This window comes from Dryobates pubescens, chromosome 6 (assembly GCF_014839835.1).
Source record: "Dryobates pubescens isolate bDryPub1 chromosome 6, bDryPub1.pri, whole genome shotgun sequence".
Lineage (NCBI taxonomy): Eukaryota > Metazoa > Chordata > Aves > Piciformes > Picidae > Dryobates > Dryobates pubescens.
The window spans coordinates 12,362,263-12,506,441 of NC_071617.1; positions in this window are offsets into that span (position 1 = coordinate 12,362,263).

Here is a 144,179-nt window from a genome sequence, read left to right on the forward strand (position 1 = left end):
AAACATTCACAGTGCTGCAAGACAGATCATGTACCTCAGCAAGCTGCAATATTCCTGGAGCAGCTCCAGATGAGAGATGACTGTTTTTTTTCACAGGTCAGCTCCTTTACAAGGCAAGGCTGGGCTGGGATCTTATCAACAGAAACTTCAGCAGCCCGTGTGGACTCACTTGTAATGTGTGCAGTGCCATGGGGCAGGCTACACATCCCCAGGTCAGGAGCCCTACCTGAGCACTCAGGAGCTCTCAGGAATGAGTTCCTGTCATCTAGCAGACTTCTGGGTGACACAGACAAGGGAAATGCTTTTCTTCTTCTGGTCCTGAGTCAAAGGAGGTATGTTTGCTTAAAGGCACATCTTCCAGAAAAATATTTATCCTTTCTCTTCATAGCTTTTTCTAGTGCCAGTTTGCTTTTGCTGTTGAGTTGCTAAGAATACTGTTTGAGGAGAAACAGAAAATCCTTATAGCCCAAATTAGCCATTTTTAAATGACACCCCAGCTGAGATGCTGTGTGTAGCAGTGTGTGAGGCACAGATACATTTCAATCAGGATTTATAACATGACTTTACTCTGAGCCCCACAAAACCTTGTATCTTAAACCACCACCTTCAGTCAAGGTATAAGCTAGGAGAAGGTTGTGTAATTCAAGTGTTTTCACAAATCAATTCTGTGTCAAATATGACCGATTCTTTTAAGATATTTCACTGATTTTTCATGTTAATTCCTCTCAGTAAGGATAATCAAAATGAACTTGTGGGGAGTGTCACCACTTAATACATAACTGTCAGCATTTGATAACATCATCCTGAATAATTTGTAAAGAAAACATACTTCTTCCTGCAGCAGCTGCTCAGAATGAACATAAAACTCCTTTATACAGGAGACTCTTAAGAGGTTAACATTTTTTTGGTTAATGATTCAAAACTTCCTGTGCATGATATTCTTTTAAGATATGCAATGAAGTCTATCTGAAAGGTGGACCTAATGTTTATGGCTTTTCCTGCTCCCAAAGCTGCAAGCAACATTTATTTCCAGTCCCATGAGGAGAAAACTACACCTTCTGGTTATATTTCAGTCTACTCTGAAATTTGTTTGAATTTTTACCAAGCTTCCCCTTCCTCTCTAGAGACTAGACGCCTCATCCACTCGAGGAACAGATCTTAGAGTCCTCCTTGGAGACTGGGAAATGACTCAGTACTTCAAAGCCAAAACAGCAAACACTAGAGATGAACTAACAATTGTGAAGCCCCATTCTACTGCAGTTTCATCACCTACAAACTGCAGCTGTTTTAATTTGGGAAACCAGGCAATTTCTACTGCACCTGTCAAACCTGCCTGGCATTTCAACAAATTGTTCCATGTGTTGATTTTGCAGGTCTTAACACAGCCCGAGGAACATGGTCTTAAAAAAGGGCTAAGTACAGACAAAAACTAGAGTTAATCAGAGTAAAGCCACATTTTCAAACTGCCAATCATATGTATATAAAAAAAATATAAGTTATTCAGTGAAAAGTGTAGTAACAGATGCATACAAGACACACTCAAGAAGTATGAAACAAGGGAGGCTTTCTTTCTGCTGTTTACGTTATTTTCCTTCTTAGCTTAGTATTTTTCCAGGGGCATGCCACAGACACAAGAAACATGTTGCCCAGCTCTTGTAGTCGCTGTGGTCTCCACTGCATCACTAGATGATGGCAGTAAAGACCTTTGTTCTAGAAACACAAGCTGAAGTGTAAGTCATCAATACTGACTTATCAGCTTGAGGACTGGAGTCTCTTGCATGTGAGGGTTATTGGTTTGGGGAAGCCTGTGACTGAAACAGCTTGTTCTGAGTCTCTTGTTCCACATGCTTGGTTGTGTGTAGGTTTTCTTTTACCTAATTCTTGCAAAAATTCTGAAGTAATTTTGGGTAAAAGCCATTGGAAGGTTTTTTTTTTCCTCTGAGTGAGGAAATTGAGCTGGTTAAACAATAAATAGGATATCAGAGAAAAGTATCTACTGTTGAAAATACCCTGCGGGCAGGAGGATCTGCGTGGTTTCAGTCTGGTGTGTAAATCCTTTTAGAGGGCTGCTACTCAACAATGTAAACTGCTGTGTGAAAGAACAAGTGAAATAATGAAAGAGGTACCCCTTTGCTTAAAAAATTATCTTCATTTAAAGCACACAGAAATTGAAGAAGGAGGAAATGCTTGAGACAGACAAGTCAGCCAGGCTTTTAAATGGACTGGATAGTATTTGTATTTTATGTAACCATTAAATAAGAGAAGTCAGACCACAGTCTGAGGTTGTGGACTTGGCCAGTGACTCCTTTGCGAGAGACAACATTTTCAAAAGCAGCAAATGCACCCAGCTCTTGGCTCCTCACGGTCCCTGTGACTCACTGTACTCACTGTCAGTGTGGAGAGCCTACTGGGTACATGGCACACCTGCTTGGTATTTTTTTTAACCTGCTAGGGCAAGTGGACTAATTTTCAGGTAGCACACCTACACTGGAGAAACCCAACATGGATGAATGGATCAAATATTCGTGCACAGATCTGCAAAGACATTTGGATATGCAGAAGCTTCTGGGGTTCTCCAAAGCTCACACAAGTTCCTACAAGAACTTCATGAAACATAGTGTTAGTCTGGACTTGCTAGCAGCCTATGATGAAGAAGAAACAATCTCTCCTTTCATCTCTGTTTAGGCCTATTCAGTGCACAGGCTACTAAATGGGAAATGTCCAGGTAGGTTAGGCCATGGAGGGGGAAAAAAAAAGGAGAATAACAATGAACAGAACTAATTTGTTGAAAAGAAAACTTATTTATACGTTTGAATTCTGGAGGACTTCCAGTGTGCTTGGAACTACACAGAAAGAGAACCTCATCAGGCTTTTCTCATATCTAATTACAGCTCCTTCAGGCTTACTATATATTGAATAATTGAGGGTGGAATGAACAATCTCAGAGTAGCTCTGACCTTTTTTTTCCTTCAACATTTCTTAATTAATCTTAAATAGAGGAGGAAGGAATTAATTTAGTCCAGGCAAGACATCCCGGGAGTGGTCACCTTTATCCCCTCAACACTGTACTCAGAAATGCAGTGTGAAAGAAAAGCCATAAAAAAATAAAGTAAGTCTTGAAGCAGAATGGAGACCCCTGCCTCTCACAGGGGGCTAGTGGAGGGTGCATGCGTGAAAACTGCAGGCTTACGAAGGAATGGGCACTTCATGGGCTCTTCTGGCAACATGAGTCAAATCTCACCGTCTCCTTATCAAAAACATAGATCTCCCATCCCTTCTAAGTGCATCATAACATGTGGTACCATGCACTGGGGAGACACTGTCAAACTGAAATGCAGGATCTAAAAGAGAAGTGTAAGTTCCAGGATAATGAATGGAAACTCTAAATTACCTCCAGAGGACTGCATTGCTTCTTGCCTATCCATCTCTTCGAGGGGCTTGATGGTGTCAGAGACCTTGAGCTAAGAGATGATTTTGTCTGATGTGATGCATGAAATATTACTCCAAAAACAACCACTGAAAAAGGAATTTTACGAGAGACTGACACATGCCTTTTTGTTTGAGTCAAGTGACATAGCACAGAACTTGTCTGTCCACAGCATCTTGTGTGGGAGTATCAGCTTGTTCAAATAAAAATAGAGACCTGGTACAGAAATGTCTAATGTGTGGTATTAAAACTCACCCTGTTTTGTGGGGCAGGAAGATAAGTGACAATAAAACAATGTGTGCCTATATACACATATAGATCATAGAATCAATAAGGTTGGAAAAGACCTCAGAGATCATCAAGTCCAAACTATTGCCTAAAATCTAACACCTCATAACAACTAAACCATGGCTTCAAGTGCCACATCCAATCCTTTTTTGACCACATCCAGGGATGGAGACTCCACCACCTAGACAGTAGCCATCTCATTAATCCTAAACTCGATTGAACTGTGGCTGTTCTTAGAGAACAGTTCAAGCATGGCCTAAAATAATACTGAAAGATGATCAATTTTTAAAAAAATTACTTTGAATATTTTCTACATTTTGTTTGCTCCACTGTCTTTGTTTGCTTTACTTCCTAAGACCACAATATGCAACAGTGATAATCACTCAGACTAGAAAATTTCCAGATGTGATTAAATGAGATTTGCTAAGTTCCAGGGTTTTTTCCATTTCTGGCTTTCCCTCTTATGTAATAGCCAACAGATACAGCTTTTAATTTCATATGGCTCAGCTGTCAATGGCATCAGTCTACTCAGCACTACTACCACAAACTATTACCTAATATCTAACACCTCATGACAACCAAACTATGGCTTCAAGTGCCACATCCAATCCTTTTTTGAACACCTCCAGGGACGGTGACTCTACCACTTCCCTGGGCAGCACATTCCAATGGCCAATTACTCTTTCTGTGAAGAACTTTCTCCTCACCTCAAGCCTAAACTTCCCCTGGTGCAGCTTGGGACTATGTCCTCTTGTTCTGGTGCTGGTTGCCTGGGAGAAGAGACCATCCCCTACCTGTCTACAACCTCCTTTCAGGTCATTGTAGAGAGCAATAAGGTCTCCCTGAGCTTCCTCTTCTCCAAGCTAAACACCCCCAGCTCCCTCAGCCTCCCCCCTATAGGGCTTGTGCTCGAGACCTCTCACCAGCCTCGTTGCCCTTGCCTGGACACATTCAGGTGTGCATGCTGTATGTTAATATGCTTGCACATACACAGATAAGTCTAAATCTTGGGCCTCTTTGGAAAATTCAGTGAGATGAGGGTTTTTTTTTCTCTAAATATTTTGAGAAGTGCAGAAAAAAGTCTTCAAGACTAATTGGGGAACTTCCACTGAATGGCACTGAGGATGCTACTCAGTTGTTTCGATGGGACCCAAAAGATGGATCTATGCCAGAATTTCTCATATCCTTTGAATTGTAGGTCAGTGTGTGAGGATTTCTAATGAGGTCTGTCCTTTTTAAAAAACTACTCATATACACATTCCACTTTCATTGCACGTTTGTTTAAAAGTGGAATAAAATCTTGGTCAAGAATGGATGGAAGAGCAGCTATTCACATTCTCTATACGCACTTAGGCAATGTTTCTGGCACCTAACATTACCTCAACACAGCCAAGTGTTTGGTTGCAGTGGTAACAGTCAGAGGAGACATGCAGGTATTGACCTGATGCCAGGACAGGAGAAGGGTCTTTTTTGTCCTACCACACAGAGAAGTGCTCTATCCATTGTTTGAGGATCCTGGTTGTTTCATTTGAAGCAGTGCCAAGAAAGATGAACCAGAACAGGAATAGTGAATTTGACAGAGAACTAAGTGTGGAAATGTGAGATATAGATGGATCAAAAGCCCTGCTTTCAGAGTGGCAATGGAAATACTGGCATTGTTTGATTCTCTGAAAATGTCAAAGCTTTAAAACAGCACAAACAATGCTGGCCCAACCATGTGCTTGCCATGACTTACTCAATGTAGAAGGGTGTACAGTTACTCCATGTCTGGTTTTTTGAGCCTGGCAACCAACAAACACCTCTGGATGAAGGCTGCATCCTTGGGATGCACCATCTATGGAGCTTTTGATCATTGAGCATCATTTATGTCAATCTGTTCTTTGAGTCCAAGAGAGAGTTCAAAATCAGCCCAGACTAGTAGTCCTAAATAAAGATGCTTGACTATTAATTATCTTTGTCTGCTGGTTTCCTAGATGAACACAAAATCAAGCTGAAGTCAGTGATATTGCTATAGAAAAGGACAGAGTATCCATAGAGCAAAGGAGATGATAACATGGAGCCAGGGTGCAAATTCAACACACAAATTGGAGACAGAGTGGATGTGCTTTTCGTGACACCAGCATAAGAAGAAAAGGTCATGATACTGAACTCAAGATTGCTTTGGTTTGGGGCTCTGGGGTTGAAGTACCTGAACAGATCTCTGGAAGTACTTCTGGCAGAGGGATTAGATGATAGCCATTGGTTCCCTCTGCTCCACATGCGCTCTGAACTTGTTGGTACTTTGAAACAATGAGTTCTGCATCACATCTGAGCTTCTTCACCAAAGCCACTTTAAACCAAGATAATTGTACTTGGATGTATTAGGCACATAAATACATGTCTTGGTCCTTTCTGAGGAGCCAAGCAATAGGGTGAGATCTTGGTTATGTGGACAGGCAGCAAGATTGGTGTAAGCTGAGATAGAATAAAGGATTGTGTTAAAAAAAAAGTTAGGAAAACACTCCGGCATTCCTTCTTGATGAGAGGGCATGGGTGATAGTCCTAAGCATCAGATCAGAAGATAACGAGTCTGAGAATCTGATACACTCTTGTGGATTTCACAGATCTTGTTTCCAATGAGAGATCAAGCTCAAACAAGAATGAACAAGCATCCTTGCAGATGACGGAGATATGACTTTATCTGAGGGGCAGGGACGACATTCTGAGCACTGAGCTCCCAGTTGTTATCACCGTAATTGCGTTTGTTATTAAAGTAGTCTACATAACCTTTAATTTCAAGGATTCTTACAGGGGAACAATAGAAGGCAATTTTACAAGAGTTCAAACAAGAAATGAATCATAGTTTGCAATCATTAGCTGCAGGTTGTAAGTTTCTAATACTGGGCATTCTCCCAACTACACAGCATCAGCAACAGCAGAGACGTTAATTTTATTGCAGGTTTTTATATCACAGACTGTCCTCCTCCAACATTACTTTTCAGTATCTTCTTTTCAGATGTTTTTTTCTTATAGCTCTTTGTGTCACAGCCTAACAGTTAGTCAGAAAGGTTTTACACAGAGGATTCCTACAGTGATTTTATTCCCATAGCATAGAGGTTTAGGCCAACACTTCAACTGGAAAAGCAATTTTTACAATGGCTGTTCTTGTAAGGAACACTCCTTTTAGTTGGCCTTTTAGGAATGAGGGGTCAAAAGTTTTACATGGATCAGAGTGTGTCAAACAATGACAATTTGTTTCAAAAATCTCATTAATTTTAAAGTAAGGGAACAAAATGTCGTTAAACAAATTCCAATCTGTTTACACTGAAGTTGTTCAGTTTAACAGTCTTCCATCAGATGAATGAAAGAATCTTTTAGGGAAACAAAAGGTACTTAAAGTACTGCATATTTAGTAGAATCATAGAATCAACCAGATTGGAAGAGACTTCAGAGATCATCAAGTCCAAACTATTACCTAATACCAAACACCTCATGACAACTAAACCATGGCTTCAAGTGCCATGTCCAATCCTTTTTTGAACACCTCCAGGGATGGTGACTCTATCACCTCCCTGGCCAGCCCATTCCAATGGGCAATCACTCTTTCTGTGAAGAACTTTCTCCTCACCATAGCCTAAACTTCCCCTGGCACAGCTTGAGACTGTGTCCTCTTGTTCTGGTGTTGGTTGCCTGGGAGAAGAGAACAACTCCCACCTGTCTACAGCCTCCTTTCAGGTAGTTGTAGAGAGCAATAAGGTCTCCCCTGAGCTTCCTTTTCTCCAGGCTAAACACCTCAAGCTCCCTCAGCCTCTCCTCATAGGGCTTATGCTCCAAACCCCTCACCAGCTTTGTTGCCCTTCTCTGGACATGTTCCAGCAACTCAACATCCTTCTTGAATTGAAGGGCCCGGAACTGGACACGGGACTCAAGGTGTGGCCTAACCAGTGCCGAGTGCAGGGGCAGAATGACTTCCCTGCTCCTGCTGGCCACACTGTTCCTGATACAGGCCAGGATGCCATTGGCCTTCTTGGCCACCTGGGCACACTGCTGGCTCATGTTCAGCCAGCTGTCAACCACCACCCCCAGGTCCCTTTGTGCCTGGTTGCTTTCCAGCCACTCTGACCCCAGCCTGTAGCACTGCATGGGGTTGTTGAGGCCAAAGTGCAGCACCCCACACTTGGACTCGTTAAATGCCATCTTTTCTTTTCACTAACTCTATTTCCCCCCCCCACTTATTTCTACTATGCATTTGAAGACCTCTAAATGTGCCAGTTAAAAACATGCATAGAAATTGAAGCAGCAAGGTGATCTAGGAAATATCCAATAAAAACAGATCAGGAAATAAAAGAAAAGATATCTTTCCCAGTCCCAGTGATAAAATTCCCCAGGTCTCCCAATCAGCCATAGAAGAACTGGTTTTGATAGCAACAATGGCCAGCGACTGCCACTATGCTATTTATGTTCATGAAACCTCAGCTGAGACTGGAACCTGATTTGTTTAGATGGTGTAGAAATTCAGCATCTTCTACTGCCACTGCCTTGTGAACAAGAAGGTATCAGGCACTTAGGATCATTTGAAAAACAGAAAGTTATTTTGCTGCTTAGGTCATTAAGCTGCTTAAAACTCCTGAATAACTCCCAGCCACAGCAAACCCTAGCAGATGCTTGGTGCTGCTGTTTCAAGAAAGGGAAATGTCTTTTTGTTTGGTGTTATTTTTCAGTGAGGAAAAGTTACTGTAAGTGTCAGGGGAAAAGTCACTTCTCTCTTGTGCAACAACTTCTCTAACAGACTTAATTTGTGAAATGGGAATGACTTCTCTGCCTTATCAGGGTATTTTGAGACTCAGTTAATTGCTTTTAGCTGATTTGGACATCTGTCGGTGCAGAGTCTTCACTAAATGTTAAAATTCATTGTCTTTGGAGCTACTAATTGTTTTCTTACTCTCAATAATTAATCATCTTGCTGTAAACTCAACTGTCATAAATAACAAACACTAATCATTGTTTTGTGTTAACATGGTATTTAGAAGAAAACCCACTTCTCTGGTATCAATTTGATTTTGCAAGGTTCTTTTGTGGTTTTAGGTCTTGTTTTTCCATTGCTTTAGTGTCTCCAATTTTTTTTCCCCCCCTGCAGAGATGGCTGCTGTCCTTCTATTTTCTCCTTCTCTAAATCAGCCAATTTATTAAAAGCATGTAAGCTTTCTCTTGCTTTCAATTCTAATTCCTTTCTCCATGGACACAACCTTTGACCTCCTCTGAGTGTGCAACTCTTACCAAAATGGTGTCTTTAATTGGTAGGGTAACAAGTATCCAAGTTGTTCCAACTTCTTAGTCCATCACAGCTAAATATGCATACCATATTTAGCACTCTCCCCATTTGGCAGAGGCATCACATTGTTTTTTCAGCAGACACAGATGTTTGTTTTGCAGTATCTCAGTTTGCATCACCTCTTCCCACACAGCCAAGAGTGTCCAAAAGCCTTTGTGTTGCTCTTCTTGCTGGAAGTTTCTTACGTCAGATAATTTGGATGTTCCAACAAGGTAAATTATACTGGGGCTGCTGAGCTGAGTTATGATAGCAGTGACATCATTGTGTTTGGATTTCTCTCAGAATTTAACTCCAGACTCTGTGGCCTATAAAACAGTGTTAATAAGCACTTGGCAGAAAACTCAAAGATTTCATGGCTGGCTCTTCCCCAAACAGAAGTCATACTCAACTCTGAAGGCATGTAATGAAGAGAGACCAAAGCACTTTTCAGGCTCAAGCAATATCTAATCTGATCTTGAAAGGAATGAGCCAGAACAAGCTCTCAAAGGAGCCTACCCCCCATTACAATTTTATTAGTGATGGTGGGTAATGAGAACCTGAAAGTGGTAGAACAGCTGTGAGCTGGTCTGGAAAAATCCAGTCTGATTCTGAAAATGTAAAAAAAATAGAAGTCTATTTCTCAGAAGGGCAGAGCTGAGATAAACAGTAAATCTTAAGCTGAACTCTGTGATCTGCATTTTCCAGGAGGAGAGTGATGTAGAGCATAAGAGAAAAACCTCATTAGACTATGTATACAGAAACCCCCAAACTTATCACATTTGAAGAGAGAGCAAATTTTAAAGGGTTCAGTAGAAAATGAGATCATGCAGCCTGCATTTACCAGTATGTCATACTTGCCTGCTGTCTTCCTTTGATGAGGCAAAAATGGATCACTTAATCTATATGGTGTTCAGTAAGTCAGTAAGACAGTAAGACACATAGGAATTAATTAGCTAATATGAAAAATAAGAGTACATACAAAAATAATTACAGAATCACAGAATCACAGGACACATCCAGTTGGAAGAGACCTCAAAGTTCATCTAGTCCAACTTTCAACCTGGCACTGAAAGGTCAACACTAATCCATGTCCCTGCGTGCCAGGTGCACACACCACTCAAACACCTCCAGAGATGGTGACTCCAATTCTGCCCTGGGCAGACCACTCCTATGCTTGACAACCCTTTCAGTGAAGAGTATTTCCTAATATCCAGCCTGAACCTCCCCTGGCACAACTTGAAACCATATCCTCTAATCCTGTCACTTTACGCCAAGGAGAAGAGGCTGGCCCCTTCCTCACTCCAACCTCCCTTCAGGTAGTTGTAGAGAGTGATGAGGTCTCCCTTCAATCTTCTCTTCTCCAGACTGAACAACCCTACCTCACTCAGCTGCTCCTGTAGGTCATGTGCTCCAGGCCCTTCATGAGCCTCATTGCCCTTCTCTGGACACACTCCTAGCACCTCAACATCCTTCTTGTAGTGAGGGGCCCAGAACCAAACACAGTACTGGAGGTGTGTCTCCACCAGTGTTGACTACAGGGGGAAGATAATTTCCTTGTTCCTGTTGGCCACAGTGTTTCTGATACAAGCCAGGATCCCATTGGCTTTCTTGGCCATCTGTGCACACTTCTGACTCATTATTTAGTTGACTGTCAACCAATAGCCCCAGGTCCCCCTCTAAGTTGCATCTTTCCAACCACACATCCCCAAGTTTGTAGCTTACAGGAGCATAGAATCATCTTGGTTGGAAAAGACCTTTAAAAGCATTGCATCCAACCATTGATCTTGAAGGTCTCTTCCAACCTGGTTAATTCTATTCTATTCTATTCTATTCTATTCTATTCTATTCTATTCTATTCTATTCTATTCTATTCTATTCTATTCTATTCTATTCTCTAACTACCAAATCTGGAGCTAAACCATATTTCTTAGCACCACATCTCTGTGTCTTTTAAATTCTTCCAAGGATGAGGATTCAGCCACCACCCTGGGGAGCCTACTTCAATGTTTGATAACCCTTTAAGTGAAGAAGTTTTTTTCTAATATCCAAAGAGAAAGGAACTAGATAAAAGTTTATTGGGAAGAAGAAGGTCAGTGCTGGAGCTGGATTTGATACAGAATGTAGGCTTGTGGTCATAACATTTGCCAGTGGTACACAGGAGGCCTTCTCAGCAAAAGAGGACCAGAGTGGAATGAGAGGAATGGGGTGGAGATTAGAAGCATGAAGTAGACTCTGAGAAACAACGTCAAAAGAGGAGTATAGGGATGCTTTGTTACAGCTGCCTTTGTCTGCTGCAGTGGCCAAAGAATGGAAAGTCTATTCTAAAGAAGCTTTTAAAAGCAGTTGGCTTATTTGGCTTCACTACATACAGCTGAAAGAAGAAATGACTGCTTGTGATAAGTAGACTAGACTAGACTACACTAGACTAGACTAGACTAGACTAGAATAGGAGTTAACCAGGTTGGAAGAGACCTTTGAGATCATCATGTCCAACCCATCATCCAACACTATCTAATCAATTAAACCATGGCACCAAGCACCCCAGTGATAGTGTCTCCACCACCTCCCTGGGCAGCCCATTCCAATGGCAAATCACTCTTTCTGTGAAGAACTTCCTAACATCTAGCCTAAAGTACAGCAGTTGTTCTACATATGATGGAAGTGCAAGACCTGTTTAAGTTGTGGCTTTAGGGTGGCATAAAAGCAAATAGGAATAATTTGGTCACATTTAAAATTAGGCTGAAAACTCAGAGGTGTTCTTTATTTTCAATCAGGGCGATTTTCCCAAAAGTGAAAGTGACCTGGGAAACTTCAAGCAGCAGCATGACAAATTTGTGGTAGGAATTATGAGACATGTTTAGGACAAGAAATCCAGTTTAAAGAGTCTGGATGTGCCTTCTAGGCTTACATTTTCATGACAGAGGAAGTAGTAGGCTAGGGAAGGGAGAAAGGAATAAGAAAGACCTTTTGCTGTTTTCATGCTTGCTTTCTTTGTGTCTTTCTTTTTCTCTCTTTCTCTTTTTCTCCTTCTGCCATTAGTCCTCTGTCCTTCTTTATTTCTTTTATATTAATTTTATTACAAGCTCTTTGGAGTTGTGCTGGGCAAAGTTGATTGCTTAGAGCCTTGCCATGCCAAGAAGAGCCACAGATGCTGGGCACCTCTTCATATAGTAGTGAGAGATGTGAAATAGGTCTCTGTTGCAGCAACACTCTATCTTGCTTGCAGTCAATGAAGATCCCTGTCTCTGGAAATTAGTTTTAAAGTGTATGCACTTTTTGTGACTTTGGCCTGAGCAGCTAAGAAGAGCAGCAGCTGTCCCAAATAAAGCTGCCATTTTCGTAAGGTACAGTCAGCTATGATTTGTTTTCCTATAGGTAAGCTCATAGTTACCCTAAAAAAGGGTAACTCCCATCCTGAAACAGACTTCCAGACCTGCAAAAGTCTTGCAATAATCTACCAGAGAGAGCAGAGTAGAATAGAATAAATCACATTGGAAGAGACTTTCAAGATCATTGCGTCCAACCTATCATCCAACACCACCTAATCAACTAAACCATTCAACCAAGCACCCTATCAAGTCTCCTCCTGAACACCTCCAGGAGATCTGTAGCAGATCAGCTGGAAGTATTGATTTCAAAGGATTTCTGTACCACTAAATTACTGTAATCCTAAAAATGATATTCAGGTGATTTTACAACCCCCTCAGCTGCTCATTGCCTTGAGCTCTAATGCAGGCTGAGCTGTCATCTTCATGCATGATGATGTTTATGAGTTAGCCTCTTCATCTTGAGTATGAAGAAAGATGTTGGTGTGTAGTGCCAAAAAAATATCAGCCCAGAAAGGAGAAGGGCATGGTTTCCAGGAACTAGGTATTTGGAAAAACTGCATAGAAACAAAGACAGGGATTTTTTTTTCCCTTCTTCTTCCTTCTTATGCATTCACTTTAGCTTGACCTAAATTGCTAATTAATGTAAATTTTCCCAGTGAAAAAGGATTATGGATATTCTTTTCCTTATCAAGTTTTGGACTAGCAAATCCTTAATCCTTGCAATAAACTTCCTCTCTAAGATAGGCCCTATAATTTTTTGCTTTCTTTTTTTCCCTCTGATATGGAAGACAGATACTTCTTTCCCCATTTATCAGTCATTTATCTTCTTCACATTCTGAATAAATCTGTATTTGGTCCTGGTCCAGACCTAAGAGGATAATGAATTCCCTTGTTCACTGAGGTTACCACATCATCAGACAGTGTTTAAGTAGCACAGGCAGTTCATCATCCATCCAGCTTGGTTGTGCTGTGTTATATGGCACGATATGGTATTTCAAGGTGAGAGGAGTCACACATCGCAAAATGTTATTCAAAAGTCTTTATAAGGGAGATAAATATAGGTGAAGAAAGCACTGCAAATATCACAACCCCCCACTTCCCAAAAAGATGAGGAAGGCAGTAGGTGGCAATGAAAGGCCCCTCTGCCCTGGGGTATCCTGCTGGCTGAACAGCAAAAGCATAGTTGCAGGTTTGCCACACACAGTGATCCTTTGAATTGGTATGGCCCAGTTCTGTGGGTAATCCTAGACAGCTCTGATGGATGAGACCTGTGAGCCCCTCACAGCAGAGGGATCTGACTTCTGCCAATTAACAAAACTTTTTTGCTGAGCTTTGGGAAAGTCAGAGTGCTATGAGTATGTGAAAAAGAGAGATTTGCCAGCCATTTGTAGCCAAAACAAGTCAGTGGACTACATATATATTGCTATCCAGCATGCTGCAGCAGTGGACAGGGAAAGGGATGTTAACAAAAATGAAGTTCATTATTTGCTGTGAGACAATGAAGTCTTTTAATCTCCCAGCCTTGTCAAAAGGTGATCCTTTTATGCCATGATGTGAGAGTAGGTGAACAATGGTTTTTATAATTTATCTTCATTGCAATAACTTCAGGTTATCTCCTTGTGCCTATATAGGTCATATTCACCTCTCCCCTTATCCTTTTAGTTTTATGCATCATCACTAATTAAAAGAATTATTTAATTATTAAAATATCATCCTGATCCTAGACACAATTAGTTGTTATACCTTTTGCAATGAAAAAGTGACAAACATTCTAAATCATTCTGTTTTCTCCCAAACTGTCCAGGTTTTAAGTGGTTGAAGCCCCTATCTGTTTGTTCCAACCCTGCCAGCAAGAATTGCTAGAGGGCATTCTGTAAGACCAATAGTTTCTGTTTCCCCTTTTATTTCAATTAAGTGTTCTGCCTTTTAGTTTCAGCCTTTCCTTCCTGTTCTCTGACCTCTGAACATGATTAGCCCATACCCTGAATCATCTGACACAGCAGGCAGCATCCCAGAGGGTCAGTGCTTTGTCATCAGAGAATAAACTAGGCTTAAAAAAATATCTGATCCTTAAATTGAAGTCAGTGTTTGAATGCACTTTCAAACTAGCCTAAACACACAGAGCTCTTTTAGTCCTTTCTGCATTCTTGGCCAGAGCAACAAAGAGAATTGCAATTTGATGAAAACAGGAGGCTCAATGGAAAATAAAACCCATGAATATATATCTAGTAATTAAAAAATATATATATAAAAAAATCTGAGTTTATCATTTTCTGAAATGTGAGAAGTTCTAATCTAGATTGATATGGATTTTTCATAATTAGACTTGGAAAACATCTGTGCTAGAAATGTGAGATTTTTGAGGAGACAGACTGGAGGATGATTTTAAACTGAAGAGATTGGAGTCCCGTCCCTTGTTTCATTATAGATGCTATTGGTGGCCTGAGAAAAGGCTATACTGTACCCAGACAACATATGTCCTTCTCTGGGTTTAAGTGACCTGTCAGTAGAGAGGAGATAGCAATACCTCACCCGGCAGTCAGGTCTGATAGGCTCCACAGGGCAAGAACTCTTCTAACTAGGAAATGTAGAAAGCATCCAATAGGTTGCTGGAGTTGGTTAGGGTGCACTGGTGCTGTGGTGATGCTTGCTGTCAAACAATATCACATGCTAGACTGACATGAAGAAACCTAGAAGCTATGCTTCCATACAGACAGGATTGTGGTGGTTACTCAGCCAGAGTGTGCAGAACATTGGTAAGGAACCTAACTGGCTACATTTAACCTTCTTTCCTCATCTTCCAGTAGACAAATGCAGCAGTTCACCAGTTCAGCAAATGCAGGATATATTACTGGGAGCTATCAACACATTGTGAACATCTTATCTTGTATGTGTATGTTTCAGGCACTGACATAGGAACAATGTAGTTAATATTTGAATGCGAAGGATTGTCTGTGAGGAAGATAATGGGAGTAAGAGAAACGTGGTGAAGACCCATCCATTGACAGAAATGTATAAGGAGAGAATTTCCTTCCTTTGTCTCTCTAAACTGATTTTACTGATTACACCTATCTTCACCACAATAGCAAAAAAGGCAATGTAAATGAATACCCTCAAGCACTAAAAATGGCTATTTGTCTTGATCCACTGTCCAGGACTGCACCACTGTGCCAATTTACCCAAATATGATGACAATGAATAAGCTTTCCCAATGACAAATTCACTGATCATCAGTATAGCTCTGAAGAATAAAAAGCAAATTTCCCTGCTTCTAAACCAAAATGATGTAAAGGCTTCCAACGATATTTTGTTTTACCTCTAAACAGAGATAGAAGACAATTGACAGTAATTAACCTCATAGAGGAGCTGCAAGGTATTTTGTTTTCTCTTTAAGAATACATCTATATTAAAACTTCTGAGCAATTTTGAAAACCAGATAAACCTTTCTGGTGACCTGTGTATCAAACATACATGTGCCAATAGTAATATACAGAAATAAGAGGCCATTTTTATGGTCTGAGTTTATGTGGTGGTTGGGCTGTTTACCTGGGGCTTTCACAAATCACCTTGAAAATAACAATTGTCAGCAAAGACTGCACTTTCCTCCCCCCCCCCCCCCCCCCCCCCCGACTGATTCTGCTAGTATTTTCCATGTCTGCCCTTAAATCTGGCATCTTGATGTCCAAAAGGGGTTGACCCTGTCTTTCAAATTGGTAGCTGGTATAGGCTTCACTTTCTTTGCTTGAAGGGTTAAATGGGCTAAACATATTCTTGGCATAACCAAAGGACAGAATGAATGGGGATGAATGAATGAATGAACTAACAAGTGAATGGAGCAGCTTATCTGCTCCTGCTCCAGTCTGTTTAAAGAGAAGATTGTCGTTTTAATCATTCAGGAAATCCTTTTCAAAGGGGAGTCCCTGCTACCAATCCCCTTCTGATTCTTTGCTTCTCCTAGCTGGGTCTACCCAGACATACTCAGCGTACCTGTTGTGTTGGCATATGGAAATGTGTTGCTCAAGTTAAAAAGAGAGTGTGCAGCACCATCACTGTAAAAGAGTTGAAGAAACAGAAAGGACTTAACTAAAGTGATGAGGTAGAGTGTTGCACTTATGATTCCTTAAGGAAATCAGCAGTCATATACAATGCATAGCAGATCCTTTCTAAATCCTGATATATCTGCCTAAGTTAAAGAATATAAATGAAAACAAAATCCAGGTGCACCTTGGTCTTATTTTTCCCCCTCCTGCATTAATTCTGATTACAGACAAATGACAAGCTGTGAAATATTTTGCTGAACTCAGTCTTTGTTCCCTTTTTCCTCCCCTCTACGAGACGATGAATGGAGGTGGGTAATACCGCACTTCAGACAAATGAAAGGTGTGGAGCGAGTCATTCTCCTAGGTGGATGTGGAGGAGGGAGTCAGAGACAAGCTGCAACAGCCCTGCACTTTGCTTTGGAGTCTATTATCCCAGTCTGAATAGCTGGTTGTATTGCGTCAAGCCCTGTGGTCAGCCGTGACTGAGATGTACATTCCCCAGCAAAGGCTGATGATGTAATGCCTTTCGATCCCCTCATCCCCCTACCCCTTCCCCAGCTCCCCTTTGCCTATGGGGCTGTTACCCTCAGTATTCAGGACAACTGCCCATGCTATAGGCTCGTTACAGTAGTATTAATACAGTGGTGTTAGAACACCTTCCCTCTTCAATGACTTTCCCTCTGCTCTAGGACATTAGCAAATAAAGCAGAACAAAAAGGGAAAGTGAAAAGAAAAAGAAAGAAAGGAAAATCTTACCCTCTTTTTAAAAAACTGAAAGGCTGAGCACTTCTTGACTGGAAATCCATTCATGTCTTTGTTGACCATTTTCCACAGTGAAGGGTGCACAGTGGTAGATCCAGTGTGGCACTTGCTCAGTGTATCCGTTTCCTTCTGTATCCCTTTAGTTAATCAAGGCAGAGCAGGACGGGAGACTCACCGGCACGGCTCGGGCAGCCGTCCTTTACACATTCATCCTGCTGCACCAGCTACTGCAGCAGCAGCAGCAAGCAGCAGCCTTTTCCAGCTTTCAGATGCAGTACACTATTAGCTTCTTAAAAACATCCCCTAAACACACACACTCCTATAAAACCCTGTGACAGCTTTCAGATCACAGGCAGAGATCTGTCTCAGGCTAAGTGGGTTTCACATAAACCCAAGTTCTAACATCCTGTGGGTGCTACTGGTACCTCACGCTGTATAAGCAGTGAGGCTACTGTGCTCAGTTTGCTATTCTTCTTCAGGTGGTGTGATTCACTGCTGTTTGAGATGAGAGCTCGTTTTGATTGTGCAAATTCCAGCGGGAGCTGCAGTTCAGCAACAGCAGCGAGAGAGAGAGAGAGAGAGAGAGAGAGGGAGGGAGGGAGGGAGAGACATGCACAGGCAGAGCAGCTGAACACAAATAACCATACAAAGGATAGGAGAAAGGCTCGTGCAAAGAAGTGCTGAAAGGCAGTATGTTTCCCTTGGGAGAATGACAATGATAGCTCTTGTTTTCTACATGGACAGTTTTTGAGCAAAAGGAGAAGATATACAGGTCAATTTAAAAAAAGTGGGTTTTGGGGTTTTTTTGTTGTGTTGCTTTCCTTGCAATGATTTAGACAGTGATACTTTGGGGAAAAAAGTCCATTGGATGATCAATGCAACACTGTGTTATGTGACAGGACACGTTGCAGACAGAAGCACTGAAGCTTCCTTATGAAGTTCAGTGAGCTTAAAGGAATCCAGCAGTCCCTAGTAAAGTACATTTACCACATGTAATGCAGTTAAATGTAAAGCAAGCAGACATAGAAAGATTTGATCAGATATATCTGTAGAAATATAGCTGTAAAGCTTTTAAAACCATAAGGATTATTATATGACAGAAAAATAAGGATGAAAAGGATCTCAAAAGGACACATTGTTTAACCTCCTTTGTATTAAATTCAATGGAGTTGAATATCACCAAGTCCAGTGAAGCCAATAACATGTGTATAACTTCACTGTAAAGTATCTTCTAATTAAGCTGCATTTTCCAGCAAAGTCTGGAAAAATAAGATATCATCCTATATTCTAGGTTAATAAACCTTGGTTTCAAGAAAATACCTCATTTCTGATATTGATCTGGCTTCTGGTTCTAGCTGTAGCTTCCTGACAAACTTTCTCTATGAGGTTGGTCAGCCCTGTTGTACAAAGCACATTTAAGGACACTGGTCAACAGTCACTTCTCAAGGATCTTTATGGTTAGGTAAATAGACTGAGCATTTCACATTTTTCAGTGGAAGTCTAGACTTTTCTATAATGGCAATCTACCTTCTACCTTTCATATTTTTTTTTTTTTTAAGATTCTTGAAAAATAGGAGCATCTATGTTGTGTACCCTGCCCCAGCATAGCTTTCTCTAAATTGGATGTAGAGGTGTGTAGTTCACCAGAGAATCCCACTAATCTTCTAACCGAGACCCCTTGTCAAGCTGCTAGTAGTCTATGGTCTCATTTCAAGTCAGTAACATGTAGTTCCCTGTTTTGTACCTCTGTCCCTCATTACCTGAGAATATAATTTAGCTGCACTCCTGTTTGACCTGGAATTTCTTAAGGAAACAATTCTCTTAGTGTCATGCTATTTATTCAAAACCCTCTCCTCTCCTCTCCTCAAGTCTCCTCTCCTTGAGTCTCCTCTCCTCGAGTCGAGTCTCCTTTCCTCTCCTCTCCTCAAGTCTCCTCTCCTCTCCTCGAGTCTCCTCTCTCTCTAATTTCAGTAGTGGCAATGCTTAAAAGAACACTTGGGCAGAGAAATATTTTGGGGGTCTAGGATGAAAACTCTTGTCAAAGTTGTAAAGCCCCATTGCCCCATTCCAGGTCAGAAACTGGAATACTCCTTAGGGAAGCTGCAAGTTCAAAATCCAAGCAACACAAAAGCCATAATCTTGAGTTTGGGCATTCTTATCACACTGTTCAAAGCAGAGCACTGAAGAGTCAGTATCTCATCAGAATTGTTTTGCTTTCTAGAGCTAATTGTGACTGGAGCAAGGACAGGGAATTTTCTGCTCTGTTTCCCTGTCTGGGGGTAATTAATTTCACCAAGGAGAAGTTATGCCCAGTCTCTGAAAACTGACCAGCAATTCAAGTGTCCAGCTAGAGGCATGTTAAATGGATGTTCAGAAAATCTGGAATTCTCAGCCTCAGCTAGGCCTCTTTGAACTGAGAACCACCCCCTCTACCTTGCAGACCATCTCTCAGTCTCTAGTCATCCCTCATTAATCTTCTCCTGCACTTTAGAGCTGTCAGACCTATATTCTGGTACTTATAGACAGAGAAGTAGACAATGGTGAGGGTCCAGTTTTTATTGGTGGCATCTCTCAGTACTCTATTCTGAGCACAATGTGCTTTGTCTCCTAATCTGATATGCAAGGAAACTATTGTTGAGAAATGGCTTTCACTCAGGCAAGCCAGGCAGCTTGCTGTGCACATACATTTATTTTTGAGATCTTTGATCTATTCATCCACAGCTTTGATCTGTCTCTCAGCCTCAGATATTTCTCTAGAGAGCTCAGTACTATCTTCTCTTTCACAGAAGCATTTATGTTGCCTCTACCTCCTCCAGAAGATTTCCAGACTGCTGTCTGAAATACCTTTCTCCTTACAGCCTTCTAAACCTGGCACCCTAGATGCTGCAGGTGGTGGTGGCAGGGCCTTGGCCTTCACATGGTTTCTGCTATTTATTTTATTTGGGAGATGCCCTTTTTTCCATCTGGACAAACTGGACTCTTGAGTTTATTTTTATTAGACAGAAAATATTCAAACTATATTTAAAGTAGCCTGAAAAAGTAGTGTAGTGATTATTTTTTTAGATAGGTGAATCACTGCAAGGGGAATGAGCTAGGATACTATCCTTGCATAATGTAAAACCCTTCCAGTCTCTCCCAGATATTCATGTTTTGGTAGAAATTCTTCTCAGCTAAAATCTTATTGACTTTGTGGCCACGTAGGATTTATTTGCAAACTTTCCTACCACAGGTATAGGAAGTGCGACTCAGTGGCTGCGGAGCTTATATCTAGCACTGGAGATCAAAAAGTCCTTAAGAGATGCCACACCGTGTATCTGGTTTTACAGCAGTAAACAAAGATTTAAAGCCAGAGATCTTTTCCTAAGCAAAAGTGTTCCACTTGATCATGGTGGCAAAAGGGTGGCTTCGTAATTAAACCTGAAATAAGCGTGAAAGTCCATGTTCACTGTGTTTAACTGCGGTGAAAAGGCATAAAAATTGAGTAGGGAAATAAGAACTCCAGCCAAACCAACCCCCTCCGTGGTGCTTTGCTGTGACTGTCATGAAACACCAAGGGCTTTCATCAACTTGGTGGCCTGCCAGAAGTGCCAAGCACTTTAAACAAGTCCTACAGGTACTTCAGGCTTTAATGGTCTTTAGCAGTTTCCATTAAACTGTCGTATATTCACCCAATGATAAAATAAGTCTTTGTAAGGTCAGTCAGAAAAGAAGTGCACAGATATTCTAGCTGCAAAAATTTGCAGAGCTGTAAAACACATAGTAGCATTTGAATCCCTGTAAGGCAGCTCCATAGGAGAGTAGGATTTTTTTCACTGCAGATCTTCTTGAAGAAGTAGTATAAAGTTAGATTAATGTAGTATGCAGAAGGTACTAAGCATGAACCAGAACCCTTATTTTGTCCTAGGTTTTAAAAACACAGAATCCAAGTAACTGGCCTTGCCTTTAAACACTTACAAGTACAACATAACAAGTAACTGGTGTTAAATCAGTTCAGGGTATATCAGGGAACAAGCAAATTATACTGATGAGTTCGATCAGCTACAGCCTCAGAAGCCTAACTCGTGTTCTTACCGCCCTGCCTAAGAACAATATTCAGCATGAAGTCTCATATTTTAACGTCACAGCTCTTCATGACTTTCATTTTGCTGTGTTTTCATAGTTGCTTACATCTGTGGCATGGACCAAAACTACACGTTAAAGATCATTTCTAGTATCTTGCCAGCTACAAGTTCTTACACATCTGACCAGTCAGCTAGTGCTCTTCCTCTCCCTTCACTTGTGAGCAGGAAAAGGGGGATAGCTTGACAGAATAGCAGAATCTCAGAATCACAGAACATTAGGGGTTGGAAGGGACCTCCAGAGATCATTAAGTTCAACCGCCCTGCCAAAGCAGGATCACCTGGGGCAGACTGCACAGGAAAGTAAGAAGGAAAACTGAAGAGAGAAAAATGAGAACTTGGCCCTTGCAGAGCTTTTTCTACCTCCAAAAACAAGGCTAGTTGAATCCCCATATGGATTTACACTCAGCTCTGCCTTTTCTTGACACTTCCTTGGTCTTGTCAGCATGTACATTTTATAAACACATTGCTTACTCCAGCTCTCATGTGTTCTGTATCTTGTGTCCCTCATAAACAGCATTTGTCCCCAGGCTCCTATTTATGTTTGCCACTGTGCTCTATTGCCAAGCCTGTTCCTGATCACAGGTGGCCCAAGACAATATGTATGGTGTGGTGCTGCTTGTTGGCCAGGTTTTCCTCCTCTTCATCTATGCTTGCTCCTTGCCCTCCCATCATTACAAGTAATGGATATGTGAGTGATGCAGAAGAGGCTTCATCCTACCATCACCACGTTCACATATCAGAAATTAAAGCTGATGATATAATGCTTATCAATAAAAAAAATAACAGAAATAGCACTGCTGTGAAGAGACAAAAGCATGTTTAGCACTTTGGGAACTTGCTCAAACCTAGCACTGTGTCCACTCTTGGTATTTCATGCCTCTCCTTTGAGAATTATTTTGAGGGTCTCTTCACAGTGCTGTCAAAGTCTTCTGATCATCAAACGATGTTATTCAGGGGAGAAACTAAAACATGATGAGATCTTCAGGAAATTGTGCTACTTTCCTAAGGCACCCATGTTATTGTAGGAAGGCAGAAGGAAGAGGGTAAGGGAATTTCCTTAGCTGTGAGAGATGAAGAAAAGACCCTTTTGATGACTGCTGCTGAGAAACACGGCATAGCCAGTGGCACTGGGCAGGCACTCCAGCCCTGCCTTCAGCTGACAGGATTGACCGTGCTGGCCTTCAGCAGCCTGTGCTTACCGAACAGAAAAGGACATCTATCCACTCTCCAGCATTTCAAGCTTCTTAAAAATGGCTTACAACAGTTTTTATTCATGCACCATATCAGAACCAATTTGAAGGTATGATAGCCTGAAATTCTTCCAGGCCTGGAAGCAATTGTTCCGTATTTCATAGGTGAGCTAAAATCCCCTTCTGTGCAGCTGCACGTATTTCCCATTTCTAGCCTAAGGAGGGCAGGATATATAAAACCTATTCCACAAATAAGAAAGGAAAGATGGAAGAAAACATCCATCTATATCCTATAGCCCCCAAAACAATCACCAGAAAATAATGAGCTTTGCTGGCTGCTGACCTGAGCAGAATTCAAACTGTCAAAATTTCTGTGACCAAGATCAGCCTGTTTAGCTGAAGAGCCCAAGTGCTTTTAATTTTTGCATACTTGACTTTTGCTGTTTGATTATTTCAGGCATCTCGTTTCCTCAAGTATTACTTAGAGGAAGGATGAGAATAAAGTGATACATGGAACCGTGAAATGAAATAGAGTAAAACTGACATTCACAAAAGAGAGAGGCCTGGTTCTAAAACAAGTAAAATTTCACTGAAATAGCTAGGGATGCTTTGTTTGTGCCAGGACTCTCTTTTTCCCAGAAAAGCCCAATCTAGAAAAAAACCCAAACCAACAACAGGACAGAGGACGTTCAGCATTGTTTCCATTGGCACTTACTTAGATTTCCTAATGGTATCTTGACTGATCTCTGAGGTTTTTAAAGATAGGGAGCCAGAAAGGATTAGGAAAAAAAAAAAAGAAACTTTTATGGAAACCTTATTGAGTCAAAAATTTGCTCTGGCTTCTTTTTTTCATTCCTTGAATCAATTCACAAAGCAAAACCTCTTTTCAGCCCCGTCAGCGCCTTCACAGCAGAGCCTGCCAGAGTTGGTGCCAGGACTGAATGAGCTCTCTGTGCCTGCTCTCCTGTTCACCCACTGGCACAAGCACCTGGTTTGGCACAGCACTTCTGTAGCATAGCCCAGCACTAGTGGGATCTTCCCAGATGCTAACAAAGCACAGCTGGATGTGCCACCCTGGCCAACAGCTTGTTGGATGTTCCACCCTGGCCATAGAGCTTGTCTGGTAGGAAGTGGCCTGCAAGTAAGTAAAGCCCCTACAAAATTATTTTGCAAATGCTAAATAAAAATAAATAAATAAATAATAGTATTGAAATAAAGGTCTCATCATGACTATATTTCACTCCCATTTACTTTCCCTGCTATCCACCAGGAAAAGGCTGATCTCATAACATTTGCAGGGATGGAGGTTTATGAACCATGGTGCTCCTAAGCAGACAGACAATGATAAAAGGCCAAGTTGGGACAGATTTAAACAACAAATTCATGATGTTTTAGGGGTGGAGATGGGTTAGCATCTGTCCTGTATATTTGGGAGGACAAGATTGGAATAATATCTAGTTATCCACAGAAGACTTAGTCTGTATTTCTACTGCCGATACCTCAAACATGGAATCATTACTGGTTTGGTAATGCTGGCAAATAAGCATGCTCTGTGGAGTACACTGTCATCTTGCATGGGTTTGGTAGTCAGAGATATCTTGTGCAGTTTTATTTAAATGTGTGTATTTTGTTAAAAAAAATAAAATAAAGTAAAATAAAATAAAATATCACAGCTAGGACATGCAGTTCTCTAGGACATTTGCCAGCACTGTCAAGGGCAGCTTTATGGGCAGGTATGCACAGGTCCTAGGTGGAGATGCTGTTCATTTTCCTCAGCAGGCTCAGCGTGCATTATTCTTTTCTCATGCTGTGGAAATCTGGTCTCTCTGACTAGCAGGTGGAGAAAGGAATTATAGCAACCATCCCTCTAGGCAAAAAAATTCTACTGATTGTGACAGTAGTTAGGAGTTCTCATTGTCCTTCACTGTTGCAAAGGTTTTGTCTGCTGATCAGCTGGTATTATCGTCAGCTCACTTCAAATGGTGTTGTTTCATCTCTGCTCTCTTTTTCACTCATACTACGCAGCCATTAGGCAAGAACTGTACTGAATTGCCCTTATGACATCCAGTGACTACCACACTTAGCTTTTGCTGCCTCCTTTCCCTGGTGAGCCAGCCCTTGGGGGAGTACCTCTTGACATTTTGCTCTTGATTCCTTTTCATGGTGTATTCTAGGTCAATGTCTCCACACTGTAGGAAATTTGTCCCTGTTTACTTTAATCTGCTAGAATGGATGTTTTCCAGCTACTCCAGCCAAGTAAGTAACTACATCTAATTCGAAACCTAAAATTCCTTTGTTTCACTCTGCTTTGCCATATAAAAACAAGACAAATACCCCAAAGGTACAAAGTTAACAGCATGTACCCAGCAGTGTGTAGTCCATCTAAAACAGGCTTGCTTATGACTCCTTGGCAGAGAGATGAGGAAAAAGACTCTGATGGGACTAACACCAGCATAGGAATATTCCCAAGAAATCTGATTTCTCTGAAGTATCAGGTGAGTCACAATTACTCATTCATTACTTCAGTTGGTTGGGGAGGGGGATATGGAGAAATAGCTTATTAATAGTGGCTCATAACATCTAAAAATCACAGCAGCCCACATGCTGTTCAGTCATAGTGACTGCCTTGCAGGGGAGACAGCCAAGATCCATCCAGCTTCCATTACTTCTCTCCCAAACTCGTGGCTTTGTCAATTCCCATTGCCATTAGACCCAAGATATGAGCTGTCTGTGTAGGAGTGTTTGCAAGTGGCATTTCTCCAAGGCACAGTGAAACACTGACATACAGACTCTGATAATCCAAATCATCATCTATCCCTGCAAAAGGGCAAACCAAGTGGCAGTGCTGACTTCATTTGCATTATGTCTCCAGATCTGCCAAGAAGTCTGTTTTGAAGAGCTGGGCTGAGCATCAATGGGATACATGTAAACATGTGACATATTATCAGGGAGAAAAGGGCTAAGCTGCCTCCTCAGCAGACTGTGGTTTTAGTGGTTTAAAGACAAAATAGGCATTTATCAGAAAATATTTGTGTACAGAAATTTGAAAAGCTTAGGTAATGTTATGACTGAACTACTTTATTTTCACAGTAAACTCAGCTATGGCAACCCTCAATTTATAGCAAAGCAAATTAAAGTCACTAATTGTTTCATATGTGCAATGTGGGAATTGCAGTTTCATTTATAATGAAACTTAGATTACACCATAATTGTTCTGGCAGAAAAATGACTCCATTTTCAGAGGCTTCTGCTGTGTTCTCAGGCTGTGTCTGTGTCTGAAGTAGTTTTTATATTCCTTGACTAGTATCATGCTATCACATCTCTTAGGCTTTCCCAGAATTATGATTCATATTGCCCCATTCTCCAAATCCAGATAAATTCAATGGAAATGCTCTCCTTTAGGTGGAAAAGCAAATGGAAATGCATTGTTCTGTGCAAAATCCCAGGGGAAATATCAGCTCATGCTTTTTATTTTGCTCGGCAGACTTTTGCACTTGATGTGTCCTCTAATGCTTTTCCTCTTACAGAAAGTTGGTTTCTTTGTAGAAGGTGCTTCTGCCTCTTCCTACCAGGGCTTATCTAGTAATTGCCTGCAAAGTATGAGCATGTCTGCACTGAACATCTGGAATGAAAAAAATATCATTGCAAAGACCTTCATGAACATGTTCCTAAGGTAATTAAATGCATAAATCACATTCCACATGACCTTCTCTCTCCTGTAGCATGTTTTGTTTCACACTCATCCATCAAGATCACTGCCAAGGTGGTTGCTGGTATATTTTGTATGTTACAGTTGGTATTTCTACTATATGTTTGCACTGGTGAGATAGTGGTTTAAGACTTCAAACAGTTTGTAGCAGGGATCTCATTTTCTTGGCTTTCTGAGTCTAGTGTCTACAGGCCTGAGAGCTTCATAGAATAATGCATAACAATTACCTGAAGTTTATGAGCTGTGCTGCCTTTACAATCTTTTCCAGTGTCCTATAATGAAATACTGTAACCATCCATAGGCATAGGAGGGCAAGAAATCTACACTTCTAGTTCTATAGAAACCCTAGTATAGTTACACACAGTATAGTGAAAGAACAAGTACTTGTAATTAATGTTAACAGATATGGGCATGAAGTGACTGGCAACACTGTATACTTGTGGCCCAAAGCAGGGAGACTTGCCACTGAGACCAAGGGAGTTGTTTACATGTCATTGATACCAGGATTTAACCACAAAGCAGCAGCATTTGGTTTCCTCAAGATCAACTCTCTGCAGTCTGAAAGTGTGAGGAAAATGTGTTGGGCCACTTTCTGGGCAACCTTTTGTGAAAATGAAACAGATTTCCAAGCTATGAGAAAATGAACACCTGAAATAAAGCTCTTTTTTTTTCTTCCCCCAGATGACTTCAGCCTTTTCATATTAAACACTCTTCCTGCAATTTTTCTGAGTAACAGTTGTAGGCATCAGAAGCAAAATGCTTTAGCATTTAGCTGGCATTACTAATGAATTTTTATGTGACACACCTCTGTATTGGAAAACCTACTGTAATAACATCAAATAGTTGAATCATTTAAGCCTGGATAATCTAGCAGTTTTCCCTTACATTTTATAACTGCTACTGGCATGTTTCACTGCTCTTGCTATAAACCATGGATGTGACATGGGCACTCATTTCTTCTATACACTTGAGCAAAGCACTGGACAAGATGTGCCACTCTTTCAGAACATCTCAGTGTGCTCAGCTGGAGAACCTGTTCAGACTTATTGTGATTTGGTGGTTTTTTTTTTCCTCTGAGAGCTTTTGGGCAATTTAATATTTATCTCCTTGAACTTTCAGTAATTCTGCATTTGTAGAGGCTGGATTGATGGTAAGCACACTGCATCTCTCAGGATGTCATGAAGTTGTAGGTAGGCTTAAAAAAACCTCCTTTGATCAGTTAGGGTAAATGTCTTGGTTCAGGTCGTCTCAAAAATATCTACTAACAATTAACATTAGTGCTGAGGCACATCCCAAAATTAATTATGTCAAATTACATTCTTGATCAAACCTTGCAGAGATGTCTGATGATGCTGGAGAAATACAATCAGCAAATGTGATTGTAATCTATCGTAAACCAAATCAACATATGGAAAATGATTCAGGCAGTGCTCTGGGAATCTAAAGAGAATTCGTATGTTAGAATGTCATAAAGCAGACATGGCCATGAAAGGAAAGGAAAGGAAAGTAACCCTAATTAAATCATTTCCAGTAAAAAGCACTTTTCATTACAAATTTCCATATGTCAAAACAAACACTATTCACAGAAAAGGGTTGGTTTTAGAAAGTCTCAGGGTAATTTAACATACAAATTGTCAAAATACCTCAGTTTTGTTTCTCTAAAGGGCAAGTCTTCTTTTCTGACATGAAACTCCTTTTTTTTTTTTTCCTTCAGCAATGTTAATTATCACTTTGTGGAAAAAGGTTTTTAAAAAGCAATTATAAAAATAAAAGTTTTTAATTAAACTTAGATCTTTTTTAATATTATGGCATCACACAGAATTTCTTTTTCTTTGTCCTCACTCAGGACAAAATTCCTACACATCAGAAGCCTGCTTTGCATTCATGCCTTGCACACGTCAGCATTTGATTATCTCAGCATACTGTACCATTGATTTTAGTTAGTCATGAAACAATCTCAGCATTGTTAAACCTATGCAAACTTCTGATTTCTGTTTTTGGGGCCGTGGTTTTTTCAGTGTATCTTTTCAGACAGATGCAAGATTTAAATGCTTAGCATTTTGCACTCTTTTTTCCCCCTAGACAAGAGGACACAGTCTCAAGCTGCACCAGGGGAGATTTAGGCTGGATGTTAGGAAGCAGTTCTTCAAGTGATTTGCCATTGGAATGTGCTGCCCAGGGAAGTGGTGGAGTCACCATCACTGGAGGTGTTTAGGAAGAGACTGGATGAGGTACTTGGTGCAATGGTTTAGTTGATTAGATAGGGTTGGATGATAGGTTGGGCTCAATGATCTCAAAGGTCTTTTCCAACCTGGTAAATTCAATTCAATTCAATTCAATTCAATTCAATTCAATTCAATTCAATTCAATTCAATTCTATTCTATTCTATTCTATTCTATTCTATTCTATTCTATTCTATTCTATTTTATTCTGTTCTACTCTACTCTACTCTACTCTACTCTACTCTATTCTATTAATAGCTGTTCCATGTTATGATTTTTTCTACCATCCCGTGATAGGCAGTTGTAATTTATGTGCACATCTTTTCATTTTGTTATGCACTTCCATTGCTGTTAAACAAATTAATTTGGAACCACAAGTAATTGAAGGAGTGGAATGATGTGTAGCTGTGGGGTTTGTTCATCTCCAAGTTATTGAAGGTGTCACTCTGGCTGCCATCATTCAGGATAAGATGAAGCCAAGTAAGTTCCAATCTTGCTTCCCTTTTCTGAGAAACAAACAAGAAATAACTACAACCAATAGATTGTGCAGCATATGTGAGAAGGAAATCAAATAGTTAACTACTCTGTCATTAGAAGAACACCCATCCAGTTCATCATCTGGGACATTTTTCTGATGACTGTAAAGGTATCCTGACCTGTTGTGAATATCACACAGATTCATAACCCACTGTATTCTCAAGTTAATGTCTCCGAAAAGGAATGGCTCTGCCTAAAAAGGTCTCGTTCACTCAATATTCTGTTTCCTAGAAAGAAGCACCACAACAGTCTCCTTCAGATTACAAGCCTTCAATTTGTGGCCAAAAATGTTCTAATGCCTTCTGCATTGCTGGTTTTAATATGCCTTGCCTCGCTGTCTAGGAAATCAGGCAAAAAAAAACCCCAAACAAACAAACATTGACATTTATCTCAATAGGATGAAGCTGAGTGTAAGGAGAACATGGAGCTATAATGGCATCTTCATGCTAGAGTTCAAGACAATGCTAATAGAGCAGCTCAGTCAGCCCCAACACATTAACACAAAATCCAAAGGCAGATATCTTCTGCATTATAGAATATTAGAATGGTTCGAGTTGGAAGGGACCTCCAAAGGTCATCTAGTCCCAACCTGCTGCAGTGAGCAGGGACATTCTTCACTAGATCAGGTTGCTCAGGGCCTTGTTGAGCCTGAATTTCAGTAATTCCAGGTATGGGACCTCAACTACCTTCCTGGGCAACCTGTTCCAGTGTTCCACTACTCTAATGGCAAAGAACTTCCTCGTAACTTCGAACCATGGTCTTAATGCTATGTTAAACATTAAGTAAATTGTTTCAAGCATGTAGCTGAACAGGAGCTTTTAGGGATTTATCATGTATGTCCATACTTCAGTATCCAAGATGTGTGAGCAGAGCCATCCACTTCCTACCCCTGAAATTTGATATGGATAGATCTGGCCTTTGCTCAGTACTGTCTCCTCTGAGACAGAAGGTCAAGCAGTAAGGAGGTTTTTAGAGATTAAACCTTATCACACCAACCTCAGCACTGTGCATCCAAAATTTGGGTAAAAGAAGGTCAGATCAGCTTCATAATGAAAAAGAAGTTTGTCAGACCCAGTCATCAGGGCAAGCAGGAGCCATAATGATCACAAAAGCAAGGGCAGAAAATATAGCAGCTGCTCAGTCTTTACCTAGAACGGACATTATGTTATGCTGTGCTGTGTTTAATATTATCCAAATTGTATATGTGGTTGGGTGAAAGTTTGATGCTGAAGTTTGGCTGATTCCTGTCATTATACATGAAAATTTTGTCTAGTGATTATAAATATTGAGCTGTAAACATCTGCAGAGTTCAGGAAAGACTTTTTGTTTTCAGAATATTCTTCTGATGCTACAACAATGTGACTCAGGACTTAGTACACATGCCTGTTTCTTTTAAACTACAGTACTTAGCTTCAGTGTCAGTTTTAGACACTGCCCCTGGAGCTACATGAAAAATGAAGTCTTGATCATTGCTCAGCTTTATGGAAATCCAGTGAAAGCAATTATGAGCTGAACCCTGAGAAGGTCGCATTTATGAGTAAGAGCTTAGCAAGTGTGTCTGTGAGCAAGAGAGACCACATAAAGTGCAGATGTACTCAGCTACTCACTGCCTCCATTGTGCTTGCCAACCTGATGCTAGCCATCACCACAACCCTAGGGTCCCCTCCCCATGCCATTACCCAGCAAGCACTGATTCAGATGATAGTATTTCTGTGAGTGAAATGAGAGGTAGATGTATGAATGAACAGGGATGGGGATCACCATGTGAACTAGATGCCACTCTAGCCAGCGAAGAGTCTTACCCTGCCCAGTGGTGTCTGGTTTTCATCTGCCTGGGCTTTTGAAAGTTTCTGGGTAGGGTTACCATTTCTGAGGAGTCCTTGGTTGCGAGTTAAAAAAAATCCTCATTTCAGTGCTCATGCCTTACTGAATTATTGCAGAAGGAAAAGACTTAGTACTTCTCCTCCTCCCATTTTACATTATATTTTTCTACCACTGAGGGAAATAAAAAAAAATACAAGCGAAAAAAAGTCTTACTGGTGTTTCACTTCTCCATTACTGCATTTTCCTTTTGCCTTTCTACATCATGCCACTAAAATTCTCCCTTTTAGGAAAAGCCACCGAAATGTAAGAAGTGGAATAACACATTGTAGTTTTGCAGAAATTGATTCACTCCAAATAAAATTACCTTTGATATGGTATACTTTTAAAAAGCATCTTTTTTTTTCTTTCATTCCACCAGCCCCATTGTTCAATTTTCCAGGCTTGAAACAAAATAGATGTATAGTTTCCTAAGAGCCCTGTATGACTTCAGAAGAAGTAGGATGACTTATATTTTGTTATTTTAATTTTATTAGTCATTAAGGACTATTTTGGTAATAGCCAAATATTCATCATTTATCACAGTAAAGGAGCAGTCAATGGACAGAGGTATAATTTTGCTCTTCTAGTCTAAATTAGAACTGCTAAATTAACATACTGTAAGCAGGCTGATCTAACTGCTAATAGTCTTGCATCGACGTGGTTGAGTTCTCAACAGTCTGCCTATGGACAAGCTGACTCTTGGCATCACTCATACTGAGGAGGTCTCATGTAGTGCACACTGAAGTGAAACAAAATCATGTTTATTTGTGGTTTACAGCATAAAGTTGCTGTGCCAGTTTAGGCTGGGTGCCTCCTGTTACTGCTACATAAGTTACACCTCTGGTGTCCCAAGTGTCCAACCCAGTAGGTGGACACAGGAAACAGCCTATTTCTACACATAAATTCTGTGCCCTATAAACCCATCTGCAAAGTCATTCTCTTCCTCTTTCCTCCCTCTCTGCTCCCGTGGGAGATGCTCCCTATCGGATAATGGTGGGGGAGTATCTCAAGGCCTCTTAGGTCTGTCTAGGCCTAATGCCAGGAGAAAAAGTGGGGGGGCAGTCTCAGACCTGGCCAGCCTGAGACTAGCCTAGCAGTGTGGGGGGAAGAAAGATCTCTGGGGGTTTTTGGGTACACTCTCAGGCGGGGAGAAGCGAAATGTTGGGAGGCTTTTGGATGTGCTGTAAGGGACTCTGTACGCTTTGGGATATCTTTGCCACTATACTTTGTAGTTGTCTGTAAAACACCAATTGCTTTTTCCATTTAAACTTTCCATTACTCTTCGATCCATTTGTGTGAGTGTCATTCTTTTGTCCATTTCAGGAGCAACAGAGGATCTGTCCAGCCTCAAACCAAGACAGAGGATGGTTTTTGTGCGAACTCGGCAAACTGGCTTGGAGAAGTGCAGAGACTTACAAAATGAAAATCAAATGCAGTAAAAGTGAAGTGTGTCCAATTCACACTTGCTTTGTCTAGTCCTTATAGCTGTGTGCTTACTAGTCTCTTCCCTAGTTAATATGTGAAATGCTACTAGAGCAGAACAACAGCAATTCATATTTGTTTTAGTCAAAACACAAAACTATAAGGACTAGACAAAGCAAAATAAATTAAAAACCCCACTCTATTTCCTTGTGCTTCTTCAAAGAAGGCTCACCTAGTACAAAGGGGAGTTTCAGGACCTTTTACTGCCACAGCCAAAAGCACAAATCAGATGCTGATGCTGACATAATGAGGAATCCTGTGTGTTTGGGAAACTATCATTCAGCTACTTTGCATTACAAAAGATTCAAAGTTATTTTGCTCAGCCTTTATTTTTGTTGTTACTAAGTAGTAGCTTCTACCTCCATCTAATAACATGGAAATACAACTAATTAAATCCAAGGATTGTAAACTATTCAGTGCTTTTGCACAGCATATTAAAAGGATAATAACAAGTGTAACTAGAGAAATGAATAAAGCTTGACCAGTGGACTCTCTTTGATAAGATTCTTGAGAAGTGCTCAAGGACTGGGACTGTATGAACCTCACGTGGTTCAACGTGGCCAAATGCAAAGTCCTGCAGCTGGGTCAGGACATTTCCTTCTCTCAGTATGTAGTGGGGATGATGGGTTTGAGAGAAGCCCTGTGGAGAGGAGCTTGGGGTACTGGTGGGTGAAAAGTTGGACATAAGCCTGTTATATGTGCTTGCAGCCCTGAAAGCCATCCATCTCCTGGGCCATGTGGCCAGCAAGCTGAGGAACTCTGCACTTGTGAGATCTTACCTGAAGTACTGTCTCTAGGTCTGGAGTCCTCAGCACAGGAAAGACACAAACCTGTTGGAATGAGACCAAAGGTGGCCACAAAAATGTCCAGAGGGTTGGAACGTCTCTCCTATGAAGAAAGGTTGAGAGAGTTGAGGTTCAGACTGGAGCAGAGAAGGCTCTTAAGAGATATTATTGAAGTCTTCCACTACTTAAATGGGGCCTATGAGGAAGGTGAGGACAGACATTTTAGCAGTGCCCATTGCAACAGTAATAGTTTCAAATTAAATAGCTAATAGTTTAACTTAAATTGTTTGACAGCTTTATATTTTTAATAGAGTAGATTCAGACTAGATATAAGGAAAAAATTTTTTACAGTGAGGGTGATGAAACACTGGGACAGGTTGCTGAGAGAGGTGGTAGATCCTCCATGCTTAGAAATGTTCAAAGTCAGGTTGGAAAGGGCTCTAAACAAAATGATCTAGTTGAAGATTCCCTTAACTCATTGTCAGGTTGGATTAGATGATATAAAAAGGATCCTTCCAACTCAAACCATGATTCTATGATCCTGATTCAAAAGGTTATGGAAATTCTTTAGGCTCTGATATATTAAACAAAGTGACCTGCTTAGATTATAACTTGTCCCTAAATGAGTAGGATAATTAAAATCATGATAATATTTCTTCAATGTGGATTCATATAATTAGGAATAGGACTCATTCATTCATAAGCACTGTAGAAGTGAGATCTGCTGGTTTCAAGTTTATAAGCTGGGTCATTGAATCTGTGCTTTTCATCTTTCTTTTCAGTTGCTCAGATGCACATCTTCCTCACTGACACACAGAGAGTGCAGGATGAATTCAGTCCAGGTCACACAGATAAGCAGTGGGTAGTCATGAGATCTGCCTCACTACACACCTGCAACTGCAGATGGTGTGCCAAAGCTGCAGGCATGTACAGCAGATGGCTGGGAGCATTTTTAGGCATGATGGAGCAAATGGAGTAATTTTCAACATCTAGACACAGGTAGGTGAAAGATACTTTCCCTCTCACACACACAGTCAGTCTATTTGGGGAAATAGAACAAAATAGAGTAGAGTAGAGTAGAGTAGAATAGAATAGAATAGAATAGAGTAGAGTAGAGTAGAGTAGAGTAGAGTAGAATAGAATAGAATAGAATAGAATAGAATAGAATAGACCAGGTTGGAAGAGACCTTCAAGATCATCGTGTCCAACCTATCATCCAACAAAGTAAACCATGCGACCAAGCACCCTATCAAGTCTTCTCCTGAACACCTCCAGTGATGGTGACTCCACCACCTCCTTGGGCAGCCCATTCCAATGGGCAATCACTCTCTCTGTGTAAAATTTCCTCCTAACCTCCAGCCTAAACCTCCCCTGGCACAGCCTGAGACTGTGTCCTCTTGTTCTGGTGCTGGTTGCCTGGGAGAAGAGACCAGCCTCTGCCTGTCTACAACCCTGAAGAATTAAGAAAGAAAAACAAAGCAAAATAAACAAACAAAAAACAATCCAAAAGCATTTGGTAAACAGGACATTGACATCACAAAAACAACTGCAAGAAGTCTTCTACTAAAAGTTACCCCCAAATAGACAGAAGTATCTCTGAGTTGCATTCGTATTTGCATGTCTTGTGTTCACAGTCCTCTAAAAGTCTTACTGCTTCTATTTCTTTTCTAGCTTCAGACAGTCACATGCCTGTGAAATGTTTTGCCTGACTTGGGAGGCAAATAAACTCCCCTGCTTTTCTACGCTAGATTATCAGTTGTGTTCAAGACTTCCCTGCCTGCTAAGGAGAGGAGGAGAGGATGAGCTTTCACTGAGAACTGTTCTTTGAAGTGAAAACCTTTAGCAGAGCCCTTCCACTTCTAAGGACACTGTAATCATCATGATGGGAGGGAAAAAAAACCCAACAACCAACAACAACCAACCAACAAAAAAGGAGTATCTATCTTCCTCCCACTCCTCCCTTTCCCTCTCCACACACACGTGCAGGTGCATTCACACACAGACACAGAGCCGCTATGGAAGTAACAACCTACAATGCATGCTCTTTCTGAACTGCACTTTTACATTCACACAGGTGCAGGGTTTTTTTCAGAATAGCCCATACATGCATACCAACACTCACACATCATATTTGAAAGACTTTGCTTTTATTCTTTCCAGTACATTTTTATGGTTTTGACCTTTATTTTCTGCACACATCCTGTCAAATCTTTTGCAAATGAATTTCGTAGACACAAATATTTGCTCTAAAGGAACTTGGAATTATAAACACCCACACTCAAGGAGGCTTTACTTTAAACATGAATGCTTTGCTATGGAAATAGTTCCATTCTTCACTCAGGGCATCAAATCTGCATGTTGTCTGGCTGCTTCCAACCAGGCAGCACAGCTTGATTTACAATTATGCTCCATAATTCCCTGTGATAGAAGTATACTGACAATAATCAATTCTAATTCATTCAGATAAATAATTTTAAAGTAAATGCACATTGCTGGAGGATGCTTAGCAAGCAGGGAAAAAAAGAAAAAAGAAAAGCCCAATGGCTAAATATGTTACATCTTAGGAAGAGCTCTCTCTACCCTTATGCTGATGTATTCTTTGGGAATGTTTTAATGCAGTTCCTATAATTAGACAGTTAATCATAACCATCTTCTAGAGAATGAAATCTGTCTTTAACACTTGGGTTGATTTTTTCAGGCATCATACTGTATTTATTTCAGCAGAAGGTAGGTTGCAAGGCAGGGGAGTCTCTAAAATATTCCCAGGTGTCATTGACATCACTTCCCTATATCAGACTGCATTTCTCTTCTTTCAGAAACACAGCGAAATTATAGCCTCACTGAAGTCTGTGGAGATTTTGACAGCTGCTCCCAGAGCAATCCAGCTAGAGCAACGGCTTCATTTACAATGTGCAGTAGTAGGGGGGAAATGGTGAGGTATGTGGAGACAGGGTTAGGTCCTCCTTTCCTTACCTGGATAAGGAAGTCACCTGTGGGCTGTGTCCCAGCCCTGGGAGACAGTAGGCAGCTCTCTCCCAGGAATTTCTCTTGTGACCTGTACTAGCAAAGCCCCTCTAGCCACTCTTGTTCTGTTCTTCACACCCCTCTCCTGGTCACACCCTGAGGCTATGATGTCTGCAGGCAAAATGTGTTCCTTTAAATAAGATTAACTGCCTCTGATAATACGGAAGGATTACTGTGTTTTTTAACCCTCTGAGTGTCTCAGAATAAACTGTCTATGGGAACCCACTGCTGCTTGCCAGTACGCTTTCTATTGAGTTGGATGTTAGACTCAAAAATGATGCCTGAATATCAGGCTGATACATTGTCAGGCTGGGTAATTACTTTGTCACGTGCCTTGTGGAAAGAAAGAACTGTACAAGGCACTGCAACAAACTGGGCAAGGACTGCTGTTCTTGTAAATAGCTTAATGTTCAGGAATTGCACAACTGTAAGAAAGACCACAGTTTGTGAGACTTATTTCATCTGATTGTAAAATCAGCCTGCTGAAGGAAATATCTAGGAAAGAATTTGTGTGTAAATTTTACTTCTGGTGCTTCTTGCCAGGTGTTTGAGGAATGAGAAAGCATAGATAGCTAAGAAAAAAAAAAAAGTAACAAGTTTTCATTTTCCTGCAATATATTCCATCTGTTTTCTTTCTCTACAAACTTAAATTGATATGAGAGGGCTGCAGATTTACAGAATGCACTAGTTGATTGCAGCTCAATCCCTGGACCCTATGGATCCCTGCACCTCCTCCTGTTAGTAAACATGCCCATGTCTCATTTTGAACTAGAAGGTTTTTTCAACATTTCATGAAAAATGTATGTAGTTGAAATACTTGCTTAGAAATAATCTGCAGGGTTTACACCTCTTGCAAGTATTCTATAGGATTTAGAGTGTGACAGCCAAAGGATTTAGGCTGATTGTGATCACGTCTCAAGAAAACAAAGCAAAGGGCTTATAACCAAACAGCACTATTATAATCTGATTAGACCAAGGCTGCACCTTACTCATAACACAAACCCTCTCTTTGATTTCCTGTAGAATATCTAATGCAGTAGTGCTACAGTGTTGTTCAATAATTACTGGAATACTCAGAGTGGAATGTTGAAGACAACTGTCCAAAATTAAGTAGTGTTTTTGAGAAGTTCAACCAAAATGAGGAAGGAGCCTTCATGTATCTGAAAGCAGCTAGTTAATAGGGTGATTTGTTTCTTGTTGGAAAGGTGAGGGGAAGAGCATTTCTAAGAGTAACCTTTCATGCAAGGATAAATTAGATTAATAGTTTACCAAATGTTCTGGGTAAAGTAATTCTTTTACCTGGAGTGTTTTATTTAGGCAGGCATGCGAGAAGTCCCTTTGCAGCACTGCAGGGTTGGTGTGCATTGCTTGCTTAATTCATGCCTGCAAATCCAACAGCAATTTCATACCATCAGAATGAATTTGAGACAGATTTCTTTTCTCTTTCCAAGAGAGACAATTTGTGAGAAGCCCTCCTGGGGCAGGTTAGACTTGTTCTTTCTTTAACCTTCACACCTTTTGAACAATATGCTTTTGAGGAGGATGTTAAAAGGGCATTGAAGGACACTGCTGAAAGTTTAATTCCTAGATTTTTTTTGTCTACATCTAGCACAGAGATCCTGTGGGGCCTGAAACTTGTCATCTAACTTTTCATGTGCCCCAGATTCATTTGCTCTGAAACTGTAAAACTTGTCCATCTCCTGAGTAGATAGCTGTGATATTAAAACTTGGTTTTAATCTAAGACAGGACATGTATTATGGACAATGGGAGGCTGGGAATTTCACTTCATCTCTGCTTGCATCACACTCCCAAATTATCAATTCCTAAGGTGTAAGCTGGGATGGTTACAGTCCTAGAAGAGGCCAAGCAGCCACATCTTCTGCTAAGTGAGGTGGCAGCAGAGGGAACTGAACATCTGCTGGGACAGGCCAGAGAATCAAATCATACTATAGAGCAGAATCAGCGTAGATCTGAATACACCCCTACATATATGCATGTGTCCATGCACCATGTCAGAGAGTTAGCCTGAAAATCCTTGATAATTCTATGACTCCATGATTTTATAAACCAGATAATGTTCAGGCAGAACTGTTTTAGCTATGAGTATGTACTGACTGTATAAAGCCTGGTAATCCCAGTCATTGTAAGAGAATGCATATGGAGCTTGTCCCCTAAAGTACAGCAGGAGGCAAAAGCAGCCAGCCCTTTCCTTGCCCTCCATTTCTAGGATTCCATTTTCAGAGAGAGTTCTTGCCATAGGAAGCTCTGACTTTCCACCCTGAATGAAGATGACTATCCTTCTCCTTCCATCTGTTTTCTTCCTTTGCAGTGTGTCTTGTGCTATAGCTTTCAAGAGGTACAGGTAGACCCTTCAGATGTGACTTGGCCGTAGACATGGTTTGCCAGCTGGCCAATTAGTCTGGGCAGCAATGTTTAGAAATTCTCATTCTCTCTTGTGATGAAGGGCTTAAATTATCCTTTCTGCTCCATCTTAAATGTGTCTTGCACATGTGGTGAATTTAATATAGTCTCTAGTTTTATGGCAATTAAATTGTCTTTAGATGGGAACTGCAAAACATAATGAGCTATAATATTTTCTCACATTCTGTAACAGTAGGTTTGACATGTGTCAAAAAAATCATTAAAAGGTACCCTAAAATATCCTATAATTTTCTCAGACACAGACTCTCATTCAATTTGATGTAAAGAAACTTGCTGCCCTTATGTGATCCTTATTTTATAAATAACAGCAGGAGTAAGAAATTTAGAGACATACATTCTGACCAGTTCAGTAAAGATGATTAGACCCTACACAGGGACTTTTCTGCATGTGTCCTGTAGAAGGACCTCAGAAACGTTCAGTTAAGATTGAAACATGCTGTGACAGGATGTCTTCTAAAGCAATTAGTCATTGTAGGCTGTTTTCAGGCCAAGCACCCAAGGATGAGTCTTAATGGCAAAAAAGCTATTGGAGATCTGGATAGGAAGCCCAGCTGTCTTGCACTGTCATACCTGCACAAGTTGATGACTTGTCTTGAGTACTTGTTGGAGTTGACTGCCAAAAAGATGCTTTTTCTCACTAACCCATGCGGATTAAGCCTGTATATACGTAGTCTGAGTTTGTTAAACTCCTATGGCCTTGAGTTGCACCAGGTGAGATTTAGAAAAGCACAGGGAAGTGGTTGAATCCCCATCACTGGAGCTGTTTAAATGATGCAAAGATGTGATGTTAATGGACACGGTTTAGCACTAGACTTGGTGATTAGATAGTGGTTAGACTCAATGATCTTAGAGGTCTTTTCCAAGAAAAACAATTATATGACTCTACAATTCAAAATGCTTCCCCTTCTGATTGAAGGAAGAACACGCTCTCTGTTTCCTTTACTACTAGGATAATTACAGTATAGTAAGACACACCAGGCAGGTCAGAGCAAAGCTTGTTTGGAGTTTGAGTTTCAACTGCACATTATGCACTTGCATTGTAATGTATTCAAACTGACAGCATCATTATGGTGAATTAATCTAAATTATGTCTAGACATATATTTACAGCAACAAGCATCATAGAGGCTGTTTGGTGGCTGACAGCTCAGAGGAATTAAACAAGAAATTCCTATGCTTAACCCTTACCAAAAAAATGACTGAATTAATAATTGAAGGAAATATTGAGTTTAGGGCATGCTTCAGGAACAATACCAAAATCACCTCCCTAGAATTTTACTACTTTGGATGTTGCTTTGTATGCTTGCCACTTAATTTTCATCCTCTCTCCTGTAGGGACATAACCCTGCTGTAATGCCATCACAGGCTCAGAAGCATGCACAGGGACAGTGCAGAGAAGTCCCAGAAAGTCCTAGGAAGAGATACATGATTTCTGCTTCTGTGCAAATAAAAGTGTCTGGATATACTCATACTTTGAAAGATTATTTTGAATTTCCTGTGAGCTGTGTGAGGAATCCTAACTATTAATTTTCACTTTAGTTAAGTTAAAGACATTTGCTTAATATTGTTCCATCACTAGTAGCGATGGGGGAAGAAGGAAGCTTGTAGTTCACACTTACAGTTTATAAGGACAAAGGCTTTAGGAAAAAAATTGATTGCTTTTAGCACTTTCCACCTACACATAATAATTTTATTACCCAGCTGTAATAAATCCACAACAGTGCCATTGGGTCATGTAATTAATTGTAGTTTTATAGACTATGCACAGAACTTTGTCCTAAACTTACTGCAAGGTCAGAGATTGCAACTGCAGGCTGAAGGGCAGTGTACAAGAGGTTTGGTGTTTGGTCATAGCCATGGCTCTCAGGAGAGCAATCTGGGCAGCAGAACACGCAGGAGATACTTGACCCAGAAGCTGCACTGTCTGAGGAATCTCCATGTCATCGAAAGGGATGGTTCTGCTGTGTCATGACAGAATTCCCCTGCAGTGACACAGGGATACCATGTTCCCAGCTCCTGGGGAAATGAAATGCTTTCTCCCTAAATGGGCTTAGTGACAGGGGAAGGCCTGCCTCTGCCAGCCTGATGGTTTTGTCAGCTCGAATTTTCTCCATTAATGCAACCTTCATGAGAATGTCCTGGAGGCCTGGGGGAAGGGTCTGAGGGAGAAACAGTTGGATGAGCCCAAGGAGTGAGAACTTAGATGATGGACAAGAGAAATGTGAGACTGGAGACTCCTACAGCATGAGGTCTCTGCATCTCCCAATGTGCTGGAAAGCACTAGTGATTTTTAGACTTGAGGAGACCCACAATAGAAAATGCAATTCCTTGATGTGCCTTTTTTCTTCATGGGGAAGCAGGAAAAAAATAACATGGGCACAGCCTTAGGTACATGTCTAAACAGCTTCCATCCTGGAAAAGGTTTTCACTTGGCTGACTCGGAGTTCAGGCAGAGCTACTGTCTGTGCAGATATGCCTGCAGATAAACCAGGTGGAAAGAGGAGTGCAAGAGGAGTACATATCTTACAGAAATGGGGTTGAGGTAAGAGTGAAGGCAACACAGAAAGGTCAGACTTATTTCTTAAGATTGCCCAAGAGGCCTGTGCCAAACCCAGTGTTTGAACTCCAGCACCTCCTGAATCCCAGGTGAACAAGTGCAGTGGAGGTTTACCTTCAGAAGCAGTATTGCTACTACCTTTAATATGTGTTTTAAGCACTCTGTCAAACGTGTTTAACAGTTATTTAAAAAGCAGAAGTAGAGATGTGAATGTATGGTGTTAGTTAGCCACTGCTGGAAGCTGGCTTGCATTTCTGGTCCGTACTCATTAAGGGAGGCTGAAGGAATACGGCAGAGGTTTCAAAGGGGAGCAACAAAACTTACAAGTGGGCTGCCAAGCAGGCTGTAGGAATGAGGATATATTGACCATAATTTAACCATAGTTTACTGAAAAAAAGAAAAAAAAAGAAAAAAGGAATCCTGAGGATCCAGAGGAGGGCCACAAAACCAACCAGATTACCTCTCCTATGAAGAAAAACTGAGAGAGTTGGGGTTCAGCCTGAAGAAGAAAAGGCTCTGGGGAGACGTTGCAGCCTTGCAGTACTTAAAGGAGGCCTATAATAAAGACATGGACAAACTTTTTAGCAGGGCCTGTTGCAACAGAACAAAGAGTAATGGTTTTAGACTAAGGATGAGTAGCTTCAGACTACATATAAGGAAGGAATTTTTTTACAATGAGGGTAGTGAAACTGTGAAGCACGTTGCCCTGAAAAGTAGTAGATGCCCCATCCCTGGAAACAATCAAGGTCATGTTGGATAGGACTCTGAGCTACCTGATCTAGTTAAAGATGTGCCTGATAATTTTAAGGGGTTAGGAATAGATGATCTTTCAAGTTCCCTTCCAACACAAAACATTCTATGATTCTACAGTTATGATTTGGGTGTTTTATAGAGGTGTTAGCACACAGGATGGATATCTGAGAGTAGAGAGCTTTTAAACTTTCACTGACAAAGACGTGACAAGATCCAGTCACAGATGAATGTCCTTCGGTGGGAAAAACTCCAAATCACAGCCTGCCATCAGTGGTGAAGATCTCACATGTTTACCTTCAGGCTATAAAAGAATTCCTTCTCTCTCTCTCTCTCCAAGATTACTTTGCTACACATCTACCACTTTCTGAAGTACCAGACCTTGGTCACCGGTTGGAAATGGAATAAAGCTGGGGATAGACCACTGACAGAAGTCACTACATAGTCTCAACTTTCTGCTTTCTGTATCTTTCTCCAAATCTCAGGGTCAGAACAATGACCAGATTAGGGGCAGGAAAAGTGTTTTACTCCAAAAGATAATCAGGCAGGGATCTTGAGAGTTTTTTTTCTTCAGCAAGAAGTGTAGTTTGCAGGCTGGAATGCCTCATTATTCCAGGGGCCTTCAGGGTGCAGATACTTGTCTCTCTCAGGTTTGTGCCTGGTGCAAAGCTTTTTCTCCAAAGAGCTCAAACACTTAGTATAACTGAAGTCTTTGGGATATGCAGGAATTCAAACCATTCTCTCAGGCCAATAAAAGGACATTGCTACTTTAGTTAAACTTGTAAAACAAAGTCCCAGAAAGTCCTTCTTCCCCACAGACCCATTCGGGCAATGTCCTCATCTGAGCTCTCCAAGCTGGTAGCAGTCAGCATCTTGATGCCTGTCTCATATTCCTTATTATGAGTAATAAAGTTGAATTCTTTAAACTCATGTCCCCTTAATAACTTAATCCAGCAGATGATCTGAGAAGATCTCAGACAGAACACACTGCCTTAAAATTGCAATGACAGTTGCTTATAAAACATGGCTGGTGAATAAGGTCTTTATGTACCTGGCAAAGGATTAAAATGCCCAGCCAAGTTATGGTTACTTGACACAGGTTTAATTGTCCTTTCTCTGCCTGAGGGAATTTTTAAATCCCAGATTTCCAGAGGAAGAAATCTTTGCTTTTGGCACTCCCTTGAGCACTCCAGTTAAAAGGACAATTTACAAGTAAGTAAACACCATCAGTCATGGTTTTGGAGAAAAGTGTAATGTCCACTCAGTGTATTTAAAGGAAGAGCACCGACATGTCTTTTCTAATGCAAATTAAGGCCTGGGAACACGAAGTGAAAGTACTCAGATACCTGCCTGCAAGGAGACTTGGAATATAGTTTTATCACTGCTGTCAAAGTGCTCCACCAGCGTGTCTTCATCCACTCTGGTGGCATGCAGTGGTGCCTCGCACTGTTTAAGGAGCCTATTCCAGGTCTAGCATACAGTTATGAGCTTGCACATTGTAGTCTTTCTATGAACCTGAAGCTTGAAGATTTCTGAAATTTCCATCCAGAAACAGGGATAAAAACCCTAAAACTATTTTCAGCATATAGTCTCTTATGTAAACTGTCCAGGAGAAGTGCCTGGGTTTTTTTTCAAAACCTTTTGTCACAAATGAAGTTATTCTGTGAGCAGAAGAAAGAAAGATTAGTTGGTCTAAATCAAGAATTATTGGCATGTTTCTTCTTTCCTTCACATTTTCGCCTTTCTAATAATGGAAGCACACCTAAGTGAGTTATCTATATATGTAGCTGTCTCTCCCTTTAGCATTCGAGCCTACCTGTTGACCTGAATCAAATTTGAGAGAGGAATAAAACCCTTAAAGGTTTTTACTGACAGAACGTTATTCTAGAGAGGAGTTGGAATGTGAAAAATTGCAAGGGAACCTGAGGAGGGGACAGAAAATATTAGTCTGTTAAATCAGCCAAGAGGCAGAGACCTGTAAGAAACCTGACTGCGTGTTTTCTACTCGCTACTTTTATCTGACTTTTTCTTTCTGTAGATAATATCCATAGTTTCTGAATCACTGAGCCTCATTTATAGAGTCCTCCAATAGCTGCCTGTTCTTGTGACCCTTGTGGGAACTTTGCAGTAACAATATATTTGAGGGTTTTCAAATTTGGTTCAAATCAGCCAACAAGTTCTGTGACTACTGAAGAGGAAAATCTATGCAGGATGCAGTTCCAACAGAAATGAGAAAGCTTGTCAGCCCTTCAGCCATGAGCAAACCACTTGATACCAGCCAGAGCTAACAAAAGGAGAAAGGCTCAGGCTACTTACCCACTCCAACATATTCCCCCTTAAAACAGCAAGTTGAAACTCAGGCTAGTAGAAACTAGTTTATTACTTTTAAATGCTTCAATTGCCGCTTGTGATTCATCAATAGAAGAGCGGGCTACAACATGCAGGGAGATTTGTTTGGCCAGCTGTGAGCATGAGCAAGTCCAGACTCATGTAACCAGTCATCACTTTCTCACTGTTAATATATCCACGCAGAGCTCTCTGTTGTTGTTCTTGGGAAGAGAGAGTGAGGATGGAGGGAGCATGTGGACATCAAGCGTCATTTGATCAGCACATGGAGAAGCATGAGAGAGGAACATCTGCAATGTGCTCTCATACATAGAGATCACTGTGTCCTGACTGTCAGAATATTATAGACATAGTTAAGAGATTGCAAAGTAGTAATTAACTTTCATGCCCAACATTGGAGAGTGAGAAACTTATTACTGAGTTCATTCACTCATTTGTCCCTTTCATTCAGTTTTGCTCTGCCTTTGTACATTTCAAAAACTCAAAACATCTTACAAACATGAAAAATGCAATTTTCTAGGAAACAACAATAGAAATTACTGCAGCAATTTTATTTTCACAAAAATTATGTTTGGTGTCTGTTGCTGTGGTGTAAATATAACCCATCCTACTATGCAATAGAAATTAACTTTACACAATGGATGGTTACTCAGCTCATGAGCTCTGATTCTGTTTTCAGTTATTAGCCATGAAAGCTACTACTGTACAAAGTATCAGTTTTCAGTGATAACAATTTGGTGGGTAATTGAATAGAAATAGAATAGAATAGAATAAACCAGGTTGGAAGAGACCTTCGAGATCATCGTGTCCAACCTATTATCCAACACTACCTAATCAACTAACCGTGCAACCAAGCACCCTCTCAAGTCTCCTCCTCAACACCTCCAATGATGGTGACTCCACCACCTCCCTGGGCAGCCAATTCCAATGGGCAATCACTCTCTCTGTGTAGAATTTCTTCCTAACCTCCAGCCTAAACCTCCCCTGGTGCAGCCTGAGACTCTGTCCTCTGGTTCTGGTGCTGGTTGCCTGGGAGAAGACACCAACCTCCATCTGTCCACAACCTCCCTTCAGGTAGTTTTAGACAGCAATAAGGTCTCCCCTGAGCCTCCTCTTCTCCAAGCTCCCTCAGCCTCTCCTCATAGGGCTTGTGTTCCAAGCCCCTCTCCAGCTTTTTTGTCCTTCTCTGGACACATTCCAGCAAGTCAACATCCTTCCTAAACTGAGTAGCCCAGAACTGGACACAGTACTCAAGGTGTGGCCTAACCAGAGCAAGCTATGCAATTGCAGAGCTTGCATTAGCTTGGTGCCACATGCCAGATAAGGCATGAAGACTTTGCTCAAAAGTAGCTGTGTGTCTGACTGGAGTGTTACTACTAGACTTCTACTGAGGAATTTTCTGCAGGCCTTATTTGCATTTACACTAATGGCTTTTTACACCATTAAGGCAGGGAAAATGAGCCTTAAGCCAAGTACAGTTTTCTCATATTCTCTCCTCCAGGTCCCTTCACACTTGCCGAGCTATGTGATTGTAATCTGCGTACCTGAATATTGGTCAAGAACACCTCTGTGTTTTCATACAGGTGATTATATCACAGCAAGTGCACACATGCAGCACAGATAATCTCTGCAAAAACAGTAGTCATATATATACTGGCATGTTGGATTTGGTCCTTAGGTCTGACTCACTGTACAGCAACTACACAAGCAAGTATGCAAACATAGCAGATGGATCAGACCCTGCGCAGATGCTTTGTGGTGCTGTATTCCTGTCTGGCAAATACCTGACCCCAGCAGAGATCCTCAGTGCTGCAACAATTGATGAGGTTTGGGATGAAGAATAAAGAAAGGCGAATGTACATGGCAGTACAGCAGTTCCACAGTGATTAACTTGGTATAATTTCAACTAATTTAACATTTCCCTCCCAGCTGCTGGAATACTGCTGTTGACATGATGTATCTGCGCTTCCCTCTGTCTTTGTAGGAAGCCTGCAGCTCCCAGTGATTTGAATTGCCTGCATGTTTGACAGCCATATCATCATCCCTGATGTGTAAGTAGGCATTTCCTTCACTGTGACCAGCTGCTTGACAAGCAGAGCACCAAGATGAAAAGGCAGTGTTTGTATGAATAAAGGACAGAAAACTGCAATAAAAGCTGCCCCTTTTACTGATCACGAGCCTCTCTGCTAGCCTCAGATAATAATGTGGCAATGCTGAAAAGCTGGAATTTATCAAAAGTGAGTAGGTGTGCTGCTCAGTGGCTGCAGGCAGCCCAGGAGGTAAACGAGTAGCTGCTGGGGTGGCAGGTAGGGCAATCCAGGCTGCCGTGCTGCCTGGGCACAGTGTGGCCGGAGAGGATGACATGAAGATGTGGGAGGCTGAAGGGAGGAGAAGCCCCCATAGAACACAGCATGATCTAATAAAACCTGAAGCCATGACCTCTGGTAAGAGGTTTGTTTTTTAGAGAGCATGGCATACAGCATCATGGAAGGGTTGCTGACGGTGCTGCTTGGCAGAGCACAAAGAGCTCCTTGTCAGGCTGCCGCTGACTTGTCCCGAAGTGCTGCAAGCCTGGCTTTGTTCTCTGGTCTTAATCACTCCATCACTTGCCCATGGGTTTATCCCTACCTCCAGTCACAGTGACTTTAGGTAGAATTCAACTACACCAGCTATTAAAAAGAAGTGTTTGGGGAGCAAGCAACAGCTCAGAGCCCACCATGGCAGTCTTCTCTTCCACAAGGAGGACCCAGGTAGTACTGCTGAGGACTCAGTGAGGCCACATGGCAGCACTCCACACGGGGATACCAGAAGGGAAGCCCAACAGTGGGTCTGGCTTGCTCCACATGGCTTTTTCAACTCCTGTCAGCAATGACCTGCTTAGTGCACCAGTGGGGAGCACCTCTTCCCACGGGGCAGGGCCCAGCTCCCACCTCAGTCTGCCAAAACCACCTACACCCCACACAGCTGCAGCCAGTGCCATGGCCTTTGCTATGGCTGCCCAGGCCTGCATGGTGCAGCGTGAGTGCCAGCTGCCCTGGTGAGTATTGCCTGCTTCCCTCAGCACTCCCATGGCAGGGATGGGGGGGGAGCATGGGGGCTGCCATTGGTGGGTGGTGGGGGTAGGAGAGTGGAGACTTGGATAGGTACTACCCTGATGAACCATCTTAGCAGCCTGGCTTCTACAATCAGATAAAAAATTTTGTTGCTGAGATCCAGCAGGAGACAATAGGGAGTGTTAGCCAAAGGACTGACCTCATGTGCCCCTGCTGCTGTGCTGGGGACTCTGCAGGGATGGGACAGAGATAACTGAGCAGCTTCTGGCACCTCCTCATCCAAGAGAAGACATCTGCTTGGGGCCAAGGGGAGTCACGTTCTGGGAACACTAGTTTTTCTGCCTTATGAACAAGGTGAGTCTGAAGGACTGCCTTGGATTCAGCCATGCACCACCAGTGCGCTCAGATGAGAAGTGGAATTCCAGCCCCAATTTTCATCTTCTATTAGGTTGAGTGAATCTTCCCAGAAAAACGATTTATGGAACCAGCAGCTGCATCGTGTGGATGCCTTTGATTAGAGTTTCTTTTTTTGAGACAGACATTTACATTCATACAAAAGTGGATGGATTTGCATTAGCACTGAGCACTCCAAGCTCCTGGTGAACTCAAAACTACACCAAGGGCAACACATCTGGATACAGATGGCATGTAAAATATAGCCTAGCTGTCAGCACCACATAAAGAAACACTTGTGTGTGTGTGTGTAGTTCACCTGCACGGGCATGGTTGCTTTGGACAGGCATGACAGCTGTAGCCCTTGGCCAGGTCTTAACGCTATTAACTACATTAACCATGTATGGTTAGTATGCAAATCTAGGCAAGGCAAACAGAAGACTCAAGTGTGTGTAGAAGGCTGTTTTTCTGCCCTGTCAAACTCTTTTTCCTTGACCTCTGCTCCTGAATGCACAAGCTGTTATTTTTTGCACACTCTCTGCATGCCAGATTTGAAAGAACTCACACTAGTTTTTCATTTTAAGACCCCCTTGCACCTGTTTATCTTTCCCAGTGAGTGTATCAGCACCAAAGGTAACCTCATGCCTATTGTCTGTGCCACCTCAACAGGGTGGCTGCCATTGCCATCTCAACTGAATGTAGGCTGTTCTTCCTCAGATGGCTCTATAAATCCATTTAAGAAAGCATGCTTTAAAAAATACTTCCTCTTCCTTTTAAAGTTGGGGTTGGTTTGTTTGTTTGGGGTTTATTTATTTGCTTGTGTTTTTTGCTGTTGTCATTGTTTTGCTTGTGGATTTTGGGTTTTTTTTGGGGGGTGGTGGTGGTTTGTTTTATCTATTAAGATTTAAGGCAGGTGTGTCAAAATGCTTACAATTTTAGTACCACTGAATCTCACTAGAAGCACAAGCTAGGATGCTAGATTCCTAGACACATTTAGTACATGAAGTTCATTTGTTCCCAGTCAATTAATTCTGCACAGGCATGATTACAGGCAGGATAAATATTTATGGCACAGGAGAAGACAATAGCTTTTACTGCAGCTTGGTTCTGTTGGCTTTATGCTGTGTTGCCTGGTGGGATCACACTCTTATGAATACATAGAATAGAATACATAGAATAAACCAGGTTGGAAGAGACCTTCAAGATCATCGCATCCAACCCATCAACCAATCCAACACCACCCAAACAACTAACCCATGGCACCAAGCACCCCATCAAGTCTTCTCCTGAAAACCTCCAGTGATGGAGACTCCACCACCTCCCCAGGCAGCCCATTCCAATGTGCAATCATTCTTTCTGTATAGAACTTTTTCCTAACATCCAGCCTGAACCTCCCCTGGTGCAGCCTGAGTCTGTGTCCTCCTGTTCTGGTACTGGCTGCCTGGGAGAAGAGACCAACATCCGTCTGTCTAGGGGGGATCAGGACAATATCACTGCCCCCAAAAGCCCAGGATTTCTCTGTCATGGAACACTCCAAGGAGGGAAGCAGGCTGCCATATTTTTTGTTTAGCCTGGAGAAGAGGAGGCTCAAGGGTGACCTCATTGCTCTCTACAACTACCTGAAAGGTGGTTGTAGCCAGGAAGGGGTTGGTCTCTTTTCCCAGGCAAACAACACCAGAACAAGAGGACACAGTCTCAAGCTGTGCCGGGGGAAGTTTAGGCTCGAGGTGAGGAGAGAGTTCTTCACCAAGAGAGTCATTCGTCATTGGAATGGGCTGCCCAGGGAGGTGGTGGAGTCACCATCCCTGGAGGTGTTCAAGAGGGTATTGGATATGGCACTTGGTGCCATGGTCTAGTCATGAGGTCTGTGGTGACAGGTTGGACTCGATGATCTTTGAGGTCTCTTCCAACCTCAGTGATACTGTGATACTGTGATATGGATAACTTCAAGATGGTGAAGCCACGTTACATCTGGCACAGGTGGTAGCTGGCAGGTGCCACCTCCTTCAAGGTCTTGGCGACACATCATCTCTCAGATGGCAAATCTCCAGCTGCCAAGACCTCTACCACACATCACACTGTAGACAGCTGGTCAGTCTTCTGTGACCCACTAACCAGCTGCACCCAGTGGGGGAGATAGCAGCAGAGTGCTGCTCTGCAAGTGCTAGTGATATAGGGCATCTGGGAGAAGGGAGGGAGGGGAAAGGGGAGAAAAGGCAAAGCAACCACATTCTATTTTCCCAGTCTTATATTCAGCATGGGAGACCTAACAGTTGTTGTCAGCATGATTATATAAGAACCAAGTGTTATAATACAGGTACTGCATGAAGACTCAAGAGAGTCATGCATCTCCCTTCACTCTGAGCATGTGAGCTGTGTCACTGGGAGCTTCTCTGGCTTTTAATGAAATCACATGATAAAAACAGACTAGGGGGATTTGAAAATGTGTAGTTAAATTAAGCAATTTCTTCCTCCTGTATTAAAAAATAATTTTGCAATACTGACCTAAAAGCTAGGTTTTGCTTATCAGATAACTTATTCAGATCTATAGTCCACAGGATAATTAAAATATAAGCATTAATTAAACCAGTCATGATCTAAGCATAAGTCTATAAAGAAGGCAGTGAATCAGATACCTTATATCTCCTCTTAGAAGTCATGACTTCTGTCACATATAATTACTTTCCCCTGTGGTATGCATGAGAAAGACCAGTTTCTAAATGAGGACACTTGCTATTAAAAACAGCAGGAGAAAGTTTCAGATACGAAGGGCTTCATCTGTAAGACTGATTTTCAAATGGAATCAGCCCCGGTCTGGCAAAGCACTGGCACAAATGTTTATTTATGAGTGTGTGAATAGTCCTACTGCCTTTAATGCCGTTGCTTCTGCTCCTGAAGTTAGGCATGCTCTTTAATGTTTTGTTCAAGCAGCCCCAGAGCACTCACTGGAGGTTCATTCAATTGGCAACACACAAACCAAGCATCCAGGAATCACAGAGTTCAAAAAAGTGCCAGCTCCCTGGCACCAAGCTGTTGCTCTTGCAATGGCTTGACTGACAAGCAGACTGTGAAGGAGGTAGGACGTGAGGAGATGGAGTGGCAGTGCTTTGCAGGAGGCATGCGTGCATTGAAGGGGAAATACGCTGAGAGTGCATTCCAGGGGTGAGACAGTTGAGCTGTAAGTTTGTGCTGGAAGCCAGAACAAAGTGGGTTGTAGGGCTGTGTGAAAGGGTGGTGAACTCATCAGAATTGGATTGCGGAGCATACCTGGAGTTGGAAGGTTTGGTGGGAGTCTGTGGTGCTGCACAAGGGGCAAACTGCAAAACTGTCTATGGGGAAGTAAACTGAGTGCTGTACAGAAAGCTTCCTGGCAAATGTGGAGAAACATCTGAGGACTTCTTACCTTATCACAAACTCTGACAATTTTTCTTTCTGTTCTTTGCAAGGTGAGGTTCTGCACAGATTGTAAGCTGATTTAGGTCATCTCAATAGCATGGATTAGTCATGCAGGATCCAAGTGTACACATGGGCACTTTATGCAGCCACTTCAGTTCTGCAAATGTAGCTGACACGGTGATCAGAGAACAAGATTGCCTCAAGAAGCTTTTGCACTTCAGATGAAGCAATGACCTAAATGCTCTTCAAGGGTACAGGGAGTGGCTGTGCCATAACCAAGTCTGTCACTAGAAAACAGTCCTGAGGAAACAATAGACATTTTTTTCTTAAGTAGTCATTATGTTATTAAAAAAGAAAAAAGAAAACAGAAAAAAAGATTGCATTTCTTCTTTCTTACCATCATAAGGTTCTTACACCCCAGTTCTCCCTCAGCCCATCTGGCAGCAAGGAATGAGAACCACTAATTGGCTGATTCCTCATGTCTCAGGAGAATACCTTTCCTGTCTGATTCTGGATTTGAGAATGCAGGTAAGGAAGTAAGTGAATAAGAAGATGGCTTCAGCTGTGTATAAGTTTATTACTGCCCTCTGCCCTCCCCACTGAAGAAGTGTCTTTTTCTGCAGACACCCTGAATGTCTTGAGTCCTGCTAATTTGTTTGCCTCCTACTTGCTTGGTTCAGAAAAAGAACAGTTATCTTGTCCAGGCAGCTCCAAGGATGTAGCACAATTTAAGTACTACATAGACACCATTTGTCCAAATACTGAGGAATCTGGGAAACATATAGCAAAAGCATTAATGGGTAAGCAGTGAAGATAAGAATACTACTCATTGAAAAGCACTTAGTACAATTGATTTGTTGAGCTCTGTTGGCAGAATACAAAGTTTAGACGGATCCATGTACACGTGTGTATATCAACAATGTCTGCTCCTTGGAGGTGTGTGCATATTCACATGGTGTATCAGCCTATCTAGCAGGGTTAGCAACAAAACTGTTTCATCAATTTCATGGCACTGAAGGAGTATCTTTGGGCACACTTATTTCTTGTTAATTCCTGTGTCTAACAAGAATACATTTCAGAACTCTCATCTTCAAATGCCAAGCAGAGACATAGGCTATTAAAATAGACTTTCATTGCTGACTTAAAAGGACAAGAAAAAATGCTACCAGGACACCTTGCTTGGGATCACTTCGCTGAAAGTCAGCCAGTATTATCTGAGATGTTTCAGCCCTGCTGTTTGCATACAGACTTTGAGGAGCAGTGCATGTAAGGCAGGTCTTCACAATGATGTTAGTATCATCCCCTGTAAGAAGCTGCCTGCTCATCAACTGTGTCTGGAGTTATCAGAAATCAGCTAAACTCCAAGTTTGTATGAAAAGGCACCAAAGGTGTCAATAAAAGGAGCCCACACAGCCCCTCTAATGTCTCTGCCTTTGGTATTTACAGAGCAGAATAGACTGAGCTCTGAAGGGCTTCCATTTGAAGTTATTTTATAAGTGAGCTGGTTTGGGACTACCACTGTAGCTGAGCTTGCATTTTTTTTCACCTTTTGTGACCTGGTGGAGACAGAAATTACAGAGCCAGGTGACATCTCAATGTGTATGGGGGCAGAAGAAAGGCTATGCAGTTACAAGAGTGCTGTGTCGTATGACAGAGAATATGTGTGCAAAGCAAGGAGGGGCTGGTGGTAGAAAAGCGTTAAGAGCCCTCATGTTTGTGTCACAGATCTACATCACTGTACCATTTGGTATCACAATGACCCCAGCCTTCCTGAGGAAAGTACCTACTTTCAAAGCAGTTGGCACTGACCCTCATATTGCAGCAATGATTAATCTATCTCTCAAACAATCCTGTTGAGATACTGAAATGAACTTCTCACCAAGCAGCGGTCACAGATGTTTAGCTTCTAATTGAAATTCTGGGTCTCCTGCATATACCTACACATTTCCATACACAGGCATATACAGTTAGCTACATAAAGAAACCAACCAGTATTTTGTTTTGTAAGGAAAAAGTGCTGCAGAAGTCTGGCAAAGGCAGGAGAAGAGGCTCCTCAATGTGAGGACTGTGCCTGGACTCAGCCTGGGTCCTGCCCTAGGTAGAAATATAGGCAGATAACTTGAAGAATTATTCTCCCCTGTCTATTCTTCTCTGCCTTTTGATCGCCCACTATCACCTCTCATTCTGTGCTTGCAAAATCACTATGGATCTATGCACAACTAGATTGGGAGGATGGAGTTGAGAGGGAGAGACTGGCACTCTTTCTGCAAGATCTGTATCACCCATGGGACCTGCTTTAGTGCTTGCTTTGTGGGTGCAGGTGCGGGTGGTAACAAGAAATTGAATGTGAGGGTGGACAGGACTGCATCTCTTTGGTGTATTTCTGGCTTAAAATGACTGTGAAATCTGCAACCTTTCTGTAACCTCTTGTCTCAGGAAACACATCCAGTTGCACTCTTTGGGCTGAATTTATGGAACAATGAAAAATAAGACTCCTATTGAAAAGGAAAAAACTATGCAGAAATCACTTCCATACATCCATGAATCCATCCAGCCCTACCATTATGGTACTGCCTGAATATATCTTACTGCTATCTAACTCACATTTCTCAACAGACTTCAACATTACTCTTGGTTTTTTTTCCATCATGCAGATAGTAAGTAGTCAGATTCTCTCCCGAGTCCCATATAATCAGACAGACAATGGCATTGATCTGTGTTTTTTATCCTCAGTTTCTGTTAGGTTCTTAACATAGAAAAACAGAAGTAATAATAGAAGGGAAGGAGTAAGAGATGCTGAGCCCAGCATTTCAGCAGTGCCCTTGAGTTCTTGTTTTACCTGTTCACCTGTAATTGTAGCTTATCAGAAGCACATCAGAAGCCTCAGGTAGAAATACAGACAGATCACTGGGCTTGAAAAAATGAAGCCATGGACTCCCAAAGTGCATAAGGCCAGGACCAAGGATGTGCTTTCCTGAGAACATAGTGGGACACATTAGGCTCGCTATAACAGCAATATAAATCCTCCAGGTATGCAGAGGAATGCCTTAGAAATTTTTAGTGTGCTTCTTTCCTCAGCTCAAATGCTTCTTTCTAAAAATGGAAAAGAAACTCGTTCTCCATCTTCACCCACTCCTGAGGTTTGTGGCTAGAAATGCCTGCTAGGATAAATGACTAGTCCCTAATCCTCAGTTTCGTGACATTAGGTACATTAGTGCACTTGAGGATCTGGGCTCCAGAATTCAGAAGAATCTGCACAGAATTTAGAAGAAGGGCTTTCAAACAAGGTATGTGCTCAACACAACATGGTATTTCACAGGGGTACCCTCAGATGATTTCACTGATTCCCGATTAGGGAGGTATATTGAGAAGAGCACATACACCACTGTCAGCGCTGGAGAAATCCAGTCATATGGTGAAAATGAGCTCCAGTAGCACAGCAATGTACTTAATCTCAGAAAATCTTGAAGGGTGTGAGTATTGGGAATTTAGGAGAACTCCTACAAAGCACTGGAAGGAAAACTGCCTGATTTAAGAGAATACATTTACAACTGATGGGTGTCTTCCGAGCAGCAAAGATCAGCAGGAAATACAGAAACTTCTGGAACTCTCTTAAACAATTCTCACTTCTCCATTAAGTGCTTATTTACAAAGGTGTTGCTCCAGAGAGAGACCATTCATCCAAAAAAAAAAAAAAAGAATTCATATCATGTGATGAGAAGGTAGCCTTCTGACTTCTCACACTTCACTGATTACTTTGGAGATTTTTACAGTAATAATCAGTATGTCAAGGACGGAGCACTTACATTTTGTGTGCTGTAGATTTCAGCGTGCTGTAACAGTGGTGTGTAGCAATAGAAATAATCAAGACACTAAGAACTTGTCCCTGTGTCTTTAGTGGCATTTATTATTCTAAGCATGAAAGGTACACGACTTCAGCTGGTTAATCTGAAGAAAAGATCTCATAAGACTAGTTGCCTTATCAGACCAGAAATAAGAATGAATGATTTATACGAGTACCACAAAACCATACAAAGCAATATGGTATATTAATGCTAATCAGTATGAACTAAAAGGAAATTCTGAACCATATTCTGAATGTGATTCAGTTAACTGTGAGATAAGCACCTTCCCATACATGTTGTCTTTTCATATCGAACTACAATACCCACTTTAGAAGCAGAGACTGTGTTTGAACACCTGGAAGCAGCTGTCATTTTGGAAAGGCCTGTGATCATACAGTAGAACATTCCCTTCCAGAATGTTAAAATACACATCTAAAATGAGATCCTCACTGGAACATTACTTCATTCATTAATGTTAAGAAAATTTCACATCACCACCCACCACACTGTAACAACCCTGCTGGTAGATTGTGAGGCTACGCTTCAGTGAATCACAGTGATGGACTTCCAGATTTAAAGTTTTTTTGTATATTCATGCTCATCATTTCCAAGCTTTGGAGAAATGCATGCCATACTTTCCATGGCTGAGGTAACCAGAAAAAAATGCACATTGGCATGGTATTGCATAACCTATTTTACAGAATGCTGCAAACTATGAGTTTTACCAAAAATGCTGTTGATCATAAGGTAACAAAGCTCAGGTTTCAGAAAAGAGTTTCATTTTCTGTCCTGCCTGGAAAGACAAAATACAAAGATCGATTAGGAAGGTTTAGAGACATCAGTAGCTTCCCTCCAAGTGGCACTGCCTTGGACGGTAAACATGGCTTTCATGCGGTACAGGAGAAGTTCTGCATCCTCCCACCCCCTCTTTCAGAGTCCAGCCCTGCTCAAAGCTCTGACAAGCAGCAGATTGTTTCCAGACTTCTACATGCCCCAGGTATCACCTGGGTGTGCTATCATAGCTTTTCATATTTAGTACTGTCATGACCTTGTATATGACTACATTAAAATAGGTAGTAAGTACACAAAAAGTTCAACAAGTACACACTCAAAGGAATGTTTCAGGGGTTTGCCTGGGGAATTACAAATGCATGGAGGTAATATTATTCATAATGAAGACTCTGAGGCTGAAACAAAAGGATAAAGGCCTTGCAGTTTTGCCAAATGTACATCTGCTCCCATTGTGCTTCTTTTTGTTTTGTTTTGTTGGGGTTTTTTGCTGGCTAATGTTCTAATAAACTGGATGTTTTGCTATGAGCACCAAGAATCTAATATGATTTTCACAAAAGGCAATGGGAAAAAAATCCTTTTGCTTTTCAGAGGCTCAGATTCTGCACCAATTGTATTTTCTCGCGCTCACTAGCCGATATACGAATAAAAAGCTGCAGGTGCAGTTTTGATTGTCATTACGTGTTCTTTAGATCACGTTATCCCTCTGTTGAGCCAAAGTATACCATTAGAACATCTGCTTATTCCAGATTGTCTCCTTTTGGGTACCTTTTCACCTCCATTTTGAAATACTCAAAGTTATTCTCTGACAAAAAGGAAAAAGTCTTTTAATGCTGTAGCATTACAACAGGGCAAAGAAAAAAGGAAAATAGGGAAACCAAATAAAATCAACACGCTTAGGGACAAAATATTTCTGCTTCTGAAACATGAAAAATGATTGTTTTCTTAAGACACTCTGCCTTTGTCTTGTATCTACAATTTAAATATTTAGAGTCTTAAATATTGTCTTCTTTTCTGTCACTTAGCTGGTCTCCTTGTCCTCACCTTTTCAATACTTGGCAAGAACGGAGCTATTTTCTTTCCTGCTCTTGAGGACAAAATGAATCTGGCTTCTTCTAGAAGTCTATGTATGGATGAAGGTAATCAGATTCTGGAATTGCCTGTTCCTCACCATTAACTCTCAGATTAAAACAACTAAATCAAAAGCAGATGATGGCATTTGTAGATATGCATTGAGGACTGGCAAACAAAACAATAAAAGCAGAAGAGGCTTCTTCACTTGGAAAAGTCTTCTCAGTTGCTCACTATTGATGGTAAACCCCTATGTATTTTTGAGGTTGTGTAAAATCCACCAAACATTTTTGTGAGTCTCTTGCCAGACAATGACTTTTGCTTCTGGAATAATTAGACAAGCTTTTTCTCACTGTGCATGACTGAAATATAAATATAGCTCCAACACCATGCACTGTCTGAGGAAGTAATCCATGGTTTGGTTAGGGTTTTATCCATATTTTTTATATTTATTTTATTTTAATAGAACCTTACATGTTATATGATAGAAGATCTTCCACAGAAAAATGATTTCTGCTAGTTGGTAGTATGTATTTGCCAGTATGTATTTGGTTTCAGTGCTGGACTTATGCTTCCCATAATTTAAATCATAATAATTAACTTAATTCCCAGCTACCACGTTGAATATTAGCCTGATATGAAGTAGCTGAACTAACATTTTTTTGGTGCAAGTTAAAACTCCTGAAGATGCAAAACATGAATGGAATCATAATGAATGGATCTATATATAATTTTTCATTTTCTCCAACCATTTTTTCACCTTCACCTTCACTTTACACTGATCTAAATACTTCTGTAGTTGGAAAATGTGTGGGCCGAAGTGTCTGTAGACATCTGATAAGTAAGAAGGATATATATATATACACCTCAAGCAGCAACTAAGAAAAGTCATGAGAAAAATGTGTTTGGAGCTTGGACAGCATCAGACATAGAATGGGTTAGGTTGGAAGGGACCTTAAAAGAGATCATCTAGGAATAGAATAGAATAGAATAGAATAGAATAGAATAGAATAGAATAGAATAGAATTAACCAGGTTGGAAGAGACCTTCAAGATCATCACGTCCAACCTATCATCCAGCACCACCTAATCAACTAAACCATGCAACCAAGCACCCTATCAAGTCTCCTTCTAAACACCGCCAGTGATGGTGACTCCACCACCTCCCTGGGCAGCCCATTCCAATGGGCAATCACTCTCTCTGTGTAGAATTTCTTCCTAACATCCAGTCTGAACCTCCCCTGGTGCAGCTTGAGACTGTGGCCTCTTGTTCTGGTGCTGGTTGCCTGGGAGAAGAGACCAACCCCCACCTGGCTACAACCTCCCTTCAAGTAGTTGTAGAGAGCAGTAAGGTCTCCCCTGAGCCGCCTCCTGTCCAGGCTAAGCAGCCCCAGCTCCCTCAGCCTCTCCTCATAGGGCTTGTGTTCCAAACCCCTCACCAGCTTTGTTGCCTTCCTCTGGACACGTTCCAGCAAGTCAACATCTTTCCTAAACTGAGGGACCCAGAACTAGGCACAGTACTCAAGATGTGGCCTAACCAGTACAGTGTACAGGGGTAGAATGACCTCCATGCCACTCTGACCCCAGCCTGTAGCATTGCATGGGGTTCTAACTCCCTGCCATGGGCAGGACACTTGCTACAAGACTGGGTTTTTCATGACCCCATCCAACTTTGAACACTACATTTTAGTGGCTTTGAACACTATATTCATAGGAGAGGTGCTCCAGCCCTCTGATCATCACAGAGGTGAGACTGACTGGTTTGTAGTTCCCTGGGTCTTCTTTTTTTTCCCCTTTTTGAAAATGGGGGTTATGTTTCCTCTTTTCCTGTCAGTGGGAACTTCACCAGATTGCCATGCTTTTTCAAATATGATGGAAAGTGGCTTGGAAACTTCATCTGCCAGTTCCCTCAGGACTCATGGATGGATCTTGTAAGGTCCCATGGACTTGTGTACCTTCATGTTTTTCAGGTGGTCTCAAACCACCTCTTTTGTCTCTTTTATTGGATGGAAAATACCAGAAAAATAAAAATCTGTTCAAATTCTCACAGAAAGGCAAAAATGGTTTTGTTTTGTTGTTGTTTTGTTTTTAAAGTTTTTCTTTGGTTCTGACTTCTGTCTGTGTGGCAAGCACAGAAAGAGCCAAGTTCCTGCCCCAGATCCATGTTTGGAAAGGGGTGTTTGCCATGGACCCTCCCTGATTAGACTGTGTAAGAAACTCATGCTGGAAATGATGCAGGAATGAACTGGTGGTTGGATGATTACTGCAATGGTTTCCTCTGTGGCCTTCTTAATTGTTCCTTTTTGGTTTACAAAAAAATGAAATAAAAAAGAAGGTGGTTTTCATCCAAGCATCTTTTCCCTTTAAGTCCTTCATTGGTTTCCTAACAACCTACATATCACAGTCAGATTCCTTGTACTGGCTTGAAAGACTTTCTGTAACTCTCCAGCCTGAAACTTTAAGTGCCTCTGAGGCTTGTTCACAGTGATGTCACATAACTACATCCTTGATCAAAGTGTGGGTGACATCTTCTTCCTGCCCCTAGCCTATTTGTAGTGGAAGGGCTCTTGAAGTCTTACCCACAGAGGTATTGTCCCTCTCTATTTCCACCACTCAGTAAAGCTTGCTTCTATTGTGATAAGACCTAAGTTTATTCAATGGTATCTTTATGATGAATGGAAGGATCAGCAAAATGTTAATTGTGTCAGACTCAAGCAGTTACCTTTTGAGGTGAAGGCTGTGGTTCTCATACTCCCTTAGTCCATAATCACCACGTTTGTAGTTCTCATTGTAAGAGCATATCTAAAATTAGACTGCAAATTCTTTGCCTGTTAGATTGTCTACTTGCTGTGCCAAGTGCACAGTTCAGGCCCTGCATAGTTTGGTTATGGGCTAGGATTACTTACAGCTGGAGTGGCATGATGTGGCTGGCTTGCTGACCAGGCGGTTTTGATTTCATTTCTGGGTGCAAATTATTGTCTTTGTTAACCCAAATCTGAAAATGGCTCCTTAAAGGCTTACCCTTTATGTAACATCATGGAAACAGAGATCTGTTGAAATGCTTCATAGGAATCCCTCATTTTATGTGTAAAAATGCTTCTGGAAAGATGATTTCCACAGAAGCTCAACTCCAGAACTCCCTTTGCTCTCATCTTGAATCAGCCAACCTACAGAATAACAGGTAGCCAGTTCTATTTCCTCCAGTGCTTCAGAGAAACTGTCCAGTGTCTGAAAAGCTGAAAGCAAGTTAAAAGTGTGTGTTTTGAGAATGGAATAAGGAGAATGTTTTGGATCAACTGATCAGGTGTATATTTGCCTACATCACCTGAAGAAAAACCAACAGAACAGCAATGTATTACACAGAATGCAGATTAAAAGGTGCAAATGAAAAATCTTATCTGTCTGTAGGACTGGGACTGGGACCTCTTGTCTTTCAAAAAATTGTGGCCTTTGGGGGCATAACTGGGCATTTGTGTCAACAGCCACAGAAAACATGAGATGGACCTCACAGATACTGATAATGTTTTTCAAGAGTTTTGACTAGGCAGTGCCAAGCAGCTGTTTGCTGTGATGCCTGCCTCATCCAAGGTTCTTCATTGGCAGACCTTCCTGGACTTGCATCTGATGATTCCACTCTTCTCCCTCCTCCCTTCCCTCTTTCTCTCTGTTGCTTTTTTGCTTTGTCTTTCTCTTTCACTTATCACATTCCTGTCTCTTCCCTTGGAGGAACTAGGCTCTGAAAGTACCATTTGGTACCATGGATTTCTGTGTTTTATCTCCTTTCCCTAGTTTTTGGCTCTTTTGTCTGCTTTGACTTTGAGCAATTCAGAGTATGGACTGTCTCTTTTTCATCTGCACAGTGCCTAGGACAGAAGATCTCCATTCCTGGCTGATCCTTAACACGAATAATAAGTATGTAAATAGAATAGACAACATAGCTTTATGTACTTGTCTAGATAGGAAACTGTAAAACAATATGATTCATGCCCCAAAAGCTCTTCCTATATTAAGCAAAATAATTCTGTCCTTCTATAGTGGGATCCTTTGAAGCCTATTTTACATTAAGCATACTTTTTAATTTTGACTTTCCACTGGCAGGCCTATGTATCTCTACAAAGCAATTTTTCTGTCATGATAATTCTTCACTCTTATTTTTCTTTAAATTCTTCTGCAGGCCAAAATCAAATTTCTCCATTTCCATAGCCTTACATAAATTCTTCCTTCTATCCTACTCAGCAAACCTAATTAACAGCAGAGTCCTGCAAGAAGTCAGCAAACGTAAAAGCTCCTGCACTGCAATTTCTTTTTAAGCAGTGATGAAACTAAGTTGATAGAGGATTTCAGTACATCCTATAGCATTCCCTTATCTCCTGTGAGGGTAGTCTTTCATATAGCTCCTTGCCATGATTTCTCTGGCTCACCCAGAAAAGCTGGGATTGGAACAAATGGAAGCAAACACAGTTTCCAAGCTTTAATTCCAATGTGCTACACCTAGCTCCAAACCTATGCTAAAAGGTCATGCCTACATTCTTCCCCCTCAGTTCACAAAGTCTCTTATACAAAATGCTTTCCTAAGTCATTTAAAAATAATTTCATGATGATTTAGTGGTCTATAATCTTTAAGGAGCTTTTGGCACTCTTTGGTGACTGCTTGGAAATTTGAGGAGTGCAAGTATAAGGTCCACTGCATGAGGGAAAATACCTTTTCAGGGCTCATCATTTATAGCTCAGCAAAGATCAAGCATGAAAATAGTGCAGTCTCTACTAGCTTCTAGTCTGGATGACACTGTAAAAGCAGTCTGTGTCTTTCTGAACTGGCTGCTATGAGCAGCTGAGGAATGGCTTTGAGCTGGCTGTCAGAAGCTCAGAAAAGCATCAGTCTGCATGGCAGGCTGCTGCCCTGCTCAGCTGTTGGCAGTTACCTAACAGTCTGGGGTTTGGTTTTCTTTGAAATTAACTTGTAATAAACTTTAACCTCAGATTGAGCTCAGTTTAAGGTCAGGTAGGTGATATATGTGCATGATACGAGAAACATTTAAAGGGTTCCGATTACTTTAGCTCCTGTCAATCTACTTGCAGACTTTAATATAAGATAGAAACTATTCTGGTCCCACAAATCTCAAGTCTTCATAGTGATAGGATAAGAACAATCCTTTTTTAGATCAGGCTGTTTGCACTATTTATTTTGATCCTGGATTTTTTTTTTTCTTTTCTTCATATTAGCTATCAACACAGGCTGTTCGTGCCCCCTCTCAAGCAAAACCACCAAATCTGAATGCAAACACAAATTAAGCATTTTTCTTTTTAAGAGCAAAAGCTCCTGGGCAAGGAGACTTGCTACCCTTACAGAAAACCAAAAGGAACAACAAAGAAGGGGGGGGGGGGGGGGGGGGGGGGGGGGGGGAATGTTGTCTCATTTTCCTGCATGTTTCTAAGGACCACTTAGGCCACATTTAGTCTTCCAAAAAAGAGCTAAATACCACCTGCAAGATCTTGATGTCAGGTAGTCAGTTGCACTGGGACCTCCAGGTGCTGTAGCTGATTTTCCCAGAACTTTGCACAAACCTTTTGTCCTAGAATTTTTTTGGAGCAGAGTTAATCTGATGAAAAGTCTTTTACTGAACATTAAAAAAAATACAATGAGAAAAAGTTTATATTGAAACTACTTGTCAGCATCACATGTACCACTTCGTCTGAGCAAAGCTGTTCAAATCTAGAATGCCCTGATAGATGAACTGAGTATGAAGTAGCATTCCAGGTGACATCCTTTCATTTTGCAAATCTGCCAAATATGTTCTACTCTCCCAGTGAACAGTCAGGTGTTAATCAACATTATTATCTGTGAAGTTCTCTGTTTTAACTGCCTGGTGATGATATTGTTTGCACAGGTGCTCTTGCAGGGCAACTGAATTAATAGGCATTTTCCTTGGCTGAAAGGCTTGTTTTTCGTGTCTTGCCTGTCTTTTTGCAGATGTAAAGGCAGAGACTCTTTTGGACTCACATTTACAATTAGCTGTTCTCACCCAGCAGGCTTTCTCTCCTGCTGATGCTGATACATTAGGCTAGAGATACATTCTCATGCCTTCACAGAAGGGCCTGATCCTTTCCTCACTTAAATAATTAAATGTTTTGCCATTAATATCAACAGAAGCAGAGTCTGGCCCTATATCAATAGTCCTCTTTTCCTGAAGAAGTTAAAAGCTTTCCTCAAATTGGTGATTAGACAGCAAGCTGTTGCTCATCAAACACAACATTAAGGTGCGCAGCTTTTCCTAGTCCATCATTCTCAGTGTCCTCAGTCATGCTGAGTGTGTGACACTACTCAGTCCATCATAGTCCCCAGGCTTGTACTGTCCTTTTCACTGGAATTTGGATACACAGATCTGAACTGCAAATGTTTCCTGTCACATTATCTGCCTAACTACCAGACAGCCACTGCTTAATGCAGTAGTTCATTTATTTTTCCTTTGAGCTAAGAGTTTTCAAAAACAAATCACGTTTTCTCCTTAGGAGTCTTTGTTTCTAGTTTGCATTTCTCTAACTTTATGGAAAAACAAATCAGAGATCATCTTTGTATTTTGCTCTGAAGGTTGAAAGGCTGATTTGCTCTACAGGACATACCCCGCGACATACCCTCTTTCCATTAAACTTAAGGGGGATTTCTAAGTGAGCTAGGTCTTTTTATTATACCCATTTGCCCTTTCACAGAGCCTAATTAAACTGATTGTGAAGGCTCCTGGGGTTTCAGTGAGTCTTGGCTCAAACTGTGAAAGGAGCCCTGTCACACAAAGCAAACACCGGCTGCCTTTTCCAGGGTATTTGGTCTTACTTCTAAACAAAATTAAACTTAAGCCTACTACTCAGGAACAGACACGTATCCTAACCTGTTCTGTGCAGGATAAAACAGGCTGCAATTTTCAGTATTTTTTTTTCCTACTAGATTTTCAGATTATTTAAAGCACTGCAGTGAAAATAATGTTATGGCTATCAAGTGACCCACTACTCTGTTCGAGCATACCTTTCCCAAAGCTACAAGAAATGGCTGTTCTCTGTTGTAGCAGAGTCTATCCAAGAAGACCATGCAAATGCAGGAAGCCTTAGACACATGAGCATCTGTCATACAAATTACTCTCTCTTCTGCCTGCTTCTGCTTAATTTTACCTGCATTCAGGTTTGAATTGATCAATTCTGTGAAGGCTGCAATGAAAGATCATCTGAGAACTGAAGAAGCTGGTAGTTTCTTATTTTATAGCATCAGTAATATCATACTAGAAGCCCAGACTTTGTCTATAGCTCCTTCAGAAATCCATTTCACCACCTTGTTGGATAATATTTCTCACACTTTACTGGGAATGTTTGAGTTTCAGGGGTGGGAGAGAGGGAGGCAGGGGTGGAGGGGCAGCAGCATGGGAGAGAATTGGAGCACACACTGTGCAGCCCCTGCCTGTCTCCAGTCTTGCTGACTGCATGGATACCCTTGAATAATTTTGACTCAGCTGGGGTTCTCGTGGTTTAGATGTGAAGGGAACAAAATGACTGCTCCACCTCCTTCTTATCAGTTGGCTAAAATGAACATGAAAAAAGGAGGTAGGACTGGTGGCAGACTGGAGAGATGTGCAATGGTTGGAGAAGCTGATTTCTGGAGGCAGAAATTAAATCGAGATAATCACTGTTCCCTTATCTCTGATTACTGAAAAAGTTTTGAGTGTCTGCTGACTCTTTCATAAGTTGGTATTTGTGATTGCTGTAAGATATTGGCTTCAAGTGCTGTAAGTGTTTTTTTGAAATTACTTCCAAGGGCAGGGTTTTCTGAGATGTTACTGAATATAAAGTAAATGACGCAGGGATGAATTCCTTACCTGCATCCCTGCTGTGCCATTACAGTGACACAAGAAGCCACAGGCATGCACAGGTCATAGGCCCTGCACCCCAGCTGCCACTCCCTCAACACTCTCCTACTTCTTCCTCCTTCCTTTGCCCTCTCCTCCAGAAGCTGTCTCTCTCCTTCCTCATTTTACTGTGCAGACTCTTACCTCTCAGTCATCAAAGTGGTTTTTACCTCTCACCCGAACCCCATAATCATAAATCATTAATTACAAGATGCCTAAACAAATAGAAGTCTGATGAGGATGCTTATAATTTAGATGACAGAGAGAGTGTTTCCTGTTTATCTGGTTCTGTTTTTATGAAGCATCCTGCTACAAATACATGCTTTGGTTGAAACTTCAGCTTTCATAAGATCGGCCTGATTTTACCAAGGCAAACCCACATCCTGGAACCGAATCACACAGAATCTCCAGAGATGGACACTCCACCACCTTTCTGGTCAGCCTGTTCCAGTGCTTCACCACTCTCAACGTAAAGAACTTCCTCCTCATGTTTAGATGGAGCTTCCTGTGTTCAAGTTTGTGCCCATTACTGCTTGTTCTGTCACTGGCCACCACTGAAAAAAAGACTGGCCCCATTCTCTCGACACCCACCCTGTAAGTATGTGTATAAGCATTGATAAGATTCCTCCTCAGTCTTTTCTTCTCCAGGCTAAAAGCCTCATCCCTCTGCAGCTGTTCTAGTCCCCTGATTATCTTTGTAGCCCTTTGTTGTATCCTCTCAAGCAGTTTGCTGTCCTTCTTAACCTTGTCCTTCTTGACCCTGCAATTGCACTTGATATCTTGTAAACTATTTTTTCACTCACAAAAAAATATACATTGTAATGTTATGGTATCTGAAAGTCTAGTAGAAAAAAATGAAATAATCACTGAAAATTGCAGTGATGCCATTGCCACATGGTGTTCTGTTGTGACGTTACTGTGCTGCAAAGTGGCACACTGGCATTTGCAAAGCAAAAAGAATTACAACTCAAAATAAGAGATTTGGGAGGATTTTATTTGGTTTTAATCTGGGTTGGTGAGTCAAAAGTAAATCAGTAGTTTAAAATATATCACAAAAGAATTTAAACCAGAATTTCAAAGCAATGTTGTTCACTCATCATTCTTCCATTACTAAGCAGCTACATAATTACTGTCTGCATAGGAAGTTCACTAATTGCTTTTATATTGAAATCTCTAATTAAATATTTGGCTTAACTAAATAATAGATTAAAACTGACTTGAAAGGACATGATGTGAATAGCTGACTTTTCTGGTAATGGGGAGGATGCCTTAGGAGAGAAGCGAGTGATATAGCAAACAGCCTCTCTGCAGCAAGTGTGGAGGAAACTGATCTACTTCAGTCTAATTCCCCACAGAAATGTTGCACAGACATAGTTTTCTAGTATTCATGCAGTTTTTACTCCGATGGTTCTTATTCTCACATTGCTTGTTTCTCAGTAACCAACATAGAGCACGTAAGAATCTCCTCTGTGCGTAAGGAATCCCTCTGTCACACCAAGTACAGGCCGTGGGGGATGGCTCAGAGGAGTTCCCCATTCCCAGTGATAACTTGATTTGGCTGCTATCAATGCAAATGGCTTTATTTTTAAGCACCAGTTACATCAGGTCTGGGCTATTTCTAGAGCCCCACAATCAGAGATGAGCAATTTCCTCTCTAGTAATCTAACTGGGCCACTAAATCTAAGATTAACAGTCTTCCTGCCTTAATGGTCTTAGTGTCTCCCACTACAAAGTCTTTCAAGTTAAAAGAACAATCTAGTGACATTACTTTTGAGACTACACATCCAAATGACTGAGCTCAAATTATTCTGTTAATCATCTTAAGAAAAACGCTGTCTAGACTGTTATGATTTCTTCATTTGTTTAGTTATCCATCATAAATATATAGAGCAATTCCTTCTAGTTAGACATAGCTGTTTTAATGCAAAGGTGCATACAATACAAGGTGAATTTGACTGCATTTAGGCTGGCACATTAAAAGGATTTCCAGTTAAAAACATACAAAATATATCAGAAGCTGGAGCCAGAGCTCAGTGACCAAGCAAATGAATAGGATCACTTCATTGATTCAGATACAGGCACCCAGATAATGTGTTTTCAAGTTGCTATTTTCAGCATCGAGATGGACTCTATTTGAGACCAAAATGCTGTATTAGCCATCCAGCTATTGAATTAGTGCTCATAAAGATCACCTTGCAATGACAGTGCTTGGAAGATTTCAACCAATGTGCACAGGCATACTTAAAGAGCTGTATTGGAAATAGCTGTAGAGATTAGGACATATCTCCAGATCATTCATGGCTTTTGAAAGAAGATTTGTGACACGGTTACCTTGGTGTTTGCCATTGTCATCTTAGCTTTTGCATAGCCCTGTGCAAAAACATTATGAGGACACATCCACAACAGCAGAATAATAAGGGAAGGGGCCAGCATTTCAGCATCGTCATCAGAGTTGGTTTTGTCGTTGTACCAAGCGGGAGTAAAACTGATCTTGAAAGAGAGTAGGCACAGACACCATAAAAAGAGATACTTCAGAGAAGCATTTTCTGTATTTCATTTGGCCCTGTGTTGGGCAGTCCTTTCAAATGCCAAGGTCACTGCTCAGTAACAGTATATCATGACAATTAAAACCGAACAACATCTTGCAAGCCACTGGATTTTAATCTTTGTAGGAAAAGTTAGAAGACAATATAATTTGTGGGAGAGTGACTCAGCCTCATTTCCAGGCCAAATTCTATTTAAGGCTATCAGTTCCTTTTGTCTGTATTCCCCCACATTTGCAAAGACACTGTAGTTTGCATTCAGGCTCACAATGATGAGCTGTTAAAGGCCTGCTTCCTTCCACTGCATAGGTAATTTGTATTGAGGCTGTGGGAAGAGTGATTCTTGCTTGCAAACCCACAGCATTCTGCAGCCCTCAGTTAGTCTTTACATAAAAGCTGCTATGTGAGTACAGATTTCAGAGGAAATGTATTCATTTTATGTTTATTTACTCTTATTGGGAATTAATTCCTTGAAATATTTGTAATGTGAAATATTTTAAATTTTTTTTTCTTCAATAACTTGAACTGAACTCTGTGATCTCCAGTAGGGCCCAAGCTGACATGTGAGCTTTGATCTAAATCTGAGTATTTGGGATCTTTCAAGCTACCTTGCCACAACTGGTGGACAGAGTTATGCAAGCACTATAAACTCATATTGACTTGACCAAATAATAGTATTTATCAAGGTAATGTCATATTAAACATACCCTAGAACCCAAATCAAAAGTCTGACAAACAGGAACATGCTAATCTCACAGTAATAAAACCAATTATATTTATAAAGAAAACCCTCAACCTCTCTTTACCTCTAAAGCATAAGGAGATTATCTTCATGATTCAGTGACTGACTGTCCTTGAATTCTTACATCATAAACTAAAAACGGCAACAGAGGAACCTCCAAAGGAATAAGCTTCTCTTTTGAGATGCACTGAATATACATGAGCTATGTTTGAGTCACTCAGTCCTGTACTTGTGGAGTCTTAATGCGTTGCTATAGCATGTTACAGATCTGTTGTTGCATGCACTAATAGCAGGGTAGAAAGCTGGCGCTAATCTCACCTTCACACACTCAGGGCATAGTCACTGCTCACAGAAGTAGTACTATGGTGTTGTTACACCATAGTACATCTCTTAGCTGAGATTTCTGCCCTGTGGCAGCCCCATCAACAGGCAGGAAAGGCCCTAAGGGTGACCATGAACCCATATGTCTCCTAGCAGTCCCAGAGGAGTCCTCTCCTGTGAGATGATGTCAGGGAAGATGGTACTTGCCACCTTTCTGGTCTCCTCCAGGCAGGCTTTATTCCCTTAGGGTTTCCTGCCAGACTCTCCATTGGCAGAAGTCAAGTGTGTACCACCCACAAATCTGTTTTCAGATGTTTACAGGCTGCAGGTTGCTTTGGTAATGTGGTTAAATTCCATCCTGTGTCTGATTTCATCTGTGCAGTCATCTTTATTAGATGACCAGGATCTCTTTCCCAGCAAGCCTGTTCTGCTATTTATGTTGTGGTGTTTATGTGGTCAGGCGACTCAGGCAGAAGAGGACTCTCAGCATCATCATTCACAGGACCCAGGACACTGTTTTGTCTGTTTTGTTTTCCTCGGCAACGCAGTCAACCTATCAGGTCCCATTCTTCCTCTGTGCGTGAGATGAGGAAACAATGCTGCAGTTATACAGTGCATAATTCAGCTTTGACTATGCCCCACAGAGCCCAGCCCAGCTCCTTTGCTACATTCTTTGTCAGATTTTCCATGTGTGGAAGCCTGACTTCACTCCTGACACCTCAGATGATCAATGTACTGACAGTAGTCATTACAGATGTAAGAAGTAGACTGTCATTGGTTTGCCTCGCTTCTCCACAGGCACTGACTTATTCAGAACATAGGAACAACAGTAACAAAGGGGGGGGGGAGAAGACAGGAAGGACTCATCCCTTTCATTTAGAAAAAGGATCATGTCATTGTCATTTAGACTTGATCCTCACTGTGAACGGAAGTATTAAAGGATTACTGAGTCATTTATACCCAGTTATACCTCCAAACATTGGGGTGGCTTTGTTTGCGGCTCAGGGTCACTGCTCCCACAGGTTTGCAGAGAAGAGGATTGCCCAGAGTGACTGCCACACTTTCCAATAAATTAACAGACTAAGGGAATCCTCTGCCTGAGCAGCTTCCTAAAATAGCACTGCTTACTTGTGACAGTAAATCCTAAGGTGGTGTTCTCCCTTCCACCTTTCTTTCTATTTTTTACTCTTACACAAGGAAAAACAGCCTTTTTTTTCTCAAGTAGGATATTGAACAGGACTGTCTAAAACTTGTGTTTCATGTACTATTCTGATTGCTGAGCATTGAGACACAGCAGACTTCCATACCAATATTCCAGTTCCAAAAGCAGCAGCAATGCAGGCCATGGCAAGTAGCTTGTAAGCAGATAAGGCTTTAACTAACTTCAGGCATACTAGAAGTTGGATGGTACTTAATGGCTGTGAGTCCCTGTTAGGATCTAATGAGGTAAAAGTGGCACTTCTGGCAAGAATCTGATTTAAGTGGTTTCATTGCATCCCTAAATAAGTGTACTGAGGCCCCACCCTACAGTGTGCATCACTGTTCTGTACGTATGCAAGGTTACAGTGTCATAACTACACTGTGAGAAACTGAGCAGCCCATGAGGTAGGAGAGAACTGCACCACTTCTCATTCATCACCCCCCTCACTTAGTCTGTGAATAAGCTTCCTTCCTCATTAAGCTGCTGAGGAGCGCAGCAAGGAGGTCTCCCCATAAGGCTGCTGTGCCTGTTGGGTACATTTAGATAAGTGATGGAATCTGTGCCCCAGTGCAGGCCCCAGTGTGGCCAGGTCACTGCAGTGAAGGGAGTGCCAGGGAAAACGTGTTCCTGTAGATTTTGCCAGTGGAGGGCTGAGCAGCTTGGAGGAGCCCTCCCAGGAGAAGAAGGTTAGGTTGAAAACAGTGGGATGTAGCACCCTGTGGCTGGTATACAGAGAAAGTTCTTGATCTTTCAATAATGTCTCTCAAAAAGAGGGTTTCAGATTGTACCTATAGGTCTGCAAGTTAATCATTATTACCCAGCAGTCTCTATTCTTTGAGCTATATAGAATAGAATAGAATTAACCAGGTTGGAAGAGACCTTCGAGATCATCGTATCCAACCTATCATCCAACACTACCCAATCAACTAAACCATACAACCAAGCATCCTGTCAAGCCTCACCCTGAACACCCCCAGCGATGGCGACCCCACCACCTCCTCAGGCAGCCCATTCCAATGGGCAATCACTCTCTCTGTGTAAAACTTCCTCCTAACCTCCAGCCTAAACCTCCCCTGACGCAGCCTGAGACTGTACAGACTTATTTAGGGTCTGAAGGCCAGAGTCTGTTGGAACCCAGGTAAACCTCTGCTTTAATAGTGGCTGGCAAAAAAAAATATCTCTCCTTTGTATTTCTCCCACTGAGTTTCATACCTCTCCCAGGTTGTATTCACTGCAGTATTATAAGCAAACACTGCTTCTGGCAGCACTACACAGTAGGAAGAAATAAAAAGCAATGAGACTTCCATCATGGTTTGAAGATCTGATCAGTGCAAGATTTTAAGAAAGCTCTGACATTATTGCTGGGGCAGAGAGGTATCCAAGCACACTCTAGCACTTGGAGGTCCTACTGAGCATGAGGAATTTTGCACTTCATACTTTGGGCAACAGAGAGAAAGCTAGAGTGGCCACCTTGTTCAGAAGAGTGTTTATAGCTGTCATTAGCAGTAAAGTATGCTGAAACTGATGCCTAGATCCTCAACAGGATTATGGCATCACAAGCCTTGTTCCTTCAGCAGGATTAAAAGTCTTACTTTAGGTATCTAGACTCCCTCTGCTCTCTACACAAAAGATAAAGTAATTCAGAATAGGATGTGGAAAGGAAGAGATAGAAGCTAGGGATTTGGGGGTACATGAGTCAAGGTATGTCTCAGTTTTTCCACCTTCTTTCCCTGGCTATGCTCCTTCACATCCTGACCAACAGGTGGTGAAGGACATTTTGGTGCATCTCTAGCAGGGGATTTTGGTGGGGGCTGCATCCTGCCAGGTGGGGAGAGCTCGCCCCATGCCTCTCAGAGAGGCAGATGAAAACTGAAGGGTGTTGCCTCCAGAGGTGCTCCATCTGCACACCAATCTGCTTTCAACAGGAGATTTCTCTTGATCGCCTATTTTAAAGGAGCTGACTCAAGAAAAGAAATACTTACATGCTCCAGTTTAGAGAGGATTAATTTCCACCTGGGAGGTGATTACCAACCAGTCAGATTTGTGCTGCATTAAATGTACTCTAAGCAAGCAGGCCAGGGTGACTTCCTCAGGTGACAGGTGCCAGAAAAGAAAACTGAATGCATGTAAATCCCCTGAATTCTCAGTACAGAAGTCTCACCTGCTGGATGCAAGGCAGGAATAAGTGTATAGGTCCACCTGGTTCAGAGGTCAGATGAGTCTAGCATGGTTGAACAGTGTCTTCAATGCTACATTGCAGCAAGGAAATTCCCCTCTCGTTGTGTGAAGCCCAGATGCCAAAGGGGTCAGATACCCACACACCACAGTGAGGCTAAAGAGGCAGATACATTCTGGAAACATTCAAGGTCAGATAAGACTGGGCTATGAGCAACCTGATCTAGTTAAAGATGTCCTTGCTCATTGCAGGGGAGTTAGACTAGATGACCTTTGAAGATCCCTTCCAACCCAGAGCATTTCCTTTCTGTGGAAGGAAATGCACAGATTAATCTACAGTGGTGCACAAGGCCATCCAACTAGTAATTATGTCCAAATTGCTTCATTGGTAGCATCAGGGCTTTTATTGTTTGTTTGTTATTTTTCTTTCAAGAAATGGAGCTGTTGACACTTTAAGAACTGTAATATTATAGCAACCTAAATATATGCAACGAAAAATATGCATACCTTTGAAATCAAGTCATAGCCATGCAGAGGTTACATCTCCAAAACTGGAGTTAGGAGACATTCAGGAATCTCCATTCCTCTGTATCCATTTTATAATATTCTGAAGATTTCACACCCCATGGGAGTAATCAAAAGTGATGCAAGAGTCAGACCTGAATTCACTGATTTGATGTCTTTATCATCACTGAATCATCACAGGAAAACAGAGAGAGAGGTTTCATATGACCACTTCAGGGATGAAGTGCAATACTTGACATTTGTGGCATATGAAGTCGCACTGCCATTCATAGTTGCTTGAGCTTGACAGGGTTTTTTTATTACTATTTTCTGGTTTCAGGGCAGGGTTTTGTTTGGTTGGGGTTTTTTTTCTTATTATTTTATTTTACTTCACTTCATACTTATTTTTCTGTTACTTCATTCGTTATATTGCTTCTCTAGCAAGTTTTGCATTCAGCTTATTATTCTCTGGCAAGGGGATGTGAATGAACTCTGTGATTCAGCAAGTCAGCAGCACTGCAAGAAGGACTTCAGGGTCAAAGCAATTGGCTGCTACAGTCGTAAAAAGCATTACACTAAAATAGCATTGCAGCATACACAGGAGGCACCAAAAAAACCCCAGTTTCTCTTTAGAGACTACAGAAATGATGTATTTTTACAAGAGAAGGTAGAAAGCAATTTTGTGATGATGTCAGGTCTTTTAGGCACTCAGTGATGTCATTCACATTGGTCCTCTGGGTGGAAGAAGAAGAAGAAGCAGCAGCCTCACAACTTTTTTCAGTGATGGCTGCATTTGCACTTTGATTTCAAATAGATGCCTGTCTATTAGCAAAATGTCACTTAACCACAAGGAACACAGTGACCCAATGAAAAAATAAATAATATAATCTCTCATGGGAAGTCAGTTCCTTGTGCAATCTGCATTTCCCCCCTCCCCCCCCTTAAAATGAAACAAAAGAAATCCAAACCAAACTTGTTATTTTGGCTCCGAATAAGAAAACACTGAGGCAGAGAAAACTGCATGAGATTTTTAGCTGGTGTTTGTTGTTTTTCAAACTGTTGTACTTTGTACATGGGAAATATTTCCCAACATGTTTGGTTCAACCTTGAGGTGAAGGCTCCAGTCAGTTATTCACGCATCTGACCTCATATGTTCAACTCTATTCACCAAATTGTTACTGCTTAACCCCATGCTGTCTACTCTCATGATGCAGGACAGAAGTGTTCCTGTGGCTCAGAGTCTCTAGGAGATGCTGGCTTTGATTTTTCTCAGTAACTTCAGCTCTGAAGACAGAGATGCAGGGGACTGTGAAAAGAGATCTCTCCTTTTCTCAAGTGTGTGCTTCTCTTCCATCTTTCTGTAGGACAAGTAGACCAGGATGGGGCCCTGGGTTTTAAGTAAGCTCTCCTTTGAGAGATGGTATGTCAGTCCTGACAGCCTGTGAGCAGGAAAGTCAGTTCAGGGGTATTGCACGCTCAGCAAGCTAAACCTGGCAAAGTGTTCACTTCAGGAGCTGGACAGGATGTATCTCCCATCATGTTTACTTGTTTGCAGGTGAAATAAAACATGGCCAATGGGTAAGCAATATAATGCTTTAATGCACATTATCACTTCCCTTCTGAGTTTACATCACCAACAGCAATCAGTCAGCCCCTTATTACATACAGCCAAGTGCATGTTCTTTCTTTAAATCTGTTTAATCATAAGACTACCTCCATAAAGTTTAAGATACAAAAGGTATTTGACCATGCAGACAACAGAAAAGAACATTTGGATCCCAAGGTGGTATTTTATAAGTGACTACTGTAAAGACATAAAAATCAATCCAGATAGAGGTGTAATAAAACTTGGAGATGAAATGGAAACAAAGAACCCAAGGATTTTTCCACTTTAAAACTGCCAAGGCAGATTCAGGTAATTTAAAATAAATTAATAAAACTGTTTAAGACCAAAAAAAATCAATTTTGGAGTTTTTTTTCTACTTTTCTATTTTGAGGAAATACTCAATGGCTTCAGAAGATATGGAATTTCTTATTTATGAAACTTCTTAAAAACAATAGGAAAAGCCGATGAATTTTTTTTGTGTAAACAGGCATTTATTTTTACACCATTCCTAGCTTTATGATGTAGCAGAGAATTTCCAAATTCTTTTAGAAATGAACCTAAAGTTCATTCTTGAACTGCCTGAAGGGAGGTTGTAGCCATGTGGGAGTTGGTCTCTTCTTCCAGGCAACCAGCACCAGAACAAGAGGACACAGTCTCAAGCTGTGCCAGGGGAGGTTTAGGCTGGATGTTAGGAAGAAGTTCTTCACAGAGTGATTTGCTATTGGAATGGGCTGCCCAGGGAGGTGGTAGACTCACCATCCCTGGAGATGTTTAGGAAGAGACTGGATGGGGCACTTGGTGCCATGGTTTAGTTGATTAGATAGTCTTGGATAATAGGTTGGACTCGGTGATCTCAAAGGTCTCTTCCAACCCACTTCATTCCATTCCATTCCATTCCATTCCATTCTATTCTATCCTATTCTACTCTACTCTACTCTACTCTACTCCTATTCTACTCCTATTCTATTCTTACTCTACTCTGCTCTACTCTACTCTACTCTACTCTATTCTCATTCACACAAAAGCCAACCAAAATAGCAAGTTAATCTATTATCCAGTGGCTGTGTGACTTTTAATGGTCACACATGCACACACATGCACACACATCCATGCATCTGTTTGCATTTTCAGTTTGTGACACTTAGTCCTGGTGTTGCATATTTGCTTATGCAAACAACCCCTCCCCACCCTGACCATTACAGACTAGATTAGTAAAGCCTTGCTCAAAAACGCACTGAGATGCTCTTCACTTCCCAACAAGAAGGCTTTTTCACATTCTAGGTCACCATTTTAGCATCTTTTGCCTAAGTGATCAGTTACCATTAAACACATCTTCCAAAGAAGGTGGCCCTGTTAGGGAAGTGACTCCGGCCTCACCCTGTCCCCATCCAGATGTATCCATCACTTGGGCAGGCCTGCATGCCTCCTGTTGGCCAAAGCTGTCTGGCAGGGAGACGATGACAGGGAGATGGGAGGACACTGAAAGAGGTTTTCAGGGCTGTTTTCAGGTATCTAGGACTGGCATATAAATAGTGATATGTGAGAAAACATCAAAGCAACAGCAGAAAACAGAGTGCAAGGCAGTTGTTTTATTAAGAGCTTTGAGAACTCTGACCAGGACTGCTGCACAAGGAGGTACTGAGGAGGTATTTTCTCTTATGCAACTTTTGATGGCATAAATTATTATGTTTCTAAATATTTCCCAGGACTTTACACAGGCACAAGCTTCTATTTGTGGCCAGTTAATCCTTAGGTTATAGATATCTGCAGGCATAGCTGTTTCTGATAGTCTTTTCAGGTTAAGGTATCTAGCAGATTGTGACCATCAATGAGCTCTGAGGGTGTGGTTGCATGTTTTGGGCAAGAATGTTGGTTTTGAGATAGATTGCATTTGCATGGGGTGCTCCAGAGGTTCTTGTCATGAGCAATATTTTAGGCATTGTCCTCAAGGGATCAGGTCTACCTGGGGGGGGGCTGTTGATTTTCTTTCTCCTCCATCTGAGACAGCTTCCTCCCTGTTTCTAATTCAATTTTGCTCTCAGCAGCCTATGTCTGAGTCCTTCAGAAACCCTCCTTGCACTAGATAAAAGTTTTGGTGAATCTGCAAGAAAAGGTACAGAGTAAAGTTCTCAGCTCTTTCTGCTGGTCAGTCACAGAATACTTCAGAGAAAGAAACTGCTGTCATGGTGAACATCATTGTGTGATTATAACACAGACACATACGGAAAGAAAGATTCCCTGTAGCAGCTCGTTTGAAGAACAGCTCAAGCTTCACTTGCAAGTTGCCAGCTGCTGGCCAGGACCTCGGAGCTCACAAGTTGTTAGTGAAAACACAGCTGAGAGACTATGTCCTGCTGGGTCACCTCAGCTGTGTTTTCCAAGTGGCTTGAAGGTGCAGTTCCACGTAGCTGAAATTTGACCTCAGGGTGACAAAGTAAGATCAATAAAAACACTCAGATCCTTAGCAGGAGACAAGGACAAAACCTGCCTGCCAAACAGAGTACAAAGTGCTTGGCATGCCTCTCAAGTTCATTGTATTTAGTAACTCACTTACTGTATTGGATTTGCTGTACATAGTGACAACAGGGATTTTGAACTGCTGGCAGTATCTTTCTCAATGATTCTCTAATGCTTTCAGGAATATGGTGTTTACAGATCAAATTAATATACTCCAGGGTTCCCTGGCACACACCATAAAGAAACAAATAGAAAAAGGCAGATAGAATGAACTTGTCTATTGTTTCTATTGTGTAAAATGTTCAGAATGATAATCCTAAGAAAAATACTAGCATATCCCTATTTTTTTTCCCCAAATCTTTTCAGTTATCTTTCTGTTTAGTATAAGTGGGTTTGTACTATGTAGGGTCCAGAAAAGAGTAGTTTATTGACACATTTGGAGTTGTGCTGCTTAAAAACAGGCAAATGGGTTTTAATATATATATTTTTTTAAAAATATCCTTCTGTTGTGAGAATATTTGCTATACTTCTGCTAATAGTGTATTTTTAAGGCCAAGATAGAAATTCTCTGGCAGACCTGCCTACCCAGCTCAGCTGTGGTAAGTTTTATTCCAACCTTGGACTGACGCTCCAGCTCCCATTGGCATCTCTAAAAACCAAGGGAGTTCGTACTGCCTTTCCAATTACATGACAACAAAAGGGAAAGTGGTTTAGAAGACACTGCTGCCTCATTTAGAAGGAGCATCATCGCTTTGCAGCTTGATGCTCTGTAATCATAGACTCGTAGAATCAATAAGGTTGGAAAAGACCTCAGACACCATGAAGCCCAACCTGTCACCCAACACCTCATGACTAACTAAACCATGGCTTCAAGTCCCACATCCAATCCTTTTCTGAATACCTCCAGGGATGGTGAATCCACCACCTCCCTGGGCAGCACATTCCAATAGCAAATTACTCTTTCTATGAAGAACATTCTCCTCACGTCGAGCCTAAACTTCCTTGGTGCAGCTTGAGACTGTGTCCTCTTGTTCTGGTGCTGATTGCCTGGGAGAAGAGACCAACCCCTACCTGGCTACAACCTCCTTTCAGGTAGCTGTAGACAGCAATAAGGTCTCCCCTGAGCCGCCTCTTCTCCAGGCTAAGCAACCCCAGCTCCCTCAGTCTCTCCTCATAGGGCTTGTGCTCAAGACCTCTCACCAGCCTCGTTGCCCTTCTCTGGACATGTTCAAGTGTCTCAATATCCTTAAATTGGGGGGCCCAGAACTGGACACAGTACTCAAGATGTGGCCTAACCAGTGCTGAGTACATGGGCAGAATGACCTCCCTGCTCCTGCTGGCCACACTATTTCTGATGCAGGCCAGGATGCTATTGGCCTTCTGGCCACCTGGGCACACTGCTGGCTCAGCTGCAGCTGGCTGTCAACCAGCACCCCCAGGTCCCTTTCTGATGGGCAACTCTGCTTCTGCTTGACAAAAGGCATGGCACTGCTGCACTGAGCTGAGCCACACCAGCTGGGCAAAGGTCTGTTTTAAGCAGGCAGCTGTAATGACTGGCAGCCCCAGCAGCAAGAGATGAAGGATTATTGGAGGTGGCAAGCTTTGAGGAAAGGGAGGGCACAGAATTTCAAAGTGTGTGCATATCTGAAACTTATGTAAAAGACTGATAATCTTACAGTCATGCCACATTGAGGTGTTCTGACTTTTCCAAAACCACTTCAGATAGAACAAAGTATTTCTGTCAGGCAATTACGTATGAATTTTGGACACAAATCTATGAAGGGATGAATGCAGCCCTATCTGAGGTTTGGGGATGTCTGAGAAGGGTAAGGGGAAGCTTCCTTTTCATGCAAACTCATAACTATTTTTCTGTTAATGCAATTCACTATCCAGCTGTCCATTAAAAGCAAAAGCTCTAACATTCCAAAGCATGGATTACTTTTAAGATGTCTCACAGATAAGTAGCTGCACTTGACAAAGCATGAATGCTTTTGCTTCTTTTGTGATATTTAACTTTCTTAGCGTTCTTCCACTTAACATGAAACAAATGTTCTTAAGGACACAGAGAGCAAGAGAGAATGCTCTTCAGGTGTCCCATGAATGAAGTAGGGAGTGCAGGAATTCAGCTGCAGCATTGATAGGTATCTCATTACTTTGTGTAAAACACTTGCAGGTGAAGAGTCTGGACTGTATTCCTCCTCCACATTTATGTTTTTCTATGCACATTTTTGATTCATCAGACACCAAAGTGGTTCCAGTAAATAAGTTGCCTCTAATACATAGCACAGAAATGTATGGTAGACTCATGCAGGCCCTTGACATGAATTGTATCTTATTCTGTGCCAATATGCCTTTAATAAAAGTCTCTCATCCATTGCTTCCACATGAATTCATACTGCTCACAGGAGCAGGAGAGCTTATGCTCAGGAAAATGGTCAGCATGCTGTACTTTCAATATTCCTGCTACATGTCGGGAGTGTAGGGCATGAGATGACATCTGCCCAAAGGCTTAGGTTATCTCAGGGAATATAAAATCAACATTATCCACAATTCAGTAGATTCTTTTTGGGTAATTTGCCACCTACACATACATTATTAAAGCTCTTGATGCACTCAACTGCTCATCTCTAAGTTACAGCAGTAATATAAAATCCCACACTGTTATTATTACACAATTTTTCTCATAGAGATATTTTACTGCTGTAATCACTTCCCTCTAGGAGACTTCAGAAGATTTCATCTCCATTAGTAATGATTTAGAGTGTCAACTTAGTGCACATTACTTGAGCTTTCCTGTGACCTGCTGAAGCACAATTAATGGAAGCTGTAATAAGAAAAGTTGACGTCCCTCTTCCTACTAAAGAGGAACCTTTTCAAATAGGGTATACTTGAAATTTTAATACAAAGTGAAATGCCAGCATGTCCCTGCTCTGTTAGGGAAGGAAACAAAAAGGAGGAAAAATCAATTCAGATATTATGAAAATGGAGAAGAGTGAGAACATACTAAAATAAGCACAGTTACAGGGAACCTGAGACAATAGCATAGGCAGGTGGAAGGAGAAGAATAGTGATGAAATAACAATGTGTGTGCTACTCTGTAAACTCATTTTGGCAAGTAGATTTTTGGGGGTTTTTGCAAAGAAAAATCTATCAGCTTTGTTTTTCAAATCTCATTGCCCCAGAGACCAACCAGGCTAAGATGTTAATGGGAGACAAAGCTTCAAACTTTGTTCCTGGGTTGGTAGCCACATAAGCCAAAGAGCAGGAATAAAGGCAAAGCCCTTTGCACAGGAGCAGGTAGCTGTCTGTACCATTGCTCAGAGGCCTAGGGTCTAAATATGCTTGTGTTGTGGGTTCCTTGGCTGAAGTCTCTCCTGATGAGATTAGGTCTGGAAATAGCACTGTGTTTTTTAAGGACAAGGAATATAGAGTGGAATTCAATAAAAATTCCACAGTGTAGTATTCTCCTTCATTTCCTTTTCTACTTCACTTTAGTGCAGTATTGCTCCTCCTGGCTACTGACTACAACAAAAGCTGTTTGGGGAAAGTAAGGAGTACTTGTTTGCAGTAAAGCTGGCTGAGCTAAAGAAAAAAGTGTCACATCAAGTAGTTCACTTTACCTTTGTTGCTTCAACCCTCTTGCTCTAATTCTGTAAGATGGGAATGCTCCTAAATTTGTGTGCAGCATATGATGAGATCTATAACCTATCATGTGGTACATCTCTCATTTTCCAGCATTATTGCTTTTTTTAGTTGAAGTCTAGTATTAGAATTATTCCAAATAAGAAGTATATATACTGACTGCTGTTAAAAGCTTCCTGGAGTGGATTTCCTCTATTACAGTAAACTTACCAGTTATGGAAAAGGAATGCCTGCCTCTAAAACTTTCATTGCATCCTTACTTTTCTTTTGATTAACAGAAATAACATTTGAGGAGAATTTTCTGACTTGTCTTTATAGCTGGTCCCAGGAACTGAGGATTTAGTCCTGGTATAATCACTGAAAATGTATCTGCATGTTCACACCTTCCGATTGAAGCATAAATATTTGGAGTGCTCTGCTAAAGCCCTGACTCAGGGTTCCTGCTGGAATTTTAGAGCCAGAGAAGATACATCTCTGTTTCTTTTTACTTCTGAAATATTTTGTGTACTTGAGTTGTGCTGTCTTTTGTTTAGAATTTAGTTTTGTGTTGTGTTGTCTTTAAGTAGTTCAAGGACTGAGTAGGGAGGATCAGAGTGTTGGACTTTAAAGATACATGAAAGAAGCTATTGCAGAAATAAAACCCAAAGGCAAGACAGCTCAGAGATTTGGAGAGAATGTATGCTTGCATTTCATGAGTGTGCTGAATTGTGTTTATGAAAGTAGAGTGCTAATGACTAAGTAGGTGATAAATCTGTATTCTGGGAAAATAGGCATCGCTTTGGAGTTGAGGTTATGACGCTATTTGTAGGTGTGCTCCTGCACAGTCTCATTTGTATGTGTGCTAATTCTATGTGTGTTTCCCTGTGTAGATTTGTGCTGCCACGTAGCAGGCTGTATTCAAATCCCTTGTAAATGTGAGATGTGGCATGCATTTGTATGTTCCACCTTTCCTTTATACAGTTGGCATGTTTCTTACACCACTCTCAACTTCCAAACTTAATGAAAGGCTATAAACTTTCTTGAGGAGCCATGTACTTTGGACAGCCATGTGCTACAATTTCTACTAAGAATTGTTTCACAAGACTTGTCATCTTGTACAGTACTACTCTGGTTGCTAATACCTTTTCACCTTCAACATGATAGATAGATGATAGATAGATAGATAGATCTTGACTGCACTGCAAGAGTTGGATACATGTCTGTATTTTGACATCAACACTTACACAAATATTTGCCTATGTAAACATAGATGACAGAACCACAGAATTTCAGGGGCTGGAAGGGACCTTGAAAGATCATCTAGTCCAACTTCCCTGCCAGAGCAGGATCACCTACACCAGGTTATACAGGAATGCATCCAGGCAAGGTTTGAATATCTCCAGAGAGGGAGATTCCACAACCTCCCTGGGCAGCCTGTTCCAGGGCTCTGTAACCCTCACAGTGAAAAAAAAACATTCCTCATATTTACATGAAACTTCCTACGCCTCAACTTCCATCCATTTCCCCTTGTCCTGCCATTGGGCACCACCAAGAAGAGCCTGGCTGCATCCTCTTGGGACTCACCCTTTACATATTTATAAACATAGACGCATATATGTTGTTTGTGCAATTGTTGCAAAAGCACCAGAGAAAGCTTGAAGCATGGACTGTTTGCACAATGAACATTTTAAATAACACACTAATAACAGAATTATAGAATCATTTTAGTTGGAAAAGACTCCTGACATCACTGAGTCTAGCCACCAGGTTGATGGCCATTAAACCATGTCCCAGCGTGCCATGTTTATGTACGTTCTTGTAATGCATTACTACATAGTTTCATAAAAGCTAGTAGCTTGCCCACCAGTAGGCCAAACTACCTGTCATAAACCAGCATAAAACTTACTGAAGGACTATTTAAATGAAAACATTTATCTTTTCACACAGAGAGCTAAGTTCTTATCCAGATCACGAGTTGCATCTGCTTCCCAAGAACATCCCTCCCTGCCTATTACATGATTATAGTTGAGCATCCAAACACTAAATGAAAGAGAGAGAGAGGAAGAGAATTCAGGAAGCAAAGACATTTATGAGGGGCTAAAGTAGTTACTGACTAACCATTTCAGCATTTTGATAAGATGTTTATTCTGTGCCAAGACACATTGCTGAGTAGGTGTCAAAAGTCCAAGCAGATTTGATCTAAAGATAACCTCAGAGAACATTCCCTGCCAGAATTGTGTTGATTTTAGCAGTTCAATATGTTTCACAACATGAGATGAATTTTCATTACACAGTGTATCATACTGCAAGAACCTGCAGTGACCTGACATGAATTTTTCACCCACTCAGGAACAACTTTACCATTAGTCAGGCTGCATGGGGGATGGGAGTACAAATTTATCGCTGCTCTGAGGCTGAAGAACAATGCAAGTATGTTTGGAAGATGAAAAATCTAAACACAATTCTAGGGAAAATGGAGCATCAACATTAGCTGAGAGGTAAAGATCTAGGGTCTGGTGAAATCTGACTGGATGCACTTCCTTAGAACATGTGACAGGGATAATGGTCTTGCTTACTGTGGTGTGACAACCCTTATTTTTTGCCCCCATGACATAAAGGGGGATACAGATACCTGTGTAAATCATCTTATGACAGAGAGTAGTACATTAATGTCTCTTCTAAAAAATGTCTTGTATAGTATTCCATGAAGTCCTCCAATGAAAGTGGCTTGTGGCTTTGGGAGTTTTCATGTTTCCCAGCACTCCAGAACCTGGTAGATCTGTGTCTAAAAGGACACACATGTCCAGTGGTGCTGCAAATCCATCTCAGCTGAGGTGGATGACATGCCCAGGCATGGCGCAATTGGAAGCAGCAAGTTCTGCAGCTTTGCTTGTGAACACCAGTCAGTGTCAAGTATACTTCCAGCTGTTCACAACCACATGGACAGATCTGGGAGATCCATGCAGTTCTCATCAAGATAATTTCAGATGCAAGAGACAGATGCCTTTATGCTACCCATGCTACAGCAAAAGCTTCCTGATTGCAAGCTTGCAGTATGTGTATCCCCAAAGCTCCTCACTCCCCAGGAATTGGCAGAGTAAAAATTATTTCTCTCAGCACAGTGCTAGAACTAAGAATGCAAAGGTGTATATGGCTGAAATAAGATAATATGTGGCAACCTTGTCTAAGGCATTAAGAGGGAGTACACCAAGGGGGAAAAGCAGTTGACTGAAAAAACCCTCTTTTGTGGCTGAATTGTATGCACAAGTGTTTTATAATGAAGGACATTATTTTATATGCTATTACCGTTTGTTACCTTATATCACAGAATCATAGAATTGTTAGGGTTGGAAGGGAAGTCAAGGATCATTGAGTTCCAACTCCCCTGCCATGGGCAGGGACACCTCACACTAGATCAGGTTGCTCAGAGCCTCATCCAGCCTGGCCTTAAAAACTTCCAGGGATGAGGCTTCCACCACCTCCCTGGGCAGCCAGTTCCAGTGTCTCACCACCCTCATGGGGAAGAACTTCTTCCTAACATCCAATCTGAATCTACCCACTTCTAGTTTTGTTCCATTCCCCCTAGTCCTATCATTACCTGACACCCTAAAAAGTTCCTCACCAGCTTTCTTGTAAACCCCTTAAGATACTGGAAGGCCACAATTAGGTCTTCTCAGAGCCTTCTCTTCTCCAGACTGAATAGCCCCAACTCTTTCAGTTTGTCTCCATAGGAGAGATGCTCCAGCCCTCTAATCATCCTCGGGGCCCTTCTCTGGATATGCTCCAGCATGTCCAGAGCCTTCCTGTAATAGAGGCTCCAGAACTGAATGCAGTACTCCAGGTGGGGTCTCACCAGAGCAGAGTAGAGGGGGAGAATCAAAAACAATCAAAGTAAGAAAATGCAGTGCTTTAGTCTAATTCTTGCCCATCTAAGGACTGTCAGTTAAAGAAAGAACAGCCTTTAAAATCATAGAACTGCCTGGTTGGAAAAGACCTCAAGATTATGGAGTCCAAACATAACCTAACATCTCCCTGTCTACAATCATCTCCCTAAGTACCTCATCCAAACATCTTTGAAACACTCCACCACTTCCCTGGGCAGCCTATTCCAGTGCCTGATGACCCTTTTGATACTTTTGACCCTTTTAGTGTCAATATTTGCTGGGTCTTCATTGAAACACTACTTTGTTTCCTTTGGTTTTGTTTTTTTTTTTTCAAATAACACAAATTGCCTGACAATGACACAGTAAAATAATTCAAATATTTATATTTTGACTTTACAGCTATCAGCATTTGTTTTAATTCAGACTTACCAACAGGAACACATCAAATTTACAGATGAGATCCCTCTAGAACACAGGCTTAAAAAAAAAGTAAGAAGAGAGCTGAGGACATATCCTCCTTGAAAAACTCCAAAATGGTGATAGATATTTTTTGTCTATGCAAGTAGAATATGATTCAGCAGGGGTTTTTTATATTGTGAAGTTTTAAATGCCCCAAAAGTAGGAAAAATACCCAACCAACCAATCAATCAAAACAAAACCACCCCAAAATGTCAGTATGCTTTCAATTAGTGCATGCATTCAAGGTAAGGAATAACACACTAAAGAACTGCTCTATGTGAAGACTACAGGCAATCTTTTTGTGTAATTACTAAGGAAATTAATTTCTCTCTTCCAACCTGGCTTATTCTACGTATTCTATGTATTATATCTGAAGTGACTGTTGTTCCCCATTTGTATTCTGTTGCTTGTTTGGCTGAGAGCATCTCTTCTGCTACATTTAAATGCTTTCTTTCCAACAGAACAGAGCCCTCAACCAGACATGGGGTCTCAGGGCACTGCTGGAATAATATGTAAAAGGATACTCTAACATTGCTCTTTGGAGACCTGGAATTAAGTCTTCTGTTTAGCTGTGATCATTACATTGACAACACAGTTCGAGGTTATGAATGTTGGTCTTGTAGTTAATGGGACTCTAGAGATCTGGGTTCAGTTCTTGGCTCAAGCACAGGCTTCAGCTGTTCAATTAATCTCCATGTGCCTCAGTCCCTAACCTGTTAAAGACAGATAATAATGTATTTTTCCCCCTATCCTGTGTCTGTTTCATCTAGTTAGCATATAAGCTTTCCAGGGTAGTGATATACTCTTTCTTCAGGACTGTATAACTTCTAGTACAATTAAACTCTGATTTTGCTGTGCTTCTGCTAAATATCTGCTGTATCAGAATAATGAATAATTGTAGAATGTATCTCAATTATGCTAATTTTAATTTTTTTAGTGATGCTCAGTCTTTCTTTCCTCTGGTCTCCCTGCAGAGCCTTTGAAAAGACTTCTTTTACTCTGTGAAATACGCTGAGCTTTCTCCTGGAAATCCCACTGCATAAAAATTCTTCAGCCTCTGCTGTAATGCTGTTATGCTTCTTTCACACAAAACATCCCAAACAAACAAAAATGTTGCAAATTGTTGAAGAGTATGACAGATCCTGCCATTTGATTGTCCCTTTAGAATGCTCCATGATCCTTTGATAATGGCAGAGATCATCATTGATTATCAAGTGTTCAACTAAAAAGTGGGGAAAAAAGGGCAAGGTTATCATAGTATCATAGCATCAGTCAGGGTTGGAAGGGACCACAAGGATCATCTAGTTCCAACCCCCCTGCCATGGGCAGGGACACCCCACACTAGATCAGCCTGGCCAGAGCCTCATCCAGCCTGGGCTTAAACACCTCCAGGGATGGGGCCTCAACCACCTCCCTGGACAACCCATTCCAGGGCTTCACCACTCTCATGGAGAAGAACTTCCTCCTCATGTCCAGCCTGAATCTCCCCACCTCCAGCTTCATTCCATTCCCTCTAATCCTTTCACTACCTGATATCCTGAGAAGTCCCTCCCCAGCCTTCTTGTAGGCCTCCTTCAGATACTGGAAGGCCACAATTAGGTCACCTTGGAGCCTTCTTTTCTCCAGACTGAACAGCCCCAACTCCTTCAATCTGTCCTCATAGGAGAGGTGCTCCAGCCCTCTGACCATCCTTGTGGCCCTTCTTTGGACACATTCCAGCATGCCCATATCCCTCTTGTAATAGGGGCTCCAGAACTGGATGCAGTACTCCAGGTGGGGGTCTCACCAGAGCTGAGTAGAGGGGGTGAATCACCTCGACCTGCTGGCCACACTTCTCTTGATGCAGCCCAGGATCTCTTTGGCTTTCCAGGCTGCAAGTGCACATTGAGAGCTCATGTTGAGCTTCTCCTCCACCAGCACCCCTAAGTCTCTCTCCTCAGGGCTGCTTTCCAGCCAGTCACTGCCCAGCCTGTATTTGTGCCTGGGATTGCCTCGACCCAGATGCAGGACCCTGCACTTGGTCTTGTTGAACCTCATGCGGTTGGCTTGTGCCCACCTCTCCAGCCTGTCAAGGTCCCTTCCCTCCAGCGTGTCTGCTGCACCACACAGCTTGGTGTCATCTGTCTTGCTTCCATTTTTTTCTGGTAGCAGTTATGCTGTGGAGTGAATGTCATCCCTTTCTGCACATTTTCTTCAGTTAAGTCAGAAACAAAGCCATTTTTTTAAGGACTACCACAATCCTAAGAGAATTGCAATGTATTGACAGAGTATCAAAGTTAATTTACTTCAGACCCAAAAAGGAGACCTTGTGCTGTGTTACTGAGTGTGCACGAGCAAACCATATTTTCCTATATTCATCTGAAAAAATTCCTTCCTCATAGCAGTCCAAAATGACAATAAAGTATTCAATTCTAACGATTATAAAGACATTAAGGCATAGTGGGGCATGGTGTTTATGATAAGTCTTGTCTGATTTTTGTTCCATTTCATTTTTTTCTAAATCTGTGTTTGGTAATGGGCAGGTGTTCCACTATGTCAGTAGAGACACAGAATATTCCTGCTATTCATTAACATTCTGATTCCTTTTTAATTGTCACTAGGTTCTCAACTACTCTGATTCCACAGTTGGTTTATGCATGGTTAGGAAGAAAATCAAACAACAGTCCTTTACCAGTTTTGAGTTTACTGCCTCTCCATTTGTTGAATGTTCCCTTGTTGGTGCATGAGCCATGATGTTCCATATGTATCATCTCTAGATCTTTCATTATCCTACAGACTTTTATTAGTTCCCTTCATATTATTCTCTTTTCTAGCATCAATGATTCCAATCTTTTCAATTTCTCTGATATATGAAAGATTTTTCTGAACCTCTGCTCAGTCCCATCATCCATCTGCAAACTCCTTCAGTTCTGCCATATCATCTCAGAGATAGCCAATCACATCCCGGGCTGCATTAAGAGAAGCATAGCCAGAAGGTTAAGGGAGGTGATTCTCCCCCTCTACTCTACTCTATTCCACTCTGATGAGACCCCACGGTGTCCAGTTCTGGAGCCTCTATTACAGGAAGGATCTGGACATGCTGGAGCATGTCCAGAGAAGGGCCACAAGGATGATTAGAAGGCTGGAGCACCTCTCCTATGAGGACAGACTGAGAGAGTTGGGGCTACTCAGTCCAGAAAAGAGAAGACTCTGAGAAGACCTAATTGTGGCCTTCCAGTATCTTAAGGGGGCCTACAGGAAAGCTAGGGAGGGACTTTTTAGGGTGTCAGGTAATGATAGGACTAGGGGGAATGGAGCAAAACTAGAAATGGGTAGATTCAGATTGGATGTTAGGAAGAAGTTCTTCCCCATGAGGGTGGTGAGACACTGGTTGCCCAGGGAGGTGGTAGAAGCCTCATTCCTGGTTTGTAAGGCCAGGCTGAATGTGGCTCTGAGCAACCTGATCTGGTGTGAGGTGTCCCTGCCCATGGCATGGGGGTTGGAACTCAATGATCCTAGAAGTCCCTTCCAACCCTAACAATTCTATGATTCTGTATGGTTGGTATCACTTAGTAGATTCTGGATAATTCCTCAGCATTGCTTCAGAGACAGACATCTTAAAGGAATCTATATTATTGTCTTGCTCTTAATTTCAGCTGCCTTGGAGGTGTTTTTAAGGCATGAAAGTTCTTCTACAATGATGCATGGGAATTTCCTTAGTGGAAGAATGGGATGCTGACTACTAAAGAACTTTTTTCCTGCCTTCTAGTTGAATTTGTTAGCGGAGGACAACAGGACTTTCATCTGCAGCATGCTTATGTACACCAAGTACAGTGAGAGCTCCTCCTAGAAGGGAAATTCCTCATAGAGTCTGAAGTGTTTACAAGCAGCTCACATGTTCCTGCTTCTGTGTCCAAAAATAAATTATTTAACAAATCTAGATTCAACTGAGAAGGTCATGAGTACATGACAAGCAGAAGTTGAATAAGAGAATAAAAGAAAAATTCTGGACTACTTGAAACTGTGTAATGAACTTGCAGGTTTTTTAGGTGAAGGCCTCTCCTAAGATAATGCTCTTTGCACACAAGAGCCCTCAGATAATATTCTGTCTGCAGAAAGCTTTTTCCTGATTACTTATCAGCTGCTTTTCAAAGTGAACTTAGTGCTGCTGAAAGATGCCAATTCAACAGCTGCAAGGACTGGAGGTCCTTTGGAGGGGCACAAGGACATGCATACTGTTGCATACACACATATACTGTTCCAGCTCCGGTGTACTGGCAACACGGTTCAGTCCAAAGGGAACTTCCTCAGCTGGAAAGAATTAATCTTCTATCTAGATGATATTTATATGGTCCTAATTACTGTGGTTATCTTAACTGCCCATAATCATTGTACCACTGTAGAAAAAATGGGGCATTTTGCAGGCACCCTTGGAGTCACGTATGCCACACTCTGGAGCCATGTGGCAACAGCCCTTTCCACAGCCATTGCTTCTACCATGGTACCTGATGAGGATGACTCATGGGAATTTGTATTTGTGCTGTGAAAGATGTGCAGCAGTTGTTGAGCATATGCATGGCAAGTATTTGTCCGTGCTCCCCCTTTTTTCTGCGCAGCTGCAGAGCTTTAGCCAAGCTGCCATTTGGATTGCAGCATACTGGATATCTGCCTGGCTTGGCTGCTGCACTTGCCAAGTAATGCACATTAGTTTGGTCTTTGCTATTTTTTCAGTATGTGAATGCACTTTCTCAAAATAGTGAGAAATCATGATCTCATTTCATGAAACCCATCAGGTTTTTACACATTAAACTGTATTTTAAGGATACATTGATTCACTCACAGGCAGAGACTCCTTATCATACAATCCATTTAATTCTATGCTTCTCCTGAAAGCTTCTAAATATTTGTTTCCTTTCCCATTTGGTTGGATCATACGACCACAATTACTTACCATGCAGAGTGTAAAATTCCTCCTTCCAGAGGAACAGACTGACAATTACTGAATTTCATGTGGTGCCATGTCATTCGTTCCTCTGCAGCAGCACAGATGGCAGGCTTTCAAATATTCACTCAAAAGATGTCTCTGCACCACCCTCAACCCTCCTCAGTCCTCCCACCTGAGCATCCCAGAGAGCTCAGCTTCAACCAGGCTCTGTCCATGTTGCTTGGTACTGCTGTAAATTTCAGCCTTTGCCTGTCACTGTTCACAAAGCAGGGCAGCCAGGAACAGCAAGCCAAGCACTGAATAAGATGAGGGGTGTGCCAAGGAGGGGAAAGGATGACAATGGACTGATGGACTCATCCAGTCAGATGTAGATAAGCTAGTCTGAACAGTGTGGCAAACAAACTGCCACTCCAGCATTTCAGCCAGCTGCACACACAAGGTAACAGGAAGGGACAGAGCCTGCCCAGGACCAAGGTTCACATGACTCTGAGTGAATGAGACCAAAAGCACTGGTGAATTGTCATGCAATGGCCTTGCTCTATCCATAGGTAACAACACTGTTGTAAACACAGCTGGGTTAGTGTTGTCCAAAGGGTCTTTGGTTGGACTGAGAGAGGCTCTGTCAGCCATGAGATAAATGACCGTGACATGCTTGGTTCTCTGAGCAGCTCCCTGCCACCAGGTCACAGTGAGGATCACAGTGGGTGATGTGCATTCACCCTGCAGCTGCTACAGTTCATAGCTCTGGTGACAGTGCATTTGCACTTGCATGACTGACCATGCACTGCAATCAGGTGAAACACAGGTGCACTTTGTTTTCCCTACCTTACTTCATACCACCTTTTGCCACCTCGCTGTGGGAACAGACAGAAGGACGGAGCAAACAACTGAGAGGCCAAGAGAACTTGGTTGATTACACATGAACCACTGCATCCAGCCTGAGCCAGAAGCACAGAAGGGTGAAACAGGTTTATCCTCAAGCACATCGTTTAAATGGTGTTCTGTAAGTCTCCCAACTGCTATGCTGTGAACATCTCTGAAGAAATAGAGCCATACATCACATTCACGGTTTCACTCAGTGCCAGCTCTTACATCACCTGTTGTTGGCAAACCCCATCAATGAGGACAGTTTTCTGGCAATTATGTCAGCCAGCCTCTTCTTTATATAGCAGTGTTGCTCAGCATATGATAGCAACAGTGGAGGTTTCTGAACTGTTTTATTTATTTATTAAAACTTTCAATTGACACATTTGCTTATAGCTTCTAGTTTTGATAACCCTTGACTAGATCTGCTGTGCATGCACTGATATATTATTCTTTTTTTTTTTTTCTTCTTTTGGAAGTGGGTTTTCAAACAATTAAAGGAAAAGCTAAAGAGCCTCTTTGGAGAACAACAGCCAGAACTCCTCTAAAATGTTCAGAAAGATACAGGAGGTGGATCTGGCAAACCTAGGAGCTTTCAAAATCCTCAGTGAGGGCTTGGAGGCTGGGGTAGTTGACAGAGGATTAGGTGGAAGCCGTTATCACAGGCTGCCTAGGTTATGCATTTCCTTCAATTCAATCCCTACTGTGCACAGAGCAGCAATGTACCTAACAGCTGCATGTTCTTTGCTTCCCTTTTGAGCCCTGCTCTGGCCAAAAAAGCCTTTATCAGAGGACGCATTTGGGTACCTTTGTTCATTAATGGTAGCTGAGATGGAATACAATTTCTTCTTCATCTCCATTGCCTCTGCCATAAGTCCCCATGGAATGAAATCTCCTGGGACTTTGCAGCACTACAAGTCAATTGCTAAAGGGAATTTAAATAAACACTGCCTTAGTTTGCTAGCAATAATCAGGTGATTATTAGTTTGATGTCCACAGCCTGCAATTGCAAAACTCTTACTAGCCCAGCGTGAGGGAAAGGGAGCAAGTCCTTGCTGCAATTTTGTGCTTTTTTCTTGACCATTTACCTGCTTGTGTTTCACTTACTCGTTTTAACAAGTGGAGGAAATCACAGCAAATACAGGAGGGAGTCTGGATGCTGCTCTTGTGGGAAGTCCACATTCCATGCAAGTGTTGCATAATGGAGACTTTTCCTCGGACCCAGTCCAGCACTGCTTCCTGCCAGACACTCTTTTCCTTCAGCATTGGGACCATATGAGGAAAAAAGAATCTTTTATACCCTAACAGGGAAAAACACCTCATTCTTCCTCTTCCCCCTCAAACCTAAGATACATTAAAACTCTTATTATGCAAACATAAAGCAGCATGCTGATGAAACTGTCACTGTCTTTTTATGACATCTTAATATTCTAGTTAGACAGGTTTATAAAACATGTATACTCTTTTCCAGTCTCCCTAAAATGTAACACCTTCCTTCTGCCACCAGCTAATGACATTGCTGAAGTAATTCATGTTATGACACTGAAGGTCAGGACTGTAAATCCTGCTGATCAGTCAAAGCAAATGTCATTGAAAAACCAGTGAATTTTCTTACTTATATTTTATCCTAGAATTGCTGCTGCTGAGCAGTTCACATCTCACTAGCATGGATGCGTCAGCAGGTAGGACCTGCCATGCCATTCATCTTTCAGAGCTGGAAAAACAACCATTTACATAACTCTGCATAACACTTATACTGCCAAAAATCCACACCACAGATGAACCATCAAAATGCAAGCTGAATTCACTGTGTGATCAGATGAGCAGTCAGAAATCAACTACCTACTTCAACAAAACCAAACACCCAGAGCTCACAGAGGTTAGTTACAGGAGAGTTGTACATTGGTTTACCAGAACTGTGTTTTAAGCACAAGTGTAATGACCAGGGCTACATTGAAAAGATTTAACTATCTTCTGCACCATAAATTTTGAGGATGCAAAGACAAAGAGACAAAAGCTAATCATATGGGGTGAAATACTAGTCCTCTCACTTGTAACTACTTGATCTTGCCTTTTTTCTGCTTGTGAACAGCCATGAATAAGACTTTGTATTTGCTAGTGGTGTGAAGCAATAGGATGCTATGCTGCAATGAGTGCCACACCATGATGACTAGAGGCCCTCAATGTAAGAAGATGCCCTGGTGGCAGACACCTCTAACGTGTCTTGTTCCACACCCCCCCCACCCCCCCCCCATTTACCTTCACTCATCCCATGCCATTTTGTCTTGGCCCTGCCAGATACCAGAGGGATAACTAACCTCTGCAGTTTTGCAACTCTTGCCTTTACCATAGGAAAATTCAGTTTTTCCATGCAAAAATAAAGGCAGTACCCTTACTCAAAATTCCTGAGATAAGACAAAATCCAGGAAACACAGTGGAAGAAAACATAAAAAGATAGGAAAGATGACCAGTAACAGCCCTATCATGTGGTATATCTGCAGGAGAGAAGAGAGCTGCTATATAAAAGAGATTGTCTGTAACATACAAGGATGTTGACACAACAAAGCAGAGTGGACGGCCACTCCTCCCTAAGGAATGGCCTAGCTCATTCTCACTCTTTGACTATCCTGGAAATAGAAGAAGGATTGCTGGAATGGGTGGGAAAATTACTTTTCCTGTGAAGAAGTGAGACAGCTGAACTCTGTCTCCCCTTCATGTGTTTTTGAACTTAATTTTGAATTTAATTCCTAGTCATGGCTAGGGTTAAACACAGGTGTCCCCTGGAGGCAGTGTAATGTGAACTGCTAAAGCAAGTCCAACAGCTATGCCATGACCCAGATTTCATCAATGCTGAACTAGAAAATTATTCCTCAGATTCATTAGAAAATTATAGGCAATCAGAGGCTTGAACTCAGCATCAGAAATCCACTCACATCTTGTTTGTTCCAAGGGCTGTGAAGCAGAGTACAGGAGACTTTATTAGAAGTTAACCTGATGGGTGTGTTAATTTAATATGGGAAAGCACAGTAGGGAATCTTGACTCTGATTTTGACTGAGATTCCTGTTGTAGAACTGATGTTCTTGCAGCTGGAACAGATTCAAGCAACAAGGCTGCGTGTTTTTCAGTGTCAACTCACATGTGTCAAAGTAGACAGATTTTAAGAATTGTAGCTGCTTTTCTTTTTATTTCTCTATGCACAGGTAAATGTTATGACCAGAAGTGCTAAGCCACAAGATAAATGCAGCATGGGAAGAAGTAGCAAAGAAGAGAAATTACAGTACTAGAACAGCTGCAGTGACAAGTTGACTAAAAGCTCATCTGATCTGAGGTGTGTGTGCTCAAAACCCCACAATGTCCCTGGCTTTAGCTGTTCCTTTTAACAGTCATAATCCTGGACCTGTATGTCACTAAGAGAATACCATTAAAAAATTGTGTAGGATAAAAGAATCAGAGCAGTGGAACATTTAGAGAGGTGGATAGGGAGAAGTTATTGTGGAGGGAAACTGGTGAACAGGAGCCAGTGTGCCTGACTGGTGCTGTAGCTCCCAGCCTTGACCAGCTGATTACCCCAAAGAGCCTTCAGAAACTGGTCAGAGCACCAGCTGGACAACCCTGTGTGCACTCCTTAGTGGCCTTGCCTGCACTCCTCTGGATGTTATTTTTAACCACTGGAAGATTAGATTGCTCTTTTTTATGGCGAGGTGTTTTATGACAATGTTGTGCTTTGGCCCACTGCTGAAGACAAAGTCTCAAATCCACAGGTCTGCATAATGAAGCAAGCTGGCCAAAGGTCAGGGGTGGTGACAGGAGAGCAATGCCAGTTGTTTGCACTATGAGCATTACCCATCATCACATCCTGATGTAACAAATACTCAGCTGTTATTAATATGAAACTTTCCATTCCCCACGTGAGAACAGTTGCCTACCTGTCATTATTTAACATGTTGCCAAGGGTATGCTCTGCACTGTGAAAGTACAAATAAAAGAAATAGGAAGATATATTAAGCCTGTCTGTTATGGTGACCGTGTTTAAAAGATTGAAGAGCATCTCATGATACCTAGAGTTAGATGCTTAGGGTAGGATTTATCTTTCCTAGCTTCATATGTCTGTTAAGTCAGTCATCTGCATCTGAGCTAGGCAAATTCTGCTGCCTGCGTACACAATGGAGAACAAGAGCTTCCAGAGGGCAAATTACTATTTTAGACACCCACAGCAGTCAAAAAGAGGACCCAATATCTACAATTTTTTCACTATACTTTGCCTCTGGGTTGGTCCCAGGGATAGGACGTCCACAGGCAGCTAGGGCATGTCTTCAGGAACCCAGCTCATACAGCCCAAGGTAATTTGCAACATGATGGCATGCAGCATGTGGGGGTGACTGGGAGACCCATTTAAAAAGTACACTCTTGATGCAGTCAGAGATGCAAATCTGCACATACAATGTCACCTTCATGGAAGACAAGGGTTTAGATAAGCACAGGGTACAGTTTGTACCAGGCAGGATATTCTGTCAAGAGCAGGTGATCTGCTTGCTTGGAGAGATGTTTATCACTTACTCATTAATGAGTAGACAAGAATGGTCTTTGAGGAAAGGAGATTTCTAACTTATGTCCATTTCTGTGGACATAGAGACAGCCTGATTTAGCACTCATGAACCTTTTGCTCCATATCTTAGTCAGCATTATTGCTCCTGCAAATAAATAAATGTTATTGCCATTTACTCTCTGCTTGCAGTAGATGTAGCCAGGACAGGAGAAAGGGAAGTTGGAATTGCAGCGCACAAATTCACTCCTGATTTATTTTTTGTTTAGTTTCTGCCATAACTAAATCATTTTGACAATGCTCCAGATGTACTAGATTTTGTATAATTGCTAGGATCACTGTCTTTCCTGATCTTACAGCTGCACAGCGAGGCAAACACAGCAGGCAGGGAAAAAGGCAGAGCGACATCAAATATGGTGGTGGAAAAGTGAATAATTGCACCTCTAAAAACTACTTACACACAGTTTACCCAGGTTGCTTAATACCTGCTAAACACACACAAGGAGATGGCTATTGCTCTGTGACTGATTTAGGGGAACTGTTTTTCCTGTTAGCATGTATGGCTAATCAGGTTCAAACTGATGCAATCCTCAATACTGGGAGGAAAGGCATAGGCCTCAAGTCAATAAAAGCTCTTCTAGACATGTCCCACTTCGACAGAAGATAATGCAAGGCTGTTTTTTGTAGTCCTGCTATCTCTGATCCTCAATTTAGCCCCAAACTTCTAGGAGGTACCTTAGAGTACAGGCACTGTCTGTGTCAGCAAATGAGGCTCCTACACAGGCCAGGCCAGAGTATGAATCAAATATACCAGGTCTCAGAGCAGTTCTCTGGATTTGGCATTCAAAACCAGCAATTTATGTTAATGAAACTGAAAAGGAGCTCTGAAGTGTGTCAATATGGATTTCTGTGCTGATATCACAGTCTGAAAACTGCCAGAAGGACATTTACATGTTGCACAGGGTGCGCAGAATCGCTTAGTGTCACATGCTTTGTGTCAGAACAGTTAGGAGCCTCCTGGGAAGAGTTGTGTTCTAACATTATTTAAGATATGGGCTCAATAATGCCCTTAATGAGAATACCTACAATGTACAAAGGGTCAATGACCCTGTAAAGGAAGGGGAAATAGTTGAAAAATGCATAGGGAGGGGCTAGTATTGGAGAAGTCCAAGGAAATGTGTTGCCTTAACTAACTGCTGATGTCTCTCGTGACTAATGTATTATTCTTCATAGAACAGCACAGGTTGTACGCTGGGCACACTGCTTAATGAGGTATTGAACCAAACACTTCGGTATCTTAAAGAAAACTCATTTCTCCTGAACCTTATGCATAAGAATCAGATTCAAGGGGAAACTTATCTCTGAACTCCTGTAAGTGCCTGGAAAACTTATGAAGTGGTGAATCATAGAGAAGATAGTCTTGCGTTTCAGCAGCAAACACATTTTATCAGTGCAATGAAGTAGAGCAGGCACTGTGCAACTTTGAATTTGAACTGTGCTCTTGCACTCAAAATTGGCTGAAGGCATTTGCAGTCAAAGCCAGGCTGGTACAAAGAATGCAAAGAAATACAAGTGTTGCATGCAGGTGGAGGCAGAACAAAAAGCAATCAGAAAAACCCCAACCAACCAAAACCAACCAAAAACCCAAACAAAAACAAAGAAACGACAATGCAAACAAACAAACTGACCCCAACACTTAAAAGAAATGTGTGAACAATAAAATGAAAGAAATTTAGCTCATGAGAAAGTGGAGATAGCACTATCAAGGAGGAAATGCACGGTAAAACACCCAGGAGGACAGAGACCCCAAGCAAGCAGTTTGATGCCTTAAGTCTTGTAGCCTGAAGCGTCAAGAAGACAAAAAGTGAAGCAGCTGGAAATGGAGAGAAGAAACATTAAAGTTTGGTGTGGAGGGGGAAAGTATCAGTATTTGTGCACTGGACAAATGTAGTCAATGTTGGTGTGACAACCAGAGACATGAGACTGGACAGTAGGTGAAAAGTCAGAAGTGAAGGGAGACATTTGTGAGTCACCAGTACCTCTAAGTACTGAAAAATATGAGGTCATGAAGAATTGTATGTATAGCATAAATCCTTATTCCTCTTCAACAACTTTCAGTTGGTTCATTGTAATTCAAAGCCAGGGATTCTTTAGGATCCTGATTGTCTTCTACCTACATTCATCAGTCCCTTGGTAGATGTCTTTCAATTTTACACTGTAACCATGCTGACAGGATAGCATGGGCAGCTCTTACACTGCAGAAAGTGCCTCAAGCCACCTAATGTTTACACACAGAAATATCAAGTGTAACAGCTGAACCATCTCACTCTCCCAGAAAGTAAGATATTGAGGTCAAAGCTTTGATATTCCCATGGTGTTGTGTGGACATAGCAGGCTGGGGTCAGAGTGGCTGGAGAGCAGACAGGCAGAGAAAGACTTGGGGGTACTGGTCAATGGTAGGCTGATCATGAGCCTGCAGTGCGCTCAGGCAGCCAAGAGGACCAATGGCATCCTGGCCTGGATCAGGAACAGTGTGGCCAGCAAGAGCACAGAGGTCATTCTACCCCCGTACACTGCACTGGTTAGGCCACATCTTGAGTACTGTGTCCAGTTCTGGGCCCCTCAGTTTAGGAAGGATGTTGACTTGCCATGGCCAGAGAAGGGCAACAAAGTTGCAACAAGGGCAACAAAGTTGGTGAGGGGTTTGGAACACAAGCCCTATGAGGAGAGGCTGAGGGAGCTGGGGTTGCTTAGCCTGGAGAAGAGGAGGCTCAGGGGAGACCTTACTGCTCTCTACAACTACCTGAAAGGAGGTTGTAGACAGGCCGGGGCTGGTCTCTTCTCCCAGGCAACCAGCACCAGAACAAGAGGCCACAGTCTCAAGCTGCACCAGGGGAGGTTCAGACTGGATGTTAGGAAGAAATTCTACACAGAGAGAGTCATTGCCCATTGGAATGTGCTGCCCAGGGAGGCGGTGGAGTCACCATCATTGGAGGTGTTTAGGAAGAGACTTGATAGGGTGCTTGGTTGCATGGTTTAGTTGACTATGTGGTGTTGGATAATAGGTTGGATGCAAATTACTTTTCTAAACTCCTCAGGATTTATGAATTTGTAAAAAAAAAAAAAAAAAAAATTACACATAGAAGACATCCATAGGTTTTGTGTGCCTTTGATGCAACCTGCTGCTTGTTGGTTTTCTTTGCTCATCTATGCAGACTGCAAAAATGCAGCATTATTTTCTCTGTACTTCTTAGTGTTAAGAATCTTGGTGCTATAGTGCAGATTTCAGACTACAGGAGGCTAAAAACCCGAGTGAAGCCTATCCCACATTAGTTTGCAGAGAATCCCATTAGGCTGTCCTTCATTGAAAAGAGAAGGAAGCTCTCCCAGTCCTTCTCTTTCTTGGAATAGCTCTCCTATGCATACACAGTCTGAAAGAAAACAAACTCTCCATGGGTAAGTTTATGGAAGAAGGTCATGACATTTCCACTGAAAATACATGATGTTGTTCCTGTTGAGATTACTAGTTAAATTCCCATCAACTTCAGTCAGAGAAAAGGCAGAGTATGAACAAAATCCAGAATGGCTCCCTGTGCTGCCTAATAAATTTCATGCAGTGGTTGCTGGTTTTAGGAATTTGAGTTTTAGATAAAAGATAAAGAGAGGGAAAGTGGAGGAGCATGAAGAGAAACAGAGCAAACTGTTTTGTCTGGAGCAAATGAAGGCTGTTCCAACATGTTCTTTAAATAATAAATCAACATTGTGAGTTGAAATGAAAATTAAAAGTTTATCTTTCTCAGTATCACTTACCACTTTGAAACAAACCAATTTTTTGGGGCATCTTTCTTCCCATGAAATGGAAAATTCAAACATTGTTATGCAAAAATGCAGTGCTTCCATGCAAGCTTTTAATCAAGCAAACTTCTTCACAGAACAGACAAGCTTTGTTTCATAGAGTCACAGAGTTATTGAATTGTTTTGGTTGGAAAAGGTGTCTAAGATCATCAAGCCAACCATTGACCTAACACCACCAGGGCCATTAAACCACATCCCAAAGTGCCATGTCCACAGATTTCTTGAATGCCTCCAGGGACAATGATTCCACCGCCTCCCTGGGCAGCTGTTCAAATGCCTAACCACTCTTTCCATAAAGAAACTTTTCCTAATATCCAACTTCAGACTCCCCTGGCACAACTTCAGGACATTTCCTCTCATCCTACCACATGATACTAAAGAGAAGAGACCAACCCCTGTCTCACTACAGCTTCTTTTCAGGTAGCTGTAGAGAGCAATGAGGTGTCCCCTCAGCCTTCTCCTGACTAAACAATCCCAGTTCTCTCAGCCACTCCTCACAAGACTTGTTCTCTAGACCTTTCACCAGCTTCACTGCCCTTCTCCAGACACATTCAAGCAACTCAATGTTGTTCTTGTAATGAGGGGCTCAAAACTAAACACGTTATTCAACTTGAGGCCTCACCAGTGCCAAGTACAGGGGCACTTCCCTACTCCTACTGACTACACCATTCCTGATAGAGGCCAGAATACTGTCAGCCTGGTTGGTCACCTAAGCACACTGCTGGCTCATGTTCAGGTGGCTGTTAACCAGTTGGAATTTCCAAGCACATATCAGGTAGACCATCAAAAACCAGAAACAGCTGTTCCTGCTCTGCTGAGCGTAAAGAGCAGGAACAGAGTTTTGTGAGGAGGATAATCTCTTCAGGCTTTGGAACCTACTTCTGGAAGGCAATGAAATTAGGCTTATTTAAGAAAGAGTACAGACACAGGACAAAAGTCAGTTTTACCCACGTGGGACATTCACAACACAAGCAGAGCAGTCCAGGTGCTCTCTTCTGAGGATACCAAGGAGATAAATTCAGCTATGACTCATATCCAACAGCAGACCCTTCTGGAGCAGCAATGGAAGGTCAAGAGACATGGCCAAAGGTGACCTCAGATGCCTCTGTGTAAGCATTTGAATTGCTCTTGGGGCATTTTGGTTCCCCACTTCCTGCCTCCCAACACTACTCCAGTGACCTCTCAGCCCTTAGGAGCAGCACTGGAGCATGAAGCCACAGGCTGCTTTTCTGGGGAATCATCCTCTCCTGGAGAAAAACAGCTTCCCTACAATGCAGGCTGAAGAATCATTGAACTGCCAGGCATGTTCAAGTGCAGTTTTTTACTGTTTGTTGCCAGGGAAGTAATTAGAACAAAGTCAAGCAAGCAGAAGTTCATTTTGCTCATTTTTTTTTATTTCATCTTTTGATTGTGGTTCCTTATTGAGGTATTAGCATGGCTGTGGTCATATCAAAACCAACAAAAAATTTGACACTGGCTCTGCTATGAACCTTGTAGCATCCAAAGGAATCCTAAGCACTAAATGGAGAAACCTCTTCTAAGAGAGAAATGACAAGACAAAAGCTAATTATTTTTCAGGTTGAATATACACAGATATTGTATTTTTAGGTACTGATCTGTTTTACCTGAAACTGAGTTTCTCCAGATAGATGTCCTCAGCTCCCACATCTCCCACTCTCATCAGCTTAGACCCACTGTGGAAACCAGAAAACGGCCTACAACATTTGGAGACTCTATTGCAATTAATGTGAGTACAGCAAGATCCACAGGGCTATGTAGCTTGACCATTAAATTGTATTATGTGCAGACTACAAAGGGAGAAAATTGGAGGGAAAAAGGAGACTATAAATCTGTTCCTATAGTATTGAATTATACAGTTGCAGCTGAAATTAGGCAACCACATAGGCAAATTCAACACCATCTTGTTAGGAGTCTGTTTTCAGTCAGATTTCAAGAGTGCTTTAGGATCCAAGCAAACAGTTGTTAACCACTCATTGTGTTAAACACTATGATAACTTCACTAGTTATTTCAATTTGTTCTAAATCAGCCCCAGAGGGAAAAAAAAAAGCCAGCATAATCAACCTTAGGAAGTTGCAGGAAACATGAAGTAAAATGAAGACATAATGAATCCATTTTAATCTGATAATCAAAATTACCTATGCCTTGAATTTCTTCATCAGTGTTCTTCTGCTATAATTTTTTCAGTGCTGTGCACATAGGTAACCTGTAAAATGGACAAATTACAAGCTGGTTTTGTTTTGGTAGATGCCTGTGACTACCATCTTCTGATCAATGGTGGGAATTCTTGAGGAAGTTTGGAGTCAAATGCATGGGATGATTTTAACTGGCTGATTAAGCAAGTTATCGCTGTGCCTGAGGTAGTTCCTAAGTGTATGTGTAATGTTAAGAGACCTGCAATATCCTATAAGCACAAAATTACCAAATCAGGAAGCTGTGTCATACCTCTATTTTGCATAATTTGCTCCTAGAGTGTCAGTGGTTTGTGACACCACCACAGATGAAGGCATTAGAATGCAAACTTCCTTTAATTATGCAAAACAAGGGCTGCACTGCATGGTTTCCAGAAGGATTTAACATCTAGCAATTGTGGGCAAGAGGTTCATGCTAGCTGTGTTTATACTGAGATAGGTGTTTAGGCCTTCCACACATCTCTTCGTTTCATTTATTTCCACATCCTTCAACCCCTTGCCTCCTGGGTCCTCTTAGCAATCACAAGCCACTTTGATGATCCTTAAAGCACTATAGAGCTTTTCATGGAGCTATTACAGCAGCAAAAATGGATCCAGGATACTTGAGCTGATGTCAAAACCACTGACTGTTGGCAGAGTCTTCTCTTTATTATTCCTCTTTTAACTACTTGTATTGTCTTCTGATATTTTAAATCCAAGTCTTTCTGCTGACTGGGATGCATTTCCAAAATGGCTGCTACAGACATTTGGTTTAGGCAACTTTTCCTTATCAGTTTTTTATCCCCTTGTCAGCTGATGGGGAAAATCCCACCCACAGCAAATATTTAGAAGATATTGTTATCTGCCTATCTTTTTATTTTCATTGAGCATCCTTTGTTTGGGACTCAGAAGAGCTGTGTGATTTAGGAACAGGAAGAGCCGAGACAGGCAGACTGGGCTTGTACAGGGAACTGAGGAAACTCTACAGAAGAACAACGTGTCCTTTGTTGTGTGTCCTGGTTTGGCATCGGGTTAGTAAGTGCTGATTTATTCTCTGAGGCTTGGACAGGAACTGCATGTATGTCAGCCAAGAGAGTTTGGAATATCTGGGCAACACCTGTGGATGGATTTACTTTCTTAATATGTTGGTTTGCAGCCATACAGGTCTGCAAGAACCGCAGACCCTATTACACGATTACAGTTAGAGAAGGACTTTTTGGTGTTGCGTGACCAATGCTGTGCTTTCAATCAGAATACTTCTAATCCTATTAAAAGCTTATCTGTATCATGAAAGAGCTGTAGTTTTGTGAATATTTAGAGTATGCTTTGCATTTCCACTAAGCCAGTTTTGTGTTGGTCCACTGATATATAAAGGTCTTCAGATGATCCTAAGCTGTATTTTCTATAGATCTGTCATGCCCAGAGCAGTGTGAGAGGGGATCATCTGACTCTGACTCTGTTAAAACCAGGGGAGTTTTCTTAACAACATTTTAAAAAGTGCAAGGCATAAAATTTTATGAACGTCTAAGGAAGGGTTTGAAGATAGTAGTGGTGGTTACTTTGGGGAATTCATACAGGTAATTGCTTGAGAGTTACTTTCAAGGGGCCAAAGGCCCTTGTGCAGGATCAAGCTGGTAACAACCTACAGATACTAGTTAATGAAGCACTCTACCAGGAGCAGAAGCTTGATGCTTGAGTGATGTTTATTATGGTAATAGCTATTGAGGTCAGTGTGAATAACTGTGACAACGGCATTGTGTAATTCCAGCCTTATTTCCATATCAAATCACTTTTGGTGACAGGTGAAACAGTGAGGCTCCTGCTTGCAAGGCACACAAAGCCACAATGGGCAATTGAGTTAATGTTGATGTTTTCTCTTGAATGTGTCACCTGTGATCAAGATGCTGAAAGCCAGATTCTACCTTCAGATGCAAGTATGGAAACTTGTTGCCTTAAAACTTTGTCATTGTTCCTGAGAATGCAGCGTCACTGTGCTTAGATTGTATCTTCAGTCACAGATTGGGCAACCTTCACAGCATCTTGCACAAAAATAAAGAGACTTTAGTTAGGAGTTGTCTCAGCCAGCTATGCATCAGATGAAGTGAAGGACATCTACATCTTTACCAGCATAAATGTAGCTCTTTTGCACCTCTTTCCATTATTCTCCTTAGCAGCATCACAGTCTGCACTACATAGCTTTTTGGCTATTTTGATAAAAGCAAAAGAGATGTGCAGCTATTCTAGGGTTGGCTTGCTGTTGGGTTTTGATTTGGGGTTTTTTTGCTTTGTTTTGTTTAGGTTTGGTTTGGGGTTTTTTGTTGTTATTGTTTGGGGTGGGGGGTTTTGTTGTTGTTTTGGCTGCTTTGTTTGTTGTTGCTTTGCTTGGGTTTGTTGTTTGTTGGGTTTTGTTTGTTTGTTTTTCTTTTGGTTTTGTTTTGTTTTATTTTCTTCCCAAGTAATTTTCCTGACTGGAGCACCCTCAGAACAATGTATTTATCAAGTAAAGATGTTGAGAAACTCGGTGACTGAAAGACTGATGGTGAAATCATACCCTTAGGAAACAGTCACAGAGAGTTTCCATAGACAGATGGAAATAATAATTGTGAATGGAGAATTTGTGTAAATAATTAACACAAGGCTTGACTGACACCTATCATTTAACATCACCTTCTGCTAGTGCAAATTACCTCAACTCCTATAAATGCACCTGTGAGTTTTGAAAAGAGAAGCTGTCTAATCAACAGTCTGATGAATCAGAACTTGCTGCTTTGAGAGGCTGAAGATCTGCTTGATCAAAACAAATCTGCATCGGGTAAGACCTGTCTACAACTTGGCTTTTGAGAATCATTCAAAGGTTTGACAAAGAACACCAAGCCACCAGGGTAGTTCAGTGAATTTGGATAACCCTTATGAGAATCAAGTTATGAGAATCAAGTCACATCTGCCAAACTTCAGATTAATAAACATAACATATAGCTGGGTACAGGCTAGTTTGCCTTACTTTTTAGGTGCCTGTTTTCATTAGCTCCCTTCCTAGCTTGACACCTCCCTTGGAAAGGGTCTTCAGGTTCTTACATATGCCCTGAGGCCTGATCTGGGAGATGGCTTGTGAATTGTCTGCAAAACCTGCCTCCCCCTGCCTTCCAAAATTAGTCATGGTATCTCCTCATCCACCTTTTTCTTCCTAAGAAAATCTGAGGCCTTGGGCTCTGCAGTTGAAACTACCTTTCCTACAACCCATAGAAAAATATGAAAGATTTCATATAGTTTCATATGCAAGATTTCATATAGATTACAACTTCCCAACATCCTTCTGAATTTAGGCCATAGAAAAGCTGGGCATGCAGTATATTAGGGCCCAAGGTACAGTCCATGTCCCTGCCTAATGGTTATTTTCATCTGTAGAAATGTTAGCACTGGATTACAGACCCAGTTCCCTCAGTTCCTCATATATTGGCTTCTTTGTGGCTTAGGAAAAATGCCAGCATTATGAAAATCTTAATATTTCTACCCCCATGAAATGCTGAAAATAAACCCTGCAGTCTCCTTTCTTTGCTTCCTTTTGTCGGAACTTTTGGGCCAGTCCAGTATGCACTGAATCAGTGAGAGTCCTTCAATCAGTTTGCATGGTCAGGCACTATCCAGCTTCTCACAACACAGATATTATTAATAGCTTGGCTTTATGCAATGCTTTTTAACAGGGAAAAAAAAAGAGAAAAAGAGTGCAGTTTTAACCTCTGTGTTCAGGATTTGCTTCTATCAACCACTGAAAAGCAACCACATGTGGGAAGAAATGTGACTGCAATTAAACAGTTCACAGCAGAGTCATATTATGACAGCACATCTCTCCAGTTCATGAAGCTCCAGGCGGCAGATGATATACTAACAGCACAGCAAAATATGTGGTGCAAAGCCTGCTGAAAAGCACGTGCTACATTGTTTCAGAAATGCCCCTATTGGCACTTTGACTAGAAAAGGTCAGTAACAATTCTTTGGAGGTTTTTTCCCTTTTTGTCTCTCCTGTATGAGCTTTCATTTCTGAGCAAGTTTTATTTCAACTGCCCTGTTAATCTTACCAATATTTCTCATTTCCCTGCTTTGTAGAGGAATCATAAGTGAAATGGATGACCAGCCTACGTGCAAATCTGCTGCATAGGAAGACATTTTCCGATAGACTATATCTGAAACATTCTTTATATTTTTCAGTCAGAGAATGAAGAAACCTTTATACTTTTCAGATTTTGAAACACAGTCTGAATCATTTGCAGATGGGCTTTTGAGTTGTGAAGTTTTTTTCTGCAAATCGGACCCAAAATCCAAGAAGAAACCTGTCTGCTCTAAAGACTCTGTGTCTGTCCCTTTGGATTATTCTAATTCTGGAACCTGAAGAAAAATATTCCTTCTCTTCCCTTCATTTTTCAGGCAGCTACGTTCCAGCGCACTGGAACAAAACTGCTGGATTATATGCACTAAACTTTTGGATTATATGCACCTGTCAAGAAATGATTGCTTGCTTGCTTCATTCCCTTAATTGCAAAAATTACTAGTTTCTTTCCCAGAGATCCTATTTTGTGATGGAGAGCTGTTGATTTGCACTTACTGTGATACAAACATGGAGAAAATGAAGAGTTGTTTCCAAAAAGCTAAAGTGGGACAGATAAAAGCATTGAGCCATTGTAACTGTACAGGTCACCCATGTGTTTGGACAGCTGAGTCAAAATGCATGAGGTCTGTGCTCTGAAGGGGTTGCAGCTGCAGGGTACCTATAAAGGGCACGGAGAGGCTGGAAAGAATTTCTAGGAGGGATTTTCACTTCCAGAATGAAAACAGTGGGATTTAGTTTCAGAGAAAATATTACAGAAGCCTACCCTCCCCTAAGTACATATGACGTAAGTTGAATGCTCAAACACTGGATAAAAACAAAGGCATTTGCAAAGTTAAAACACCAAAAGACAGGAGAGGTTTTGTCAGCAGTAGATTAGTTTGCTGCAGACTTCTTGCCGTATGCCTCCCAATGCTGCCTCTACTGGATTGAAATTCACTTCCATGTGACAATCAATTAATATTATTAATGATGTTATTGTGATTCTGAAGTTAAGGATCAAAATCAAGCAGCTAGGATGTGAGTCAGCTGCAGAAAAGGCACCTGAAAAATGTCTATTCTTAGTCAGTAATGAAAAACAGGAATGGCATTTTCCATCAGGTCTGAGTTAAATGTTCTGTGAAAGGTGAATCAGGACACTATTTCCATTGTATTCCATCTTTTCCAGGAGATGGACCTCCTAAATCTTGCCTGTTAGATCTTGCACTGGGATTGATTTTTGTTTTAAACAAAATGCTTTCAGCCATAAATAGGAGCTTCTCATATAAGTTTTGAGCTCCAAGTGAACAGGATTTGGTCTTGTTTCATTCTACAGTGTATTTGCCATATGAGGTCCATGTCAAAGTTTCCTTGACCTCAATGACAGCAGGTTTGAGCTGCTCACCAATTAAAACATTTGTAACAACAGAAACAGAGGTACACACCACAACAGCTATTTCAATAGAGAGCTCTTTTCCCCTCTTGCTGCCTCAGTTTCCCATCTGCTTGCCACTAGCATTTTTAAGCCAGAGTGCACCTTAAATGAAAGTTGCCATAGAAATTAATGCCACTAATTAGTTTTATATGAATCCAGATGAATTCCACTTTCTTCTCCATCTAAGTCTTCAGCTTTTGCTCTCTGACTTCCATCTCCTTCTCATGCCCCCAGACCCAGCAAAACACTCTCTTTTTTAACAGCTGGTCCACTCACTCTGATGGTGGAGTTACCATCACTAGAAGTGTTTAAGAAGAGACTGGATGGGGCACTTGTGCCATGGTTTAGTTGTTTAGATGGTGTTGGATGATAGGTTGGACTTGATCTGAAAGGTATTTTCCAACCCGAACTATTCTATTCTATTCTATTCTATTCTATTCTATTCTATTCTATTCTATTCTATTCTAAACCTTCCTTTTGTCCCCTTTCTTGTGGGCTGTGGCAATGACCTAACAAATCATATTGTTTCCTTCACAGTCTCCTCTATAGCTCAGTCTTACCAACTGTTTTCTTCTTCCAGCAGTCTAGATTGTACTCCTTGATTTTCTGAGGTATTTCCCAGTCTGTAACGAAACAGTCATAGCAAAATCTGCCTTTCCTTTCTTCACTACAAATTGGAGGTTACCCCTACATTTCCTAAGAGGTCTGATATTAACCACCATTAGAATAGAATAGAATAGAATAGAATAGAATAGAATAGAATAGAATAGAATAGAATAGAATAGAATAGAATAGACCAGGTTGGAAGAGACCTTCAAGATCATCGTGTCCAACCCATCATCCAACACCACCTAATCAACTAAACCATGCATTGTACTTGTTCCCTTTCAAGGACTGCTAGGTTAGACCCAGACAAGTGCCAGTCCTAGGCTGCCTTAAAAGACCAGATCACTGGGTAATACTGAAGAAAAAAAGGATGGATTAAGCTAGGCTTTTTATTTTAAAGTGAGAAATACACATTTACAGAATGCTAAAAGAACTGATGTCCTCCGTTTTCATATAAAGTTCATTATATGATATGTTAATATTAATATTTGAAGGAATTTTGCAAAATTTATGTGTAATTAGCATTTAAGTGATTCCTGCTATAAAAGCTGGAAAAATCACTATATTTCTGGAAAAAGTTATAACTTTACTTGCTCTCTCTTTTCATTAAGGCAGTTAAAGAGGTGCCACAAGAACTAAAGCTTTCCATCATTAACAGGAACTTTATTAATCTATTTTCTGTTCTTTCAAGAACTACTCTAAGGAAGAAAATATAAGGAAAAAATGTCCCCCACTGAATTTTCTATTTTACATTTTTGCTTCTGAAAAAGCTGAAAAAAAAACAACCTAAATTATTTATTGTAAAAGATTTCATAGGACATGACAAACAGTGTGTACTTTTGTGTGTGTAGGGCAGGGGTGGAGTATGGTCCAGGATGGCAATTTCCAGCAAAGCCAAACTTCTGACAGTGAGAGGGAGGCACAGAGCTATTCTTTGTTGCATAGTCCACTAGCATTTCTCACAGCCCACTACTGGACAATCCACAGCTGGGTTGTCTTCACCTTCAAAGGTGAAGTTCTACCCTTCTCTGCTGGGAAACCCATGACATGGACATCTCAGTATTGCAGTATCACAGTATCACCAAGGTTGGAAGAGACCTCAAAGATCATCAATCCAACCTGTCACCACAGACCTCATGACTAGACCATGGCACCAAGTGTCACATCCAATCCCTTCCTGAACACCTCCAGGGATGGTGACTCCACCACCTCCCTGGGCAGCACATTCCAATGGTGAATGACTCTCTCAGTGAAGAACTTTCTCCTCACCTTGAGCCTAAACTTCCCTGGTGCAGCTTGAGACTGTGTCCTCTTGTTCTGGTGCTGGTTGCCTGAGAGAAGAGACCAACTCCCTCCTGGCTACAACCTCCTTTCAGGGGTCTCCCCCGAGCCTCCTCTTCTCCAGGCTAAGCAACCCCAGCTCCCTCAGCCTCTCCTCATAGGGCTTGTGCTCAAGGCCTCTCACCACCCTCATTGTCCTTCTCTGGACACGTTCAAGTGTCTCAATATCCTTCTTAAACTGAGGGGCCCAGAACTGGACACAGTACTCAAGGTGTGGCCTAATCAGTGCAGAGTACAGGGGTACAATGACTTCCCTGCTCCTGCTGGCCACACTATTCTTGCTACAGGCCAGGATGCCATTGGCCCTCCTGGCCCCCTAGGCACACTGCTGGCTCATGTTTAGGTGGCTGTCAATCAGCATGCCCAGGTCCCTTTCTGTTTGGCAGCTCTCCAGCCACTCCGACCCCAGCCTGCAGCTCTCATCACTCTGTGCTGCATAATCTGCCAGTGTCACATTTGGACTGTTTAGATCAGCAGAGTTCTGACTGTACCAAAGCATGTTATCTTTTTTTGCCTGTAGACAGAAAGCAGGACTGGGCTTTTCGGGGTCAGTATTGCAAATCTGCTGGCAGTCACTGAAGTATCTAAACCATTTACTTTCCTATGTGTGTTCAGGACACCTTTGTCCCTTCCCTTTAAAGTCAATATTTTAAAAATAAATGTTTGGGGAAATTGGACCTTTGGGATGAGTCATGGAGTCACTGTCTGTGAGCTCTGCAAATAAAAGCATCAGCTGACATTGCGTGTTCACTTACCAAGTCTTTTCTGATGATACTGTAAGTATCATATGATACTGTAAGTATCAACTTTAAGTCAGTCAGCCTCCATACAGCTGTAAACAAAATTGGGCTAAATGACATGCAAATGCTACCTTGGGCCACACAGGCAATATTTTAATCCATTGAAGGCTATCTAACAGGATCACAGAATACCTCTGGTTGAAACAGACCTCAAAGATCATCCAGTCCAGCCCTCAACCCAGCACTGAAAAGTCAACACTAAAACACATGCCTAAGCACCAGATCCACACACTTCTCAAACACCCCCAGGATGGTGACTCTACCACCACCCTGGGCAGACCATTCCCATGTTTGATAACCCTTTCAGTGAAGAAATATTTCCTAATAAAGGATGTAAGCTCACATTCTTTAACTGATTTATCTTTTCCTCTCCTCATTTGCTTCATATTTCATGTCACTGATTTCTAGCCTACTTGGAAATTCTAAACACACACAGCCTGGAATGTGGTGGGTTTGAATGATGTTGTTCAGAAGGTCCACGAGGTCTATCAGATGGGTGGAGATAGAAACATTGGGGTGCATTGGCGGTCATGATTCACGCTTAAAAAATGAAGTGTAGCATGAATAACAATTATTTCTTATGTTCTGTTAGATTGTGAATAGCAATCCGAGCAAAATGAACTGTAAAGTTAGGCTGTTTAAAATCAATCTAGACCACATAAAACCTGCACTGGACAGAATTCTGTGTAGGATGCAGTCTCTTGCCTTGTTACAAGAAGGGATTCAAATGACCCCAACACCTGCAAGTTTCTTTCGATCATTTTTTAGCTTGTACAGTTAGAATAATTGTTTTGTCAGTCCCCAGAAACTCCCTTTTGATGAAGACACTGTTCTTGACTCCAGGTGGGATCCACTTCTAGTGTGACAGAATTATTCCAAGGATTAGTATAGTGAGTGTGTTCACCTGTGCTGTATATTACTGCCCACGTGCTTAATAAATCAAGCCAGCCTGATAAATATATTACCTTGGACCTTTATCTCTAAAAAAAATTCAGCAATAAAGGAAAATAAAAATCAGGAGAAGCTGGGCAAATAAATTTCACAGTCTCCTGTGTTATTAGATGAGCTACATATCACAGTTTGTGGGGATTTCCCAGTGGACACCTTTCAGTGCAACATAGCAGAGGTTAGTGAACAATGTTATATATATGCCCGGGGAGGTGGTGGAGTCGCCATCACTGGAGGTGTTTAGGAGGAGACTTGATGGGGTGCCTGGTGCCATGGTTTAGTTGATTAGATGGTGTTGGAGGATGGGTTGGACATGATGATCTCAAAGGTCTCTTCCAACCTGGTCTATTCTATTCTATTCTATTCTATTCTAGTGCTGTTACAAGACCATGACAACCAAAGAAGTGAAAAGGTCTAATGACTAGTTGAAACAACTGGCAAAGAGCTCAGCCAGCCCTTAGCAACGTGGAAATGTCCCTTGCCAAGGCCCATAAAGTTACTGTAGGATTTACTTTGTCAGAGTTAGAATAATGTTTTAGCTTTTTCTGTAGTTGTGTATCTTGGAGGTTTCTAAAAAAATCATAGAATCATAGAATGGTCCAGGCCAGAAGGAACCTCCTAAGGTCATCTAGTCTGGCCTCCCCAAATCCCCAAATAGATCAGATTACTCAGGGCCTCGTCAAGCCTCACCTAGCCTCACCTTGGATATCTCCAGGGAAGGAGCCTCAACCACCTCCCTGGCCAACCTGTTCCAGTGTTCCACCACCCTCATAGTAAAGAACTTGTTCCTAATATCTGATCTAAATCTGCCCTTCTCTAGTTTGATGCCATTGTCCCTTTTCTTGTCACTGCAGGCCTTCATAAACAGTCTCTCTCCACCCTTCCTGTAGGTACTGGAAGGTACTGGAAGGCTGCTATCAGGTCTCCCTGGAGTGTCCTCTTCTCCAAGCTGAACAACCCCAGCTCCCTCAGCCTGTCCTCATAACAGAGGGGCTTCAACCCCCTGATCATTTTCGTGGCCCCCCCTGGAACTGCTCCAGTGTGTCTAGTACCTTAACTGATCAGAGAACTACACTTTAAACACTCCTTTTAATAAGCCATCTGAGCAATTTCAGGTTGGCTTTTTTTTAATTTTATGGAAAAACAGGTTATAAGTTCACAATGTCAGTGTCAAACCTCCTGTTCATTGTAGTGAAACTAGAATGTCATATAGGTATCCTGAATATTTCTTATTTGTTTATGTCCTGCATCAGCTAAACTGCCAGCTGTTTGTTGGTGGCTTTAAAATGAATTCAAATAATGCTCATTCTGTCAAGTGGGTTGGTCCTTCCTTCTTCCTGTGCTGGGTTTGCCCTTGTCATTACAGGCATACAATAAGGAGACTTCTCTGCCACAGATGTTTGCAATACAGTCTGTAAATAATGGATTTCCATTGTTTACTCTAAAAAAAACAACAACCATCCCCAAAAAACCCAGCAATTTATGCAGAGCTACAAGGTTTGCAGAGCTACAAGGTTTGCAGAGCTGGCGTCAGCTTACCCACACACAGAGTCTCATAGTTTCCTGGAAGAAGCCTGTGGCATCCTCCCCTCTTGTAAAATGCTTCTACCAGAAGCATTTTAAAAACTATCAACAAAGACAAACGTGCAAAATGAAGCATCTCAAAAGAGAAGGAAACTAGAAAAGGGGGGGGGTGAGAAATGGAACCCTGCAGGAAAAGACTTCAATTTATCTGGTGATACCAGCTCATAAATTGTCTGAGGTTCCATCTGTAAATGATGACTCCCACACACAGAATTTATTTTCAGAAAGAAGTAAACATTTATGCTAAGTTAAAACTGCACATTTTAAAGTTCTGTCCTAGGGATTCTGTTCTGCTGGCTCTGTATCAAAGTATCAAAGAGATAATTAATCTCAGAGAAAGTTTACAGTCTGGAAGGCATGAAAAGACAAGGGGTGCATTTACTTCTTTGAATTTCTTTCCTTTGTAAGTCTGGGAGACAAATTGATACCCAGGGGTAGCTATTCTGGATATGAGGGCTCATGGCTGTTTCTTGGATTATGGTGGGTTTCAAGTGGCTTCTCTTTATCACTGTGCCCAAATGTTTGAGTATTTTTGCCTTAATTGGAACGACAGTTTGAGATACAATAGTCAGCAGGGAAAAAAATAAAAATATTACCACTTCCACCCTTGTTTTATGACAGCATTCACTTCTGGAGGTTATTTTTCCACTTCTGAGAACTAAAGTGATAGAGGCATTATGATACCATGCGCTGTTACCCTCTAATTCTGGAGGTCCTGGCTATGAGAGTGGAATTCACAGCCTTGTTTGAGCACTTATTTTCCCAGTACTGCAAACAGTGACTTTAGAGACAGGGAGGTTGGGCAGAGTGCTGGAGCCCATGAGACAGCCAAGAGGCAAAGGCTAAAGAGTGGGATTCATCTGAAACCCTGTTGCTCTCAGGAACCGAGATGCTTTCCAGTGGCTCATCTTGAATGGCATGCCAAGATGAAAAATGAAACTGTACTTTGATGCCACTTCCAAAACTTAGGCACATTAAAGCACAGGAAGCCATCTCATTCTTTACTCTCAGGCCAAAACTGCTGCTGCTCCTGGATGAGATGTCCCTCTTATTTTTGTTGAATGCTTGTGGTTAAAGCAGTTACCTAGGAGGCAAAGACCTCTGTGTGTGTTTGTGTTCAGGTCTGTTGAGGCTCAGGAGAACAGAGTGTCATCTTCTACATCCTCAGAAGATAGTCCATGGCAGGAAAAGTAATAAGGTGGGATGTCTTCTGGTCAAGATTAGTCAAGATCAGGCCAAGAAGAAGCTCACAAAGCTGGAGAGTGATAGCAAGCTGGGGAAGTATAACTGTATCTTAGTGAGATCTCTTGAAAGAGAGAAGCCATTCCCTTCATGGGGTTTATTCATTGATTTTTAAATGTAAAATACACAAACATATTCTGAAAGACTTTAAGGATCAGACATGCAAAGATGACCACTTTATTCACAATGACGAAATTTCTCCTTGGATTTGAATTTAGCCTATTATTAGTTTTATAACCTACCTTGAATGCAAAATGTAAGATGGCCTCTTTCATACTTGGAATCATAGAATCATAGAATCAGGCAGGGTTGGAAGGGACCACAAGGATCAGCTAGTACCAACACCCCTGCCATGGGCAGGGACACCTCACACTAGATCAGGCTGGCCAGAGCCTCATTCAAACTGGTCTTAAACACCTCCAGGGATGGGACCTCAAGCACCTCCCTGGACAACCCATTCCAGGGCTTCACCACTCTCATGGTGAAGAACTTCCTCCTCACATCCAGTCTGAATCTCCCCACCTCCAGCTTCATTCCATTCCCCCTAGTCCTTTCACTACCTGATATCCTGAGAAGTCCCTCCCCAGCCTTCTTGTAGGTCCCCTTCAGATACTGGAAGGCCACAATAAGGTCACCTCAGAGCCTTCTTTTCTCCAGACTGAACAGCCCCAACTCTTTCAGTCTGTCCTCATAGGAGAGGTGCTCCAGCCCTCTGATCTTCCTCATGGCCCTTCTCTGGACATGCTCCAGCATGTCCATGTCCCTCTTGTAATAGGAGCTCCAGAACTGGACACAGTACTCCAGATGGGGTCTCACCAGAGCAGGGTAGATGAATCACCTCCCTTGACCTGCTGTCCACACGTCTCTTGATGCAGCTCAGGATGTGATTGGCTTTCTGGGCTGCAAGTGCACATTGAGAGCTCATGTTGAGCTTCTTGTCCACCAGCACCCCCAAGTCTCTCTCCTCAGGACTACGTGGATAAGTTTCTCTCTGAGCTCTGTCACAACCCTGAACTAGTCTCACTTTTTTCTTCTTTTAGATGTTGTTGATGTCAATGTGGTGATCCCATGCAATCTCCCTACAGTACCTCACTTCATAGCACCATAGCTCTGGCCAGCCTGATCTAGTGTGGGGTGTCCCTGCCCATGGCAGTGGGGTTGGAACTAGATGATCCTTGCGGTCCCTTCCAACCCTAACTGATACTCTGATACTGTGATAATTAATAGCACTTTCATGATGACAAAAAAAAATAATTAAAAAAATCAAACAACAAGCATTTTTTTCTCTCTTTTTAAAACAACATGGCAAACAAGAAGGTACAAACAGCATGAGATTCACCATGAGAGGTCATGCATGAAACATTTCATAAATCTGCTGCCCTGCTGCAGGGGGAATGGAAGCTCACTCATCTGAGTTGTTTCCTAATCTCCTTTTAACGCTAACTTACACAAAATGCACCTGACTAGCAGTCTAGGCATTTTCATGAGGTTTACCACTCACACAGTAAAGTATGCAGTGCTAATGGCCTAGAATCACTTTCCATAACCACATCTTGCATATCCCTTATTCAAAAGGGAATGGACAAACCTGGGGTTTCCAGAAAGACAGCCAGTCTGGATGCCATTAGAAAGAAACTTTTATAACATTTCTATTTTATTGTTTTGCCACTAGGCCATGTATTTTTTTTACCCATAAAAATTACGTCCAAATCCCTCTACTGCAACCAGCTGCTGTCTCCTAAGGAAAGGATAGCAACAGAAGCTCACACTGTTAACTGTAGTAGAATCAGAAGTTCATATTTTAAGCATGGAGCAGAAACTAATCAGGAAACAGTCCAGGCTAGTTCTGAATACCTATGTCTATTTTCTTCCCGAAGCAAAGGTCTGAAGTCAGATGTATTTCTCACTAATTGAAGTGCCTGAATGGTCCCAACATGTCTCTTGCCACAGGACCTACCAAAGTTTCTTTAAAATACCCACATTGACAACAGTGGGAAAAAGAAAAGAAGCAAAACTGCCACTAGGCAAGGCCAGGAGATCAGGACAAGTCCCTTTGCTGTGGGACACTGCTCATGCAGCACTTTGACAGGGAAAGCTCAAGGGCACCTTAAGGGCCAATCACAGGGTCATAGGATCGCAGGATGTTAGGGGTTGGAAGGGATCTCCAGAGATCATCAAGTCCAACCCCCCTGCCAGAGCAGGACCATAGAATCTATCACATGTCAAACAGATATGCATCCAGAGGGATCCTGGAAGTCTCCAGAGAAGGAAACTCCACAACCTCTCTGGGCAGCCTGTGACCCTCACAGTGAAGAAGTTCCTCATCATGTTGAGGTCGAACCTCCCATGTGGTAGTTAATATCCATTGCCCCTTGTCCTATCACAGGGTGCAGTGAAGAATAGTATGTCCCCTCTCTCTTGACACCCAGCTCACAGATATTTATAAACATTTATTAAATCCCCTCTCAGTCTTCTCCAAACTAAAAAGCCCCAGGGCTCTCAGCCTCACCTCATAGGGCACATGCTCCAGTCCCTCAGTCATCCTCATAGACCTCCACTGGACTCTCTCGAGTAGATCCCTGTACTTCTTGAACTGGCAATCCCAAAACTGGACACAGTATTCCAGGTCAGGTCTCACTAGGGCAGAGCAGAGGAGGAGGAGACAGATATTTGACAGCATGTTGCAGCTTAGGAGCTGCAAAGGTCTGTTACAGACCTTAACTGAGGTGTCCTGCAAAGGACTGCCAATCACCACTCCACACCCAGAAACAGTCCTCCGAAGCTACAGGAAAAGGAACAAGTAGCTGAAGGAAAGCTAGGACCGTTGCACTAAGCAAAAGGGTTAGATACTCCATTTAGCTCTATCAGGACATCATCTGATTATTAGAAGCTTTTGGACAGAAGACACAAAAAAAGGTCTCTTGTCAGAAAGATGATGTTGCAAAAATATGTTAAATTCCACTACATTTCAAAAATCAGATTTAAATATGCTGTCACTGTTTTCCCAGTTATGTTTGATGCACTCACAATATTTTGAATTCCTAATTGAGCTATATTTTAATGTTCTTCTGTGAAGCCACTATACCTAAATGCATCACTAACTTCAAAATATTAATATTTCATAAGTTTGATCTGACGTTGTGCTGAAAATTTGCAGCATTACTGAAGGCAAATACTGCTACATTTGCCAATGCTGCAGCATTACAGAAAAACAAGCAACGAACTTTATTCCTTGATACAACACTAAGAATGTCAGTGACACGGCAAATTGGAATGTGTTGAATTTTCATTCCAGTTCAGAATGAAGACAAATGTCAAATCACTGTGAGTTCTTATGGAGTAGAAATGTTATCCCTGGCTGCCTGTCTAATGGTAGATGGCCCTTAAGCTGAGAATATTTGGAAGGTCAGTACAAGTTGCTCTGTAACAGAGCACACCAGCTAATGACACTTTTGATTTCAGCCCCAGCAGTGCAACTAGCTACCCAATCAACAAGCAGCAAACAGTTTCTTCCTGAAAAGGGACATGAGATCACCATCTTGAAGCATCTTAAGTCAGCAAGTTAGGTGAGAGAATTTGCTCTGGTCCCAAGAGCTACATCTGCCTCCAAGAAGTGCTGACTGGGCTCTTGCTGAGGCTTGCTTGCTGTTGAGTGGACACACACATGGCTGGGGGACTACAGCTAGATCCCAGCACCTGGGCAGCATATTTTGCCGTTTGTAGTCACACTAAACCTGACCCAGGGCTTTATTAGATAAGAGTTGTGAGAAACTGGCAACTGGAAAGCAGTGAGTACAGCATGCAACAGCATGTCCCCAGATGAACTATTCTGTCACCTGCCTACTGACATGGCCAGCAAATCACACTGGTGTCTAGCAGATGTCAGCCAGTCCCAGACTCATGTGGACCTGACTGACCTGCAGAGAAGACTTTGGAAGTTGAGTCATGGTGTAACAGCTAGTATAAAAAGAACTGAGTGGTTAAAATAGTAAGCTAGTGTCTTACCAGGATGTAAATCAAGAGTTTTTAATTGTGAGAGGAGCTGCATTTGGATTAACTGTGTATGTAATGTGACCAGACCAAACCAAGACAGGGCTCCTGCTGACAATCTGGTGAAGAAATATCCTGGTGTGCTGCTTCTATCAGTGGAAAGTAAAACACTGTACTGTCACCAGGCCCTGCTTGCTGCTGAGGGCTGGGAACTGGGCATTTTCTGCTCCCTTGTGAAAGCTCACAGGTGAGAGGAAAGGCTTCTTTCCAGCTCACATGTTCTCAGAAATGATTTGCATGTCAGCATATATACATTTTGACTCCTTAATCCTAAAACCAACATTGCTTTGCTTGTTATTTTCTATCAAAAAGGGTGGCTTGCACAAATTTTCTTCTGCACTCTCTTTTCCTAAACATGAAAAACTTCTGATTTTGAAGGAACAGGATGAGAATTTTTTTTATCTTAGAGATACTGCCTTATTTGCTCCACAGGCAAACTAAAATAGCTCCAGAACAGAAGCACAGGACACAGTTGCCCTAGGACTATCAGAATATCCTATCAATTTTTCCTTGCCCTCCAGCTTATGTCAGTGCTGCAGGTTTAATTGAGTCATCATAATTCTGTCACTCACAAGGTGCAGTTGCATGATGTCTCACAAAGCCTCCTATCTGATGCCAGACTACAGACTGTAAGGAAAAGCTTTTATTAGTTTTGGGATTATTTGGGTTGTCCACCTCTTAAAATTTGTGCTGCAATGATTAATTCCCCCTTGTTTTTTCTGTGCTAAACCCTGAGAGAGATGTTAAGATCTTCTGGCCCGTATCCTTATCTTGACCTGAATGTCAAATTGTAGGACCCAATTCCTGTGACACAAAAACAACCTCTTTCTTAAGAAGTCCTCACTGCTGTGATAGCAGAAATATTCTAGGAAAGCCTAAGCACCAGTGTCCCCTCCTCTACTCAATGAAACTACTCTTGAGTCACTGAGGAGACTTTCTTCTATTCTGCAGCATATATGCAAGGGGAGAATGGTTTTCAGCCTCACATCTGCAGCATTTCTCATCTGTGTGCATTATGGACCAGAGATATCACAATCAGTACATAAAATCATTAAAAACCCCAGCCTGATTTGAGGCTGGGAGACCGAAGTTACGGAGAAGGCCACACTGTGTTTCTGAAGCTCAAGGAGAAGGGGGTCAAAACCACAGCCACCCGTGATTCTCACTGCATCTTGAAATGAATGGGAAGTTCCAGTGTTTGTCTGGGTCAAAGGGATGTGAAGGAAATCAGTAGTTGTGGTGGAAGGGGAAGAATATGAGACCATTAATGAAGTGTTTCAGGTGGTGGTCTGTGGCTCTGTTTTTTTCACTGAGTTGCAGTAAAGGCCCATGCAGACACTTTACTGCTGGCCTGTGTTATTCTGAGAGTTGCCACTGTAGGGTGATACTCAGAATATCTCAAGGACAGCCTTGTTCAGTGGCAACCCAAAGAATTTTCCAAAGAAGGTGCAGGATGAATAGATCTCTCAAGATCTTCTGCAAGCCTACCAGGGAGAAGCTGAGAGGCACAGAGGTGCAAATAATATCAGATATGTGCTGCTGTAAGCAACTTTCTGGACTCCCTGCCCTGTGCTTGTACCATGGCATATAAGACTTCCTCCCTCAGTCCTGCAGTCCTAACTCTTTCTTTGTGTAATACTTAAACTCAGATTTTCAGATGCAAAAACACCTGATGCTGTGCTGCAGTCAACTTCAAAGCAAGTCCAGAAGGTCACATTGAAATAAGAAATGAACCTCTTCCAGAATAGGTAAACTTATCCTGGTACTTCAGATATTCTCTTATCCCTAAGTGATGACTTGGACCAAAATGAGATGGCACCAGCTTGGGTGACAATATTTCCTCAGCATTCAGTTTGCCTGATGCATGACCAGCTGGCTTTGGTGTATGCGCAGGGTGCTATGAGTGCACGTATCCTGCAATGCCAAGAGCTGTGGAGCAAGGCTCTAAGCTGCTGCCATCCCTGGCCATGCTCCCTGGCTACACTTGCTGTCTGGATAGCTCAGAAAAAACACCAATTGCAAAGCACCGTCGTGCTTCAAACCCAGCCAAGGAGACGATTGAGGGCACAGGGGAATATCTCTGGACCCTGGCCAGTGTTTCAGGATTTTCACTTGACTGGTAGGAATGCAAAGTAACACTTGCAAAATCCAGTCAGAGTGCCAGGTCAGGACTTTTCTATTCCTTTTATATTTATAACTTGGTGTGAATTGTCATGGGGTTCATTTATATGTGATTTTAAGCAAGCAGCTTACAGCTGAGCCCTACCATAGAAGTCCATGTTTTCATAAGACCTTATTTTGAAGATCTGCCTGCTCTCCCTCAAAGTAATACAAACAGCACTATAAACCAAGCAATTTCTGTGCAGAGCTGCATGCTTTCCACCAGTCAAGTAATTTGGTCTGGTTTATCTATTAGAACCTTAACAGGAATAATTTTGTTTCTCATTTTTGAGGACAGGAAAACTGAGGAAGGGAAGAACAAAAGGAATTGCCTCTATAATTTGCCTCCCCTGACAAAGCTAAAAGTTCTTGGTTATTCCTTAGAAAACAATTTTAAAACCCCACCAACCAGCCACCCACAAATCTACAGGAATGAGGTAAAGACACTATCATTTTGGCTACCTAATGTGTCCTGTTGCAGCTTTCAGTAAACACAAATGAGAAAATAAGTAAATAAGTTCAGCTGCAGGCTGGGCAGTAAGCCTAGAGGTAGATCAATTTTTGCAGGCTGTTTGAAGTATGTATTTGAAGACCTGGGAAAGAGGCTGAAGCTGGCAGCCCATCTGCAAGGGATTAATACCCAACCCTGTCCTCACCATAGAACAGCAATACTGCAGGCAGAGACCAAGAGCCAGATATTTCACTCTGCATGCTGTAATCATCCTGGTAACAGAGGTATATAAATAAAGGATAGAGTGCAAAGGAAGCAGCTTCACAGACAGAGATTAAGTTATAACTAGCAGGAGGGAAAATATCAGCAAGCCTTGAGGCAGCCAATGGAAGTCAAAAGGATTCCATCAGTCTTCCAGCTGCATACTTGTGAGTGCTGAATTCCTTCTTCATGGAGTACTAGCATAGATGTTAGCTGAGTCCAACGTGTCCTCTCCTGTATGTTTTCAGAACTGACAACTGAGAGCCAGAAATCCTTGGGGCTTCTAAGTAATCATTTATAGCTCCACTTATTCTCTAATATCAATTCACCTTCCATGCCTAGACAACTCTTCTGTTACTCACATACAACTTCATTTTGGTGATTTCCCCCCTGTTCTATCTGACTTGTTCTGGAGATGTTTCTTGGTTAACAAGCAACAGTGTATCAGCTGCAATTCAGACATTATATTTATTATATAGTAGATGATCCTATAACATAAGATATATTATGTAATATCAGATTATATTATTACAGAGGGTGATGAAAATTTTCTTGTTGAAAGAGATAACATCAAACTCATAAACATATCCAACTATAAATCCACTGATAGCAAGAAAATAAAAAGTCAACCTATATATTGAGCACATTTTGAGTTAAACATACAGCTAACTTTATGTGATTAAGAATAAAAGACACCCAGATGTTTTCTCTATTTACTGCATCCTTTGCAAAGAAGCTAGCCATGATATCTACACATTAATATTGGAAAGGTTACTTCCCACCAGGTCTGGTCTTCCCAAAGAGGATGAAGAGGTATATGGACCTATGGCCTACAACTACTTTTGGTGCAGTCACCAGACTGAGGAGAAAGTTCTTCACAGAGAGATTTGTTAGGCATTGGAATGAGCTGCCCAGGGAGGTGGTGGAGTCACCATCCCTGGAGGTGTTCAAGAGGGAACTGGACATGGCACTTGGTGCCATGGTTTGGTAGTCATGAGGTCTTGGGTGACAGGTTGGACTTGATGATCTTTGAGGTCTTTTCCAACCTTATTGATTCTATGATTCTACGATTCTATGACATGACAAAAAGAGTAAGGAGAGACATTTATTTGATTTTGGTTTAGATGCCCAAGTTGTAACCCAGCACTACAAAGTATGGGAGACACAGAAACATCCATTCATACACCTTGTGGTAGGCTCAGAAGCAGCACTCGTTTACTACTTGGAGATCAAGCTAAAAACTGTGTCAGCCAAGTGCTGGCACAGAGCATCCTCCAGCTAATCAATCCTGTTAAACTGGGTTGCATAATGTGTGGAACTGGCCAGCATGGATCTCTTCAGTACACTAAATATCATCCTGGGATGAACACACCCTAAGTAGACTTGTAACAACTATTAGCTCAAGGCTACATTCAAGCTTATGGTGTTTGTCTAGATAACACCACTGGTTAATATCTTAATCTATCTTTAATTGGAAAATAGTCTGGGATTTGTGGAGTTTTTTTGAGTTTTGGGGGGGTTGTTTTGTTTTGTTTTAATAGCATTATGTATTCATCCTTATATATATTTATTCATTTTTAATTTAACAATAAAAACAAACACACACACACATCTGGATCTCATAATTTCAGTGTATATACTGTTCAGGGCTTTTTTTCCTATGCCTGCTGCTCCACACTCACACCACTACAGCTTGGAGCTGAACTTGGCTGTAATTTAGACTGGATCTCCAGGGTATGGATGTGTTGTAACTAGTTCTGTTGACTTTAGAGTCAGCCTTACAATCCTTATATCTAAAGCCTTCCTCGAGGGTTCAATGATTACTGAAACAAAAGCCAAGAGGTTTTGGACACTTCACCAAAAAGTCCAAAATATGCAAATCTTTAATTCACAATAATATTTTAAAAAAAGAATCTCAGCATGGCTATCACACAACTTAGTGGGTCTTGGGGATATGGTTTCAGTGCTTGGTTTGGCACTCTACTCTTCCTTGCTCAGCATTAAGTGTGTATTGAAACAGGGTTATACTTCACAAAAGAGAGTTCCCAGAAACCTCTTAAAATCTCTCCAAATGGCACAAGTTTATAGAGTAGCAAATGTCCCACTAATGCTTAGGAGGTGGGAATTTCTTCACATTACTCCAGGGTTACACTAGTGTACATCTACTTGTGCCAGTAGAGGCTCAGCAAGGCCAACTGCAAGGTGCTACACCTGGGGCAGGGCAACCATTGCTATCACTGCAGACCTGGGGGTGATGTGGTTCACAGCAGTCCTACAGGGAAGGACCTAGCCGGTGTGGGTGGAGGTGAATAAAAAGCTGGACACAAGACAACAATGTGCACTTGCAACCCAGAAGGCCAATCACATCCTGGGCTGCATCAAAAGAAATGTGGCCAGCAGGTCAAGGGAAGTGATTCTGCCTCTCTAATTCATGCTGGTGAGAACTCACGTGGAGTACTGCATCCAGCTCCAGAGGCCGCAACACAAGGACACTAACCTGTTGGAGAGGATCCAGAGGAGGACCACAAATGTGATTCAAGGGCTGGAGTACCTCTCCTTTGAGGAGAGGCTGAGAGGTTGGATTGTTCAGGCAGAAGAGAAGGCTGCAGGGGGACCTTTCAGTACTTGAAGAGGGACTATAAGAAAGATGAGGACAGTCTTAACAGCCAGGCCTGTTGCGACATGACAAGGTGTAATGGGTTTAAACTAAAAGAGGGTATATTTAGACGAGATACAAGGAAGAATTTTTTCACAGTCAGAGTGGTGAAACAATGCAACAGGTTGCCCAGGAAGCTGGTAGAAGCCCCCTCGCTGGAAACATTCAAGGTCAGGTTGGATGGAGCTGTGAGCAACCTGATCTCATTAAAGGTGTCCCTACTCATTGCTGTGGGGGTTGGACTAGATCACCTCTAAAAGTCCCTTCCAACCTAAAGCATTCTGCAATTCTATGATTCCATGATTTCACGCAGTGGAAGTCTGAAGTAGTATAGCAGTGAATCAGGCCCAGTGTTTTGAGTCACATGCAAGTCTGAAATACTTAGGAGTTATTGTGCAAGTTCCCATTGTGTTTATGAGGAAAAATACTATGCATGCACCATTCAACATGATATCCTTGCACCAAACAAAAGGCTGTTACTTTCAATAGAGACAGTTTCTGAAATACCAAGCACCTAGACAAGCAGCAGAGGCTGGATAAAATGAATGTCATTTCCTCGTTTGAAATATTTGCTCTTAGTTACGCAAATCTTCACACACACAAAATAAATGTCAACATTGTACTAGAGAAGTAACATGGAAAATACTGAAATTTTATCTAGGTCATTCAAATAAGATACCTATAAATAGGGAAACACAGGAAACTACTGCTGATGCAGAATGTTCCCTCTATCAGCTTTCTCAGATGTGTCCACTGAAAGATTTCCAGCACGTTCTCCTTCCCTGCCTGCCTGCCATTTGCCTGCATTTGTTACCATATCTCTCTTCACTCCCTTCTTTCCTTTCTCTGCCCTTCTCACTTCCCCTTCAGGATCACATCTCTGAGATTGATTGTCTATTACTCTTTCCACTGCAATCTCTTCCTCTCTCCCATACAGCCAAATGCAAATCTATACCCCTGCCATCCTGCTTTTACTTGGCCTGGCCTCTATTCACCTTGTCATGACCCTCTTCACCTCATATGTCTGATTAACACCTTCATCATCTCATGCCTGTTGCTCCTTTGCATTGCTTATTGAAATGTATCTTCATTTCTGTCATAACCTTGTACCACTGCACTAAACATAACCTACTCCCTTCAGCTGCTGGTTATGCTGAACATCTACATCCACCTGAAGTTTTCTGCTGCTCATTTGTTCTCTCACACTCCCCAGCCTATAAGAATGAATTTACCCTCTTTCATTCCTACTCTCTCCAGTTTTCCCCATTCTCCCACCCTCCTTTCTTATTTCTTATCTTCCTTTCTAAACATTTCTGTCATCCACTGACTACCCAGACCCTTCCTCTTTGATTTGCATTTGCTCAGAAACCAGAACGTTGTTCACTTCATGCAACCCTTTGCTCATTAGGTAGTTATCACTAGGAAATTATCTATAAATAATCACAGGAAACCGTTCTCCAGATTATAATTGGTTTTTTATTGGGCTTGTTTGCTTGTTTGTTGGTTGGTTGGTTGGTTGGTTGGTTGGTTGGTTTTTTAGAAAACTTGGCAATGCCTAAGCTGCTGATGTGGTGGGGCAATTATCTAAGACATGTTGGTCAGTACTGTTACTGGACCTATTGCTCTGAGTGTATCCATCTTCTGCCTTCCAATTTTCAGTTACCTTATAAGCCCTGTGTAAAAACACACACTCCATCCTTTTTTTCCTCCTGTGTTATTATAGTAATAGAATGATAGAATGCATTGTGCTGTAAGAGACCTTTAAAGGTCATCTAGTCCAACACCCCTGCACTATGTAAGGACACCCCCAACTAGGCGAAGTTGCTCAGAGCCCTGTATATGTCATATTGCCTGGCACTAAAGAGACTTGATCTTTTTCTTGCTGTGAAATTGATGAAAAATATAATTTCAAAACATGATAGGAGACATATGCAAATACAGAAAATGCAAAAGAAAGGAAAACAGAACAAAACTAACCTTACTCTGCAAATATTCACAACCATAGTTCCTATCTATCTGGGAAGATACATCTGAGATGAAGAAAGGTTTTCTGGATACATGAAAAATCACTTTTGAAGGATGACACTGTATCATATTTTGGCAGCTTAACAGTGACTTATCTGTTTCTGCAATACTTATGCAGACTCCCCCCAAATCAGAAATGAGATGGGTTTTAAGAGTCCCTTTGTTCAGCTCTCTAGGTGGTAGCCAGCAGTCCAGGAGACACCCTGCAGCACAGACAGAGCATGCTGTTTTTCTGCCATAAGGACTTCTACAGGCAGAGAGTGGAGAGCATGTTAGTCAGGTGGTTTGAAGTGAAACAGCTACTAGGGTGCTGGGAGATATTTCATTGTCATAGTATGCAGCAATCCTTGGTTTAATTTAACATGAGAATGGGCAGCCTGCCGTGTTGATATAACCTCAGCTGCACTGTGAGAATGAAAAGGGCTCTTCTGTGATGTAATCTAACCTCAGACTCTTTAATTTTCTATTGCCAGAATAGCTTTAATGAACCTATGAATGCAACTTCAGCTGCCCCATGTTTAGATAGATAATGGTTTTAGTGTTACAGCCTCAGGCAGACTTTCACAACATTTGGCCACCAGCAGGAGACTGAAGAACAGAAATAGAGTTTCTTCTGAGACAGTTATATCTTTTCTCTGCTCTGGACTGGAAAAGTACCCAATGATAAGAAAAGCCCTTTGTACTTACTTATGTTAGCCTTAACTGTGCTTTCCCTGCTTTATTTCTACCATTTCTATCTCCAGTGAAGCACAGATCGAGAGGTGGACCTGAAAGAACTTCAGTGACAACTATTTTAGGGGAGGGTGGAGGAATACAAGCTCCTACACCATTAGATTGTGCAAAGTACCATGGTGTCTGTGCTCTGTCATTTGACTCAGGCTGAATCCACTTCTGTTTGACAAATTATGCAAAAAGGTAGCTTTTGTAAATTTTAAAAACAACTTGCCTTGGAGAAAGGAGAAATATTTCTAAATGAAAATTCCTGAGAGGGAGACAATTCCTGAGAGAGAGAAAGGTCAAGATCCAGCACATAAAGAGTTCTAGGCAACAAATGAAGTAAAGTGAGACTTTGAAAGTCTGCTTCTGACACTATGTTCACATAGAGAACCTCAGCCTAGTGAGACAGCTCCAGGGCAACCTCCTAGAGAATTAGTTACTCAGTGGGGATTCACCATCAGTCACCATCAGAATAACATGTTTGTGCTAGTAAAACCACCTGTAGAGGGTTTGCAGGGAGAAAGATTTAACTGATGAGCTTGGATTCAGTTTCTGTAATGACATCTATCAAAAAAAATTAGGCAGCTAGCATAGAGTCCCTAGCTGAGAAGTGATGTGCTTCTCATGAGTGATTGTTAATAGGACATGATAAGGTCATTTTCCTATGTTGGTTTGTGATAAGAGGCTACTTTCTCTTCTGTGACTATACTCTACAGACTAATCATACAATCACAGAATCAATAAGGTTGGAAAAGACCTCAGACACCATCAAGCCCAACCTATCATGCAACACTTCATGAGTAACTAAACCATGGTTTCAAGTCCCACATCCAGTCCCCTCTTGAACAGCTCCAGGGATGGTGAATCCACCACCTCCCTGGGCAGCACATTCCAATGGAAAATTACTCTTTCTGTGAAGAACTTTCTCCTTACCTTGAGCCTAAACTTCCCCTAGCACAGCATGGGACTGTGTCCTCTTGTTCTGGTGCTGCTTGCCTGGGAGAAGAGACCAACCCCCACCTGGCTACAACCTCCCTTCAGGTAGTTGTAGAGAGCAATGAGGTCTCCCCTGAGCCTCTTCTCCAGGCTAAGCAATCCCAGCTCCCTCAGCCTCTCCTCATAGGGCTTGTGCTCAAGACCTCTCACCACCCTCGTTGCCCTTCTCTGGACATGTTCAAGTGTCTCAATATCCTTTTTAAATTGAGGGGCCCAGAACTGGACACAGTACTCAAGGTGTGGCCTAACTAGTGCAAAAATGAAAGAGCAGTATGAACTGTTAGAACAGGATCAAATGTCCCTGTCCTCCTCTTCTGCCTCATTTTACAGCTGTGGTATGTTCACTCAAATGTTTTGGAAATGCTGATGGAGGATACTAATAGGCAGTAATTAATTTTGGCAGCAGATCCAAGCCAACAGCATTTCAAATTTTCTGAAAGGATTTTGTAAGACTCTAAGAAGTCTAGAAACTAAGGCAAATAGCAAATCCCAATCTTCCTTGACTTTTTTTTTTTTTTCCTGGGAGATGTCTACTGCCAGCCAAAACAACTTTTTTGGAGGAGGGGATGCTTCGGCATAAGGTATTTTGGTCTCTCTGGTACCTTTTCTGTTGGAAAACAAAGGACTAACCTTCTAGACCATCTGCCAATGACTTCCTGGAACTGCATTTATTTCATGTGTGAGGCAAATGGAAGTTGCACAGCTCAGATTCAGGACTGAATTCTGAGCACCACACAACATGATGTCTTTCAGTTCAGCTCTGCCTGTTATAAGGATACACAGAATCACAGAATTGTCAGGGTTGGAAGGGACCTCAAAGATCATTTAGTTCCAACCACCCTGCCATGGGCAGGGACACCTCACACTACATCAGGCTGCCCAGAGCCACATCCAGCCTGGTCTTAATAGCCTTCAGGGATGGGGCTTCCACCACCTCCCTGGGCAACCTGTTCCAGTGTCTCACCACCCTCATGGTGAAGAACTTTTTCCTAACTTCCAATCTGAATCTATCCACTTCCATTTTTGTTCCATTTCCCCTAGTCCTGTCACTACCCAACATCGTAAAAATGCTCTCATTAGCTTTCCTGTAGGCCCCCTTCAGATACTGGAAGGCCACAATAAAGTCTCCTTGGAGACTTGACTTCACTAGATTGAATAGCCCAAACTCCCTCAGTCTGTCCTCATAGGAGAGGTGCTTCAGCTCTCTGACCATCTTTGTAGCCCTTCTCTGGACATGCTCCAGCATGTCCAGATCCTTCCTGTAATAGGGGCTCCAGAGCTGGATGCAGTACTCCAGGTGGGGTCTCACCAGAGTGGAGTAGAGGGGGAGAATCACCTCCCTTGACCTGCTGGCCACGCTGCTCTTGATGCAGCCCAAGATGTGATTGGCTTTCTGGGGTGCAAGTGCACACTGCTGGCTCATGTTGAGCTTCTCATCCACCAGCACCACAAAGTCCTTTTCTTTAAGGGCTGCTCTCAAGCCAGTCACTGCCCAGCCTATATCAGTGCTTGGGATTGCCCCGACCCAGATGCAGGACCTTGCACTTGGTCTTGTTGAACCTCATGAGGTTGTCACGGGCCTATGTCTCCATCCTGTTAAGGTCCCTCTTGATGGATCTCTTCCCTCCAGCATGTCTGCTGCATCACACAGCTTGGTGCCGTCAGTGAACCTTCTGAGGGTGCACTCAATGCCACTGTCCATGTCACCAGCAAAAATATTGGACAAGTTCATTATTGAACCTATTCAAGTTTATTATTGAACACAGATATGGCTGATCCCTCATGCAATTGGAATTTTGATTCACTACTGTCTTGTGAGGAGTCTGGTGCAAAACAAATGCACACACACACATGCATGCATATAGATACTGTGCTGCAAACTCAAGTGTTCAAGAAACCCTCAAACACCAGAAATACATTTTCCTATATTTTCTTGTTCTCAGCCATCCTGGGTTCATGCCTTACAACAAAGATTTTTTTTTTTGATTACAGTGTCCCTTGCTTCACTCTGGGCCTGAAATATGTGATGCAACTGAATGTAACATTTTTCCTCCTCAGCTAGTGGCTCTCATTCTGTACAAGCCAAATCCCCTTCCAAAGACAACATTATTTATTATGTCACAAGCTAATAATCGAGCTCTGTGAGGCATTACGAAGAGATCCAAGTGCCTCTGCAATCGCCAGGGAATTTGTTCCTTTTGGAAGGAAGCAACCTGGATTTTTGTGTTTCAGTGCCTGGTAACATGTCTAGAATGTGTATTCAAAGCGTGTTCCATAGGGAAATGTTATGATCAGTGACAAATTTTTACTGAGATCAATTTGTCCAGCATCACTGAGCCCACTCTACAAAAAACTGGAAACACCTTTGTTACTTTACGAGGCAAACCGACTTATTTACAGTTCCCTCCACACACAGGGAGTTTAGATCAGAAGTCTAACTGTGACTAAGAGGTTTTTGAGTCACATTTTTAATTAACATTTATGGAAGAACACTTTTGGATAAAAATGGATCAAGAAGCTGAAGTATGATTTTTTTTAACAAAACAAAGTAGCACTCAGACTTTAGTAACACCTAGTACCCTTACTTTTCATACATATGCATCCCAAGCCCCAACCCTTCCCCACACTCCCTGTTACTACACCTCCAGCTCTCAGTAGGTTCAGATGGAGTTTTAGGTGGCTCTGAGAAGTCAGGCTGAAGCTGGGAAACACAGACATGTGATACGCTGTGCCCTCAGCTATGAATAGTCAGCACTGTTGTTGTGCAAGCCTCCAGCCAGTACTGCCACCTGTGACGACTGGGTGGCTTGGGACAGAAAGTCCTTGGCAGGAGCTAAACCTTAATGAGCTTAAAAGGCATTGAACAATTTAACAAATACAAACCCAGGCTACAGAGTAAGTCGTTGCAGAAAGTTTCCAGTGCTAACAGCTTACGAGACAATTATTTACACTATCTGGATGGTTTTAATTACAGGACAGTTCAGACCAGTTGCTTAAGTTTTCCCAAGGGGTAATTAGTCACCCTGTGCATTTGCATATTTTCCACTGCTGTATTGAAGCAAATCAGATATACTTATCAGAAGATTGACCTGGCAACCTCGGCTCTGGTTTGAGTTTCATCATGACAGTATCTAATGTATCAGTAAATGTTCAACTGTAATGCATGCAAACTTGGGGGAGATGATCAAAACCATCACATAAATAGAAAGACACCAAATACTATCAGTAAGTCAGAGATGATGGACTACCTATTCTTACAGATTGCACAGTAGAAAATACACTAGTTTGTAAATACAGTAATTTTTTTATGCTTCTCAGATTGCTTCACTTTGCTAACATTTTTCATTGGGTTTAATTTTAATTTTTGCTACCAGGGCAATGATTGCTTCCCCTGGAAAGAGGTGATAATGGGCATAAATCACAGTCAATTCAAATTGTGATAGGTATTTGAATAAATAAATTGCATCCTTCTGAAAGGCCCTAAAATTTGGGCTCATTCAAGTAGAAAATTGCAAAATGACAACTGGCATTATTCAAAGTCCATCTAGCCTGATGAGGTGGGTTATCCATGAACCTATGTGTACTTGTGTTATGCAGTGCAGTGCAAACTAGAAAAAGTCAAATATTTTTGCTATTTTTAAGTGACTTTTGTTAATAGTGAAGTTTAAATCTCTGAATGCTCAGGATAAGCAAGCCTTAAGTTTATAGAAATGAGGAAAAGGACAGCTAACAAGTGATAGATGAGTTTTCAGATATCCTATGAAGCAGTCAGAATTTGATATTATATAATAGCACATGCATGTATATCTGTATAGACACATATATAAGCATAACATATATTCAATAAAAACTGCATGTGAGGTTTAGGTAGATTAATTTCAGCTCCTTTAGGAAAAGTAAGTGCTAAATCCTCCTTTTCTTGGCCTTCGTGCCTTTGCTTTACCATGTAATGAAGCTAACTATTTGGGTCAGTTAGGTTTTGCCCTGGAACTTTTTAGGCCTTTGTTATCTAGAAGGTCAGATGTCATGATCAGAATTGTCTCTTTGGTCTGAAAATAAGGGAAGTGTTATTTCTCAGAGGAAAAAAACCTGCCAACAGATTCTCTTCTGCTGACAGTCCCCACCAGGCAGGGGGAATCTTTCGGGAGCTGATGGCTCCTGACATGTTGGTGCACTCACCAGCAGCCTATTTATCACATGAAAGGAACAGAACTGAGGAGAGGATCTTATTGCACATACCATGTCTGTGATGAAGATATCCTCTTTGTAGAGGACAGTAGTAATGAAGTGCTGCCCTGCACATGCTTCACATGTTCATGCTCTCTCCTAATGTATGCTTTACACCAAGGAGTAGTGTAGAGAGCTGGCCTTGAGCAAGAGGCAGTTTGGAGCAGGATCCATCTATCTTGCAGGAATTTCCTGCTGAGCCTGGTTTCATCTCCTTCAGACCATCTGAACTCTGCCAAGACCCTGATGACACATTGCCTTCCAGAGTACTTATGAAGTACAGCAGGATGATTCATGTATTCACAGCAAAGCAGGAGAGCTGCAAAACTTGACGAAGAACAGCAAAAAAGTTGAAGGGGCTCACCCATTTTCCTCACTCAGAATACAAGCTTCTGGATGCTCACAGCCTGCTGGACAACAACAGGAAATCAGAAAAGCTCAGTAAGTTATGAAAAAGCACACATGCATACACGTAAATTCATTGATACAAGTAGTGATTCTCTGTTTTCCAAAATTCTATCCATATTTAATTTAAATCAGAGGAATAATCATAGAATCATAGAATTGTTTTGGTTGGGAAAGACCTCTAAGATCATTGAGTCCAATGATCCACCTAACATGGACACAAAACCATGTCCACATGTTTCTTGAGCACTCCCAGGGACACTGACTCCACCACCTGCCCAGGAAGCCTATTCCAATGCCTGACCACTCTTGTAGTAAAGAAATTTTTTGTAATATCCATTCTAAAGCTCTTCTGGCGCAGTTTCATCCATTTCCTCTTGTCCTATCATCTGATAGTGGGGAGACAAGACAAAGCTGAGGGAGCTGGGGTTGCTTAGCCTGGAGAAGAGGAGGCTCAGGGGAGAGCTTATTGCTCTCTACAACTATTTGAAGGAAGGTTGTAGCCAGGTGGGGGTTGGTCTCTTCTCCCGGGCATCTAGTACCAGAACAAGAGGACACAGTCTCAAGTGCAGATAGGGAGGTCTAGGCTGGATGTTAGGAAGAAGTTCTTCATGGAAAGAGTGATTGGCCATTGGAACATGCTGCCCAGGGAGGTGGTGCAGTCAAAATCACTGGAGGTGTTTAGGAAGAGACTGGATGAGGCACTTGGTGCCATGGTTTAGTTGATTAGACAGTGTTGGATGATAGGTTGGGCTCAATCTCAAAGGTCTTTTCCAACCTGGTTAATTCTATTCTACTACATCCTTCTTTCAATAATATGCCACAAGAGCAAAAAATAGACCTTGCAGATCTTTAGGATTAACATGGAAATTAATGACCCTGAAAAAGTGGTTTTGAAAGGAAGAAAGGAGACAATTCAATAGTAGAACCGGAATCACATTAATGAAATGTTATAGAGGAGAAACCTTCATTATAGCAACAGCCTGACACCAGTGGCTGCATACTTAAAGTGGCACTGTAATAATTTAACTAATTTTTTTATTTATTTATTTTTTAAATTATATACCATATTTCCCAAAGGGAGAGAAATTTTGTAATGTGGGTGTCCTTTCATGAATCACCAGGAGTCAAGGAAAACACACTTCAGCTGTAATCTTTAAAATAATAAATTAGTAATAGGGGAGCACAGGCTAAAGTGCTATATGTGTCTTAACTTCTGTTCTTGTTGTTGAACAGAGATATTTTGCAGCTTGTGCCAAAAAACAAAAAAAAGATGTGTGGCCAGCAGGAGCAGGGAAATCATTGTGTCCCTGTACTCAGCACTGGTTAGGCCACACCTCGAGTACTGTATCCAGTTCTGGGCCCCTCAGTTTAAATTATGACACTTGAACGTGTCCAGAGAAGGGCAACAAGGCTGGGGAGAGGCCTTGAGCACAAGCCCTATGAGGAGAGGCTGAGGGAGCTGGGATTGTTTAGCCTGGAGAAGAGGAGGCTCAGGGGAGAATAGAATACATAGAATACATAGAATAAACCAGGTTGGAAGAGACCTTCAAGATCATCGCGTCCAACCCATCAACCAATCCAACACCACCCAAACAACTAACCCACGGCACCAAGCACCCCATCAAGTCTTCTCCTGAAAACCTCCAGTGATGGCGACTCCACCACCTCCCCAGGCAGCCCATTCCAATGTGCAATCACTCTTTCTGTATAGAACTTTTTCCTAACATCTAGCCTGAACCTCCCCTGGTGCAGCCTGAGACTGTGTCCTCTTGTTCTGGTACTGGCAGCCTGGGAGAAGAGACCAACATCCATCTGTCTACAACCTCCCTTCAGGTAGTTGTAGAGAGCAAGACCTCATTGCTCTCTACAACTACCTGAGAGGTGGTTGTAGCCAGGAGTTTGGTTTCTTCTCCCAGGCAATCAGCACCAGAACAAGAGGACACAGTCTCAAGCTGCACCAGGGGAAGTTTAGGCTGGAGGTGAGGAGAAAGTTCTTCACAGAGAGAGTTGTTAGCCATTGGAATGTGCTGCCCAGGGAGGTGGTGGAGTCCCCATCCCTGGAGGTGTGAACATCAGAGGGGTTCGGACTTTGTCACTTGGTGCCATGGTTTAGTCATGAGGTGACAGGTTGGACTTGATGATCTTTGAGTTCTCTTCCAACCTTGGCGATTCTGTGATTCTGTGAAAGCAAGCAAGTTGATGCCTCCTTTACTTCAATGGGTTTAGCAAAGCATGAGCTTTTACTGAAGGTAGCAAACATGCTTAAAATTTTCAGTCTTCTACTAAAGGCTGCAAAGTGATCACAATTTTGTTGCCTGCTTTGCTGTTGCCAGAGAGCCTGGCTGGCTTCTGCTACAGCTCATGGAGATTTTTGTAAGGTTGTAAGGTTGAGTAGAAGCTACCTAGAGGGGTACCTACCCTAAAGGGGTAACCTATTGTAGAGTCAACCAGGTCATCCTGGCCCAACACTTGCCATCCCTCATCTCAGATCAGTCATTGGTACCATGGTCAGGAAGCTCAAGTCACTAGGCCTCTTCTCCTCTAGCTTTCTTTGTACACACGTTGTAAATTCATTGCCTCTTTATTCTGCTTATACAGCTGCAAACACTGCAGACATCCAGGTTTGCAAATGTTCAGTAGATTCAATAATGCCAACCTAAATAATGATAATTGCATCCAAATAAAAGTTTAGATGTGCTGCAGGTATGCTAATGAAAGATAAAAAATGAGTGATGGATCACATTATGCTGAAAAGTTGTTTAATTTTCATAAGAAAAGATATGAATACTTTTTCCACAAGCCATTCAGCTCTACCCATAAATAAAATTGGTTCTAGTGGCAGTTGAACAGCACATGGTTGCAGCTCACTGTTCTCTAGTGAATGAATGTGATGAGAATGTCTCCATTTGCACAGTACAGAAGCCCACTGGCATTTAATTCTGTCCCAAACCAGCTCCTCCACTATGTGCTCAATACTGGCTAGGAATATGGACATAAGAATAATGTTTAACAAACACAAGCAAGCTAGAAAGCTTTAGCAAAGATTCCTTTGTATTGGCAAAGCTAAATCTACCTACCACTTGCCTAGGGAAGGGCTTATGAATGTGGCTCTGTTGATTAATCCATGGCAGCAAACAAACTGAAGCATAGTAAAAGCCTGAAGCTGAAGAGCACAGTGTATTTGTGAATACATTTCTACCAAACATGGTGCAAAGAATTACTCTTCCTGTCTAACATTAACTGAATTAAAGGAAAGATATTTTCTCCCTTTGTTTACACCACGAATTAAAATACATTAAAATGAAAACTGTGCATAACCCAAGATCTGAAAAAGACATGTTCAATAACAATTCTAGTAGCTCCTCCTCACTCACCTTCTTGGGTCTTTTGCACCTTCCCCAGGGCTACATCTGGAAAGAGAATAGAATTGCAGTCTCCTGAAAGAGCTTGTTTTGCTGAAGTTGGCATGGGAGCAGCTGAGGATTACGCAAAGTCAGTTCTCTTCATTGTTTCTGTTGATCTTTAAGCTGTTAGTATAGAGTCATTGTGACTTGATTCCTTTGAATGGAAAACACCATGAAGGTGCCATGATGAAAATACTTGTGCTGATTAGGAAAGTGGTTTTCCATCATGAAAGCAAATATATGGCCACATTTCCATGCAGGTAGGAGTGTCATGTTCTTGCCTGTCCTTTTTCTTTTTATGCAGGCCCAACAATAGCCTTGACTCGTGATTGCTATGGAGGACTTTTAAGTATAGTGTGAACTTGTGGGTGGTTTGCAGACTTTGGCTTTTGGAGAGTCATCAAAAGTTGTCTGTTTCCCCCTGGATTTTGCCTTTCAGGATACTGACCTTTTAACAGAATTCTATGGATTTCTGTCTTCTCACCAACCTACACAAGCAAATCATCCTTTCTTTAGTAGCTGAACCAGATTGTCTTGAATTAACCAAATGGCCAGCAGGTCAAGGGAGGTGATTCTCCCTCTCTACTCAGCTCTGGTGAGACCCCACCTGGAGTACTGCCTCTAGCTCTGGAGCCCCTACTACAAGAGGGATCTGGATGTGCTGGAAGGTGTCCAGAGAAGGGCTATGAGGATGATCAGAGGGCTGGAGCACCTCTCCTATGAGGACAGACTGAAGGAGTTGGGGCTGTTCAGTCTGGAGAAGAGAAGGCTCCGAGGAGACCTAATTGTGGCCTTCCAGTATCTGAAGGGGGCCTACAAGAGGACTGGGGAGGAACTTCTCAGGATATCAGGTAGTGATAGGACTAGGGGGAATGGAATGAAGCTGGAGGTGGGGAGATTCAGGCTGGATGTGAGGAGGAAGTTCTTCACCATGAGAGTGGTGAAGCCCTGGAATGGGTTGTCCAGGGAGGTGGTTGGGGTGCCGTCCCTGAAGGTGTTTAACACCGGGCTGGATGAGGCTCTGGCCAGCCTGATCTAGTGTGAGGTGTCCCTGCCCATGGCAGGGGGGTTGGAACTAGATGATCCTTGTGGTCCCTTCCAACCCTGACTGATACTATGAAATCTAGACAAGGAAGCACAGTAAATGGATGTGTGTCAATACAGAGGAAAGAAGGATCCATCTCAGTTCCTGTTCAAACTGGCATGTTTTCCATCACCTATAAATCACAACAATCCATGGAGCAATATTCATATGTCATGCTGGAGAAAGGAAAGCATATTATTTGGTTCCTTGTACAAAAAGTAGATGAGGCACTTGTAAAGGATGTGGATAGCATTGACATTGTATGGGATGTCATCCTGCAGTAAAAGCAACATCAGTTTATGATTTGCAGATGGTCTTAAAGCTCTCATCCTCACTGCCTTATTAAATCTTCACTGCTGCCTTAGATTGGGTTTCAACTGAAATCTTCATGGTGCTTCTTCCCTTTTTTTCGACCTATCTGCTGCTGTAATGAGACTAAGTGTCTTTTCATCTTCCATTATTTACAAAATACACAGAAAGTTAAATATCTTTGCAGCCTATCTGCTGCAAAGACAGCTTCAAATCAGACAGAGATGACCAAAAAAACCTAATGTAGTGATTAGGGAAGATACACACAGTTACACAGAGCACTCCTGTATATTTGTGTTTCTCTGGCAGCCAAACTAAGAGTGAAAAATCCAGTAGTCCAAGCTGCTCACAGCTGGGGTTTTGTTTTTGAATTCTAATGAAACAGCTACTAAGTTGAAACACTGTGCTAATTTGTGCTAAAAGTTGTGGAGGAGGCAGAGGATCCTGAACTAGGTTTACATTACATTCATTCAGGTTGGAAAACTTAGGAAGGGTGATTCTTACATGCCTGCATGAGTGGAGCAATGAATGATTTACATGTGAATCAAGACAGGCCTTTCCTCACTGCTTTTGCCACAGTGATATTTAGCCTAGAAGTGACTGGCACCGAGAAATTCCCATGTGCTTCATTTCTGGCAGCAATCATAGAGAGTTAAACTTCTGTCTTCTGGTCTTCTGCTGCAGCTGAGGAAGCTCAGTTGTGCCAGCAGAGCATTGGCAGCTTCTCTGTGGTTCCTTGGTCCCATGCAGTCGGTGCAGCAGGACACAGGGAGGGCTTGGTACTGCAGGAACTCAGGATGTGCTCAGTTCTTGCAGCACTTAGCCTTCCCTGTGTCCTGCTGCACCAACTGCATCCTCGAAGTCTCTTCCAACCTTAGTTATACTGTGATACTGTGATACTGTGACACTGTGATACTGTGACACAGGGAAGGCTAGGCACTGCACAAACCGGAATGGGTTGTCCAGGGAGGTGGGTGAGTCAACATCCCTAGAGGAGTTTAAGACCAGGCTGGATGAGGCTCTGGCCAGCCTGATCTAGTGTGAGGTGTCCCTGCCCATGGCAGGGGGTTTGGAACTACATGATCCTTGTGATCCCTTCCCACCCTGACTGATACTATGATACTATGATTCTATAATTTAAAATGATTTTTTCCCCCTTTTTTCTTTTGGGAGATACTTTACCTGGTAAAATCAGATCTGTTGCAAAATCAGAACTTGAAATTATTGGGAGACATTACCATGAACACTTTTTTTTCACTTTTTTTTCACCACAATCCTCCAAATTCAGCTGATGAATTAAAATGCAAACTGCTTGTTTGCTTGAAACCATTTACTGATTTAGATCCAACTTCACAAATAGTTTCCATTCTCCCAGAGTGTACTTTCTGGCAAAACAATCCCTTGCAGCTCTATTGGCTCCACTTGTTTCAATGTCATCACTCTCAAAAGCAAAGTGTGAGGCTGTATTATAAATGGTAGCTGCACACAAAGAAAGAAGAAAATTGTGGAGGAGGCAGAGGATCCTGAACTAGGTTTACATTACATTCATTCATGTTGGAAAACTGAGGAAGGGTGATTCTTTCATGCCTGCATGAGTGGAGCAATGAATGATTTACATGTGAATCAAGACAGGCCTTTCCTCACTGCTTTTGCCACAGTGACATTTAGCCCAGAAGTGACTGGCACTGAGAAATTCCCATGTGCTTCATTTCTGGCAGCAATTATAGAGACTTAAACTTCTGTCTTCTGGTCTTCTGCTGCAGCTGAGGAAGCTCAGTTGTGCCAGCAGAGCATTGGCAGCTTCTCTATGGTTCCTTGGTCCAATGCAGTCGGTGCAGCAGGACACAGGGAGGGCTTGGTACTGCAGGAACTGAGCATGTGCTGGGGGAGATGATGCTCTCCTCCAGCCCTCTCACTACTTCCTAGCATATCCTGTGCTGCACCAGGATGTGGTGCTGTTCTGGGGGACAATGGCCACTTCTGGACTGAAACCTTCAGCTTATAAGGAGAAAAGTCATCTCAGGGGAAGCAAGAGACACACTGTACCTCTATTTTTCAGGGAGAATATTACAGTAGCATAAGGTTTAGCTCTCTTAGTCACACTTGCACAGACTGCAGCACCTCTGAGAACCTCTCAAACCCAAAGATCAGCTGAAGCATTCAAATCTTCTCCATGTGACCATTGTTTGGCAAGCCTTCCTTCACTTCAATTATAAATTACAGTGCAGGTCCAGGAAACAAACAGAAAAAAACCCACAACAACAGAACAAACCCAACCTATTTAGCAAGAAGCCAAGTGTGGGTTTTGCATAACACCTGTGACTTGCTTCTGGAAAATATTTGAAAGCAAACATTGTACACATTGAAGCCCACAGAACAATAGGAGTACATTTTCTTTCGTCCTGTGAACAGCACTACATAACTTTCTGACCAAATATTGCTAGAACTGGCTCTTGTTGGCATCATGATGAGATGAACTTCTGATCCTTAAAAGAAGTATCACTATTGCCTTGCTTCCAAGCTAAGGGTGAGAGAGACTTAGAGAAAGAAAGTACAGTGCCCTCATTAACTAACAGGATTAGAAATTCAAAGGTGCAGACTAGTCTGAACAACATATTTTTCACATTATTTTACTGATAAGTCATCTCAACCAGAATGACCAAACACTAGAATAAGAAAAAGAAAGATTGGGTTTTTTTTTAAGTACAAGAAAAAATGTCCAATAAAATATTGATGAAGAGTGTTTGGGAGCCAGAAGTAATGCCTGCTGAAAAATTTCTGTTAGAAAATTAAATGAATCTGATAGGAAGCAGTGATCCAGTGAGGTCAGAGCATTTTACAGGAATGCAAATAATTGTTGGATCCTTTCTCTGAAAATTCATAAACATGAATGCAGAGCATCTGGTGGGCTTGTGCGGAAACAAGGGTCAAAAATGAACCACCCTGTAATTTTATAAAGCCCTTTTCATACAGGATCAAAAATTAAGCACCCTGTAATTTTATAAAGCCTTTTTCATATTAGAATGAAGTTCTTCACAGAAAGAGTGATTGCCCATTGGAATGGGCTGCCCAGGGAGGTGGTCAGCATCCTTGGAGGAGTTTAAGAAAAGACTGGAAGAGGCACTTAGTGCCGTGGTCTAGTTGATTAGTCAGGGTTGGGTGATTGGTTGGACTTGATGATCTTGGAGGTCTCTTCCAACCTAGCTGATTCTGTGATTCTGTGAAATGGCCCATTTTACTCAACTTGGGCTAAGAATAAAGTTTTAAATGTTCACATTTTTTGATAGAGTGGAGACAATAGTTTGCAAATACCTTTAATAGAAATATAGATGATGAAGCCTGTTAGCAGTAACTGTCACCCCAAGTACTCATGTGAGACTCTGGGAAAAATGCTCTCAGAGAAGGAGTGACACTGAAGAGAGATTCAGATTCTCAGAATTAAGCAAGGGCAAATGAGGAGATGTATCTCCTAGTCAACTTTATTGTTCTTAGTCCACCAAGATACAAACCCAACCAAAGCACAGTGAGGAACAGCCAAGATATTTGTGAAGAAGCATTCCGCTACTCCAAGCCAAAGTATCAGCACAGTCACACTTGCCTTTCTGGAGGGCCTCAGAAACTTTGCTCTTCAGGGCATTCACTGTGAAGGACATGGTACAGAAAAGTCACTCTTTCCACTGACAAACCTAAATCTAGTCACAGCCTCCTGCTTTTCCACCTAGCAGGTAGCTTTGGTTCTCCCCCAGAGTTCACAGTCAGTCAGACTTGAGGTTACTTTTTCAGTTTTGTTTTTTAATCATGCCTTATAAACAGTTTTGTGGCAGGTAAGTGAGTGTATTTAGAGGCATATTTCTAGTCATCTGACAAAATCTGGCCCAAAGCTTCTGTAACAACTCATTCTGTGCTCTAGAGCTCATTGAAAGCAACAGCATGATACCAGAATGTAATGCAGCCCTTTGTGCTACAGCAGTTATAATCAAACCATTGTTCTTCATGCTTCAGTGTAGTTCCTAGAAAAGAAGATTTGAAAAAGAGGGTTAAGACTAGGTTTATAAAACTTAAGTATGTACCTAATCTGTCTGGGAAAATGTTAATTCACTTTGCACATGTTGGAAGCTGTCTCTGACCTTAATGTCAGAGCAACATGCAGTCTGAAAGTATGTGATTAATAACTCTGATTACAAAAATAAGGATTAACAAAAAAAAAGAAATAAAAATAAAAGTTTACATTTGAAATTGTCTGCTTGTATACTAAATATATATACAAAGGTATAGTGTATATTGTGTGTGTATGTGTGTATATATATAAAAAAACAGATAAACCTACACAGCACTGTATGTGTATAGAATGGAATGGAATGGAATGGAATAGAATAAACCAGGTTGGAAGAGACCTTCAAGATCATGACGTCCAACTTATCATCCAACACCACCTAATCAACTAAACCATGCAACCAAGCACCCTATCAAGGCTGCTCCTAAACACCTCCAATGATGGTGACTCCACCACCTCCCCGGGCAGCCCATTCCAATGGGCAATCACTCTCTCTGTGTAGAGTTTCTTCCTAACCTCCAGCCTAAACCTTCCCAGGTGCAGCTTGAGACTGTGTCCTCTTGTTCTGGTGCTGGTTGCCTGGGAGAAGAGACCAACCTCCACCTGTCTACAACCTCCCCAATGTTGTTTAGTAATGAAATTTCCACTTTCAGAGCACTACTGTAACAATTTCAGGACCAGGCTTCAAGAGCTCTGCCTGACCTTTTGTGATGGTTTAACCCACACACATCAACATGCTCGGCTGAGTGCAGTCTAGGAAGCAAGTGAAGCTGTATTTTACAAGCAATGATGGAATGCAATGAATATGTACAGAGTATACAGTATTTACAATATTATATAGGTATCTACAAAGAGAAAAGAGCACAGAAATCCTCCTTGGGCAGGAAGATTCTACCTTGCCTCCCCTCAACCTCTCCCATCCCTTTTTCCTGCGGTTAATTAGAAGAAAAGAGAAAAGTTAATATGTTAGATGGATTTTTAGTTAGCTCAAAACATTGTTAAGTTAGTATTGCTTATCTCAAGACCATAGATAAGAGGTCTCTCTCTCTCTGCCCAGAACAACATGCCTGCCAGCAGAAAAGAGAAGGAGTGAAGCAGAGATATTGTTATGGTACACCTCACATCTGACCAGTGAAATTCATTTAGAGTTCTCTTTCTTGTTTTCCTTTTTACACCCAAGTGTATATTTGCTCAGAATTTTTTTGAAGGCACAGCCTAAACTGTCACACCTTTCTACAAAGAATATGAGGACAGATGGGCATTGATCACTTCTGTATCACAACGAAATGGAATCCTCTTTTCATCTGACATTAAACCTGTCAAAGCTCTGCTAAAGAAGAAGTTCAAGAGGTGTCACAAGGAGGCTGACGGATGGTGCAATCTTATGAACTAACTTCCTTAGAAAACCAGGCTAACTTGCCTGTGAGGGAGCTTAGATACTTTCAGGATTTGACAGGAGGTGATCAGCAGCTCTCAGGTTTACCTTAACATTTAATTAAGCACTTCCTTTAATAATACATATTTGAATACTATATAAGTCCTTTCTTCAATCATCTTAGAATTGCAATAACAAGAAAGTTCATCTGCCACCTGCCCGCTCCACCTTTGAACAGAAGATGAGCCTTTTGCAAGGTAAACTTTTTATCTCACCTAATCTCTGAGCCAGGAGGACTGGAGCCAGAAGGGTGGTGGACTAGAGCTGTCAAAGTAACCATAGAACATCCAGGGGACAAAAACCCCCTTCCTTTATGTACCCTCAGTGAGGGGAAAGCCAGCCACAAATGGTCTTTTCTTCTTCCTCACAAGCTATAGATTGAAGAGCAATTTGATGTCTTGTAGTTCTGTATCTGCTGAAGCAGACTGCTGCACATCAGAGATGCTCTCCTCCCCCATTTATTCCCTGCCCCTCACTTTTTTCTGTTCCCAAACTTCTCAGGTTTGACAGAACATTAAGGAGAGTTTCAGGACACTGCTGCAAGCTGAAAAAGAAGGCGCTGCTGGGCTGTGTACCTTTTAGTTGTCTTCGGCTATTTTTTGAGTCTCATTCGCTGTGTAAGAGGACAGATTGCGTCAACAGGTTTTGTTTCGTACAGCTCACTGTTGCAGAAATGGTCCCCATGCAATTTCTTATTCTCAGCACATCTGGATGAGTTGCAAATGAAATCAATCATTTTGAAAAATTACTACAATTTTCATGCATTTTTGCAGTCACTTTTCATTCATTGAATGAGTGGAATGTGTAACAGTACAGTCATTTGGTGAGCTGCTAGTCTTCTAGCTTGGTTTTGGACCTGTGGTTTATGAAATGCCTAGAACTTTCCAACAGCTCCTGGAACATCTGGTTTACCACCACTATCATGCTGTGAAACTTGATGTCATCATACTTCCATTGAGAAAAGTGACTCTCCTGGGTGGAAAGAGTCCCAGATTTGGTGCAACTCAGGTGCCAGCCCCTCTGTATGTAGCAGGGCTGAGCCTGGGCTCTGCACAAGATCCCTTTCCAGCATTTTCACTGTGGAGAACAGTGTTGTGTAAAATGTCACTACACACTTGGCACAGAGGAGGAGAAAACAAACAGATGCAAACGTTCAAAAAGGAAATTGTAGTGTAAGAGGCGATGTCACAGTAGTCTTAACAGGGAAAATAAGCACTGGCTCCTCTTCAATTGCCTGTCAACTTGCCTGCTCACATCTCCAACACTTGGCCTGAGGAGCATTTTTCCTTTTGCAGTATCTTTGCCCTGCGCATGTGCTGCTTCCCACACGTGCTGGGTACAATGCCTCTTCTCCCACAGCTTGGGAATGTGTTCCCTCTGCCTGTCTCCTCTTCATTTCCTCCTGCTGGCCCTTTTCTCTTTTTCCTGCCCATTACTGTCTTTATTGTTACTTCTTTTGTTTGTTTGTGAGTTTAAAAGTGTGGGTGTTTTGTTGTTGTTGTTGTTTGTGTTGGTGGGGTCTTTTTGTTTGGTTGGTTTGTTTTGTTTTCCTGGGATGCTGTACGTTCTGGGAGAGTTTTAATGCTATATGCTGCTCTTGCAGGTCAAAGCTTCTCCACACCCTTCTTCCTCGTTTCTCCACTTTCTATCTTTCCTTGCTCCTCTCAAGCTGTGGAATTGAAAGTGTCAATTGTTACTTTTTTCTTTCCATTGGATTTAAACTATTTACATATACTTCCCTGACAAGTAATTTGTATGTTAATATATTAACTAAAGCTCAGTTATTAGGCTGGCTTGCAGTTTTTATCTTTCTCCACATTGCCAAGTTTCCAATCACCCTGAACTGCAGTATCCAGAGCCTGGTGACAGGCACTCGTGTTTCATGCTTTTATTTCTTCAGGCAAGTCCTGTACTCCTTGGACATTCAACTGCCCACTCTGACACTTGCAGCCTTCTCATGATTCCAGTTTCCCAGCATTACTGTTTGGGACATAAGCACATCCAAGAGCACGTATACCTTCCATAAAGGGAAAGTGGGAGAGGACTCCTTCTTCCCAGTGGGACAGTGCCTCTCTGCTCCTGTAGATTAGGTTTTGCACCCCAGTTCCCATCCTGGGGCTGGGGAAAGACAGTTTTCCCTACTGATGCATTTTCTCACTGTCCTGGAAGAAGCTGGAAAGAAGACAGATTCCTGCCAAGGTGGGAGCAGATGCATATTGGCTTCTGGTTCTCTGCTGAGTCATAACAACAAGTTAATGGAGAGCATTTTAAAGATCATCCCAAATCCTCCTCTTGGGGAATTCCAAATGAGAGTGCATCTAATCTGTGCCTACACATTCAGACTTCATAACAACATACACCAAGTCCTGAGAGATAATTGTATATAGTTATTGCTGTTCATTAGCTGGGCTGCTCTCCTAACTGGAAAGGCATCCATTCATGTAAGTGGTTATATGAATAGCAGCAAAGGTTCCTGCTCCAAGTGCCGGCAGTTTCCTGAAGAACTTCATATAGCTCTGAAGATATCCAAAAAAGGAAAGCCAGAAGAGCAGGATGTTCTCTGTTTACCTTTCTTCCCCTTTTCACCTTGCCTATTTCCTTTTTAGCCATTTGTGATCAAGTAATTAGTGTTGACTTAGTTGCAGTGGGTACATTAGCTGCAGTTTGCTTTCTTAAAGAGTTCTATTCAATCTCAAGGCCTAGCCAGAGAAATGCACTAAAAGTTCTTCAGAGATGAGGATGGTTTTATTTACACTCTTCCAACTTCACTTCTCTTATTGTTCAGTACACCAGGTATTTTTAACTAATATTTGCATTTAATACTCTATCTGAACAGTAGAGAAGGCTTAGAGGTTCTTATGTTTTAACTGGTTCTGAAAGCAAGAAAAATCACTTGTTGATAAGAAGGAAGAACAGATCACATTTCTAATCAGAGCTCACAAGCCTCGCAGGCACCTTTCGTTGCTCAGGTAGAGTGAACTGCATCAGGGGCCCATGAGGGGAGGCTCTGCTTAGAGCAGCATTTACACAGCTGTATACCAGATAGAACTAGAACTAGAACTAGAACTAGAGTAGAATAGAATAGAACAGAACAGAACAGAACAGAACAGAACAGAATTAACCAGGTTGGAAGAGACCTTTGAGATCATTGAATCCAACCTATCATCCAACACTACCCAATCAAATAAACCATGGCATCAAGCACCCCATCAAGTCTCTTCCTAAACACCTCCAGTGATGGTAACTCCACCAGCTCCATGGACAGCCTATTCCAATGGCCAATCACTCTTTCTATAAAGAGCTTCTTCCTAACATCCAGCCTAAACCTCCCCTGGTGCAGCTTGAGACTGTGGCCTCTTGTTCTGGTGCTGGTTGCCCAGGAAAAGAGATCAACCCCCACCTGGCTACAACCTCC